The sequence below is a fragment of the Pogonomyrmex barbatus genome, unplaced genomic scaffold, assembly GCF_055798465.1.
Source record: "Pogonomyrmex barbatus isolate J1 unplaced genomic scaffold, ASM5579846v1 scaffold7, whole genome shotgun sequence".
In the NCBI taxonomy this organism is placed as follows: Eukaryota; Metazoa; Arthropoda; class Insecta; order Hymenoptera; family Formicidae; genus Pogonomyrmex; species Pogonomyrmex barbatus.
This window is the reverse complement of record NW_028297171.1, coordinates 3,724,047-3,845,942: the sequence shown is the minus strand read 5'-3', so window position 1 is coordinate 3,845,942 and position 121,896 is coordinate 3,724,047. Positions and strand designations below refer to the sequence as shown.

The 121,896-nt window shown below is 34.9% G+C and overlaps 11 protein-coding genes and 1 long non-coding RNA gene across 13 annotated transcripts; 2 read left to right on the top strand and 10 right to left on the bottom strand.

Moving 5' to 3' along the window:
• Positions 1–13,718: 13,718 nt before the first annotated feature.
• Positions 13,719–21,629, bottom strand: LOC105428038 (uncharacterized). Its single transcript, XM_011640090.2, has 6 exons — positions 21,531–21,629; positions 21,015–21,207; positions 18,634–18,661; positions 14,527–14,665; positions 14,009–14,207; positions 13,719–13,737 (listed from the first exon to the last, which is right to left on the bottom strand). The coding sequence occupies exons 1-6, from the start codon at positions 21,589–21,591 to the stop codon at positions 13,734–13,736; spliced, it is 624 nt and encodes a 207-aa protein (XP_011638392.2). The 5' UTR covers positions 21,592–21,629; the 3' UTR covers positions 13,719–13,733.
• LOC105428039 (defensin-like) lies at positions 18,830–19,926 on the bottom strand. The gene is made up of 3 exons (XM_089083276.1): positions 19,806–19,926; positions 19,283–19,475; positions 18,830–19,016 (listed from the first exon to the last, which is right to left on the bottom strand). The coding sequence occupies exons 1-3, from the start codon at positions 19,864–19,866 to the stop codon at positions 19,013–19,015; spliced, it is 258 nt and encodes an 85-aa protein (XP_088939402.1). The 5' UTR covers positions 19,867–19,926; the 3' UTR covers positions 18,830–19,012.
• An 8,169-nt stretch (positions 21,630–29,798) lies between the features above and the next one.
• LOC105428042 (defensin-like) lies at positions 29,799–30,955 on the bottom strand. The gene is made up of 3 exons (XM_089083372.1): positions 30,800–30,955; positions 30,261–30,453; positions 29,799–29,979 (listed from the first exon to the last, which is right to left on the bottom strand). The coding sequence occupies exons 1-3, from the start codon at positions 30,858–30,860 to the stop codon at positions 29,976–29,978; spliced, it is 258 nt and encodes an 85-aa protein (XP_088939498.1). The 5' UTR covers positions 30,861–30,955; the 3' UTR covers positions 29,799–29,975.
• Positions 30,956–33,114: 2,159 nt separating this feature from the next.
• Positions 33,115–35,571, bottom strand: LOC148934928 (uncharacterized). The gene is made up of 3 exons (XM_089083300.1): positions 35,219–35,571; positions 34,781–35,071; positions 33,115–33,872 (listed from the first exon to the last, which is right to left on the bottom strand). Exons 1-3 carry the CDS (start codon positions 35,536–35,538, stop codon positions 33,710–33,712), a joined length of 774 nt encoding a protein of 257 aa, XP_088939426.1. The 5' UTR covers positions 35,539–35,571; the 3' UTR covers positions 33,115–33,709.
• A 1,763-nt stretch (positions 35,572–37,334) lies between these two features.
• LOC148934927 (uncharacterized) lies at positions 37,335–40,960 on the bottom strand. The gene is made up of 6 exons (XM_089083260.1): positions 39,866–40,960; positions 39,304–39,462; positions 38,660–38,915; positions 38,343–38,411; positions 38,167–38,256; positions 37,335–38,073 (listed from the first exon to the last, which is right to left on the bottom strand). Exons 1-6 carry the CDS (start codon positions 40,069–40,071, stop codon positions 37,975–37,977), a joined length of 879 nt encoding a protein of 292 aa, XP_088939386.1. The 5' UTR covers positions 40,072–40,960; the 3' UTR covers positions 37,335–37,974.
• Positions 40,961–41,657: 697 nt separating this feature from the next.
• LOC148934926 (uncharacterized) lies at positions 41,658–43,263 on the bottom strand. The gene is made up of 4 exons (XM_089083298.1): positions 43,121–43,263; positions 42,442–42,697; positions 42,106–42,174; positions 41,658–42,003 (listed from the first exon to the last, which is right to left on the bottom strand). Exons 1-4 carry the CDS (start codon positions 43,261–43,263, stop codon positions 41,902–41,904), a joined length of 570 nt encoding a protein of 189 aa, XP_088939424.1. The 3' UTR covers positions 41,658–41,901.
• Positions 42,553–51,236, bottom strand: LOC105428053 (putative gustatory receptor 28b). Of its 2 annotated transcripts, XM_089083423.1 has the most exons (8): positions 49,249–51,236; positions 48,655–48,926; positions 48,076–48,237; positions 47,624–47,876; positions 47,499–47,567; positions 47,202–47,291; positions 46,834–46,896; positions 42,553–43,279 (listed from the first exon to the last, which is right to left on the bottom strand). In XM_089083423.1, exons 1-7 carry the CDS (start codon positions 49,528–49,530, stop codon positions 46,840–46,842), a joined length of 1,185 nt encoding a protein of 394 aa, XP_088939549.1. In that variant the 5' UTR covers positions 49,531–51,236; the 3' UTR covers positions 42,553–43,279; positions 46,834–46,839. The 2 variants fall into 2 exon arrangements, with proteins under 2 accessions (XP_088939549.1, XP_088939548.1); XM_089083422.1 differs by lacking the exon at positions 42,553–43,279 and having other exon boundaries at positions 45,203–46,896.
• Positions 51,237–51,311: 75 nt separating this feature from the next.
• Positions 51,312–56,021, top strand: AIF (Apoptosis inducing factor). Its single transcript, XM_011640099.3, has 12 exons — positions 51,312–51,785; positions 52,335–52,636; positions 52,843–52,900; positions 52,981–53,141; positions 53,209–53,339; positions 53,440–53,615; positions 53,810–54,001; positions 54,073–54,263; positions 54,360–54,612; positions 54,681–54,835; positions 54,916–55,149; positions 55,249–56,021. Exons 1-12 carry the CDS (start codon positions 51,701–51,703, stop codon positions 55,318–55,320), a joined length of 2,010 nt encoding a protein of 669 aa, XP_011638401.2. The 5' UTR covers positions 51,312–51,700; the 3' UTR covers positions 55,321–56,021.
• LOC105428045 (protein broad-minded) lies at positions 55,193–60,423 on the bottom strand. The gene is made up of 8 exons (XM_011640098.3): positions 58,713–60,423; positions 58,298–58,635; positions 58,017–58,213; positions 57,530–57,952; positions 57,133–57,452; positions 56,351–56,528; positions 56,037–56,252; positions 55,193–55,959 (listed from the first exon to the last, which is right to left on the bottom strand). The coding sequence occupies exons 1-8, from the start codon at positions 60,380–60,382 to the stop codon at positions 55,840–55,842; spliced, it is 3,462 nt and encodes a 1,153-aa protein (XP_011638400.2). The 5' UTR covers positions 60,383–60,423; the 3' UTR covers positions 55,193–55,839.
• Positions 60,424–60,569: 146 nt separating this feature from the next.
• On the bottom strand, positions 60,570–63,935 carry LOC105428044 (TBC domain-containing protein kinase-like protein). Its single transcript, XM_011640096.2, has 12 exons — positions 63,731–63,935; positions 63,410–63,659; positions 63,101–63,329; positions 62,740–63,014; positions 62,501–62,647; positions 62,147–62,429; positions 61,906–62,083; positions 61,636–61,842; positions 61,304–61,563; positions 61,119–61,246; positions 60,870–61,032; positions 60,570–60,800 (listed from the first exon to the last, which is right to left on the bottom strand). The coding sequence occupies exons 1-12, from the start codon at positions 63,933–63,935 to the stop codon at positions 60,693–60,695; spliced, it is 2,433 nt and encodes an 810-aa protein (XP_011638398.2). The 3' UTR covers positions 60,570–60,692.
• Positions 63,936–64,002: 67 nt separating this feature from the next.
• Zir (dedicator of cytokinesis) lies at positions 64,003–73,652 on the top strand. The gene is made up of 21 exons (XM_089083421.1): positions 64,003–64,143; positions 64,336–64,571; positions 64,979–65,153; positions 65,235–65,413; positions 65,503–65,648; positions 65,710–65,909; positions 65,968–66,159; positions 66,229–66,453; positions 66,528–66,802; positions 66,883–67,198; positions 67,273–67,578; positions 67,661–67,866; positions 67,945–69,708; positions 69,784–69,911; positions 70,001–70,263; positions 70,348–70,607; positions 70,709–71,143; positions 71,232–71,584; positions 71,667–71,869; positions 71,952–72,271; positions 72,350–73,652. Exons 3-21 carry the CDS (start codon positions 65,013–65,015, stop codon positions 72,423–72,425), a joined length of 5,988 nt encoding a protein of 1,995 aa, XP_088939547.1. The 5' UTR covers positions 64,003–64,143; positions 64,336–64,571; positions 64,979–65,012; the 3' UTR covers positions 72,426–73,652.
• On the bottom strand, positions 73,478–78,366 carry LOC148934925 (uncharacterized). Its single transcript, XR_016140956.1, has 2 exons — positions 76,262–78,366; positions 73,478–74,923 (listed from the first exon to the last, which is right to left on the bottom strand). It is a non-coding gene; the product is annotated as an uncharacterized LOC148934925 (long non-coding RNA).
• Between the last annotated feature and the right edge of the window lie 43,530 nt (positions 78,367–121,896).

Sequence of the window (121,896 nt, the reverse complement as noted above, 5' to 3'; positions counted from 1 at the left end):
GAAATAATACGCAAATAGAATTTCATTACTTAACATTTATTAATATTAAATATGAATAATTATGAATCATTTTCAAAATAATAATTTATATTTGTAACGAGAAAATTATTTTAAAAATGATACCTATTCAAAATTTGTCCGAAAAGAACGGAGACAGTTCTGGTACGGGCGATTTTAAATCATAACATAAATTCTCGGAAACTATTATTATTTAAGTATTATAAATTTTTACGCAAGAAATAATATATAAGTTGTATGAATGAAAAGTTGAGACGTGTAATATGGCACACTCGGAAAACTCATTGAATTCAAGCGAGCAAAAAGCGCGCCTTCAGTATTCAGATCTCGTTTATGCCCGGCTCACAATAACTATATTCGCAACGTTGCAATGCGAAGAACGCAGAGAGCGGCCGAAGAATCTTCTTTCATGCGGTAAGGTGCCACCGTTATTATTACACGACGGCAGATCCGCCGAGACGTCTCATGAGAATAAATTATTCGCCGGCGATAAATAACTGTCTGTGTGCGCCGAGGAACGTGTATAAATGATGCGGTGTCTTCAGTAACGGCGCTATGTACAAGAAGCGTCATTTTTACTGTTTTTTCATTACCTCATTTTTGCGAGGGTAAACCCGTGCTTGCGCGACGCGACTATATGGGAATTAATGACATACGAGTCGCATTTCGAAGTACCTCTAAAGAGGCACTTTACGCTAATGTTCCATACTGTAAACATCTTACTCAACGCGGCGCTTTGCGCGCATTTTCCACATTGCGAAAGTAAGCCCGGAGGCGTATTTTCATCGGGAGGGGAAGACATATGAACAATATAATCGTCTGTATAGCGATTATATAGATGCAGAGATAATTGCGGCGAGGATCTCAGATTGATTTCTCCCAATAAATAAGAGATTATAGGCGAACCTCGAGAATTAAATCGAGGCGATTTCTCGCTTCGTGAGAGTGGACACACACGCACAAGAGAGAGACACTCTGTAGCGATCTCTCCGCATCACGGGGCATCGAGGGGCTCGAGAGAGGTACTTTGTGGACATTTTCCGCGGCTGTGTGCGGCTGAGTCACGGAATCACAGAATCGGCGAGCGCGCATGCACGCGTGTCGGAGCTTTCGATCGTGCAGAATCCGGCGTGTTACGTTACGGCGAGCGTCCGCAAACTCGTCACGCTCAATTTACGATATCGATCGATCGGACAACCAACCGAGCGAGCGAGCGAGCAAGCGAGCGAGCGAGCGAGCGACCAGACGCGTCGTAAAGCGGAGGAGGCGATATTCGGGAACGCGGCGAGATATTGCGAGCGCTACGGATCGGACGGAATGCACGTTTGTGCTCGCGTTTACGACGCCGATCCCGACTTCGAGATCCCGTTTAGACTTTGACTCGACAACTTGGCTGTCGCTCCGTGCGACGCGCACCGTCGTGAAATCGGGAATTCCAGCGCTGTGGAATCTGCTCTTCCGCTTCGGCAAGTTCGCCGAAATCCGCGGTTGCTCGCCCGACATAAATTTCTTCGTCTCGAAACGCTCGATCCGACGTTCTCTGACCGCGGACAAAAATTAGATTAGTATTTGAAAAACTCGAGATATTTGATGAAACATAGAAGAAGAATATTTAATTCTATTGAATTTACGTTAAATAAACACATAAATTGTAAACGCCGTTCTTTTTCTCTGTGTGGAATTGCGCTAGATTTATCGTAGTAGTTACGTCATCGAAATTTTCAGCGTTAAAAGATTTATATGCGATACGCTGTGCTTTCAAGTCACTGAAACGATTTGTCAGATTTTTGTGTGTTTCCGGTGAAAACCAAAATTAATAAAAATAAATGGATCCGCGGGATCTCTACGGGATATTTTCCTTCTGTAAACGCCTTTTTTCGCATTACGGAAGCTTTTTAATTTAATGTCAATGACGTCATAGATTTAACTTTTGTCCGGGTGAAATCGACTAACGAAAAATAGGCGGGATACTTTGCAAGGTAAGCCGGAAGCGCGGGACATTGTGATTTACGCGGCGAAACGCGGGTTACAGATCGGATTTGCTTTTTCCCGCGGCTCTCTCGGATTTGAGTATCGCAGCTCGACGCGGTTGTTACCCTTTGCAAAAAGCATCCCCCCGTCCGTCGATTCAGGAATTTCAATGTAGAATCCGATCTTCCGCCCCAATAAGCGCCGCGGAATGAGATAACTCGATCCGCGGAATATCACGGAAAATTCTCTCTCTTCCCCTCTTTCTCTTCCTCGAAGAACATGACGAGCGAGTTGCATTTTTTTCTATCGATGTGCCGGCCGCGCGCATAAAGTGGATTGGAAAAATGACGAATTTAATCGGGACTGTCGCGCGAGGGCATGATGCGGAATGGTTTTCTTCGAAATTCCGATTTTTTTTTCCTTCTTTTCTCACAAATAGGGAGATTTTGTATGACCTCGGTTATTTATTCTCATTCGACACATCTGAAGAAAGAGCATGACGAACTTTGCAAGTCATGTATTTTCAGAATATCATTTCATATCAAAAGTTTCGAGATTATATTTTTCCCATTCGTTTCTTTTCGAATATTAAGGAAAAATATTATTTCATGAAAATGTTAGTTTTTAGCATGCTATCTCATTTTCCGGATATCGAAATCATGATTATACATAATAAGCGCTTTCAATCTGATTTTCAGTTAATTTTAAGTGAACCGGCACAAATCTTCCTAATTTGCGATTTCCTGATTACATCAAGAATATTAAAATTAGAATCTTGAGAATTAAATCTACATTTTTTTTTTTTGGTTGGAGTCTCGTTTCAAAGGGCAGTTATCTCCGTTTTTATCGAAGGATCTGTAGCTAACAGCAAGTGCTTCGCTTGTAATGCAAAGCAAACCGAGAAAGAAACGTACAGTTTGCAACACACAAAAGAGTGGTATTATTAACACCCTTTTGTAAGAACACGTGTGTTCCGCACCGTAACACGCGAATGCAACCCTCCCAAGAATTACGAAGCGCGTTTCCGTTTCTCCACGGTTGTTTCATTCTGCGATCTTTATTCCGCTTTCTTCATGCATCTTTCCATCCTCCCTCATTTCGCCGGCGTTCGCACGATCGCAGAGAGGGCGCAACCCTTGTTAACACAAAGAAACGCGTTCCTCCCCCGTATCCTTAATGGGAACTGACTCAAAGGAGGTAGTGGAAGGCAACGGAAACTTTTATTTCTCCTTTATGTGTGCCCTCCATCAAGTTGGAAAAAGAAAAAAGAAGAGATAGCTGGTAATAAGTAAGTATACATGTTTTGTCCAACTTTTTCACGATTGAGGGTTATCCGGGAAATATAAGGACGATTTATACTTCGCTAATGACAGCAAAAGTATAGAGTTACTTGTGCATTTCAGGAATTTCGTATTTGCACCAATTTCTTCAATAATAATTATATTTTATGTCAATAATTGGTATAATGTAACAATAATATTAGAATTCTGTAGATTTTGTAGAAGCCATTATCTTCCTTTCATACCGAGCAAAATGTTTTCCCATCTCGACGTAGTAGTTCCGTAACAGCAATCTCAGGCAAATCTCCTGGTAATTATATTTCCAATCTAGAAGTGCCTTACTTGTACCTCTTGAAAACCGCACTCTTATCGGCGCCTGTAAGGCAAACAAAGAGAGGCGCGAGGAGAAAGCGAGCCTGTCGCGACTATCCCTCCGGCGCTACATTCGCGCCGATATATTCGTTGTTACGCATTTATCAGCGTAAATCTCACCGCGCCGTTCCGTATTTACAGGCGTCATAACGGCAGTCGGCGATACGAGGAGGCAACTAATTATAATCCGAAAAGTTACACGAGTACGTGCACGGCTTTTCGAACGGCGCTCGACGGCCGCTTGACGAGAACTTTTCCACTCGACTCTCGCCGCCCCGCGCTTTCCCGGCCCACCCGCTCAATTTTCCCGGGGCATAATTAGAGCTCGGAACGCCGCCGCGCCGCCACCGCCACCGCCGCTCTGGGACACTCTTTATACGGGTGATATCGACGTGGCCGATATGGTTCTCTCTCTCTCTCTCTCTCTCTCTCTCTCTCTCTCTCTCTCTCTCTCTCTCTCTCCTCTCTCTCTTTTTTCTCAAAGTTGGTTTCTCGACCGAATAAAAGAACTTATCGGGAAGTTTCAAATCGATACGATGCAATGATTAAAAGGGAAATTCCACGGAAAGCGAGGTCGCGCAAGACGTTCACCAGGCTCGGAGATCGCGGTCCGGAAAAGGTGCCTCGCTTTCGGCGATAATTAAGCTCCCGCGGCGATTGGTAATAGTAACAGCGATCGTGCCACCGCGGCGATCATCGCCGCCGGCCGATAATTGTTTCTACGAAAGATCTCGAAGAAACTACCGCGCGTTTTACGGCCGCGATAGGGAGAGTCGACGATTGCTCGAGATTGCCACGGTAATAACGGAATAATGACGTTTGAAAAATTTCTGTTCGAGATTGGCCGCTCGATTCTAGATTGCCCTGCAATTTGTACCGTGTGTATATTTCAATGATATCGTAGTAGCTAAATGAGTATGGCTGATTTAAATTTTAATTTGTCGAAATATTAGGAAATGTATTAATTTTTCTCGTGATTTTTAAATTTACGACACGATACGATAAGAGATGAATGAACGAAAATAATACGGCGGGAATAAAAATTATATATTATGAGATAATCAAATATGCGAATCTCTCAAGATTTCTCAGGATTATCTTTTTATTTTTTCATCTTTCTTAATTTTTAAGAAAGAGAGAGAGAGAGAGAGAGGAAGAGCAAGGGATTGCACTTAAATACATCGCGCGTATCCATATTCGTCTCGCGTTATGTTTGGCGCGTTGTAAATAATCGATAGCGCGGGGAAGCAATTAATTATCGTCTCTTCATGATGATGGTGTATTTCCCGGAGGTGCGGCCGATCAGTTGGAACAACCGACTGATATTATTTGCGAAACTCCCGCTCGTACCGTCTATCACGGGAGATATTCGTGTATATTCGCGCCCCGTGCCAGCGCAACTCGCGCGGTTTTAATCGCGGCCGAAGTTACATATCCGTTTCGAGCTACGCGATCCGGAGAGTTCGTGGGCGAACTTCGAAATTCGCGAAAATTGGATCCGCTTGGCGCTCACGTTCGCCGAGTCGCGACGATTCCTCGTCACGCCAGTTCGATTTTGGATTGAGGCAGAGACACTCGAGGCAAAGTCTGGCAAACCGTAATTTGCAGCGAACCCGCGCCATTTCAAGCCGAGCAAACTCGGTATAAATAAAACTATTTCGTGGGATTGCAGAAGTTAAATATGTGGCACATGTAATAACCGAATGTTTGCATAATGGCAAAGTGAGTCGATAAATTGAAGGCTCGCGAATCGAAAATATCGGGAAATTCCTCGTGGAAAATTGCATTTATTTTGTGTATTTTGAAAATGCTTTTATATTCATTTTCACTTATGCGCGCGTTTCACATGGGGGAAAAATTTCACAAATAGATAATTGAGAGGTAGAATTTCGCTCCACCATTATCCGGACTTGGCTGTTTCGTCCAACTTCGTCCATGGAATCCAAATCCATTCGTAAAATCCTGCACGCAAACCGAGGCATGGTTTTGTTCGACTGTTGTGGTTCTCGGATGCTCGGAGCTAGTAGCATCGAATTCTTTTCAACCCTCGGTGAGCGTGTTGGGAAAAAAGTGGAAAGCGATGGCAGGGGGCGTAGGTAGCAGGCAAGCGCGAGCGCGCGGTAAGAGCGGAAGAGGCACAGGGTGCAGAGTCTCGTCGTTCTCATCGTCATCGTCGTCGTCGGTGGCGAACGATGGCGAACGGGGAAGGTTGCCGGGCGAACCGGTCGCAGGGGGTGGAAAGGGGATGAAAAGTTCGAAATAAAACGATAACGAGCACACCGCACGCGGCGGCGAGCTTGCCGACAGAAGCCGTCTGCTTATTACGTCACGCTGAACGTAGTTACTAATTAGTTACATTCAAAGCGCCGCGCGAGCAAGGACGACTGCTGAGAGGGTTGGGGGAGGAACGGCTTACTACCGGGTGAATTTGTTTTCTCGTCGTGGAAGGAGAGAGAAGGAGGGAAACATGACGGAAGGGAGAACGAGAAAGATGTTTTATACACAGGAGCGAGGAAGATAAATGCGACGAGAGAGACACGATGAGGAAAAAGGGGATGGTGGAAAGAACGCTGGAAAAAGAGAGGCGGTTGGCGCGGCCGGGGTTTGCGTGGAGGCGGGGGTGGTGGAGGCCGGAGCAAACGAGCCGTTCTTCACCCCCGTAGGTAGGTGGGTAGTTGAACGCGGTCTCCCGCGTCTCCTCTCTGTCTCTCGTACTTCCGGTTTCCATCGCCCCCTTTTTCTTCCTCCTGCACTATTCTCTCTTCCTTTCGCCTTCCTTCTCTTCCTTTCGCGTTCTCGGCTTTTCTCTCGCATCTATTCTCTTTATTCCTTCTCTCTCGCTTCTGTCCTGTCCCGCGCTCTACTCTCGCAACCCTTTTATTTCGCGATCTCGTTTCCGCGGCGAGGTTCCTTTTTTTTTCCCCCTTCCGACCTATATGTTCGGTCCCCTCCCCTTCGCCAACCTCGCCCCTGTTTTGCCCTTTACGCGCGCGCTTTTCCGGCTTCTCCTGCGCTACGTTCTAACCGCCTGCGTATCCACTGCGAAATCGATCGACCGAAACGTATTCCGGAGTGGCCGGAACGAACGAGAAGGCAACAGAAGGGAATGGGGTGGCATATGAGATCCGAGCGATTTAAAGGAATGCTGCAAGAAAGGGATGCAACCCGTTGCATAGCGACCTCGTTAAGCTCGTCAGTTTTTTTTCTGGCTTTCCCTTCCGGCACCATGTTGTTGTTCTTGTTTGTCCGATGCATCCCCGAACAAATCCGAAAGCAGGATCTTTTAACACAAACATTATTGTGATTATCGGCGTTTTATTTAACTGGCTTTTACTTGCCCTCACCGTGCTCGATTCGACGTATCTAATTTCATTTGTCTTTTCTACTCCTGAGAATTTGTTTTGTAGAAAGTTTTATTTTTATCGTACAAAAAATTCCTTTTTTTGTTTTATGGAATGTTTCCTATAACACGATAAAATTAATATTTTTCTTTTGTTCGATTTATACGCATCTCGTGCTCATACTTACCTGTCTCGATCGCTAAATATATATACATTTCATTATTATAGATATTACATATCTAAATATCTTCTCTTCTTTCGGAACATCCATTTATTAATACGCCCATTTATTAATACGTGTAATTATTAATGTATCTGTATATCAAAGGGGATTATTTCAGGGTACAATAAAAAATTACCCATCTGTTTAACTCGGCTTTTCGGAGTGTGAAGGGGCTTCGGGCTGGCGCATATGGGCCGCGGCTGCATCGACGGTGTTATTAATGACAACGGCGATATCGGGGGTCTCATTAAGAGTCCAGGAGCGTTCTCGTGGAAATGGCCGGTTTAGAAGTAAAGGCGAGTACACGATGCCGTTGGTTCGGGACGCCCGTATTAACGCCGAGGAAATCGGATTATGTCGTGACCTACAGCACCGCCTGTCTACTAACTTCTACATTAGCCTCCCTTCGAGCAAATTGCATTTATCCTACAGCGTGAGGGAGACGCGCGACGATCGGGTCCTCTCCGGTCCTCTCCTTTTCTCTCTCTCTTTCTTTCGTATACGCGGTACCGAGAGTATCCTTACGGTAGTAAATTGCTAATTCGCGAGTTGCGCAAACAATACCGGAACGAAAACCCACCGTCCTTTTTTGTTGCCGATAATAATTATTCCGTGAGCGCATTTAAAGTCCTCGTCGTTTTGCGAAACGTCCGCTCTTTCGAGCACTCGTTTACTCATTCATGTTTCCTCGATCGGCATTTATAGTTTACTTATAAATATGGCGTGAAGCCGGGCGCGCTCGCGCGCGTTTTCATCGCGGAAATATCGCCGATGCAAATTCCCTAAGTATCGGTAATACCGGCGAGATAGAAAGCCCGGAGAATGCATCCGAGAAAGAGGATTGCGTGTCTTCTGAAGTTAACGACGACGTCGCTCTGCCGCTTGGTGCTGTTCTCGTCCTTACGGAGATCGATAATTTCAATAAGGAAAAAAGAGTCGCCGCGTGATTGAGAAGCAAGCTAAATAAAAGTCAGACGAAGAGACGGAAGTAAGTGGCTTCGCGAGCACTTTACGGACTACCTTCTGCTCATTATTTCAGATGAGAGCTGCACTTTAGAGACGACAGATCAATGCCATGTGTACTTCAACAATTTCCTCTAAGGATAAATGTGCGAAATATATATAAATAATATAAATAAATGTCGATGTCGATCTCTACACGTTCTAAAGCAAAATGAAAAAAAAAAGGATGGGAAGCTTGCTTATTAAATAAATAATAAGATAAATCTTGAATGTAAAATCGCGCTCGAAGGTATCGCCGTCGTAATCGAAAATATCGCAGTGACAATTGGATGGTCGAATAGAAAGTAAGGGATATTGAAGGTTGCGGTTAATGATGAAGAGTCAGACCCCCCTTTCGTCTGTATAGGTTTCGTTCTGGCAGCAGCCGCGAACCCTTTCGCAATGGTATCGCCACGTGGTATTCGCAAAGTGACAGGTGCAATCGTCATTTACTACGACGTTCAAGGCTCTCGATCGGACTACGGATATTACGCACTGGCGAGCGAGTATGAATCGAAGGATCGGCTTTCGAAATCGATTCCATTACATCGTCCGAAGGACGCGCAACGAAAATGGCATGATCCTTTCGAAATGAATCTCACGCGCAGATGAGATAATCGCCAGTGCCGTTACGCGCTCCTCGCTCTCGCGCATCCATAATAATATCTAATTTATAAACATTGCTGCAAGCTGTAATCATGGAAATTTATGGTTAATTAAGGTTACATCTTATTAATGCGCAAAACATTTTTCGTTTTTTTTTTTATTTTTTTTTTTTTATTTTTCTATTTTGTCGCGCATTTCATAACCGGATGCGTTCGCGATATTTATTGCATCTGTCCGCACGAGGTCGCGCTTACCATGTACATTTTGTTTATCAGATCGGTGCACGCAAAGATGGGAAAACAACGGTTAATATTAATTTCCGTTGTACTCTCAGTTAAGTGGTCAAACGATTAGAGCCATGCATGTTGATCCTTAACGCGATAAATTTCCGGAAAACGAACAATTTAATTTGTTTATTTAATTGAAACGTTTTATGGGATTTGTTTTATATCAGTACACGCGCGACAGAATTTGATGCTATGCAAGTCGCATTCCCGAATTTGGATGTCACGCGCTTATTTTTCAAAATAAAAATTTAGAACGCAAATTAAAGTCAATCATTTATTAAATTTCTCGATATTTTAAATTTTAATATTGATTAATGATTTTATTATTGATTAAAATTAAATATATATGTATGAGATATATCTTATTTTTTGTTGAAAAATGATATTGCGATAGATATAGATAAATTAAACGATTAAAATTATAATTATATATCGTTGATTGAGGGAGAGACAATTTGATATCTTTATTCACTATTTTTTTCACTTTATAACTTTTGCGCGATCGATGCGTGCCGAATGTTGTTTTAAATACAAATAACGCTATTGCGAATATTGCATTTGTTCATAAAATACAGCAGATAATAATAGATATGTAATCCGGAATGAATGCACTTTCAATATTGCTGGAAATTCTGTAGGTTATATTTTTTTTTTTTTTAGATATTATATGATATACTGTCAAATCCTTTCCCAATTACAACAATATTGATATTTATTCAAGAATGTAATTATACAAAATTTAATTTAAAATTGAAAAGCTGTAAGCCGTCATATTTTATTGCAATTTGTAAAATTTCGTAATAAAATATTTAAAGATTGAAATATATACATCTATCCTTTAAAGAGATATGATATTTTATATATATATATGACGGACTAGATGTAAAATTTACATTGACAAGATATTACTACAATTGCGTACAGTGGTATTTCTTGAATAAGTAGCGAATGGCGGACGCTCGTATACGGGAAATCATTTTCAACAAGTGGGCAACAGGGTTGTTCGTCAGAAATGAGAAGGGAGAAAGACGTGAAGAGGAGAATATAAATGATGAGTCCGATTTTTAATGAAAGCCGCGCCACGAGGGGAGAGTGCGTACGCGGCGTAGCCGCGTTTGTTCCTAGAGAACCCTTCAGACCGCTGGATCATCCAGTTACGCCCCAGGGAACGAGGGAGAAAAATCCTAATAATCGCTGGTCGAAAAATATCACCGACGAACCCCCTCGACCGTTTAATTGCGCGCCGAAGTACGAAACATATTGGTTTCCCGGTCGCATTTTCTCACTTTTCTTTCCACCAACTGACCGTTCTCTTCTACTTTCTGGACTTTCCCTTTATGGCAATTTCCGTCAAGATTTATAGTATAACAAAAGTATAAAGCTGTGATTTATCTGACCTAAAAGAAAAAAGAATGATGATTTCATTAATACAAAAACAATATATTAGTAATTAATAATTATATATAAATCGATCTAATATATACAGCATTGGCATATATTTAAAATTTGCTGCTTGCTATATAATTGAATTAATTACTTATATTATACAATATAAGTAATTAATTCAAAATATTTGAAACTATGCGAGAATAATGAATAATTTCAGCATGGACAATCAATTGTTCTTCTTTCGTTTAATTTATTTATTGTTTATCCTTTTTCTTTTCACTTAACTCTTCTTTTCCTATGTATTTGCAAATTTCGTTGTTACAATATTCGTCATCTTTTTCTCATTCATGGGAATTGAAAATTGTGGCGATTTTTGAAATGACGTCCATAATTATTTTTTTTTCCTAATATATTAGAATAATATTCAGTTACTTAAATAATTATTATTATCTACAAATACAAATTAGTAATTATAAACAATTGTGCATACAAATACTGTAAGCCATAAACATTTATAAAAAATTTATTATTAATTACAGAAATTAAAAATTATGTATAAATAATTTAATTAGAAATTATTTTTTTAAAGAAGTCGTGTGTGTGTGTGTGTGTGTGTGTGTGTGTGTGTGTGTGTGTGTGTGTGTAGAATTTTTTTGAAATCTGGCACAAAATAAAAATATTCCGTATATATACATATACACGGAATATTCTTATTTTATGCTAAATATAATTTAATTAAAAATTTAATTAAAATATATACACATAAATTTTCCTATTTAAATAAATAAATGTGTACATCTTGTCATAAATTAATAATTTTTTTTTTTAATAAGCATAACATTGGCATGATATTGGACAATACAGATATCTTGTGATGAAACAATTTTATATGTATTTCTCATATTTAATTGTTATGTGTTTATTACAGATAAATTTTTATACTTATTGAAGACTATACAATTGTTTTTACATTAACTAAGAAGTTATTTATAAAAAGAAGACATAATAAAGATTTATTAATTTTATACAACTATTAATTAATTCTTTATTGCTATGTAGAAGTTTGTTTTTTTATTTGTAATCATTTACATATTACAGATTGCATGAAAATGTTCATTATTCGCAAACGGTGCGTGACACAGTAACAACGTGCATCGAATAATTCAGCGTTAAAATCAAATATTTGTCACGAAAATTTCATGCTCGGCATCCGATCATCAGAAGTTGCTGCTTCGACGTGCTATTTGCGGTACACCTGTTATCTCTTTTTGCAATATTTGCGACATTGTCGTGTTTACTACAATATCGCATTACCGGATTAAACATTAAGATTAAATATTTTCATATAGCACATTTGAGAACACCTGTGCAAATTAATATGCTTTTTATTGAGGAAACTGCGCACTGAATTCATATTATATGCAATACTTATGAGACTATTGGAGAGTCGTATCTGTAATCAAACTAATGTCTAATTAATGGAGCCAGAACAATTTTCCGCATGCTAAGATTTTTAACATTTTAGAATATTTTGCATTGAATAGTTTTTTGCATTGTGAAATTGGCGAAACCAGCATATCATTTTAACGTTATAATAAAACAATTGAAATGAAAAACAAAATTATGAACACACACACACACACACACACACACACACACACACACACACACACACACACACACACACGCACATATTTTTAATTAATATAATACTAGAGATTGATTTTATGTAATTGTGTAAAAAATGCATGTTTTTTTTTTTAATTAATTTTATCGAGAAATTTTAATTACAGGGAAGGACGTAACTATTATTTCTGATACACTCAGTATTCCTATGCATTGCAATGATGGTCTTTTAATCAATTTTTGCAATAATTCCTAGCTGCAGCAGACTTTGTTGCTTGATAACTTTGTCATTTAAATATCTGTAAATTTTCTAGCTTCTTTCTATAATTTGTTAATATGTCTGTAAAATAGAATTGTTTAATCCAAAATAGAATTGTTTTCTTAATATTAGGCTTAGTATTATTCATTATATTATATTATTTTAATATATAGTTATATAGTATAGTAGTATAGTTATATAGTTTCGAGAATATAAATACGAATATACTCAACTATTAATTCTTAATGGTAATAGAAAAATTATGCAAACAATGCAGGAATTACACACGATTGATGTAATCTGTTATTAATACACTGACACTGAGAACGATAAAGATAGATAAGTATTTATTACAAAGATTATATTGTTGTATGAAGGTAGAAATTGATTCTCAATCTTTTGTGCTGCGAGAAAAGTTTATCAATAACGTGCATCGTAATTTGTAGTTTATATAGCTGTTGTTCGCATGCAAATTTTGAATACGTAAATGCCATCAGCTATAAATCGCGTTGCGTGCAGATGAAGAAAATATTTATGTGATCTATTAAACAAATACAAGCCGATATGCATCAAGTTGCAGTGGTACCATAGCGGATAAATAAATTTTCATATTGTCGAAGAACAAGACATATTAGTTTTTGAATAGCAATTGATCGCATCGCGTCGCATGCACACTTATATATTTATATATATATATATATATATATATATATATATATATATATATATATAAATGAATAGAATGTGAATAGATAAGAGAATAGATAGAGAATGTGAATAGATAAGAGAATGGATATATATATATATATATATTCATTCTCTTATCTATTTTGAATCTGGTTTATACAATTATGTTAATCCTTTTTGCATCGTGTATCGTTTACTTTCGATTTAACCGCTTAATAGATCTTGGTAGATTAACTCGCTTTGACTATTGCACGATCGTCGATGCTCATAATTAGTATTACATCAATCTCTTGAAATCGATTACAACGCATTTACTACTACATTAAAGATTAGGCAACCGTTTCGTCGCATCGCACAATTAAGATCAAAAACGTTTTGCAATAAAATTCTATTTTTTTAAGTATTAAATAATAAGAAATAAAATAACAGTATATATTTCTAAAGGATTGTACAGGATAATAAAATATGGATATTTTATGTTAATTTTATTCTAATTGAGAAAATATTTATTACAAATAATTTTGCACTACATGTATTTTTTGTAAGGTTGAAAATGGATGAACCATACGTGATACGTGGCGATCAAAATTCCAATTCAATCTCGTCTCAAGAGAATTGGTATGTTAAATGTATGTCAAAATCAAAATAAACCAAAATTAATCCAATTATTCTTTAACTAAAAATAATAAAAGAAAATTTTATTATTGAATAACTTAATATTAATTATATTAATGAATTAATATAAGTTTCCTTATTAAACTGTCATTATATCTCCGATACTATACATTCTTAATATCATATAATGCAACAAGGATTTAATATAAGTAGTAATGATAATTAAGAATCAGATAATTAAAAATCATTCTTTACACACATGAATGATAACCACTTTGTTTTCGAAATAATTGAAATATCAAAAGATTATAATTATTCAAATTGCGGCTTACTTGCGGCAGGAACAAATACCCTTGCTGGTGCAACTTCCTCCTTTGTATCCTTTAAAGAGGCAATGGGCAGCACAAGCGCTGTGACCAATTCCAAGACCAGAGAGAAGGTCACAAGTGACCCTACGTTCGCGATGGTGTTGTCCGACAGGTGCCAAATTCAAGAATCTGTTCTCATTTGTCAGCTGAGATTTTGATTCATCTTGATTTGATATACGCAATAGAGAAATGTTATTATTCCAAAATAAAATTATTTAAAAATATATAATTTTTTTTATAAAATCACTACTTACAAAAAGTATTGGAAGACTTAATCGATATTCAATATATGTAGATATATTTAAATATTCTTAGAAATTATTTTGGACGTTCACGAACTTTGTCCAATTTATAAATTTACCATTATCTTTTCTATTAACCATTATGTCGTTGTTTAAAATAAGACATAAATTTACATTTTTCTTCCGTTCACGAATTTATATTCTTATATCTATTCAGTTTTACATTTTTCTTTTTCATACCTTCAATTGGAAGTGCGATTGCAACCGCAGCTAGCACCAAGAGAGCGAATACGTAGATCTTCATTTTGAGGAAAAATGAGGAATGTTTGACTTTGAGAATTTTGTAAAGTACTCGTTTAATTTCATCGTTCTTTATATACTATATATAAGTTAAATGATTATAAATTGTGTGATAGTGGGAAGACGTTGATAAGTACAGTTTCATTTGATTGAACATCTCTGTTAAATCTTGTTGTGCTTTGGCCTTGAATTGTTAAATATGTAATTGGAATAACCTTGCGTAATCACTCCAATTATATTTAACTTGTTATATTTATTCAATATAATGAGCAAGTGTAATGCAATGAATGCTCAAAGATAAGAAAAAATAAATATTTTTATACTTTCTCTTGAAATTATTATAACTGAAAATATCAAAGTACAGAATAAATATAATAGATTAAATATAATTGGGATGATTACGCAAGTTCATTCCAATTATATTTAACAATTCAAAGCCAAAGCATGACAAAATTAGTAAGAAGAAATAAAGTAGAGTCTATTTGCAACAAAATATTTAGCATATTGTAACTATTTTAAAAAATAAAATTAATTTTCTTAAAGATTAACTTTTATTTTTGATTATACTACTTTCATACTATTACTAGTCAATTTTTTCAGTCACGCATTGTTACTTCAAATCATAATTTACGAAATCAAAACACAAACGCTGCATTCTAAAGTTTATCTCTAGCCATCTATCGATATTTAAAAGGAAAACAAAATTACGAAACACTAATAATATCTTGTGCTATTGTACAAGAATGTATATTTCACAATTCATGCACAAGAATGTATACCTCACTTTGCAAATTAATTTTAAAGTTGTATATGTCAGAACATCAATAAGAGCTTGAAAATTTTGTAGATTGATTGATATTATTTTTTCTGCATATGAAAGCTGAGCATAATTTTTTGAACAATTTAAAAATTATTTAATTTTTAAATTTATATTGATTCATATAGAGAGGAAAAAACGCTTATTATAACACTGAGTATATTATATTTAGAATATTTATATTTCGTTTTAAAATTATTATGTAATGTACATATACACATAATTATTTTTATATTTTATGTATATATAAATATTATATATATTTATATATATAATATTACGTAAATTGTATATATAAATTATTCAATATCTATAATAATGCAAAATTTTCCTACTGATATTTTTGTTTTTTTGCAGTTGATTTCAGGAAACATTTAATCAATTGATACAATCAATTGATAAGAAAAATTTTTGTTATTAATTAGAAAAAAACTTTATTTAAAATAATTTCTTTCATGAAAATATTAAAAATCGTATTTTGTTTATATTTTGATTTCTTTATTCCAAATTATTTATTTCATATTTCAATTAATATAAATTTAAGAATTTTTTCATTTGTTGATAATATGTATTATTATTATTATTATCATATAATTAATTAGCCCTAAATTATAAGAAATTAGTACTGTATACGCCATCTGTAGTATGCGCATAACTACTTTTCATCTCATATGATAAGTTATTAAATGATATTATGATCGATAACAAAGCATTTTGCAAAGAATTATAAAAAAATATAGTTTTATTATTATTATTAATGTACATATATTTATTTTAAGCAAATATACATTTATTAGATTTTTCTTTTTTATAGAGGAGAAAAATCTTTGAAAGACTTTCTGGGGAATTAATCTTCAAAGTAATGTGGAATTTGATGCACATCGCGGAAGATACTATATGCATCACTTAATATCCACTAAAAATGTACTTTGACGTCATTTTCAGCTGTTGGTAAGGAATTCCAGAATTGTCAGTAATTATATATGATTTTAATCCTATATAAGATTAGTTTTTAATCATGGAAAACTTTTGTTGGGGTACTTTTATTGACTTTTTGATAGAAAAACTATCCCAGATAACACGCAAGTCTAAAACACACCTTAAAGACATCTTTTTCAAGACATCTTTAGAACTTTAAAAAGATATCTTTCAAATATTTGTCAGACTTTTTAAGAAAACATTTAAAAATTGTCTCTTATAAGATAAGTTTTTAAAACAGTTATTTATATTATTGATTATTACAACATTTATCTAAAAACGACAATATATTTATCGATTGAAATACACGACTTCCATCTCGAACATAATCAATAATAATATTGCATATTGTTGGTATGCAATATTTGTAATAGATAAATCACATGTATATCTACATAGATTGTTCGTCAACAGGAAAAAAATTTAAAGAGTACTTCTAAATGATGAAATAAAATCGAAATTAAAAGTAACAGCCATTAAGGCTATATAATTATTCATTTTTTATAATTATAAAAGTTCAAATATATTTACGTAAAAAGTGCTTTAAAAAATACAGGAAAATTTAAATATACTTTATACTTAAAAAACGAAGTCTTAATTGCAGTTTTATTTCTAATTTTTATTTTACTTTATAATTTAGAATTATTTTTTAAAATTTCTCCCATCCATTGCTGAACGTTCTGTGTGTGTGTGTGTGTGTGTGTGTGTGTGTGTGTGTGTGTGTGTGTGTGTGTGTGTATTTATTATTATTTATAACAATCTGTATATACGTATATATATATATATATATATATATATATATATATATATATATATATGTATATGTATATACATATGTATATACATTTCTAATGATATCCTCAAATACATCTTATATCTTACAAAAAGACGATTACATAATGACATAATCAAAATATATTACCTTCTAATGTTTAAAATTTAACATCTTAGTCATGTTTTTTACTATTTGAGATTCCAATATTTTGTATTACTATAGTACTACAACGATACAATAAAGACGAAGTTGTCCGGAAACGCATTTGTAAAGAAGAAAAAAAGCATAAGGCAGAAGCTGAAGATACTTGATACATCGATATATTTATGATTTTAATATTCACAAAACTTTCCTAACAACAAAGCTGCTCTTTGTTATAACAAATATAATATTAGATATAATATTAATATTAAATTATAATAGAAATCAGTTTTGTCATTAGAAAAGTATTAAAATCATTGAAAAATCGATTAAATATCTCCAGTTTCTACCGTATTCTTTCCCTTTCCGACATGTTTCTAGGCAATTTTGCCTTAATATTAAGGCGAACTCATATATTTAAAATTGACCTAAAAAAATATGTCTTATAAAACGTTTCAAAGATCATTCGGATAGTTCCCAAAAGCATTTAAATAATTTTAAAATGTCTTAATGTTTTCTACGATCGTCTCTTAATTTTTTACTTATAGATGGTTCTGAAATGTATAAAAATATTATATGTTTATCATTAGGCATTAAATTTTGAAGAAATAATAACGCTGTACAATATTTTATATTATATTTTCGCATTTTAATATATGGTTATATACTTTTGAGAAATTCAATTATACTTAATTATTAATTCTTAATGTCAATGAGAAAGTTGAGTGCAAACAATGCAATTATTACACAACTATATATAAAATGTAATTTGTAACTGTGTGATATAAGTTTTATTATTTTATTATTAATATTTAACATTGAAAGCAATACGTGTTTGTTATAAAGATAAATGTTTGTTTATAAAGATTATGATTGGTAGAAATTGGTTCTTAATCTCTCATGCTACAAGAAAAATTTATAAACAATATGTATTGTAGTTTATAGTTTATATCAGATATTATTCGCACGCAAATTTTGAATACGTAACTGCCGTCAGCTACAAATTGTGTTGCGTGCAGATGAAGAAAATATTTATGCGATCTATTAAAACAAATACAAACCGATATACATCAAGCGTTGTAGCGACGCCATAGCGAATAGTGGACAAAAATAAATTCTTATATTGTCGAAGAACAAAACATACCAGTTTTCAAATAACTATTGATCGCGTCGCATGCACTCTTACATATATCCATGTTATTGGCTGAATTATTTAAAGCTGATGTACAATAATTATGTTAATCTTTCTTACATTATTTGTTTTTGATTTAACCGCATGATAGATTTTGGATTAACCCGCTTTGATCGTCATGCGATCGTCAATAATTAGTATTACATTAATCTCTTGAAATTGATTGAAGCGACTACAACATATTTATTATTATATTAGACATAAGTAATTATTTCGCCGTATCATACAATCAAAATCAAAGATGTTTCGTACAATTTAATTCCATTTTTTAAGTATTAAATATGAAATTAAACAGTACGTTTTGCTGCAGGATTCCGAAGGATAATAAAATATAAATATATTGCGTTAATCTTATTTTAATTGGAAAAATATTTATTACAAATAATTTTACAATACATATATTTTATGTAACGTTAAAATTCCAAAATGGATAAGTTAGATGTGATACATGTCGATTAAAATTCCAATTTAATTTCTTCTCAGGAAAATTATTATGTTATTAGAATCAGGATTGACCAATCCTCTACCTAAAAATAATAAAAAAGAATTTTATTATTTAATAAAAGAATAACTTAATATTGATCATATCGATTAATTATATTATTTCTCATTAAACTGTTATTAAATCTACGATAGCAGCACGTTCTTAATTAATATCATACAATATAGGATTTAATATGGTTTAGTAACAGTAATTTAAAGATCATTTTTTTTACACACATGAATTATAACTACTTTGTTTATGAAATAATAGGAATATGATAAGAAAATAATTATTTAAATCACGACTTACTTATTGGTGCAAACGCAAACTCTGTTGCTATTGCAGTATCCTCTTTTGTATTTCTTAGCATTGCAATGAGCATTGCAAGCGGTACGGGCACCCCATGGAAGTCTACAAGTGGCTCTACGTTCGCGATGATGTTGTTCGACAGGTTCCAAATTCAAGAATTCGTTCTCATTTGCCATCTGGGATTCCGATTCATCTTTATTTGACATACGTAATAGAAAAATGTTTACTCCAAAATAAAATTAATTAAAAACATTATTTTTTCTTATGGTATTAAAATTATTACTGACAAAAAGTATTGAAAGAATTAATATATATCGGTATGTAGTATATGCAAATATATTTAAATGTTTTAAAAGGTATTTTTGACATCCACGGACTTTGTTTCAATTTATATTAGCATCGCCTTTTCTATTGTTATTAAGTGTTGTCATTATGGTCGTTATTGAAAATGAGACATAAATTTATATTCTTCTATTTGCAAAATTATTCTTATATCTATTCGATTGTAGATTGTCTTTCATACCTTCAATGGGAAGTGCGATGGCAATTGCAACCAAAAACAAGAGAGCGAATGCAATCTTCATTTTGAGAATTTTTGCTGAGTGTAGATCTTGTGTAAGAATATTTATTTAATTTCGTTCTTTATATATCATTTTGAATAAATAAAAATTGCACAATACGTGACGAGTGGGGAGATGCTGATAACTGGGGCGATTTTCGTTTGATTAAATATCTTGTTAAATTCATTTCAATATTTAACGAGATAAGAAAAAATACATATTTATATATTTGTTTTTAAAATTGTCTTATTAATACCTTTAAAATTTTCAAGTGTAGGAATTATATTTGCATAATCATTTTAATCGTGTTTAATAATTTAGTAACAAATTAATTTTCATATTGTTGAAGAATAAAACACACGAGTTTTTGAATAGCAACTGATCGCATTGTATGCAAACTTAATAATATATATCTATATTCTCTTATCTATTTTGAATCTGGTTTATGCAATAATTATGTTAATTCTTTTTGCATCGTGTATCGTTTACTTTCGATTTAATCGCTTGATAGATCTTGATAGATTAACTTGCTTTGACCATCATGTGATCGTCAATGCTCATTAGTATTACAGTCTGTTGAAATTGATTATCGCACAACGTATTTATTGTTTCATCAGAGATTAGAAAATTATCTCATTGCGTCGTGCAATCAAGATCAAAGAACGTTTTGTTTGTAATATGATTCCATTTTTTAAAGTATTAAATAAGAAATTAAATAGCACGTACTGAAGGATTGTGAGAGATAAAATATAGATATATTGCGTTAATCTTATTTTATTCAGAAAAATATTTATTACAAGTAATTTTGCAATACATACATTTTATATAACGTTAAAATTTTTAAATGGATAAGTCAGACATGACACATGTCGATTAAAATTGCAATCTAATCTCTTCTTAGGAAAATTACGTTGTTATCAGAATCAAAAATCAATCAGGAATCATTAATCAATCTTCTACCTAAAAATGAAAAAACGACTTTTATTATTGAATAAAAAAAATAACTTAATATTAATCATATCGATTAATCATACATTTCTACATTAAGCTGTTATTAAATTTACGATAGCAGCAAGTTTTTAATTAATATCATATAATGTAGGATTAATTATGATCACTTTGTGAAATAATAGGAATATAATAAGAAAATAATTGTTTAAATCACGACTTACTTATTGGTGCAAACGCAAATTTTCTTGTTATTGCAGTATCCTCTTTTGTATTTTTTAGCTTGGCAATGAGCATTGCAAGCGGTACGAGCACCAATAGGAAGATTACAAGTGGCTCTACGTTCGCGATGATGTTGTTCGACAGGTTCTAAATTCAAGAATTCGTTCTCATTTGCCAGCTGGGATTCCGATTCATCTTCATTTGACATACGCAAGATAGAGAAACGTTATTATTATTCAAAAATAAAATTATTTAAAAACGTTATTTTTTTCTTATGATATTAAAATCATTACTGACAAAGGGTATTGAAAGAATTAATATCGATATGTAGTATATGCAGATATATTTAAGTTCTTAGAAGCTATTTTCGGCATTCATGAACTTTGTTCAATTTATAAATTTAGCATTGACTTTTCTACTAAATGTTATCGTTATTGAAAATAAAACATGATATTTATATTCTTCTATTCGCAAAGTTATATTCTTATATCTATTCGATTATAGATTGTCTTCCATACCTTCAATGGGAAGTGCGATGGCAACCGCAACCAGAAATAAGAGAGCAAATACAATCTTCATTTTAAGAAATACTGAGTATTCGATGGATCTCGTATCATTAGAATATTCATTTAATTTTGTCGTTCTTTATATACTATCTCGAATGATTATAAATTGCACAATACGTGACGAGTGGGAAAATACTGATAACTACGGCGATTTTCGTTTGATTGAATTTGTAGATCTTCAATATTCAGAGAGATAAGAAAAAATACATATTTATATTATATTACGTTATATTTATATTTATATTATATATTTGTTTTTGAAATTGTCTCATTAGAACTTTTAAAATTCTCAAGTATAGAGGTTATACTTGCGTAATCATTTTAATCGTGTTTAATACTTTACTAACAAATGAATTTTCACATTGTTGAAGAACAAAATACACGAGTTTTTAAATAGCAATTGATCGCATTGCATGCAAATGTATCCATCTTTTCTTATCTATTTTGAATCTGGTTTATGCAATAATTATGTTGTCCTTTTTGCATCATGTATCTGTTTTCGTGTATTTATTTTTAATTTAATGTAATAGATCTTTAATGTAATAGATGGATTAACTTGTTTTGACCATTATGCGATCGTCAATGCTCATAGCTCAATTGTATTACATTAATCTGTTGAAATTGATCGGATAACGTATTTACTACTTTATCAGAGATTAGAAAATCATCTCATCGCATCGCATATATACACACACATACACACACACACACACACACACACACACACACACACACACACACACACACACACACACACACACACACACACACACACACACACACACACACACACATATATATGTATACACTTAACATTATTTTTATATTTTATATATATATATAAATTATTCAATATCTACAGTAACATAAAATATTCCTATTTGGTATTTTTTTTTGTAGGTGATTTTTGCAGGAAATATTTATAATCAAAAATTTTTATTATTTAGGAAAAATGTTAATTACAAATAGGTTTTTTTCATAAAAGTGTTAAAAGTCATATTGTTATCTTTTTTATACTTTGATTTCTTTATCAAAGTTTATTTATTTCAAAATTAACGAGATAAAAAACTAACATGAGCCAGTCCAGAATATAAGCACGGATAATATTTTATAAACTGTGTATATGTAATAAGTATTTTATAAATAAAATATATATGTATAAGAACAAAAACAAGCACATATATTTCGACTTTAAATGTGGTCATTTTCAGTATTAGACTATTTCAGTATTAGACTAATAGAAATAAAAATTATAAAACGTAAAATTATATATCACAAAAGTAGAAGAAGTATGTAAAATGTGGACGGATAAACATACAATCCAGTTGCTCTACAAGTAAAGTAAAAGAAGGAATTCTGTTGTAAAAAATATTGTAATGGTAAAGTTAAGAAAGGAAATTATACTTGACAGTCATCATAAAACAGAATTATGTATATGTGTGAATTATGTATATGTGTGGTTACGACATGTTATCATGAAATAAGTGTATGAATAAAACAAAGTTTTGTTTGAAAAGATCCCACTAAATAGTTAAGTTGATGCTCGCTCTCTTTTTTCAAGATGTAAGAAGGATGATTATATCGATCCAATTTATAAAAACTTATTGAGTGATAGAATATCAAGAAGAAGAATGTCAAGAGTTTATAGTTTGCTAAAGATCCACAAATCGAATAATCCTATTAGAATTATTATTGCACCTATTAACAATCCTTTATATTCTTTAGTTTTGTTTTTACATAACATTTTGCTTAAATAATTGCTAAAATTTTTTAGTCATATTGATGGTTTCCATTTTGTGAGTTGAAAAACTCAATTTTTGTAGTCGGAATCAAATTCTCTTCTGAATGCGGTTTCATTTTTTACCAACATTCCAACAAACTTGGTTGGTACAAAGTGTTATCAAGAGATGGAATTTAATTTCTTATCGTACGACCATTTTCCTTAATAAATTCATGATAGCTATTTATCTATCAACTCCACTTTTTCTGGTTTTTATGACAAGTATATAACAAATCTTTGACACATCTGGATACATATGGATGGATGACACATATGGATTTCCGTTTTCGCTCATTGCTAATCATGTTATATAAAATTTAGAGGAAATTGCAATAGAACGTTTTATCGTTTTAGTCTTTTTCTTTTACTACTGAAATGTGAACGATATAATTTTTGGAGCGTCATCGAGCATACTAAATATTATATTACAAACTTTTGATTCGTTACATGAACGTTTATAATTTATGATGGAAATAAAGATTGATCGATTTAGTTTTCTTGAACATAGTTGAGAATAATTGAAAATCATTTTCGATTGCTTTCATAATCTATATTTTCTGGAAGATATCTCAATTATAATTCTCACTATTTATTTGATCAAAGGAGATATTTGTTATATGATCTGGATAGAATAACTTTTTTTTACATCCTCAATTTTACGCTAAGAATTTTCAAAATTCTATTACCATTTTATTAAATAATAGCTATCCATTGGATTTAATTACATCTACTAATTTAATTACATTTACTTTTTGCGATAGATTGAAATACCTCTTTTGTAAAATGAATAATCCATTTATGGATGATATTAATGATCTAGTATGAAATATAATTTTTATTTTACAGTTTCTTACGTGAAAAATATTTCCAAGAAATTCTGATTGATTGCTGAAAAGAATAACTTAAAAATTGCTTATTCGCTAATTTTTTAAGAAGTTACAATACGAGGAAAGATAAATTAGACTGTCTTTCTCACTGCTACATTGTTTATAACATCAGTTGCAGTGATTATAATACTGCATATATAGAACAAATTAAAAAAAAGCTAGAAATTAGATTTTATGAACATTTAATAGATATAAATAAAAAGAGCGGTTTTCTGTATGTTTTTCTCATGCACCATCTCGAAAATTATTCTTTTAATTGGGATGATGTTAGGATTTTAGATAGTGAATCTTGTGTTACTAAGAGATTGATATAAATAAAAGAAAGAAAGAAAGAAAAAAAAGAAATATTTTTTTAATTTATCCTAATTGAAATATGAAATAAATAAAAATTAATACAGATAAAGCTTACTAAAATGACAAATCAAAATTAATGAAATAAATAACTAATATGCGCCAGGCCAGAATATAACTGCCAATAATATATATTTTATAATATCAATATATATCATATATATCAAAATAAAAAACAAACGCATATGTAAAAATAGTACACATTAAAGAAAAATGATCTGGTTTAAATAAATAAAATGATACGGAGCTTCTTTTTTCAAATGCGTATCTTCTGATTCTTAGCGCTTTCTTTTTTTTCTAATTTTTGGCTTCCTGTATATTTATATATTTTATATATTTTATATTCCACTTATCTATTCCTCTTCTCCTTTCCTCCTTTTTTAGAATTACTTCTCTCGTCCGGATTGTTCCGAATCTTTCTGCTTTGTTTTATTCATACATTTACTTCAGACGTGATAACATATCATAATCATTTTTACACAAATACTTAGTTTCATTTTACGCTGATTATCAAGTATGAGTAGTGTGTTTTTTTTAACTTTGTCAGTATAATACTTTTAATTTTTTAGGACAGAATTCTTTCTTTTTGTAGACAAGTGGACATGTATGCTTGCCCATCTATTTTTCATACTTTTTCTACATGCCTTTCGAATATTTCTTAACATTGCAGTTTTATAAAAATGACATTCCTTTAAATAATTTTGTGACAATAAGCTTAACTTTTATATTATGACTTAACTTATGATTTTTACGATATTTATAATTTTTATTTTTATTCTACTCTCTATTTTAGTCTGAAGACCACATTTAATGTCGAAATGTATGCCTTTGTTTTTATACATACTTATATATTAAACTTATATATTAATATTTGTTTATAAAATACGTATTATTGGTGCTTATATTCTAGCTTATGTTAATCTTTTGTCTTGTTAATTTTGATTTTTTTTATTGAGCTTTTATTTACATTAATTTTTATTCATTTCATATTTTAATCAATATAATTTAAAAAATATTCCAGAGAACATAATAAAGTTTTAAAGACGTCTAAAAGATGTATTCAAATATAAGACATCTTATTAAACTATAAAAAGATATCTTTAAGACATCTTATGATCTGATTTACGATGTCTTTAGGGCGTCTTATAGACATCTTATCTTTCAATAAATGAATGATCTTTTAAACATCTTCTAGATGTCTTATTTGGAATCTTTTGGCATTCTATAATGAAAAATAAAAATTAATTATACGGGAAAGCATTGACAAAAGGAAGAATACAGAAACAGAATTTGGAATTACCTAATAAATCAATATCATTGATATAATACATGTAATACATTATATAATATTGATAACGATTTATCTGTTACCATCATTTTGTCGTCAGAAAAGCTCTATAGATATTAAGTCATCGATATATCGATTTATCACGTAATTCCAGTTTCTGGAATATTACAACTCTTGTATTCTTCCTCTCAATATGTTTCCGAATAGCTTCTTAATTGCTTGTAACATTATAATAATACCAAATATTGGAATATTAAATCAACCAATATTTTTATACGTTACATTATATCGAAATGGGTCATGTTATTTAATTATTTCAGTCAATGAATGTGCTTGTCGATAAATGTACAGATAATGTAAATAACTATACAAGCTTGAAAAAATTTTATCTAAAAGTCAACATTTTAGACGTCTTTAAGTAAAAGATGTCTTTCAATGCAATATTAAAAAGGACTTTTGAACATCTTTTGCTGAAATCTTAAAGATGTCTCTTTTAAAACATTTTTACGATGTTTTTTTAAACATCATGTTGTTTGGGATATTTCTTTTATTTCTCGAAAATATGTATTATTGTATAACTAATCTACGCTAATTTAAGAAAATAGTATAGCATACGCTATCCGCAATGCGCATAATTTTTCATTTTGAAAAATTATTAAATGATGTTATATGATTGTTGATGACAAAGCGTAATAAGACATTTTACTAAACTATTAGAAAGATGTCTTTATAAACGTCTTTAAGGCATTTTATATGAGTCGATCTATAATGTCTTTGAAGCATTTTATTTTTTGATGAATAACATTTTTTAGACATCTTCTAGATATTTTATTTGGATTATTTTAGACATTTTATAGTATAATAAAAATTAATTATACGAAAACGCATTATCAAGAAAAAGAATATGACGCAGAAGTTGGAATTATTTAAATAAATCGATACATATACACACACACACACACACACACACACACACACACACACACACACACACACACACATATTTATAAATTGATATAATACTTATATACTTTGATGACAATCTATCTGTTACAATCAGAGATTATTATAGATCGTCAGAAAATTTTTATAGATATCAAATTATTATCTATTAAATAATTATTATCGATATATTATTGATATGCCGATTTACCAGATAGCTCTTTGTATTCTCTCTCTTGTCAATGCGTTTTCAGAGCTTTATCTTAATTGCGTTATCGTAATAATACAAAATATTAGAATGCCAGATTAACTGTTAATATTTTTATAAGTTATGTTATATCGAGATTAGTCATATGTTATATATTTTAATCAATAAATATATATTATTGCTTCTCGAGAAATATTATAATCAATAATGTGAATAGTGATACAAATATTAAAATCTTATAAAAGACCATTTACATCTTTTCATAAAGTCTTTAAGACAAATTTAGAATGTTTTAAACAAAGTTTTTAGGATGTCTTTTAGTACAGTTTTAAAAATGTTTTTTGAATGTCTTAGTAAAGTAGACGTCTCTTTTTAATAAATGTGAACAAATTTTCACATTTTGTTTTATATATACATTTTGTATTACATTAGATATTTAAGCCTAATTCTAAAAATTTAATTATCCACCCATCTATTGCTTCTTTATGTAATCTAATTTGGCGACACTAATTTTGAAAATATAAGCTGCAAAATTTTTATATAAAGCAAATATTAATACGACTTGGTAACTTATAACACTATATTAAAGTAGCAAAAAAAGGGTGAAGTTAAAGAAATTTTTCTCATTCTTTGTTCGTTTTTGACGAATTCCATAGACACACATTAATGCAAAAACGCAATTGCAGAAAAGGATTTCCAAATTTATAAATATATCACATAAAAGAAGTATGATATGAAAAAGATTATACTCTATCGATAATACAGACGAGTACAGCATCTCCTTAAGAGGTGCTGCACTTTTGTCGACTATACATATATTTTGTATTTTTTTATTTTTTTGCTCCCCTTAATTTGAATAAAAAATTCTTTTCCAGCATGAGAGAAAATATTAAAATAAATGTGGATAGCTATAAAACAATATGAAACAATAAAAAAACTTATATTACAGTTTCCTGTTATTACCTAAGCCACTTATTCACTTGACATAAGTAATACCAATTGTAATACCAAGTGTGTATTCAAGAAACTATTCACCCACATTTATTCAATATATAAGAATATTTTAAGACCTCCTAAATCATAATTTGGAAGCATATAGGAGAAATGAACAGAGAAGTACTATCTGAATGCTGATATACATTTATGCGAAGTTTAGGAGATTAAGTTCATATGTGTGCAGAAATATATGTATAAGTATATGTATGTATACATAATCTATGTATCTATGTATATTTCAATGTTGCATATGTGTGAACGTTCTCGTCAGAGTTTGCTCGTCAGTTTAATCCTCTTAAAATCAAATATTTGTCAAGAAAATTTCATGTTTGTTTGGTTATCATCAGAAATTGCTCTTTTGACGTAATATTTCGAGACATCTATTACCTCTTTTTATTGCAATATTTACCAATATTAACACCTTTATTATGAATACTGTATTACTCATTAAACTTAAATAATATTAAATAATGTTTTTGTATAGCACAAAAACACTTGTGCAAATTGATATGCTATTCATTATAACTATACGCTAACTAAATTCATATTATATTCAATATCTATGAGATTATTGGAAATGTATCTATAATCAAACTAATGTCTATTATCGAAACTACAGAATAATTTTCCATACAAAAAACTTTTAATTTTATAGAATAATATTTAGTTTGTTATTGAAATTCGCGAAATAGCATATTATCTTAACATTATAATAAAATAATTGAAAAGAAAGGAAATAGAATTATGAATACATAATTATTCAATTATGTATTCATAATTCTATTTCCTTTCTTTTCAATTATTTTATTATAATGTTATTATGTAATTATTTTATTATAATTATTCAATTATATATTCATAATTCTATTTCCTTTCTTTTCAATTATTTTATTATAATGTTAAGATAACATGCTAGTTTCGCGAATGAAATTAATATATATTAATATATATTATAAATATATATAATAAATATTTATAATATATATTAATATATAATTAATATATATTATTTCAAATATATAATTTAATAACGTTGATAGGAAAGTTGTGTGCAAATAGTGCAATAATTACACACAATTGATAATTTTTATGATTTTATTGTTAATATTTGATACTGAAAATGATAAAAGCAGATAAGTATTCAAAGATATTGTTTTATAATAGAAATTGATTCTCGAGTTCTCATGCTACAAAAAAAGTTCATTAGTAATATGCATCGCAGTTGGTACAGTTTATATCAGCTATACTTTGCGTGCAAATTTTGAATACGTAAATGCCGTCAGCTATAAATCGCGTGCAGAGAAGAAAATATTTATGCGATCTATTAAAACAAACACACACCGATATGCATCAAGCATTGCAGATTATATTGCCGAAGAACAAAACATATCAGTTTCGAATAGCAATTCATCGCGTCGCATGCACACTTATATATATCCATGTTATCGGTTGTCTGAAGCTAGTTTATGCAATAATTAATTTTTCTGGCATCATATATCATTTGCTTTTGATATGACCGCGTGACAGATTTTGATGGATTAACTCGCTTTGATCGTCATGCGATCGTCAATTCTCATAATTACTATTACATCAATTTCTTGAAATCGATTAGTGTACGCATTTACTACTACATCAGACATTAAGCAATTATTTCGTCGCATCAAAGACGTTTGGTTTGCAATATAATTCCACTTTTTTAAGTATTAAATAAGAAATTAAACCGCACATATTATCAAAGAATTGTAAAGGATAATAAAATGTAGATATATTGCGTTAATCTTATTTTAATTGGAAAAAAAATTTATAAATAATTTTACAATATATTTATTTAACGTTAAAATTCCAGAATGGATATAGGTCATATGTGATACATTTCGATTAAATTTTAATCTAATCTCTTCCCAGGAAAATTATTATGTTATCAGGATTAGGATTGACCAATCCTCTACCTAAAAATAATAAAAAAGAATTTTATTATTGAATAAAAAAATAACTTACTATTAATCATATCGATTAATTATATTATTTCTCAAACTGTTATTAAATTTACACTAGCACTATATTCTTAAATAATATTATTAAATAATATTATTATATTAGTGTAGGATTTATATGGTCTAGTAACGATAATTTGAAGATCATTTTTTTACACACAAAGTGCATTATAATCACTTTGTTTGTGAAATAATAGGAATATAATAAGAAAATAATTATTCAAATCGCGACTTACTTATTGGTGCAAACGCAAATTTTCCTTTTATTGCAGTATCCTCTCTTGTATTTTTTAAATCTGCAATGAGTATTGCAAGCGGTACGAGCACCAATAGGAAGATTACAAGTGGCTCTACGTTCGCGATGATGTTGTTCGACAGGTTCCAAATTCAAGAATTCGTTCTCATTTGCCAGCTGGGATTCCGATTCATCTTTATTTGACATACGTAATAGAAAAATGTTATTATCACTTCAAAATAAAATTAGTTAAAAACATTATTTTTTCTTATGGTATTAAAATTATTACTGACAAAAAGTATTGAAAGAATTAATATATATCAGTATGTAGTATATGCAAATATATTTAAATATTTTAGAAGTTATTTTTGACATCCACGGACTTTGTTTCAATTTATATTAGCATCGCCTTTTCTACTAAGTGTTGTCGTTATTGTCGTTATTGAAAATGAGACATAAATTTATATTCTTCTATTTGCAAAATTATATTCTTATAAGTAATAAAGTTATATCTATTCGATTGTAGATTGTCTTTCATACCTTCAATGGGAAGTGCGATGGCAACTGCAACCAAAAACAAGAGAGCGAATACAATCTTCATTTTGAGAAATGTTGAGTGTTCGATGGATCTTGTATCATTAGAATATTCCTTTAATACCACTCTTTATATACCAACTCGAATGATGATAAATTGCGCAATACGTGACGAGTGGGGAAATAGTGATAAATATAATGATTTTTGTTTCATTGAAACTTGTTAGTTCTTCAATTATTCAGAGAGATAAGAAAAAATACATATTTATATGTTTATTTTTAAAATTATCTCATTAGAACCTTTATAATACTCAAGTTTAGAGATTATATTTGCGTAATCATTTTAATTATATTTAATAATTTAAAGCCATGCTCAAAATACAAGAAACTAAACTAAAAAAAATAGAGTAGATTTGCGACAATATTTAGCAAATCTATCAAATCTATTTTAGTTAATAAAATTAATTTTCTTAAAAATTAATTTTTTATTTTTGATCACTTCTTTTATTTTTTTAGTTTTGATCTGCTTTTCCAGCTGTATGTTGATACTTAAAAAAGTACTAGTAAAATCATGAAGCCAAAATGCATTCGTACAACGCTGTACTTGATTATAAGTTTTGTTTTGTAATTATCCATCGATACTAAAAAGAAAAACAAAATCAAAACAAAAGAAATCAAAACAAAAAAGGAAAAGGAAAATAAAAACAAATTCACATGCAAGTATAACATATCTTATTTCACTGGCAAATTCTTAAAGTTATGTCAAAATATATGTCAAAATTTTGTAGATTGATTAATTATTTTTATCTGGATCTAAAAATAGAGCATGATTCTTTAAACGGTTTAAAAATTATTCAATTTTTATATTTGTTGGTTCTTATAGAGAGAAAAGTGTCTATTACATCATTGAATATACTATATTTAGGATATTTATATTTTGTTTTAAAATTACTACTTTTCTAAACTTAAATTTCCTATAACAAGTAATGAAACAAATTAAATTTTCAATATATTGATCTTTTGTATTAGAAAGTCACTATCAGAAAGAACAGAAAGGAAAAAAAAGTTAGTTAATTAAAAAGTTATGAATGTTAAGAAAATTTTTATTTAAAATCTATTATATATATTTGTGCATGTGTTCAATCAATGAATTATTTGCGATAATGAAATATACTACATGATTTTTTAATATAAAACATATTATAAAAATATAAAGATATTAACTTTATTAATTCAATATTAATTTAAATATAAATATTAATATTACTAACATATGTACAATTATTATTATTATTAACAATATAAATTTTTTAAATTAATTATTTATATTATTTTTACTAAGTAATAATAGATATTATAGATATTAATATAGATATTAAACAGTAAATTTGAAAGATATGCGAAAAATTTGTACATTTTTGTATATTTTTGTATATTTTTTCAATTGTTATATTGTTATATTATATCTTATAGAAATAAATATTTTAGGTATGAGAGAAACTTCCATTTGTATCATAAATAGAACAATGGTGAAGATCCACGTAAAGAACTGAGCGAAAATATTAAACAAAAGAAACATTATTTCAAGTTTTGCATCCTAACAAACTAGTTTTTACATAAAAATATGAATATTATTATAGACTAACCTTATGAATAAAATCATAGCCAAAATAAAACAAGCCCAATCCGGTAAATTTTAACGGTTGTAATGATGCTTGCAAAACGAAGTAACAAATCTGCATTATATGATAACGCAATTATAATTTAAATACATTTAAATAAACATTATTTGATATCAAATTAATTATATAAGTTATATAGAAAAGATTTCTCTCACCTCTTCGTATATCTCGGTAAAACAAATAAGATTTGTCAATTTATAAATAACAATCTTAGTATTTTGTGCCTAAAATAATTTAGAAATATTTATATTGTTTTTTAAAATAAAGTTTTTTATTATTTTTAACGACATTAATATTTTAATAAAGTTGGATAAAAACTTTTCCAAACTTTTCGATTTATAAGTGAAAAAGATTGCTTTTGCAGTATTAATATTTCTTTTAAAATAATTATATATATTATTATATATATATTATATATATATTATATATAATATATATATATATATAATAATATATATATATATATATTTATTATATATTATATTGTATATATTAATATATCTTTTAGAAAAAATATATAAATATATAATATAAGTTGAAAATTATATAATTTTCATGCTTATGAAAAAATATTTTTTTAATTTATCAAAAATTCTTACCTTAGTATTAATGCTTTCACAGGTATGATTTACTAATATTAGTCTCATTACAAGTACAATAGACCACATGCTGCACGAGAGTAATAAATATAGTAATATACTATTATACGTTGTAAAGTAGATTGTTGCATAATATAAAAAATTACACATCTCTACTAAGATGATGAAATAGGACATCATTTGTAGAGTCATTTGAATTTCGGATAGGTTATATATAATACGAGTTATTCGGCAAAGTTCTGAATGAAGATGCCTAGATTTATATAAATAAACTAATATATGTTTTTAAGAAAAATATATTCGTTATATATTCTTTATAAAAAAGTCATATGCATGCAATTATGTTTTAAACGCATTTAGCTAGAGCTAAACTTACATCAAAAGATTTATTATGTTGTCAAATAGCAGAAAATATATGTTTATTTCTATGCATTATATTAAATAGAAAATTTTTAAATTTACTTTGCTATTGATAAACTAATATAAAATTAATGATAATGAATAGTAAAACGTTCTAATTATAATAAGTAAAATATGATAAGTATATTAAATAAAATTTATGAACGTGGCAAAATTATTTTTTGTAAATTATTTTCCGCAATTTGTTTATGTCATATATATCAACATAAATCAATTTACATTAAGGTCCACAATGCATGCTTGCTATTCTCAATGCTTCGAACATAATAATTGGTAACAACAAAAGATTTCTTCCATTTGCACTTTATTCTATAGTCTTCTATTTTCAATAGTTGTTCAATATAATCGTTCATTTTATCCATTCTAGTACCAATATGCCTGTAATTTAAAAAGATATTTAGAGAAATATTTAGAGAATGGTATTAAAGTTTTTTACATATAGTAGAACAACAATATAAATAATTTATTTAATTATTTTTTTCTGTTATTGAGAATTATCCAATTTTATAGATTATAAAAAACTTCTCAGTTTATACATATATATTTGGTTGAATAATAAGGAATTAATACGTAATATCAGATAAATTTTGTCTATATGGGACATAAAAAACAACAATATACAACAATACTAATATAAAATAAATAAATTTATATTTTATTATACATTTATTACACACTCAAACAAAAAAGTCGTACCAGTAATTAGAAATTTAGAACACACAAATAGCGCCTCAACTATATATAATAAAGTTGTAATAACAACAATTAACAAGTTATATGAATCAAGAAAAAGTAATAATAATTCATTTGTAATAAATGGATAAACTAATATATTGTATCGTTGTTATCAATATGTATTTTTTAAACTTATCTTTCTAGGATATTATGGCATTATGCTTACTTCACAAAAATATTTGTTTAAAAAATGGAAAATGTAATTATATATTATAATTATATATTATAATTGGTTTATATGAAATTTATATAATTATGTAATTATAGTTGAATCACTATTTCACAATGTATTAATAATTCATATTTCATATCTATTGATATTGTGACTATATTTTTATTCTATTCAATATTATTTTCCTATTTATTACTTTCAAAAACTAGTTATAGGTGCTTAAATTTCATAATTGTCATAAATATAGTTGCTAGAAATATTTTATCTTCTCTCAATGCATGCATATTAAATATGAAAAATTAGAATCTATCAAATTAAATTTTCTAAACTTTAATAATGTCCATTATAAAATAATCGCAGAAAAATAAAATTTGCAAACCTTAAAAGAAGTATGAACTTTATATCCATAAGGGTATTAATATGTATAGTATAATTTATTACAAAAGGAATAAGTATCCCTTTTATATTGTTATATATTCTTACACAGAGCATAGAGTCAAGAATGGACGATATGCATATTATAAAAATTAATATGATCATGGCCCATTTTGTTAAATTTTGTAATATATTAAATTCTTTGGGCATTCCAAGTTTTTCCAATGTATCGTCCACAAGTTCGAGCTTTCTTATACATGCTACGAATTTCTGAAGATAACAACAAAGGAATATAAAAAAATATAATAATGTTTTTTAAATAAATATATGTACAAAATATATATATATATATACAATAGTTAATTTAATTATTTCTAAATATATGATAATGATGAAGATAATTAGTTTAAATTAGCATTGTGCATTACTTGCTGCATTTCACGCCATTAAAGCGATAATAGACTGTTGTATGAAAAGAAATTGTACCTTACGCTTGCGAATGATGATAATTATGTGTATTATTGTCACAAGCAAATTTATTGTTAATATAAAGAAAGTTAGAAAACTATTAAATAATCTTTTCGGAGGAAATTGGATCATTGTATAGTAAAATACACAGGTATAAACACTCCAGACTATTAACATATAGAAGATACTTAAGCCAAATCTCGGACGGTTTCCTGGATATTTAAGAATACCACAACCGACAATAAAAGCAGTTAATGCTACGGGTTTTATAGCTTTTCCTGCAGAATCAACCATGACGAAAACTCTCTCAACTCTATGTATTCAGTATTAGAGCTGTTCAGTTTAAGAACTAGTTTTATACAATGATATGTTCATTATGACAATGAAAAAACTCTTGATTATATCGCTACATTAACGTCATTAGATCAACAAGCATTATCGTAATTGAAACAATCAATTTTTTTATATAAAATATTTCTCATTGTAGAATTTTATTTCGCTATAAATTGACATTTTATATCTGTTGAATTTTATTAGGCGAATTATGATTTATTAAAAAGTAATGGAATAATATATATGTAAATAATTAGTATTATTTTTTTTATAAAGATACATAATGGCAATGTATGTATTGCTTATTATCTTCGAGGATAATAATAGCACACGATGACTTGTAGTTTTTAATTTTCAAATGAAATTGTTATAATTCTGTTATTATAAATAGTTATAATTAGTTATAATTTTGCATTAAGATTTTTATTAAAATATACTGTATAATATACAAAAATTGAGCAGTTGCGACATATTTTTAGCCAATATGAACTGATTTGTGGATTTTTATGTCTCTATAATCAACAATATTTATTGACACAATCAATTATTCTTGATTTAATTTTTCTTGATTTATATTATATGATAAACTAATTAGAATATAATTTACAAATATTAAAATTTTATTTAATATAAATCATAGATAATATAAATGAATATTCATATTATAGTTTAAGTATATATAATTTAGAAAATTATATATACTTAAATATACTTAAATGTAAAAAATATTAATTGTTCCTCTTAATTTTAATATAATTATTGAAATTGCAAATTTTATGAATTAATATGTTTTCATAGAATTTTAATTATAATATAATATTTAAAAGTATGAATATTAAATAATGAATATCGTAGGAAAATAATGTGTAGAAATAAATGCATTGCAATGTTCAAAACATGCATATATTTATTATTCTGTTCTATTTAAGTGATACATGATACAATGATACATTAATTCTAATTTGAAAATTAGTCCCGTAGGAACAGACGATAATTTATGATAGTAATAGCTGTGAGAATTCAAATGAAAAATTGAAAGAAATATCAATTAGAAATATTAGTCCGAGATGCTGATTAATTTATAAGCTGCTTGATATATAACTCATAATCACTTTTTTAGTGATTAGTTAAAATTTAGTAAAATTATGAAAGATATAAAAGATAAACCTTACGAATAAAGTTATAAAATTAACCAAAATAAAAGAGACTTATTATTAAATTTCATCAGCTGAAGTGATATTTGTCAAACAAACAGGCTAGTGCCGGATAAGAGTAGTAAGGAAGAGGCGGCGAAGGGGACGGTCTACCACAGGTGCTGTCTTAGCAGGAACATCAATTAGGCAGTACTTTCAGTACAGTACTTTCTCATTACAAGTAGAAATTTGGGACCAAAGATTTGTTTGTAACGGGAGAGAAAACGTCATAAATTATCTCGGCCGCTCGGGCGAAGGACAACAAAGAAGAACAATTAAAGTCGGTCATAAAGCTTTATCAATCTTTTTTCTTTTTACTATAGCAGAGATAAGTTTCTGTTTATCGTAATAATTCCCGTAACGTGGGAAATTCTGCGTGTAATAGGAAAGTACTGTATGTCTCAGAGCTCGAACATTATATAATCTACAAGATTCAACGTTTTTTACCTTTAATGCTACCACCCTTTTATTCGTAAAATAAAAAGATTATTTTTCTCTCCTACTATGAAAGCTAGCAAGATTAAAATTTATATTTTGTCGTTTGTAAAAGCTTTATATATTTAGTTTGTTTAAGCAATCTTTTTTTTTTTACTATAAAAAATATAATATAAAACGAATAAGTTTCTGCTTATCGCGGGAATTCCCGTGACGCGGGAAATTTTGTTGCGCGTAACGAGAAAGTACTGTATGTCTCAGAACTCAAGCATTATACGACGTTTCTTTCATCTAATAGCAGGAATTGCTTCTTATCGCGGTTTCTGCTTATCGCGGTAATTCCCGTAACGCGGGAAAATCTGTTGCATGTAACGGGAAGTATTGTATGTCTCAGAGCTCGAACGTTATATAAGCTACAAGATTCGGCATTTCTTTCATCTAATGCTGCTATAATGTTCGGCGTAGAATAAAAAGATTGTTTTTCTCTCCTAATATGAAAGCTCGCAAGATTTACAAAAATTTACATTTCGTCAATTTACATTTGTTAAAACTTTATATATTTAGCTTATTTAAACAATTTTAGTTTATATTTATAAGAATTTAGCTTAAAAATTTAACGTTTGTACACTTATTTATAATGAAAATTTTTTAAATTGATATTTAAATTAATAATTATTTATACTATTTGTATTTTCATTAAATAATAGTATGGATATCAAACAGTAAATTTAAAAGATATACAAAAAATTTATACATATTTTTTCAATTGTTACATTGTTATGTTATATCTGATAAAAATTATTTTAGGTATGAGAAAAATTTCCATTTGTATCATAAATAGAGCAATGGTGAAGATCCACATAAAGAACTGAAAATATTAAACAAAAGGAACATTATTTGAAGTTTTGCATCTTAACAAATTAGTTTTTACATAAAGATATGAATAATATTAAAGACTAACCTTGTGAATAAAATCATAGCCAAAATAAAACAAACCCAATCCGCTGAATTTTAACGGTTGTAATGATACTTGCAAAACAAAGTAGCAAATCTGTATTATGTGATAACGCAATTATAATTTAAATATATTTAAATAAAGATTGTTTATAAGATGAATATAGAAAAGGTTTATCTCACCTCTTCGTTTATTTCGATAAAACAAGTAATATTCGTTAATTTAAGAATAATATCCTTAGTATTCTGTGCCTGAAATCATATAGAAATATCTATATTGTTTGATTTTTATAATAATTTTATTATTTTCAACAGAGGCATTGATATTTTTTTTTATAAAAGTAGAATTTCCAAACTTTTAGTTTTATAAATGATTGTTTTTGTATTAATATACTTTTGAGATAATCATTATTTCACACATTTATATATATTTTTTTTAAATTAAGAATCATTTTTTGCTAATAAAAGAAATATTTCTTCAATTTATCAAAAGTTCTTACCTTAGCACTAATGCTTTCGCAGGTATGATTTACAAATATTAATCTCATTACAAATACTATAAACCATGTACTGTCCGAGAGTAATATGTTTATTAATATATTATGATAAGATGTTGTAAAGTGAATTATTACACAATATAAAAAATTACATATCCCTATTAAGATGACAAAATAGGACATCATTTGTAGAGTCATTTGAATTTCGGAAAGGTTATTTACATTGCGAGCTATTCGACAAATTTCTGAATGAAGATGCCTAGATTTATATAAATAAAACTAATATATGTTTTAAGAAAAATATATTTGTTAAATATTCTTTATAAAAAAATCATATGCATGCAGTTATATATTAGCTAATGTTAAACTTACATCAAAAGATTTATTATATTATCAAACAGCAGAAAATATGTTTATTATCATGCATTATATCAAGTAAAAAACTTCCAAACTTTACGTTTGATAGATAAACCGATCTAAAATTGATAATAATGAATACTAAAACCAATCATAATAAATAAAATGTGATAAGTATAATAAGTAAGATTTATGATCGTGGCAAAATTATATTTTATTTTAAACAAAATTATTTTAAATTATTTTCCGCTATTTGTCTGTATCACATGTATCAACATATATCAATTTACATTAAGGTCCACAATACATGCTTGCTATTTTTAGTGCTTCGAACATAATAGTTGGTAACAACAGAAGATTTCTTCCATTTGCACTTTATTCCATAGTCCTCTGTTTTCGATAGTTGTTCAATATAATCATTTATTTTATCTATTCTGGTACCAATGTGTCTGTAATTTCAAAAAATATTTAGAGAAAATGATAGTAAAATTTTTTACGCATAGAGCAACAATATAATTAATGTATTTAATTATTTAATCTGTTGCTAAAGAATTTTATAATTTTATAGATTACATAAATATATTAAAACTTCTTACTCTGCATATATATATATATATATATATATATTTGCTTAAATAATAAAAAATTAGTGTGTATAGCAAAATGAATTTTATATTTATGTGGACTGTAACATTAGTATAAATTAATCAAATTTATTGTTTACTTTTATTACTACATACATATTAATGAAAATGTACATATTTTAGAAAGTTAGAATCTATCAAATTAAATTTTTCAAATTTTTCAGTAATACTATTATGAAATGATTGCGAAAACATGAAATTTACAAACCTTAAAAGAAGCATGAACATTATATCCAAGAGAGTATTAATATGTACACAATAAGTCGTAACAAAAGGAATAATTATCGCTTTTATGTTGTTAAACACTTTTACACAAATTATAGAATCAAAAATGGACAACATGCATATTATAAAAATTAATATGATCATGGCCCATTTTGTTAAATTTTGTAATGTATAATATTCTCTGGACATTCCAAGTTCTTCCAATGTATCATCCACTAAATCGAGCTTTCTTATACATTCACGGAATTTCTAAAGGAAGTAGCAAAAATAATACAGAAAAATATAATAATAAAGTTAATAATAAATAAAAAATGTTCTTAGGTAAATATATAGAAAACATAATACTTAATTCACATTAATATCACATAATCACACTTCTAAATAAATAATAATGATGAAGTTAATTAGTTTAAATTAGCATTGTACATTATTTGTTGCGTTTCACGTCATTAAAACGACAATAGATGTAAATTCCTGTTGTAGGAAAGGAATTATACCTTATGTTTGCGGATGATGATAATTATGGATATCATTGTTACAAACATATTTATTGTTATCATAAAGATAGGGAGAAGAGTATTGTATAAATTTTTTGGAGGAAATTGGATTATTGTATAGTAAAATACGCAGGCATAGACACTCCACACAATTAACATATAGAATATACTTAAGCGAACTCTTGGCTGATTTAGTGGATATCTAAGAATACCGCAACCGAATATAAAAGCAGCTAAAGAAATCGGTTTTAAAACTTCTTCTATAGTATCAACCATGATTGAAACTCTCTCAGTTCTATGTACTGACTATTAGACTTGCTCAATTTAAAAATTTGTTTTATACCAATTATATATATATGTTCATTACGATAATGAAAAAACTCTTGATATAATCATTTTTTCATTGTGATAATAAATGTGTCATTAATCGCCGCATTACCCCACAGCCGCCGTCATTAGATAAACAAGCATTATCATAATTGAAACAATCGATTTTTTTATATAAAACATTTATTTTCTCATTTAGAATTTCATTTTGTTATAAATTGACATTTCAAATCTGTTGGATTTTATTAGGCGAATTATAGTTTATTAAAAAATAATAGAATAATATATATGTGGAATAATATATATATATATATATATATATATTATAGAAATCTCTATCTTTTAGATTTCTAAATTTTTTACTTTAGATATTATGTATTGCTTATTAATCATCTCATTTTAAATATATGCACACTGAAAATTGCAATAATATATTTTTATTAAAGTGAAAGCTAATATGAAAAATTATTTATGCTACTGCTTAACAATATAAAAAATTTAAATAAAAAACTTAGATTTTATGTATATTACACAGTACACTAATCAAATTTTCTACATGAAATAACAAAACGAACTAAATTTTCAATGAAATGCTCTTTAAATTAAAAAGTCACAAGAGAGAAAAAGAAAAGATTAGTCAATTAAAATATTATGTTAAGAAAATTTTTATTTAAAATAAATTACACACACACACACACACACGCGCGCGCGCGCGCGCGCGCGCATATATATATACACATTTGTGTGTACACAAATGAATTAATGGAACATATTGGATGAATTTGATATAAAACACATTGACATTATTAATTTTATTAATTCAATATTAATATAAACATAAATATTAATATTAGTACTAATGTATGCGTAATTATTTACAATATAAATTTTTTAAATTGATTACATTATTTATATTAGTTTTTACTAAATACAAACAGTACGAATATTAAATAGTAAATTTGAAAGATAATGTAAAGAATTTATATATATATTTTTGAATTGTTATATCTGGTTGTTATGTTATATTTGTTAAAAATAAGTATTTTAGGTATAAAAGAAACTTCCATTTGTATCATAAATAGAACAATGGTGAAGATCCACATAAAGAACTAAGTAAAAGTATTAAACAAAATGAATATTATTTTAAGTTTTGCAACTTAATAAACTAAGTTTTTATATAAAGATATGAAGAATATTAAAGACTAACCTTACGAATAAAATCATAGCCAAAATAAAACAAGCCCAATCCAGTGAATTTTAACGGGTGTAATGATGCTTGCAAAACGAAGTAACAAATCTGCATTATATGATAACGCAATTATAATTTAAATATCTATAATTATAATTTGAATAAAGATTGTTTATAAGATGATAGTTATATAGAAAAGGTTTATCTCACCTCTTCGTGTATTTCGGTAAAACAAGTAAGATTTGTCAATTTATGAATAATATCTTTAGTATTTTGTGCCTGAAATAATATAGGAATATTTATATTATTAATTATTATATTTTACTTTTAATAATTTTATCATCTTCAACAACGACATTAATATTTTTTTTATAAAGATGGAATTTCCAAATTTTTAGTTTTATAATAAAAGAATAATATTTTTTGTATTAATGTCTCTTTTGAGATAATCATTATATTACATATATATATATATTCTCTAGAAAAGCTGAGAATTTTTTTTTGCTTATAAAAGAAACATTTCTTCAATTTATCAAAAATTCTTACCTTAGCACTAATGTTTTCGCAGATATAATTTATGAATATTAATCTCATTACAAATATTATAAACCACGTACTGCTCGTGAGTAATAAGTTTATTAATATATTATGATACGATGTTGTAAAGGAGATTATTATATAATATAGAAAATTACACATTCCTATTAATACGATGAAATAGGATATCATTTGTAGAGTCATTTGAATTTCGGAGAGATTATTTACATTGCGAGCTATTCGACAAAGTTCTGAATGAAGATGCCTAGATTTATATAAATAAACTAAGATATATTAATATTTTTAAGAAAAAAATATTCTTATTGATTTGTTATGTATATTCTTTCTAAAAAACGTATGCATACAGTTATGTTTTAAACGCATTAGCATGACGAGCAAAATTTATTTTATTTTAAAAGATTTATTATGTTATTCAACAGCAGAAATAATATTTATTATCATACATTATATCAAGTAGAAAATTTCCAAATTTATTTTACGTTTGATAGATAAACCAAATTAATAATAAATACTAAAATTAATAATGAATACTAAAACGTTTTAATTATAACAAGAATTTAAAACATGATAAGTATAATAAGTAAAATATAGTCGTGACAAAATTATTTTTTATAAATTATTTTCCACAATTTATCGATATTATATGTATCAACATATATCAATTTACATTAAGGTCCACAATACATGCTTGCGACTCTCAATGTTCCGAACATAATAGCTAGCAACGACGAAAGATTTTTTCCACTTGCACTTTATTCTATAGTCTTTTGTTTCCGATAGTTGTTTAATGTAATCGTTTATTTTATCCATTCTGGTACCAATGTGCCTGTAAAATTTGAAGAAATTATTTAGAGAAAACGGTATCAACGTTTTTTTTTACGCATATAACGATAGAATAACGATTATAAATTAAATAATTTATTTTTTTCTGTTGCTAAAAGTTTACAATTTTATAGATTACAAAAGTGTACTAAAACTTTTCAATTTGCACATACATATTTGATTAAATAAAAAATTATTGCGTATTGACAAATAAATTTTGCTTATGTGAAGCAAAGCATTAATGTAAAATAATCAAATTCATTCCGTATTATATATTTTGTTATTACATACATGTTATTTTGAAAAGTTGATCTATCAAATTAAATTTTCCATATTTTAATAATGCTTATTATAAAATTATTGCAAAAAGCTAAAGTTTGCAAACCTTAAAAGAATCATAAACATTATATCCATGAGAGTATTAATATATACACAATAACTTAAAACAAAAGGAATAAATATCCCTTTTATATTATTATACATTTTTACTGAGAGCATGGAATCAAAAATGGATGATATGCATATTAAAAAAGTTAATATGATCATGGCCTTTTTTGATTTATATCGTAATATATAATATTCTTTGGGTATTCCAAGTTCTTCCAATGTATCATCCACAAGATCAAATTTTCTTACTAATTCTGCGAATTTCTAAAGATAACAAAGGAATATAAAAAAATATAATAATTTCTTAGATAAATATATACAATATTTAATCACATTTTTAAATAAATAATAATAATGAAGATAGTTAGTTTAAATTGGTATTGTGTATTATTTGCTGAGTTTTGACATGAAAACTGTTAGATGAAAAGAAATTATACCTTATGTTTGCAAATAGTAATAATTATGGATATTATTGTCACAAACAAATTTACTGTTACTATAAAAATAGTTAGAAGATTATCGAATAATCTTTTCAACGAAAATTGGATCGTTATATAATAAAATACACAGGCATAAATAGTCCACACAATAAATAAATAGAGGATATTTAAGCGAATTCTCGGCTGGTTTAATGGTGATCTAAGAATACTGCCACCGAAAATAAAAGTAGCTAAAGTAATGGGTTTTAAAGCTTCCTCTATGGTATCAACCATGTTCAAAGCTCTCTCAATCCTATGTACTGACTGTTAGAGTTGTTCAGTTTAAAAGTTTGTACGCATGATATGCTTATTATGACATTGAAAGAAAACTCTTGATTATATCGTTGCATTAACATGATTAGATCAACAAACATTATCATAATTGAGACAATCGATTTTCATATAAAATACTTATGTCATACTTGTTTTAGAATTTCATTTTATTATAAACTGATATTTCATGTTTATTGGATTTTATTAGACAATTTATAAATAAATATTAAATATTATTAAAAAATAATGGAATAATATAAATGTAGGTGAATAGATTAATACTATTTTCTCTATAAACTATTCTATATACAATAATGTAAGTAATATGTATCGCTTGTCATCTTCGATATATACCAATGATATACAATAACTTGGACTTCATGTTCATAATTTTTAAGTGAAGTTAATTTTGTATTAAAATTTTTATTAAAATATATTGCATAACATACAAAAATTGAGCAGCAGCGACATATTTTTAGCCAATACGGAATTAATTTTTATTTATTAATTAAATTTTCATGTTTATGTAATTATTAATATGTTAATTAATTAACACAACAAATTTATCTCGATTTTATATACTAGATAAGAGCAATTATATAAGAGCAATTAATTAAAACATAATTTTCCTATATTAGAATTTTATTATCATATGAATCACATGAATATATATCATATGAATATAAAGCATAGAAAATGTAAATTATTTTAATTTAATTATATTTTATTTATTTATATTATATTTTATTTAATTATATTTTATTTTAATTATATTATATTTTAATTATACAATATACTTAAATATAAAAAATATTAACCGTTTCTCCTAATTTTAATATAATTATTTAAATTGTAAATTAATTGTAAATTTTATTTACAATGCAAATTCTCTCTCTCTCTCTCTCTCTCTCTCTCTCTCCCCCTTTCTCATTTTCAATCATTGATAAACTAATAACTTGTAAAAATCTGCGAATGAGCGCGCGAAATGAAAAAGTAATCTACTTGTCCGCATTCACAATTATTAAAAATGTGATAAGATGTGAATGTTTGAAAGTATGCACTGAAAGTATGCACAGGCATGGTCCATCATTTGTTGTTTTCACACTTCCAAACACTTCGTAATGTATAAGTATAAAGAGATTATATAAATAAATTTATCATTTTACACTAATTAATATAACCATCATTTCATAAATTAATATCTCATAACTATTACGTAAAATATACTATTAGGTAAAAGATTTTTCTATGTAGGAGAGATGTGTTACTAATTTTGGATTTCCTGTATACAGGGTTGTTCGGTAATAATCTCTCGTGAGCAAGTAAAATGTCGTATTGAATAGAAAAGCCTTATACTATTTTACGATTTTCGCGATAATTAAAGAATTATTAATTTATACATATCCGCGAATAAGCAACTTATCGTACAAAAGGACAGTCCAAATCATTATGCACGATTATTAGGAGGCAATATATTGGAGGTGTATTATAAACAAATATTCTGTTAATTTGTAAATCACATTCAACATCTTGCTATACACTTAACGATTGCATTGCAAACGTTGCTGGGCTGTTTCTTCGCTGGACGCGAATGCTCACTCATTCATAAATCTGTACAAATTAATAACTCTAATTATTGCGAAATTCGCAAAATAATAAAGAATTTTTCAATTTAGCACAATACGCTTTACCTACCTACGAGAAATGATATGGTTATTATCGGACACTCTGTATACGACGATATAATATTATAATATAATTAATGCTTGGATATGTATATTAATACGCTAAAAACATTTAATCTGTAAACGCAAATCAATTGTTAATAAAGTTTTGATTATGCGCATAAAATATTTTATCTATTTGTTATTTGTTTTTATTATGTTCTACATATTATCACATAATATGTTATATTAATTTAAAGAAATATGAATTATATGTATACTTATACACACATATACAAAAAAGGAAATTCATTTACTTCATTGTATCTTCTGGTTTAAAACAAAAGTATAGGCTTTAAAACAGAAGTATTGCTGGCGCCTTATCTTTCATATATTTAATTATTCACACATTTCAATGTAATTTTTATAAATAAATTAAAATTAAATTAAATTAAATTAAATATGCGTATACATTTATAACATTATAATTTGTATTTGTATCTTCTACTGTAATTAATTAATTATCAGAAAAATCGAGCGACATAAATAAAATTTTTAACAAATGCAATGTGTATTCGACTAATTTGTGAACGAGAAACGAAACATAATAAATTTCTAAAATTTTATATTATTTAATTAATTGTACACTGATTTTAAATTATTACAATTATAAGATAGAATAATTTTGATCAAGTTATATATTAAACTCAACAAGAAACTTATTGTTTCTTTAAGAGCTATTATTAAATACTTACAAATTATTAAACTGGTTTCATTTGCATCAAAATAATTACGAATGTTACCACGGTCATGCAAAACTGAAATAAAATATATTCATATATTCATAATTTCTTCACACAATAAAAATTTTATTAGATAAAAATTTTATTATTGCATACCCATACTAGTACTATGAATGTTCAAAAAACATCCAATAGGTATTCGAACATTTGTAGACCTCTGAAATGTTTTTTGAACATTTGTGGGTATACAAACAAAGTTATTATATAATAAAATTTTTAAAAGATAAATATTAGTAACAATTTTAATAACCAACTTTTAAAGCACATGTATAAAATGTAACATAAAAAATGAAATAATAAAAAAGATAAATGCATTGAACCTTCCGAAAAAATGAATTGCCAAAATAGAATAGACCCATTCCAGTAAATTTTAATTGATGATACATTAATTGCAAAGAAAACTGACAAATCTGTAAATAAATTATATATTATTTCTAATTTATACCTGAAAATTTAAATTATTATATATTAAATTACACACACACACACACACACACACACACACACACACACACACACACACACACACATTATTTAGGTTATTTAAATTAGATATCATTAGATTTAACTTTTGCTTCATTTATTCTTAATGATAATTATCTATTATTTATTCTTACTTCTTTCCAAATATCTGCATATCGAAGAGTACTTGTAAATCGATGAATTATTCTGTCAATTTTATTAGCCTAAAATGTAAAATTGATTATTATAGATTATATGTTCATAAATAATGTAATTTTACCTTTAAAGAAACACTTTCACATATGTAATTTATAACATATAGCCTCAATAGAAATGAAAAAACCCACAAACTCATATTAAACCATTGATACATTGAATATATATCACTTCTATGTTCTTTTATTATCATTTGGCATATATGATAACATAATGATGTTAAATATAAAAGATAGGACGCCATTTCGAAAGTCAGTTGTGGTCCATATATAACATTCAATTCACGGGAAAGACGACATAGTTCTAAATGTAGATGCCTGTCAAAATATATATTCTAATATGTAAAACAAGGAAATTTTATGATAATTTATATAAACATAAGAATTTAAATAATTTATTATTTTCATTATTTTTTGGAATAAAATTTTTTCTCATTTAATTATTAAGTTAGCATTAGATTATATATATGTATAATATCATGTTGATGATCTATTAAATATCTGCATATCGATTTACATTAAGATCCATAATATTTGTTTATAATTCTTATTAGTACACAAAGTGTTTCGATGAAAAATAACAATAGATTTCTTCCATGTGTATTTTAACCCAGTCTCTTCTTTTACTAATAAATATTGCATAAGCTCGTTCACTCTATCAAATCTGGTACCAACACACCTATTTTTAAACAAGATCAAAAATTCTATATTATATATATAGTAGAAATGTCCAAAATCACTTTGTACGTAGAATATATCTATGGAATATATCCATGTTTCTACTGTATGACTATATGGCAGAGAATCTAATTCTTATATTTAATCAGTGATTTTTTAAGAATATATAATTTAATTTATTAATGATTTTAAAAAATTATATTAAGAATTACAGGATTATATTTCAAATTAAACAAATACACTTTTTAAAACTTTTTGTTTTAAAATTACTAATATTTGCCATTTTAATAATGATTATATTTGATTAAGTTGAGAAAAAATTACAAAAAATATATTCTATTTTTATAGATAATGAAATATAAATGTATAAATCAGAATTTATAAATTTATTATACATAAATATTGCTGTTATACAAACCATAAGAAAAAGATAAATAACAAATCCATAAACATATTTATATGAATGGAATAATTCATTATATGAGATATATATACACGCCAAAAAACATTTTTTACAGTTTTTTGCCACCATATATACGATTCCAAAAAATTCATAGTAAGACTGAGCATGATCCATCCTATTATTATTTTTATCGACCATGTATACATTTTTTTATATTTTTTTGGAGCGCCCAGTTTTTCTAAAGTATTATCTACAATTGCAAATCTTCTTAAGCACATTTGAAATTTCTGAAACAATATTAAGTGACAATTTAAATTTAGAAAATAATTATCATTTAAGATAATTGTATTCTTATAATATAAAATTTCGCTAATTATACACTTCTAAATTTAAAATATTGTTTTAACTGTAAATAATCTTTTTTTATTTAAAATTGTCAATTGATTGAATATTGAAAATTGATGTAAAATGCTATAATTATTTTAAATTTATGATTTGATTATAATAAATAAATAAATAAATACATATATATACAATTTTATAATATATATTTTATATTATATAAAAATATAATATAGCTTACGCATAAGGCATAAAAACCAATTCTACCTTTTGATGATAGCGATTCATTATTACAGAAATGATCATAGTAGATAGATTAATCCCCAAAGTGATCATAATAATTATTGACCGAAATAATATTTTGATTGTAAAAAGAGATACTAGAGAGTAGAACGAATAGGCATAAAGAAACCAGATTATTAAAGGATATAGAATACTTATGTTAACAATCCATCGAATCCTTGGCTGATTTTTGGGATAAAAAGCTAAACCGGTAATGAGACACACAAGAAAAAAAGGATTACACGCTTGTTGAACAGTAGTCACCATGATTATCACTGTTGGAAATTTATACGAAGTATCAATTTAAATTCATTTATTGCGCATATTGCGATTGCGTTTTAACGATAACGCATCTTCAAACAGATCCTTGACGCAATCACAATATATTTATTCTTTTTAGCACTTACGTATATTAAAATGATCGATCGTGAAAAGTGAAAAAGATAATTCACTATTGAATTTTGTATAATATCAGTAATTCCAATGCAGAGTTGGATGAGTTAATATAATTTTTAACGAAGTTAAGTTAACAACAGTTAAATTAATGACTTATAATATTAATTTAATTATATTAAAAGTTACATGAACAAAAAACTAGTTGCACCAAGATTAAATTAATTTAAAAGTTAATTTTAAGAAGCATTATTTATTATTTAAATTAGAATGTCGCAATTTTGTAAAATTAAAATATTCTAAATAATAAAACAGTTATTGTACAATATGGATTATCAAACAAATTTAATATTTTATTTATAAATTAAATTTATATGAAAGAAAATAAGAAAAATATATTATTTTTTTTATGTAGAAATGCGTTTTTGTTTTTCAATTTTTTCCTTAATATAAATTTTTAATGTAGAAAAAAGTTAATAAATTAAATTTATATGTTTTAAAACTGAATAATTGAAGTTATAAATTACCTAAGTTAAATATTAATATTAAATATTATTTAATTAATTTATTTAATATTAATTTTTTAGCTAGTTCTTAATATTATTTATAATATTAATATTATTCTATGTAATGATATTTTTAATTTGTTTCATATGTATTTGTACGTGTATGTATATATAAATTATTCAATATCTATAATAATGCAAAATTCCTATAAATATTCATTTTTTGCAGTTGATTTCAGAAAATGCGTACAATTAAAAATTTTTGTCATCGATTAGAAAGAATGTCAATAAGTAGTTTTTTTTCTGGAAATGTTAAAAAATACATTAATTTGTTTATACTTTGATTTCTTTGTTATCCAAATTTATTCATTTCTTATAATATAAACTATAATATAATATAAATTTAAAAAATATCTTTTCCTTTTTCGATAACATGTGTTATTATTATAATTAATCAATTCTAAATTATAAGAAAATAATGTAGCATACGCCATCTGTAGTATGCGCATAACTGCTTTTTATCTCATATGATAAGTCATTAAATGATAGCATTATCGAAAACGTTATGTGAAAAATTATAAAAAAGAATATTAGAAGCTGTTTCCATAGATGGAACTTTTATTTCAAAGATATCGCGTAACATAATATTTCTTTGTCTCATTTTGCATTATTCTAATTTTGCAATTATTAACGTAAATAACGTGAATAATTAGAACGTAAATTTCACACATATTAGAGAAAATTCTTAAGAATAAATCATATTATCTTTTCAAATTTTATTTCAATTGCAAATTGTCGTTTTTATTCATTTAAAAATTTCCAAGTTTCGTTTAATTTCACATGAAGCTGCGTACGATCCCGTCTGAAATTAGCACTGGATTACGCACTTCCCATTTTCGTAAAGATTCGGGATTTACAATTTACTATTTATCAAGTTTGGGATATTATAAAAAAAATGCAAATTTATCATCAGAATTTAACTATTATAAACTATTATTTACTATTCACATATAATTCGCCGGCGGAGCCGTCATTTTCTGTACTTCGACAAAGTCAAAAGGCGCGAACCGCGCACACTCTGGCGCCAGCTTGAAGTTAGCCACACTTGACAAGTCTGATTCCAATCTGTTAAATCGTTCGTCCGACCGATATCTTGCGTACACGATCATTACACGCGCGTGCACGTGTACATATTGTACACGTGCACAGAGGTACGCATCACGGTGAAGTAACGGACTCAAAATTCACGTGTCTTTCGCGTCCACCGGCTTTGCTGCTGTCGCGGAGAGTCCATTCATTGCGACACGACGCGACGACGTGACTCGGGACAGGAGGAGATAGTCCAGGTCTTAATGGCGCGTCGCGCGACAAGCATCCTTCCGGCGAGCGTCCTTCCGGTTCAGTGTAAAAACAACGGCGACGACGAGGGCGGCAGCAGGAGCCAGCGGCCGATCGCTGCGCACGGCAGCAGCTGAAGGAGAGAACACGCGAGCGCCCACCATATTGCGTAAGGAAGGCGGACGACCGGCCCGGCGAAGATGTTCGCCTGCGGTAGAATCATTGGCCGATTTCCCGCCACGCTCACACACGCGAATCGCCTCTACCGACCTGTAAAATACGTGGGTGCGTATCGGCTGTCTGTTGACAGAAGAATTCCTCTCTCCTTCCTACCCTTCCGTCCCGAGTCGTGTCCTGATACATCTTGGCATTGGCTTGAAAGAACAATCTCGTTTTCCGCTTATTTTGCAATTTCCACAACGAGAGAACGGTTACATTTGTCTCTTTTTCTCCCTTAATGATTCATTTACGAGTTAGTTGCGTAAGTTTGCGAGCAATTGTACAGTTGAGTCTACGGAACTATGTTTACAATCTTCCATGCGGCATGCCGCTCTGAAGTAGGCGGCGAGTGACATAACCTAGAAACACGCGTACCTTTTTAGCATTTATAAATGCATTAATAATTTGCATAAGTTAGAGAAGCTTTAGATCTGTCCGGAAAATTTCGAAAAATGTTTTCAGAAACCTCTATACATATATTTTTATGTTTTATGGATTTTTTAAAGTAATAATTGACAATATTTTGTGTTACAGTTTACTGCATTATATTGAAATGTATTTTTTATTAATAAATTGATATTCCTTTTATTAATTGATTACTAAAAATATTTGCAGGAATTGTAAATATTAGTAACTTACGACACAATAGTGATGCAAGCAATGAGAAGTCTCATAAGTCAGCAGGCATCACTATTAAGCCAGAGGAATGTGTGCCTAAATCTAGATCTTTCAAGTCACAAAAGACAGTTCCTGCTTGTGAAACAGAAGCATCTTGTCCAGCAGCACAAATCTGCAAGCCAAATAACGAGCAGAAGCAATCAAATGAGAAAGGCTCAGATCATGGTAAAAATGGAAAATATCAATCCCGCTATTGGTATTTACTTGCTGCTTTGATTGTGACAGGAGTTACATACAAGGTAATATATCGTGAAAAAATTTATACTCGATTAATATCCATTTCTATATAGATTAACTTTAGTCTCGTAGTTTAACTTCATGTTTATTATTTTTTTTTTTTTAATTTTAAGAATAAGAAAAAGATAAAGAATAAATTAAACTATGATTAAAATTAATAAACATTAGTAGAAATGGACATATTTAGTTTTTTAAAAATGTATTTTAGGTATCTTCATCATTTTTGAAAGATGACAAAACAGATCAACAGAGAGGTAGAAGTAAACGTAAGTTAAATAAAAAATTATTTTAATATATAATAGAGATATTGAAAAAAATAACTTATTTATTTTATACATACTTTTAGAGAAGAAAGAAGAGAGAGGGCATAGGAGGTTCAAAGACACAGTAAAAATTCCAGCAGAATCTAGATTAATACCTCAAGAAGTACCTTATCTATTGATAGGTGGAGGTACAGCTGCATTTTCAGCATTTAGGTCAATTAAATCTAGAGATCCCAAAGCTAAGGTAAGATATACATCACAGGTAAATTTCCTTTTCTTTTCCATTTGTTATTTAAATAATTTTCTTCCAGGTTTTAGTTATAACACAAGAAATAGATTTTCCATATATGAGACCGCCATTATCCAAAGAACTTTGGTATAATGCAGATAGAGATACAACTGCACAATTACGTTTTAATCAATGGAATGGAACTCAGAGGAGGTAAATTTTGCGTTTAAATGTACAATTTTAATAATGTCGTTAATTAATTAAAGATAATGGTTATCTTTTTCACACAAAATGTTCATATTTTTTCTTGTAGTATATTTTACGAGCCACAAGAATTCTATTCAAATGTTAGTAATCTTACGGAATCTGATAAAGGTGGAGTTGCTGTAGCTATGGGCTGGAAAGTAACAAAAATCGATGTTATAAATAAAACTGTGATTCTCGAAGATGGTCATGAAATAAAATACAACAAATGTCTTATTGCAACTGGTAAGTTTTATTCAAAGTTTTTTCAAAACTTTTAATTGAATTTTTTGTATATATTTTATTATATATATTAATTTATATTATATATATTATATATATTATATATATAATTGTCATATATATAATAAATATTATATATATTTATATTATATATATTAATTTTTATATTATATTTTTATATTATATTATATTTGTAGGTGCCTCACCTAAAAATCTGCCAATATTCGAATCCGCTGAGAATGAAGTAAAAGATAAAATAACAACGTTTAGAACGAAGGATGATTTTCTCGACTTAGAAGAAAGTGTTTCCAATCCTAAATGCAAAAATATTGTAGTCATTGGCGGTGGATTTCTCGGCTCGGAACTTGCCTGCGCACTTGCCAGAAGTTGTAAGTTTTTTATTTATTAATATATTTGAGAGAATATTTTATTTTAATAATAAAATATATATTTATTATAGATAAATCGAAGAATGTTTTCCAAATTTATAAAGAAAAATTTATAATGGCACAAGTATTACCAGAATATTTGAGTGAATGGACCACGAAAAAAGTTGAAGCAGAAGGTGTTCATACTATATCTAACACAGAAGTTGAAAATTATAAGTATGAAAATGATCGATTGTCTCTCGTCCTCACTGGTGATCAAACTGTATGTTAATATATTCGAAAACTTATGTATTTTTACTTTAATTATGTGTATTGAAATTTTCTATTTTTTTTTTATTTTTTTATTTTTTTTTATAAGATCGATGCTGACCAAGTGATAGTAGCAATAGGTGTTGAACCAAATACAGATTTGGCAGTAACTTCCCATTTAGAGACAGAGCCTAAAATAGGAGGATTCCTTGTTAATGCTGAATTAGAAGCGAGAAGCAATGTTTGGGTTGCTGGTGATGCTGCATGTTTTTACGATGTCAAGCTTGGTAGGAGAAGAATTGAACATCATGATCACGCGGTTACTTCCGGAAGATTAGCCGGGGAAAATATGACTGGCGCTGGTAAATCAGAAAATTTATAAATATCGCAGTTTGCGTGGACGAGAGTACAATTGTAAATTTCTTTATAGGTAAACCTTATCTGCATCAATCAATGTTTTGGTCAGACTTGGGACTTGATGTAGGATATGAAGCGATAGGTATTGTAGACTCATCTTTGCCAACAGTTGGAGTTTTTGCAAATCCGACGGAAGCAAATGTGGTACCGATTAATAATCCTAATGATGTAAGAACAAATCTTATAGAAAAATGTAATATATTTAATTGCGAACTATTTCTCTTAGAATTTTTCTGTTTTTTCTTTAGGAACAAAAAACAAATTCTGAAAAATCGCAATCGAACGAAAAATCAGAGTCACAAATCATAAAAAATGTTAACATAGAAGAAGAAAAGAAAAAAGTATCTGAAAATAATGCTAAATTAGAGCAACCTACGAAACATGAAGATTTTGGAAAGGGCGTTGTTTTCTATTTACGAGATGATGTTGTTGTAGGAATAGTATTGTGGAATATATTTAATCGAATGTCGATTGCCAGACGGGTAAATTTATCGTCATTAATTTATTTCTATATGTATATCCATGTTATGTAATTTATTTCAAATATTCTTTATTCATGATCAACATTATATAATTTTTAGGTCCTTGCTGAAGATAGGAAGTATGACGATTTAAATGAAGTAGCGAAACTATTTACAATTCATGAAGATTAATTATTTGATTAACAAATAAGAGAGAGTGAATGACAATATTAAAAGATTATTATATCGTACATGTAAAGAGATGTTTGACTTCTATTTGAGATATGGAAATCCTGCAAGCAAGAACTCGCATATCATTGAATTACGCAGGTATGCGAATTATATGAATATCAGTCGATATTATATATACGTGGAAATTTCTAAATATAACCTGTATACAACATATGCTCTCATATATGTGCAAAGTGTACATACGTTTATTACAGCTAATGCTAATTGAAAGCACCTATATAGAAAATTAAAAAATAATAGGGAAACTTTTAATTATAATACAATAATGAATTGTTATTCATTGTATACATACATCGCTTTTTACTGATGTATAGTTATCTTGAAATAAGGAATCTTGTATAAGGTATTTTCTTTTACATGGATGCAATTTGTTTTTAACATATATATCTAATGATCTTTTCGATATTTATATCTTTTCTTATTTTTTTAAGTTACTGAAATAGTAAGATGTTTATGCATTTATATTTCGTCTTCTGAATTTAAATTTTTAGTCATTGCCGGTAAAACCCGATTTCTATATCGTTGACCTAAATTATCCATGTACGTAATGTAACTATGACAGCGATACTTGTCCAATATCTGTATAAAAATGCACTTGGTAAATTATTTAATGATATTAAATGTAAATAACTTTACTTATATATTTATGTGCATACCATGTTTTCTGGCCACATTTTTTTATTTATTAAATCTTGTAGCAACTCTTCTTGGCAAAATTGTAGAAGTGATACGGAATAATACACCATGTAGTCGAACGGATATAAAATGCAAATTGCAAAAAAATGAATAATTTCACTCCACGGTAGAATTCCCCAGAAGCATTGTGATAGCATTCTATTGAATATCATCCACCAATCGATACCGCAAACGTCCTTCTCATACAAAAAAATGTTATATAAATGTTATATATATATTTAGAATGTTACACATATATTTTTAAATGATTATTTAAATGCTAAAAATCAATTACTTTTAATCCAAATTTGATGTTTGGAAGCTCGATATTAACCATAGTTTCTAAAACTTGCATAAAAGTAAACTGTGAACTAGTGCCTTCGTTGTTTTTTTCATCAATAACTTTACCCAATTTTGGCCAAAGAAGTAATGTTGATGGAAATTGAATTAATTGCATAATAAAAGTCTTGCATCTGTAATAGATTTTTGGTAATTATCATGTTATCTAATAATTGGTCTATGATGAAAAGAAAATATTGAGACGGGTTAATGATGACAAAAGAAACATTGACCCGGTGAAAACTAAGTTTTCAATCTGAGACCTGCCAATGATGATATTTGATTAGCTTGAGTTAATCCCTCGATAGTCATTTAAAATACTTGTTTAATTGATTTTATTTCCGTGAAGTGATTTTGATTAAATAAGAAATCTACCACTATGTGTGACCATACCGGAAAAAGGCTATCGAAGGATTAATTCGCGGTCAGCTGAGGCTTAAATTTATTTTTGTGTTTTCAATCTGAGACCTGCCAATGATGATATTTGATTAGTTTGAGTTAATCCCTCGATAGTCATTTAAAATACTTGTTTAATTGATTTTATTTCCGTGAAGCGATTTTGATTAAACAAGAAACCTGCCATTACGTGTGCCCATACCGGTAAAAGACTATCGAAGGATTAATTCGCGGTAAGCTGAAGCTTAAATTTATTTTTATGTTAATGATTCACTATCTCTAATAGTACATATATTATTACTATTATTATTAATAATATAATTAATATATCAAGTTACATACTTGTTTAGATTTCCATCACAGATAATGAACACTGTTGCTAAAAACCAATCAAAACCTTCGAATCTATTCGGTTTATTATATTGTATAAATATATAAGCAGAATGAATGAATTGCTTCAAATTCTTTTGGTTATCCTCATTGTTCTTCAAGATCTTTCGTTGTTCTGCGTAATTCAAAGCAATGTTAATTGCATGTTTATCTTCCGGGAGCCAATAGTCCGTGTCATATATTATATTTTCCTTCCATTCAAATTGTTCCACCCATTCTGCAGTTGGAATGGCCTTGTGCATTTGATTCAATAGATTCGTCATCATCGAATTCTAAGGTAAAAATTATTCTGTTATTTATTGATTAGTTATGAAATAGCGTGATGAACTTATTATTTTTATGAAATCACCTTGAGTGGACATCGCGAGGCTTTATAAGCCTCCCTAACTTGCGACACCCAACTAATATCTAGCAATCCAGGCCTTTCCTCCTGTAACATATCATTCAACTCTGAATCACATTCGACTTCTGGCAAGTCCATCATATCTTCATATACCCTGGGAGGTGGAAATTCCGAAAAAAATTCATATTCCTCAAATGGCATTGTATGTTGCTTTCTTTTATGTGTCATGTAATATGATTTTAATAAAATATTAAGTCGTAAGAAACTAGATTCATCAATTATGTATTCCTTTATCAGCTCTGGCTTGTCACTACTATCATCATTATTATCGTTGTCCTCTGTCTTTTCATAATAAGTTTCTTCATCAGTTTCATCCTTACGAACCTCAATCATAATTGTGCTATCCTTTTGAATGTTTAATAACGCTTGCTAAAAATTGTATTTATTAATTATGATAGAATTCTTAACTTTTCCACTAAAATAAAATATATACCTGGAAGTTCAACGAATTTAACAGATAAGCACAAACATCTAAATTCCAAATTACTGTATTTAACGACAAAAGAGCTAAATAATGGTAAGTTGAATCCTCGTTTATTGCAGCCTGCAATAGTTCAGACAAATTCAAGGGATAATCCTTTTCCTCGTTATTATCTGATTCGTTGTCATTTATCATGAACGCGGCGAAACCTGTTAATAAGTATACATGCTCGATCGATTAATCATAAATTTAGAATGAGTATAATGTAAGATGTAGTTGCTCAAGTTCTTTACAATTGAAATTTAGCGAAAATAATGTAAGTATGTGTAGAAATTCGTCAATATTTTCTTTGTCCCAAGGATCGTGAAAGAATTTGGGATCTTCTACATTTGTGCAAATTTGTGACAGCAAAGTCGAAAGAACATGGGGTGCGAGATCTGCAAGCACGTCGTAGCCTATGTCGAAGTAACCGGCTGATGAAATGAAGCTAACTATGTCGGTAAAACTCCATATTACTCTTAAAGGAGCGATCGAGCCACGAATCAGTTCCTCGAAAACTAATTTTTCGTTGACGAGCGCTTGCAAGCCAAGCGGTATCGTTACCATTTTTAATAAAACCTTCTTGACAGCACTGTAATAGAATTTTGAAAATTATATATTGCGATCTTAGATTTGTAAAAATGAAATCTGATTTTCTTGTCTAATTACCTATCGAGTTGCTGAATTTTATTCTCATTTTCGACGCCGCACTTGTTCAGCTTTTTATAAAAATTAGCTACGGCTGGATAAAACTGCGTCTCGATCTGTTCCTGCGCAGCCTCATAAACATCATAAATGTCAAATAGTTTTTCTACTAATTTAAACGAACTCAGAATACATTTTGTATCCATTATAGAGAATGGCTGTTTTAATAAATTCGATGCATATTGCACTACGATCGCAACTGGACATTTTGATGATGCATTTTCGGAATTTCTTGAATGTTCTTTACAATTTGTAATTAAAAACTCTGGACCATCCGCCGTATTCACCATATGAGAAATAATATTTAATGTATGTGGCCATATTTTTATATTGTTTTCAGGAATAGATGTTAGACGGCATAACGCAGCGTGATAAAATTCAATATTATATAATACATCTGATATATTCAGCACATTTTGAAGAGCAGCACAGGAAGTATTATATATCCCACTTGGTGCTTCCACAGCTAATTTATTCAAAGAATTTAACAATTCCATCAGGAAATCAGCTGTGTCAAATGGGATTGTCAACAAGCTCTCCGTGAGCAATTTTCTGCTTACCTCATAGCTACAAAGTTGCGAGACAAAGACCAAACAATGTAAATAAGTTACGGTTTCTATTGTATTGCCGGGAATGCATAGCTCATTGTTTTCATCCATAATGGAAACAGACAAGGAATAGGATATTTCTTTCAAACCGCTCTTAATACATTCAACAGCATTCTGCAGGAATGTTGGAGACTTTCCTAGGACAGTTACAAAAATCCTTCTGGTAGAAAGACTATGAAGCCACCTTTTACTCCATTTGGCCTGTGGCTCTAATACCGAGATAATGTTCAACATGTTTAAAGTTTTAGATTGCAACGTATTGCCGAAACTATGTGTACTAAGAAATACTATAAATTGTTCAATGATTTCTTCTATAGTTTTGTCGCTGTGCCTAGTGTTCTTCAACATTTCCTCCTGATAACGGATTATCAGATACATTATACAAAATAATTTTTCATGTAGGAAGAATTTGAAATTAATTCCAGAAATCAAAGTGGGCAGGGTCTCGCGTAATTTCTGTGAATGATACTGTGCGTTGAACGCACTCAATAGATTGCCATAAGTTTCGTGCAGTTGTGAACAATTCAGCAACTTTGCATGTACCTGCATGCTAGCCTCAAATATGGCTCTGTTATCATCCGTGAGACCATCCAGCAACGTCTTTTGAAAAACATCCCACTGAGAACTGCTATTTATGTTGGACAATTCGATCTTTAATAAAATTTCATAGCCGGCCAATCTTACGTGGACCGGCTTATCGCGACTGATCTTGTCGATAATACAATCATATTTCTCTCCGTTTCCTTGAGGAGAGGTCCAATCGTCCGCTGTAATATCACTGGCGAAGGAAAGTGACGATTGCGATTGTGATGCTGCTGATGAAGGTTTTACTACTACATATTGCTCAGCGATTACCTTCTTCATAGAATTCAGCAAAACGTTCATATCCTTTGAATGCGTGAGCATATACGCGATCTCATTAGGTTCTTGTTCCTTGTCTATAGCACTTTGTATAGTTTTCCCGAATTCCTTTTTCAAGCATTTTCTTAGCCATTTGTGAAGATCTGGCGGAATACCTTTGTCCATTATTTCTAAATCTAAATTAATATTATGTAAAACTGAGCAAGTATAACGAAACACGTGCTAAGTGTCCATAGTTTTGACATTTGTTGTCATAGCAACCGGAGACATATTCTAGCATGAAAACGTATATTATGGAATGCTCTATAAATATGCTCTATAAATATGCTCTATAAATAATCAAGCCATGTAATACAATGAAATCTTTTATAACAAAATTATACAAGATCATTATACAAGTTTTACAGATCGTAATATCAGTTGTACTGTACCGATAAACGAATCTGAGTATATAAAGTAATTTAATTATATGTAATTAGCGTGCAGGTACTATGATGTTCGGAGATTTGGATCGTAATGCATTAATGCCGCCTTGCAGACAACAGACTCCTACGACACCGCATTTTACCAGAAAATCTGCAAACTGTTAGAAAATTATATTAGAGCAAATTTTTTTCATAATTAATTTTTATATCATACTATATCTACTTACCAATGCATTATTTTGATCGTGCGGTCCAATAATCACAACGACGCTGTTTTTATTATCTATTAATGGTTTCGCGTGTGGCCCGAGTGTGTCGATGTGAGTTTGAGACAATTGTACACTTGTGAATGGAATGTTGATACTGCCAGGTATAGCACCTCTTTCGAACCTATTAAAAATATATATTTATTTATGAAATAAATCAACAGAATTGTTTTTTTTTTATTATAATTTGAATTAATCACGAATACCTACTGTATGTTACTACGTACGTCAACCACTATGATTTTGCTCGACGAATTATTATAAAGATTTAAAAAATCATCTACACTTATCCTTGGCATCTTTTCGGTTCCCTCTTCTGGTTCGATCCAGTTTGCATCCTACAAAGCAAAATCTTACAATATGCCAGTAATTACATACATCAATTGATATCGCACCTTCGCTGCATTATATTGGTATTTTCTGTATGTAATACTAGCAGGTGTGTTTTGATACATTGTCATGGAATCTTTAACGCATAATTCTATATCAATCTCAGGCAGATCAGAGAACAGAAGAATGCATTCATTGAAACCTGACGTTAACAGGGAATCTCGTAGCTGCTTCAGTATTGCTAACCCGACCAAGAGAGGAAACGACGAGTCTCCCAGCAATAGTTTATCCCATAGATGCAATATCTTATGTAGCGGAAATACATCTAAAATATTAACAATTTTTTATGTATTAACGATTAATAATACAGCATATCAAAGATATCCCGATAACTTACGCGAAAACATTGTTAGGAACCATGGTATGGCAAAGAGTTCCGGTACAAAGTTTATGGATTTTAAATGATTCGCCAATTGAGGATCATGAAACGCAATAATTTGAGAAAACTTGCCCAGATATTCCTGTATCACCGCCGAGTTATCTTTTAAAAAGAATTTGTGGAGATATTTCGGTATGAAGGTCGACAGACATGCGAATGCTCGAGCTGAAATCAATGCGCGATAAATTATGGAATATTTTAAAAAATGTGCGTGTCAGATGATTGTACCTTCGTTGTTAAAATTTAAATAAAGAAACGGTGCCGTCAGCGAATCGAGCCCTTGCCAATAAACATAATGTGGATTATTCCTGACCCATGCTTTTAACAATCTTTGCAATCGTTCATGTCCAGCACCAGACGACAGCAACTCACTATATTGATGGCATCTCGGTATATCCACCTCTATCTGACAAATTATTAGAGAAATACATTTATATGTCGAGCACAATCATTCGTATAATAATTATACCTGACGATCAGTATGAGTAGGCGTTTCCTTATCAATCATGTCATAACGTTTTTGTATATCGCCAGTGATACCGAGCAAAGCCGCCCATACAGCACCTCTGACCGGAGGCGGTATATCCTTGTGCGCCTCCTCAATAATTGCCTCCTGAGTTAGCGGATATACCTGCAAAAGTCTATCGAACAGAACAAGCCTATAAAATTGATACTCTGTATCACGTTCCCTTATGATTAATGGCAATTGAGATGCGGCATTCGTCAGATCTTCGTGTGCTTGAACCCGCATTCTGTAAGGTAAATGCTTTTAACAATTTCGTAATACCAAAGTGCAGAATGAGATAGAAATGAATGAACTGACTGATTTGTTAACCAAGGATAGTTTGCTATATATGGGATGTGAGCTAAACGTTGGCGAAGAGTTTCCATAGGAACTTTTACGACCCTTACATCAAGTAGACTAGCGGTATCCCTCTGGCCAAACATTTGACCCAATAGTATAACTAAGCTGAAGCAAAAAATTTCAAATATTCAATATAATCTCTTTTGAAATGATCTATTCATAATTGTTATACATGTATAAATATATTTGAAAGTTACTTTGGAATAGATAAGATGGGTGGTCTTGATCTAATGAGACTCTGTTTCTTTAGCTCCACAGTAATATCACCACCGGCTAATTGCCATAAATAATATAATTCATCCATTTTTCTAACAATAACATTTTTATAGAGATTTTCTTCCTTCTCCTGCGCATTTCTCATTAAATACTCTGCAAATATCGGCAATTCCAGCAATTCTTCTGGAGTCTTACGCTTGGTAGGATGAATTTGTAGACATGAATCTACGAATTCTTTTAGCATTCTTGGTAACTCCTACATGATACAAAGATGTGATATAATGTAAACAGATAAAAAATGTAAATATTAATACAGATAATACATGATTGATAAAGTCATACTTCATAAATATGAAAACAATTGTTTTCCCTGGCAAGACGTTCGAATATGCTGGTATCACACAATATTAAGCTCAGAACTTTCCTCAAACATTGAGATAATTTTACACCAGGCCAGATGGGCTGTCCTAATAATTGTTCCGCTATGATCATTCCCAGAGACCAGGAATCTATTTTGACACCACTCGGACTAGGATTCAAAAATACCTCTGGTGCTGTATATTTCGGAGAACTGAAAAGATATTTTCTTGGAATTTTATGTCAAATAAATCCATTAATAACTACATTGTTAAAAAGAATACTTAAACACACCCGATTGGGAAAGAGACATTCTTTCCTCCATCCGTCATATAATATAATCCATAATTATATAATTGAACGTCGCCGTTCTTCTTGATTAGTATATTATCTGGACTCAAGTGTCTGTGTACCAGATCCAATTCATTCATATGCCGCAGTGCCAAGAGACATTGAAAGGATATCTTGATGATTTCTTCAGTATTCAGATCATGCTTGGTACTCAATGGATCACCACTGTATTCCATAACGACCACTATCCTCTCTGCAAATGCACATAAAATAATTATACTATAGAGAGAAAGAGGCAACCTTGTATTCGCTTTGTAGACTTACCATGCTTGCTTCTAATTATGTCGAGATAGGGAGAAAGATGAGGATGATAAATGGTCTTCAAAAACTGCGCCTTTCCGTAGATAGTTATAGAATTCGGCGTGAGTGGCAGACCATTACTGCCACATACCTCCACCGGGTGGCTTTGCGCGAAGAAAGTCATGCCTCCCAGGCATCGTTCTTCGTTCTCCAAGAGCGCAGGACACATCGCGTTCGTATACGTGGGATTCCATAAAGTCTCTCTCCGATCATACGAGCTGATCGCACCACTTTGACTCGGATTTCCTGCCACTCATCATTATCGTCGTTCTCCGCATTTCTTACATACTCGGAGATCCGCCTACCTTGCACATCGTTTACAGTTGTCATTCAACAAAACATATGCACCCAGAAGCAAAATAAGCTCCTTTTTCAAGGTAGACAGATGAACGCGCCATCTGTTTTTTTAATACAACACATTTTTTACAATACACTCTGATACAATTAATATTTATTATATACAATACAAATAATAATTATATTATTTATATTTCGATAATACAATAATTATATTCAATAAATATATATCGTACCGCAGCATGATAAGAACAAAGAGTTATGAATTCTAGCATGATGATACAATGAATGAGAAATGTATCGTATGATGGTAAGAATCAATTTCTAAGGAGCGACCGAATAAATAGACGAAATAATTATCTGAAGAACCTGGCACAGTGCAAGCGAGAAGCGTCAGTCAAGGATTTACGTCAAACACGTCAAGGTTTAGGGGAAGTGTCAGAACGAATATTGGATTCTTTTCCTGCCGATCGCTCTCAATCGTCTCATTTATGAATTCGGATTGAAAGTAATTATTTTATATAATAAATACATACATACTCTCGTTGCGATATTTTGTAACTCATATACACTTTTCTAGGCACGGTCGTAGTTTCTGTTCCATTTCCAAACGACTCTCACAACTTATGAATATTAATCGTTATTTTCCACTTTTACCATTATTTCAATTTTTAAATCTGTTATATATCTTAAACACGCAATTATTGATATGAGTAAAATGATTAATTGACAAGTTTTGTTGATACATGCAAAAATAATGTAAGTTTAAATACTGTGCATGTAGCTTTCTTGCGAAGAACAATAAATTTATACAGTAAGGAGCAAATAAATGTGTGATACAATAATTTAAAAACCAGAGTTATCTGCTAGAGTTTTGCCAATAGATTAATACTTATCTATATTTTTTTCTTGCAGAATTTTGTCAGATTATTTTGCTGGGACATTTATAATGTCTTCGGTCCAGCGTGCATTTGCTCACAAATTAAGCAAACAGCATGCTGCCGATGTGAGGCGGCAAATTGCTACTTCTACGTCCTATTCTCGTGATTTATCAAAGAGTGGTAGCAGTGTGTCAGGATTTTCCTCCACAGTATGTAATTTCCTTTGGAAAATTGAAATTTAAAAATATCATAGTTGACTAGAGTAAATTAATGTTTACATTCTTATGTAGATGTCCTTATGTGAAGTATTAGAACCACTTGATTATGAAGAATTCTTAGGACAACATCAGACAGTATTGGATCGTGATCCTTTAAAACCAATACTAGATTTTCCACCAGGGGATGTCGAATTGAGAGTCGTAAAGAGAAAGATTCGAACAGAAGAGCCAGTAGTACCACATGAATCAATGTATGAAAAATCACTAAATCATTATTGATTATAATATAATCATTTCTTTTTGACACTTATAATCTATGTTTTAATTATTTGATTTTCAGAGATACCGTATCACCTTATGTAAAAAGATGTATCGAAAGTTTTACTTCAGACTGGATCATAATACATCGTAAATATAAAGGAAGAATCTCACCTATCGCCAGGGATAGATTACTCCAGGATACACCTAGACAAGATTTCGAGGTAGGTGATAAAATTAATTTGTTTGTGATAAACAGAAATGAAAGCAATTTTTCTTAATTAGGTAGATCAAGAAGATGCAAACGGTTGTGTATCACCGAATGAGGAGGATGATTTGTCCAACTCTGGAGATACACCGAGAGGATCTTGGGCAAGTTTGGACTTGCGACATTCGCAACATGATCCTCTTCTGCCGAGTTTATTAGATCGCGTCTGTCTTGAAACGATTGATCAGATGAATGAACAGAAAAGATTGGAAGATCGACAGGTATAGAATTGTAAGCTAGTAAATTTATAAGTATTTTGATTAAATATTTATTTCTCAGGAAGCTTTATTTCCACTTTACGCTCCCCCAACTTCTCCTGATGATGAATGGCAAGAAATCAGTGTGGCTCTGGAACCTACGGAGCCTTTTGCTCATAAAATTCTTGTGAAATGTCTGCAATTAAAATTAGAACTAGAAGTGGAGCCGATATTTGCGAGTCTTGCATTATATGACGCCAAAGAAAAGAAAAAAGTATATCTTTTTTTATAATCAAAATTATATCTTTGAGAATATATATTAATTACAAATTGTTATTATCAGGTGTCGGAAAATTTCTACGTAGATATGAATTCAGAAGGATTGAAAAGAATGCTTGGAGGACACATTGCTTATAGCGATGCAAGTACTTTGGCTAGAAGCTGCGTTCTGAGTATCAGCAAACCTAGTCCCGATTTGTTTCTTGTCGTGCGGTTAGAGAAAGTGTTGCAAGGTGATATTTCAGAATGTGCTGAACCATATTTACGTGAAGATAAAAATAAAGATAAGGTAATAAAATAGCAGGAAATATAGATATATATTTAAAATGACAATTTCTTATATTATTTTATATATTTCCATAGGTCAGAGCTGCTGCCGCTGCTGCCTGTGAACGCTTGGGTCGTTATAGAATGCCTCTCGCGTGGACTGCAATTCATTTGTCTGGTGTAATTGGAGGCGGCGGTGACACAGATAGTACTGGCAGTGCTGGATCTTTAGACAGAAAGTCAGGCGGTCTAGAACAATGGCGAAAGAAAGTGGAACCGCCAACGCGACGAGGTTCGCTAGAAAGACGGAGTTCGGACAAAAGACGTAGTTGGTCCCCCGACGATTTTGCCAATTGTCTCGATAGCTTTAGGTTTATATTCTGCTGCATATTCTTACTTCCTGCAATTTAATAAATAAAATTGATTTTAATATGTTGATATTCTCTTGCAGACCCATTACTTTAACAGTTTCGAGCTTCTTTAAGCAAGAAAGCGAACGACTCCGTGATGAAGATCTCTATAAGCTTCTGGTCGAACTACGAAGACCTGGTTCTAACTTGAAACGATTAAAATGTTTACCAGGAATATTGAAACTGGATCTTAGTCCCAGGCCCGAAGAGCTGCCGAGATGTCTCGATCCTGATCTTAGAAGATTAGTACCATATCCGGATGAAAAGAGTCGACCCGTTAAGGAAATACTCGAATTTCCAAGTGAAGTTGTTTCACCAGATTTAACATATCGTAATCTTCTTTATCTCTATCCTAAGGTGCATACTAAATAAAATTATATGATCAATTATTTCCTTAATTGTGCGATATTAAAATTATTTTTTATTCGTAGGAAGCAAACTTCAGTTCCAGAACTGGTTCAGCCCGCAATATCGCTGTAAGAATTCAACTTATGGGAGGTGAACAAGAAGCTGACGCTCTCACAGCTATCTTTGGCAGATCATCGTGCCCCGAAATGACACATGAATATTTTACTTCCGTGTCATATCACAATAAGAATCCAAATTTCTATGATGAAATCAAGATGAGACTCCCTGCGGATTTAAGTGCTAAACATCATTTATTGTTCACCTTTTATCATATTAGTTGTCAGAAAAAAGCGGAACAACCAAATGTTGAAACAGCTGTTGCTTATACAGTAAGTTTTAATCAGTAATTAATAAAACTTGTGATATTAGCAATTTGATTAATGTGCTGAATATATAAAATTTTATTTACAGTGGCTACCGCTTTTAAGAGATGGTCATCTTCAATCAGGTGAATTTAGTTTGCCTGCTATGTTGGATCCACCACCTGCAAATTATTCTTACATTGCGCCCGATGTTCTCTTGCCAGGTACTCGATGGGTAGATGCTCATCGAGGTGTTTTTACTGTCATATTGGAGCCCGTTTCAAGTGTTCATCCACAAGACAAATATATCGACAGGTAATATATTATTTTTTTCTAGTGTAAAACAAATAAGAAAAGTATTTGATAATCTTTTATGTAATTTTCGCATTATAGATTTCTATCGTTATGTGGCTTTTTGGAAACTGGTCAAGTTCCGCCTCGTATCGGTGAAGCTGGCATGGAATCAGAATTGAAATCAGCCCTCCTCGAATTAGCACGTGCCTCGCATTCCGCCTTAGTGCGATCGCTTCCCCAATTGCTCGATCAATTATTGTGTCTTCTAGTGCGACCGCCAACATTACCATCTCAATCGTTGAACGTCGCCGCCACTATTTTCGAGGCAATAGGACTACTCGTACGAAATATTACTAATTTACCAGATGGTCAATTAGATGCGCACGGAAGACACGCGCTTTTGGCTACCTACATCGCGTATCAATGCTCTTTGCCGAGTATGACTCACAGCGGGGGCGTCGCGCGAGCTCAAAGCAATCCTGATCTACCTTTAGAAGATTTAGAGATGGAAATACACTCACGAGGATTGGATAGAACCGCATCTATGCGGCAGGAATCTCCCTCGATCAACAGTCATCCTACCAGAAGACTTTTACACGAAGAACTCGCTTTGCACTGGGTCGTATCTACTGGTCAAGCACGGGAATTGGCAATAACTCATTCCTGGTTCTTTTTGGAGTTGATAATGCGCTCGATGGTCGTTACTCTATCTGAAATGGGATCCTTGGAGGCACCGCGAAAGTTGAGATTTTCGCCGCAATTCTGTGACGATGTCGCAACACTCACCGCTGCGTTAACATCCGAGGTGATATCACGCTGCAGCAAAGAAATTCGCGTAGCATCCAACTTGATATCGAGCCTTGGAAACTTTCTGTCTGATCTATTGTCCGTGATGGATAGAGGATTCGTATTGTCGCTCGTTCGCGCTGCCTGCTGCTCACTGTCGGACGCGTCGATGCATATTCCTGACTCGGCGGCGTTATTTGCCCTAAAACTCGATCTTGTAAGAACTGTGTGTTCACACGAGCATTACGTAGCATTAAATCTTCCGTTTGGCACTGGCTATACCTCGGGATCTGCCCCGGCATCACCAAGTCCATCGACTGGCAGCTCAGGAAGTCTGATATCCACTCTTGTGCCCGGAGATAGAACCCGGTTTTCGGAGCTCAGTCAAGAATTCAGGCAGCAACATTTCCTGGTTGGTATTGTGCTATCTGATTTAGCGAACACCTTGGAGATACCGAATCCGATGTTACAAAATAAAGCTATCGGGACTGTTCGACATCTTATGAGTTGCCACGATGCTGATACTCGGTATACCGATCCTGCGGCAAAAGCTAGAGTCGCTGCATTATACCTACCATTGCTTAGTATTTTGATGGATGCCTTACCTCAGCTTTATCACTGGGATTCCAAAGATAAAAGTGTTTATCCTGATGAATCCGGGTCGATCACGCAATCAGTAGCATTGGCTATTGCCGGGGGAGCATCGGCAGATACTGCAGGTAATCAATGCCGCGTATCCTTGAGCTCCGAAGCTACTCGACATCTGTTAATGTGTGCCTTATGGGTGCTCAAGGGTTTGGAGCGAACCGCTCTAGCGCAGTGGTGCTCCGAGCTTAGTGCAAGACGCATTTTGAGCTTATTACAAGTATTGAATATCGCTACTGCGGCTTTCGAGTACAAAGGCAAGAAAGCATTGAAAAGATTGCCGCCTCAAGCCACAGTTACCAGCGATATCAGATCGCGACTGGAAGATGTGATTCTCGGTCAAGGAAGTGCCAGGAGTGAGATGATGTTGCGGCGAAAAGAGAGAGTGACTGGTGATAAATTGAGATGGCGCAAAGATCAAATGCCTTACAGGTAAAATATTATATTATTTTAATTATAATTAAAGTTATAATTATTTAATGTGTTGAAATGTGTTGAATCTTCAAGATCTTGCGAGCAACCGGAAGGAAGAGCTGTGGAACAAGATGCTCATATAGAAGGAGCCTTAGCGGCAGAGGCTTCTCTTGTCGTTTTAGATACCTTAGAGTCCGTAGTTCAAGCTGACGGCGGTGGAGGCATTTATTATTTTTTTATTCTACATTTAAATATGATAATTTAGATAATATACACGATAATAGATAATTACTTATCTGAAATTGTTTAGGTGCGGTTGTTGGCGCCGTATTGAAAGTGTTACTAAGAGCATTGGCCAGAAATCAAAGTACATCGGTACTTCAGCACATGTTCAATACACAGCGGGCACTAGTTTTCAAGTATCATAGTGCATTGTTTGATGAAGAAAGCGAGCGTTGTGGGGATTTATGTTTGACATTATTGACTCGATGCAGTTCACCTTTAAGCGCTATTAGAAGTCATGCAGCTGCTAGTCTGTATTTGCTAATGCGACAGAACTTCGAAATTGGAAATGTAAGTTTAAAATCTCATGATGTTAATAATATCCAAGCGCCAATTTTAATTCTTACAGAAAGTAAGAATTTTAATTCTTTACAGAATTTTGCACGCGTCAAAATGCAAGTCACAACGTCCTTATCTGCTCTTGTTGGGAGAGGAAGAGCTCCTAGTGAGGGAGCATTACGTAGAGCCTTGAAAACAGTGCTGGTATATGCTGAGAGAGACACAGAGCTCGCAGATACGAGTTTTCCCGAACAAGTGAAGGATTTATTATTCAATCTTCATATGATTCTTTCTGATACTGTTAAGATGAAGGAATTCCAAGAAGATCCTGAAATGCTTTTGGATCTAATGTATAGGTAAGGTTTGAATCTTAATAAATAACAATAATAATTTGACTTGTATTTTAAAATATTATAAGTTAAGAGATGTATTTTGTGAATCTCTAACTTTTGTTTAGAATCGCCAAGGGCTACCAAGGATCACCCGATCTTCGTCTCACTTGGCTCGCAAACATGGCACAGCAGCACATGGAAAGAAAAAATCATACAGAAGCAGCAATGTGTTTGGTACATAGCGCCGCTCTAGTAGCAGAATATCTTCATCTATTAGAACCCGGCGGTGGAGGTCGGCCTGTAGGAGCCGTCGCTTTGAATGCCGTGACACCAAATGCTTTGGAAGAAAGTGCTGTCGGCGATGATGTATTGGCAAGAAGAGAAGAAGGACTTTGCTTAGGTCCTGATTTTTCAGAAAGCGGATTGGCGGGTTTATTAGAGCATGCGGCTAGTTCTTTTCACGCAGCTGGAATGTATGAAGCTATTCCTGACGTCTATAGAGTGTTACTGCCTATAGCAGAAGCTGCACATGATTATAAGAAATTAGCTAACATTCACGGGTAAGATTTAAATTATTTTGTGTAAAAATATATCTTCTTATTTAAAATTTATTACATTAATATAAAATCTTTTTTGAAATGTTTTTAGTAAACTTCATGAGGCATATACGCGTGTAGAACAGTTGGCGGGTAAACGCGTCTTCGGAACATACTTCAGAGTTGGTTTCTACGGCGCCAGATTTGGTGATCTTGCCGGCGAAGAATTCGTTTACAAAGAACCGACTTTGACAAAACTCCCAGAAATATTTTCGAGACTCGAGAACTTTTATGCCGAGAGATTCGGCGCAGATAATATAGTTATAATAAAGGATTCGAATCCTGTAGATCCTAGCAAGCTGGAACCGGACAAGGCCTATGTGCAGATCACTTATGTCGAACCGTATTTTGAAGCGCACGAACTTAGACACAGACCCACAGTTTTCCATCGGAATTTTAATATAAGTAGGTATTAATTGATAAAATATTACATTTTATTGTCACGTAATTTTTTAATTACTCTTTTGATGACGACTTCTACTTTTAGAACGATTTGTTTATGCGACACCTTTCACTCCTGGTGGTAAGGCTCATGGTGAACTGCGCGAACAGTGCAAACGAAAGACGATATTGACGGTGGCGACGCATTTCCCATATTTAAAAACTAGAATTCGAGTTGTAGCTCGAAAACAGATTGTTTTGAGCCCCATCGAAGTGGCAATCGAAGACATACAGAAGAAGACTGCCGAGGTATTAATCGACATCTTACACTTTTCTTTTCTAACTTTATAATATATATATGTAATATAATATATTTTCATCTGTACTTTAGGTTGCCGCTGCAACCGCTCAGGAACCACCGGACGCTAAGATGTTACAGATGGTCCTTCAAGGTTGCATCGGCACAACTGTTAATCAAGGACCCGCTGAAGTAGCAGTCGTGTTCCTTTCCGGCTTACGTGAACAAAATGCACAACCCACCAGATTGCAACATAAACTTCGTTTATGTTTCAAAGATTTTCAGAAAAAGTGTCTCGATGCTTTGCGGCGTAATAAGAATCTCATTGGTCCTGATCAGCGAGATTATCAACGGGAACTGGAGAGAAATTATCAAAGATTGACCGAGAGATTGGCACCTCTCATTGCTTGGAGGTAAGAAGTTTTGATTAGAGATATGTATTTTTTTTTAAGTTTTCTATATTAAAAAAGTTTTGTTACGCTGCCATGTAGCGGACCGTCCTTAATTAATCAGCAAGCTGTACCAACAACTCCTCCGCGTTGGAGGGGAAATGAAACACTGCCATAGAAGCTTACCAAAGATTACTGTATTCAATTATTAAACATATAATTTATCATTTAGCAAATTTCACTTACAATTATTATATTGCGGAAAACATTCATGTGTAGAATCCTTGCTTTATAACAGAATGGAAAAATTATTTAAAATGATTTAAAATAAATACAAACTTAATGTAATAAATACAAAATTATATAAGTTATATTATGAATTTTACATTATATAATGAATTATTAAACAATTTAGTATTTTTTCTTGTAAGAAAGGAATAAGGATGGTGTTAAAATGGTCAAATTTTTAAATTTATTAATATTAAAAATATTTATAATATCAAATATTTATAAACAAGGATTCGGCTTCATATTTATATCATTTTTATATTTATGAATACTTAAATTACATTGCGACCAAATGCGCATTCAATGAATTTAAATATAGTTCGACTATGTTTAAATTTGTATCCTTTATAGCTGAAATGTATTTGTATATATCAATCAGTATATCTTGTCCTAAGTAATCTCCAAATTTTTCATGGTTTATGTATTTATTTAAATGCATGTTAAATGCATCAAAACACAATGCGATTTTAACTTTACAGTATTAAGTACATCTACAAGTCTAAGATCTTTAATAATTAATGTTAATTAATATTGTTATATTTTTAATGTTTCTATGCTATTAATTAATTAAGAGATCAATTTGCCGCTTTATATCTTAAACGATATAATTTTATTCTTTTTTGTTATCAATGTAATACATTTGTCCAATTTACAATTAGTAGTATATCTATTCATAAATATAAATCTTGACATTATGTGATTATTTTTATATTTTATGAGCCGAGTTATTGATACTTCTATGAAAATGAAAATAGCTTCCTAAAAGATTAGATTAAAATTATCTTGACTAGAAACATTTCTTTAGAATCTCCTAAAAAAGTGTCTGTTTAAATCGAAAAATGCCATGTAGAAATAGCGTGTAAAGCACTCGGTTCGTAAAATGTATATTTATAAGAAATAACTCGTATATTTTATATTTATATATATATATATATATATATATATATATATATATATATATATGTATACATTAACATAAGGCAAATGACATTTTTTTCTACGATTTAAATTTGTACGATAAAAATCATTATACATTTACAGCACTCTAAGCCTTGAGTAAAATGCACTTTTGTATTTCTTGAAAAATATTAGAAATATAGGCGAATTTTGTACACGATCAGTTTGTGTTTCAAAGTGGATGAGGAAAGGAGGAAGCAGGCGAATATCTGTCTTCATTCAATCAATGAACCCTTGAACAATTCGTTTACGATCTGACCTATCTCCCTCCGCCTATTCACACATGATCTCTTTACTATTTTTTCTCGTTTCCGAATAAGAACTCGTTTTATTGCCACCTGCTACCATGATTCGATTTTTCCGATTATCGGGAATTGCTCTTGCTTCTAGTTCGACTTCTCCATTCTATCAAAAAGAAAAGAGAAAGATTTATATAAACTGAAAATGTATACTTTTTTGTTTTCTTTTTCAAGATAACCATTTGAAATTAATTCTATTGTTGTGAATACGTATAAAAATTGGTTTACGTTTATCTTTCTGACATTGGAATTCAGAAAACATTTTTTTTTATTTTTCGGTCTTCGAAATTCAATGTAATACTCAAGAACTGATATTACTAGCCTCGAAAAAACGGTGTCGTTTAGCACATTCAGATTCGCGCAAATGCGTTGAACGGAAACAATAACGACACAGAGACATAAATGTGGACACGCGAATACCCCGACTCGACCAGAGAAGAAAAGAGAAAAGGAGACCGAATAAAACATCTTAAAATGTCGTAACGGAGGCGAGAGAGGCTTCCATATTGGAGGTCTCAGATAAAAGGTTTACCTTTGAACTCGGGATGAGACTTCTCGAAGGATTTTCTCGAGGAAAACTTTGATCGCGTTAAGAGATTTCCTTCGGGGTACCAGCGAGACCGCGTCGCGGAAAATTCCTCGGAAGTATTCTCTCGCGATGCGGAGTCGGCCGAAGGAGAGGAGGAGAGAGAGAGAGAGAGAGAGAGAGAGAGAGAGAGAGAGAGAGAGAAAACGGAGGATAGGACGGCGGGCGCGGGAGGGTGGATCGGTGGTGTGAGGCACGTGGGATAAAAAGTATCGCTCGAAATTCTCCTCTTGCTCCTCTTGCATTTCTCTACCGCGATCGCGGTGGCGGCCCCTGTTTATATTGTCCATGGTCCATTTAACTCTCAAATGCGCCGACGATTCTCCCCTACCTATTCCCGCCCCATTTCGCGCTCGCACTCCTGTTGCGTGTCTTCTCCTCTTGCTCGCATATTTGGTAATCTGTTTTTCCCCCTTCGATCGTGAGGAGCTGCTTTTGCTTTTCGTCGCTTTTTGTCGCCGTTAATCATCGTTATCCTCCCCATCGACTCCTTTCCTCGCCACACGCGACAGGATTCCGATCCGCTCGCGCGATTAGATTATTATTCTACAAAAAGAATATTTATTTAACGTAGAAGAGAGATAAAGGATTTCTTTTCGTAATTTTATATTTTGTTCAACTTTGGAGGAATTTTCTGTAAAAAATAGATAGATGATTCTTCATCCGGAAATTATATATTATATCTATATAAATATTAAAATTACGTGATATGTAGGCTATCTTATTTTGACCAGTCCAATAAAATATCTAAAATATCTAAACTGAAATTGATAGATAAAAGTATTTTAGCTTTCGAGGTAATTGATTGAACTGTTTAATACAATATATTAATAAAAATATTTATTAATTGTATAATAGAGAAATTTCTCTTGAAATTTCTCTTTCGATTGTTATCTACTCTACTATCTAAAAACATAAACTATTTGTCAAACATAATGATAACGGATCAATGCTTCATATTTTATGTCACATTCATAAATTAAAAATTGAAAGGAATTTATGAATAGGACATAAAATACACAAAGCGTTAATCTCTCATATAAAATATTTCATATTTATGAATTTAAACATTTTTTTTTTATATTTTTGCAACTGCAAAGTTAGTTCCGCGTCGAGTTTCGCGGAGGAGATGAAGGGAAGATTGAATTAGTTCGAAATATTCAAATCAGCCAATAACGTGGGCGACCGCGTCGCGCCATATTAGTTTTGTGCCGATCGCGTCGGGTGGAAGTCGGGACGAGGCCCGCTCCGCGTTTTTCGCATTTTTCACCGGGCGAAAATGCGTCGTGTGTACCAAAAAAAAAAGGAAAAAATGCCGCGAAAGCCGGCAGGACGATCGTTGTAACGGATTAATCGTCGCGCGCGCGTTTCGGGGCTCGCCGCATTTTTTTCCGGCGTTCGATGTCCAGGAGTGGATCACCGCGAAGTTGAAAAACGGTACAATCCCGGCGGAAAACCACACGGCGCGGCGCCAAAGGACCGGCGTGGCGGCGGAACGACACCTGCGGTACCGTCCAGTAAGCGAATCCATCATCACCGGTCGCATAATTAATTGCTTATTTATTCGCGATTATCCTCCGGTTTATTATTCTTGCGCGGCATAATGATCACGCTTGCCTTTAGACGCTTTCGGAGCAATAATTATAATGAGTCCAGAATTAATGGGTAAAAGGGGGGGCGGAATCCTTTGTGACTTAATTTACAGCGAAATGCGAGCTATTTGGGATTATTAAGAGACCCGCGCCTCTTCTCCCCTCTCTTCTCTCCATTCCCCTTCTCTCTTCCGTAGAAGTCGGTAGATATGTCTCGAAAATCATCTTCGAAAATTTCATCGCGCGTTTACGAAACTGCTACGAATTAATTGGAAACTTATGCGAGCCTTACCTGCCGAGGTGCAAGTTTGAATTTTACAAAAATTCTACGATTCGACTACTGTCTTCTTCCTCTTTCCTTCCTCTTCCTTCGTCCATCCCGCTCCGGCATTTATTCGGATTTACTTGTGTTAAACTTAAGAAAGTCGGTTCTGCGCTGCTCGAAAATAACGGCCCGCGCGGCATTGCAAATTCAGCGTTATATATAATATCGTCTCCCTTGAGAGAGAAAGAGAGAGAGAGAGAGAGAGAGAGAGAGAGATTTCATTCGCGCATGATATCCTTCGTATTATACTACAATTAATAGCGTAAAGAACTCGATTAGAACGACGTCGTAATTAACTCAACTATTTCACTTAGCCGCTCGCATTGAAATCCCAGCTGTAATACCTGTAGGTTTCCTGTGCCTTCCTCTCTTCCTCATCCCTCTCGGTATATCCCCCGCGCTCAGCCTCCGGCACCAGATTCTTGTTTCGGCTTGTTCGCGCGGAACGTTTTACCCCCTGTCCTTCCCCCTCCCCCCACTCGATGAGGAGGCATCATCGATTATGTTACGGAATTATCGGTGAGGAGACAGAGAGTAAAGCTCGGACCATCCCTCCTAACCACTGTAGAATAGGAACGCTGGGGATTCCGCTGTCTCGCTGTCGAAAATGACGATCGCGATGAATTATTTAGCGTTTTGAGCTCGTAGGGAGTTGCGCCGCGATCGATACCGGTTTCGTTTGATTACGCACTGTCGAGTGCGCGAAATTAGCAAACTTCCCGGGCACGATACCCGGCACACTCGGCTTTCTCGATCCCTGCCCCCCTCCCCCCTTTCCGCTTCCCCCATTGTCCTTCTCTCTCTCTCTCTCTGTCTCTCTTTCTCTCTCGCGCGCGCGCGCGGCGAATGCATTAATTACTTTTCCCACAACAAGACCGGCGGAGTAATTTTCTCCTTGTTGTCTTCCGTGCGACGATGAAGAGAAAGAGAGAGGAGAGTTTCTCAGACAGCGTCTGTTCGTTTCTGCTCCTGCAGGTGCCTTTTTCTCTTCTTTGTGTACACGCTGCTATTGCCGCTGCTCGCTGTTGGCTCGTAAATCGCGCGAGGAGAGTCGCGCGACGAACTTTTTTTGCGGAAACTTCGGCAGATTTCACCTCTCCCGCCCTCTCCTCTTCCTCCTCTTCTCACGCCGTAAACGCGAGCTACGCGTGCGCGACGCGTCCGTCGACAAAGTTTCGCCAAACGTAATCCAAGCTTATAATATTAAATCTGAAACAGGGAAACTGCAGTTCCGCGTTGACATTACGAATTCGCAAAAGTTGTGATGATATTTCGCAATCTTGACACCTCAAGGATGATTTCATTACAGAATGCATTAGAATTTTTGAAGAACTCTACAGGGTGACGTAGAAAAGACATAGGTTTTATCACGATTTTGAAAAAAGATTTTCTACAGACGAAGATAATTCTCAGTGGAATATTACTTTTGAATACTCATGAAAATATTATTTTTTATTAGAATATTATATCATCCGGGATTATCATTTTTCATAACGCAATATTATTTCGTATAAAATATCAGAAATTTTCATATCTGGAATTTGCAATATTCCTTTATACGGAGTGAGCAATTAAATTGGCTATGCCATGATAAAACAATTTGTTACAAACACAGGACACACAAAGGATGAATAATAACAGGATAATAAAGGATTCACGCATCTGCGACTATTTCTCGCATCGAGTTACAGCATTTTAAAGAAATTTTGCGGTACATTTCATTAAGAAAACTTATAAAGATAGGTTAGGATAGGGGAAGCGCGCATAGTAAGGACAGGTCAGGATTCTTGGGTGGCACGTGACCGCAATCAGCTGATGGTCCGCCACACCGCGATTCAATACGATTGCCGATATCTCCGCTCGGGAATGTCGAAGCAGTTTGAAACAAAGCATTTTGGAAAACTGAAACTTTTCCGTATTTCGTAAGATTGGAATCGTTTCTTCGTAGAGGATTTGCGAAAACGATAAAATTGTGACCTGTTCATCATATTGGCAAATATCTTACAGAATAATTATAATACAGGATGTTCCAAAACTGATGATAAATATTTTAATGATTAATTCTTTATAACGTTTTGAAACTAAAGATAAAAAAAGTATTTAAAGGGAAGATTTAAAGATTACAAGGCTGGAATTCCAAGAGTTCAGGAATGGCAAAATGGTTAAAGGATAAACGCCTTTAAAAACCGAGTGTCTTTGATAATAAAAGAACTTTTGTCATTTGGCCATTTCTAAGCGCACAAAATTTCAGTTTCGTCATTCGTAAAAGAACCACTAAATTCTTCTCATTTAAAAATTATTATAGCCTCGCTATCATTGTATTAAAACTTTCGTCGTAAAATGTTACAAAAAATTTGTCATTAAAATATATCTATAACGTCAGTTTTGAGATATATTGATATCCCACGTTTCTTTTTTTTTAATTTAACTAGAAAATATTGATTGATATATGTATGATGGATCTCGAGTGCGCTAATATTATCTGCGATTTCAGGACGATTTAAAATACTTTTATCATCTCCTTTCGACATAAACATATGTACACGTGCCACTGGAAAATTCCCGAGACGTGACGAGTGTTTCCCGTAACAGCAACATAAGCGGAAGATAGCCTCGTAAGGATCACGTGGAACACTTAAACCGCATGTAAACCCATATCCCAAAGTCAGGAGGTCTCCTCTTTACTGACATTTCGTTTACGTGTGTGAAGGGGAAAAGCGACAGGGGGAGAAAAGGGAAGTCACGAAAGGATATGCGCGCGCGAAAGCAGTCACGATTGTAAAGCTTGCTCGTCGTGCAGAAACGCGACAGGAGGAACGGTAATAAATAGTTCTCTCAGTGTGGCTTGTATATGCGGAATACATCCGTATGCGGACAATGACTTTATACGCAGATTCCCGCAACTAACGACGTCAGTTTTACGAAGCTGTCGGGTGTGCGTAAAAAGGAATGCGCAAACGATCCGTTTAACGTTTTATGTTATTGCAACTTTTCTATTCAATCGACGACGATCATGACATGATTATCCTCTTATTTATATTTATGAGATCTTAAATCAATGGAGGGGAATTTATTTGCGGGCGACGCAAATTGTAGTTTTCAGATGGTGTCGGTAGAATTTGAATGATCATCTGGGAAATTTCGTCGCGCGATCCTCGCTAAGAATAATGAATGCGATTCTTTAAACGGCGTAAAAGAGAATGCTAGGGCCGGTAATTGATTTTCGATGGACTATTATTCTTGGTATTTCAGAGGAGTGCGGTCGTTCGAGCGATACTTAAATGGTTTCCGATGGAGCGTTTGTTACTTCATTTGCAACGCATGAATACCACCCACAATTTTTACGATTGTGAAACGGTGAATAAAGAGCGTAGCGTGAGAAATAGGAGCGATTATTACGTGCTCATCTAACGAATTAAAAAATGCAAAAAATTCGTATGCAAAACACACACACACACACATATATATATATATATATATATATATATGTTGCATACGAACTATTTGCCTGACTTATAATTCATAAAGAAATATTTTCGCTATGCGAATATTTTCATGCTGCAAACATAATAGATAAGAGAGAGCGAGCAAGTAAGAGAGAGAGAGAGAGAGAGAGAGAGAGAGAGAGAGAGAGAGAGAATGAATAATGAACAATAAGAATTTTATATATTCCTTCATCCCCAAATATCCATTTTCGAGCAATTTTAACATATTCTTTAAAAATATCATTGTACATTGCGTAGATGTTGACTTTGGACTATTGCAATCACTCGTCAAGACTACACTCCCTTGTTTATCGTGTAATCGTTGCCACTGCATGCGTTTAAATATTTGTTGTCGAGCGTTTCTCTCCTATGCTTTACACGTATTCGCGGCTACGTGTAAGGAGTACATGCATCCTAACGGTACACATTGCGGTTAGCGCTGGCTCTACATTTCCAATCGTCTATTTAGTTTGCAGGAGTCTGTTTCAATTATACGTTTCGAGGAAATTTTCCAATTTTCTTCAACTAAATTTCCTCTTACCAATTCCTACCGGTAACCAACGGGAGAGGGAGTGAAAAATCGACACATATCACGTTTTATTAAATCGGATTATTCTGTTAGTTTGTACAGTTAATGACGAAGTTGGGGCTCTCATATCGATCGCAATTATTTCGTCCGATGATTCGGCAGGTCGGAAACTAGCCTGATGAGACAACGAAGTGGCGCGCCGCGATTTTGTCCTAATGACGAAATTGAGAAATTATATGGGAACGGCAGCTAATTCGATTTAGGGCATCCGTTGTATGGGGTGCTTCGTTAACTCCGACGACGCATCGACTTCTCGGGGATTAGGGTAGTTACATTCAGAGTATCTTCGAGGCTGCTTTTACACCTATACGAGCAGCCACCCGTCCCCAACCCCGAGGTCCTCCTCCGTGTCGTATACTATGTCTGCATCTCTGAGAAGAGACGTCGAATCGTCGCACCGGAGGCACCCCCGCCACTTGTGGGAATTTAATCATACAGTTCGAGTAACGCGCGCCACCCCGAGTAACGTCTCGAAAGCCTCAATTCGCGTTCGGGAAATTGCAGACGAGACAGAATACCAGATTTAACTCTTTTAGGACAGGTTCGCGCGGATTGAGAGAAAAATCTGATGTCGCCAATATGTTTAAATACCGATTCACTATAAAGATATTTGTTTACTTATTAGTATTCATGAATCATCTCTCGCTCGACGTCTACATTTTCCCGCAGCCTTGGGGTAAGTTTCCTGATAATTTTCGTAAATATATTCGAACCGCATCTCATGATGGCTAATATTTATCAGCGGATTCCCTTTTCGCGTGAGAGAGCAGGAATGAAATTCTCTTTTCCGCGGTGCGGCGTGGCGGGGCTGGAAGCTCAGCTGTGAATAAATGAAGGTGACCTTAAAGGTCGCACCTCCGCGTGATGTTTGCACGTCCTTTTTTCTTTTGCGAGCAAGAGGAGACGCGCTTAGCTTCGTTTTCCTCGTTAATTCTTGTGCGAAAGTCCACGGCGGGGAAACGAGCCTTCCTTCCTTTGCGTGTTTGTCCGTTCTTATTAATTTACAAAGGCGTCGGCAGCTGCAATAGAGGCGAAGACGCCGGCAAAAGCAACCGGGTCGAGGGATGCTAAATAAATATCCACAGAGACGAAGACGAAATTCGGGATACCTAGGCACCAGCCATTGCTAGCCGAGCATAGCAGAACCGAGCGGTGTAAGACCGTGTTTAATTTATTTCGACTGCCAAGCACCCGGGCATTAAACTTCCACCATTCTCTCCTTCCGCCTATCTTATTTGCCTTACATTCGTCACCAACAGGAGTACGTTTCAAGGAAGGCACGTGAAGCCGTGCCATCCACTACCGCGCTCGGCTTTCTCCCGACGCGAACAAGACGCTAAATGTCATAATTAATCTGATCCCATTAGAATTCAGCGGCCGGCGATTAGTTCTGGGACACCGTGATTTGTCATCCCCGTCAAAACGAGCTCCGCGCGGGAAGTATTTTCGTGGATTAACAGGGTCGCTTAATGCCAATTTGCGGAAATTACACAAAGGATCATTCATAACGTCGTCGGGTCGAGAATCGATCGGTTAAACAGAAATCGCTAATGCGAACGGGGACGATACGAATCTCGCAATTTCTCAATCGCTAAGTAGTAGTCTCACAGATTCCCTCCGTTTCACTCATCTCACTTTCCTCCACGATGGAGTATTTGCATTCTATTGATTGCTTCAATATTCAGGAAATCAGTAGTCTGAACGATAGTTTAGACTGGTTGTTTCATTTGAAATTAGTATTCCGTTCGCACACTGCACGAGTCAGTCTGCCACGGACGACGTTTGATTTCTTTCGAAAAATTCACACGGCTGCAGATTGACGACTGCAATTTTTCAATGCTCGGCTAGGAGGATATATGTTCTATCGCACGTACAAACAGGATCGGATTAAGGTACGAGCCAGTCGAAAAATCGCCAAGGGGATCAATCGGGGAATACCAAAACAGAGAGATAAAAATTGCGCTAGACAATCGAATCACTTTGCACATCTAATTTTCAAGATCTCTTTTGCGATATTAAAATATACTTGTATTTTTCAAGGATCCTAAGTCAGAAATTTCATAAAATATATTGTGTATTCAAAAAAACGGCAATCTAAATTTTGTAATTTTCGCATTTTTTAATAATGAAATTGTAATTTTTGGAACTCAATCTAAAAGTGTGAGCATCCTGCGTCCCTGTAACATTAGACGACTGTAGGATTAATCATGAAATAGCCATGAAGGAATAGTGATGTGAAACACAAGCCGAAAAGTTCCTTCCCTGTCAGACTAAAACGCGTACGTGACGAGACTGAGACTTATTGACACTACGAAAAGGCAAATTCGTTTTCCGTCTACTCAATTTTTTTATCGATGTCACCAAATTAAAATTTAAGGCATTAAAATTTCCTCCTCCCGGTTGCCAACACCTTAAGTAGGGAATACGCGCCTTGAGCACGATCTATGCGCGCGAACACTCACGAAAACTTCGTAATTAACTTTATTCTTAATAAGATTTTACTTTTTTTTTTTCCTATCGCGCCCGGCCACAAAACGCGAGACATTTTACGATAAAAATTTTCTCTATGGGGTGGTTAAAAACGACGGCTATCGCAAACCCCGTCCCATTTTTCACGGAGCTGCGTATATAGATATAGAATGTAGGGATTTCTTGTCCCCTCCTTGATCCCTCCGTCGCTGTCGATCCTTCTTGCCCTCTTTCATTTTTTGCTCCGTCGCATCGCGCTCGCACTTCGAATTCATCGTTCTTCGCCGTTTCTCTATCACTTCTGCTGTTTCCACGTATCTCTTATCGTCGCTAGTGTCGCTTCCTGCACGTAACATACCTGTGTGTCCTGCGATGCTGCTTCTATCGCATTACGCTATGCCCTTCCGCGCTCTTTGTCCGCTTATGCAGCCTGCTCTGATTCGCACAGCTAACCGGATTCGCATACGTCTGAATTTATCTCCTTTGGCAGATGTCTCTCTGCTCCTGTATATATGTGCACTAGACATCGTAAATGCTTTCCCTGCGCCAAATGCACTTTTCGAAGGAACATATCATATCGTGTTTCAGTGAGGCGTTCTTTGTAGCTGTTAGATGTCGCAAAAAAAAAAAAAAATCTGCTATGAAATGTGAAAATTTGACAGTTAAAAATTACAACTAATTCAAGTTATCCCGTTAAAGATGATGGTACTGGTGGTACTTTTTTTGTGACAAATTTATGTTCCGCTAGACGGACAAAAATTTAAATTCATAAAAAAGTAATGTGCTAATTTCGTATCTTGTTACGATTCATTCTTTTCACGATCATGAGATTATATTTGCGACAAATATTTGCAAGGTGATGTGTTGCGTTGCCCGCTTGTGTACGTAATGGACAACAGAAAATCCCCGTGAAGAGCCCGACAAGCCAACGGGTATTCGCGCCGGGTTTACGAGCCGTTTTATTGCGACAGTTTGCACGGACGCGGGAAAAAAAGTGATGAGCAGGCAGAGGTCACCGCTTTAGCGCGATAAATTGGCAGGTGATAACACGGACACATCGCTGATGCCCACGGGAAAAAAACTTTCTTCTCTACAACTTTAGAGACGTCTCGACACGTCGCGGAGATATCAAGCAGCTCCTGCTTACAAACGTCACACTCGTGAGATTTTTTTTATTTTACCGTGGCATCGATGACATAAACGTCATCCAGCTACTGTTCATATAAAATCCTCCAATTCCGCAACGGTTACCTCTACTAGACATATATAATCTTGGTTCTTACGAGAGTCTCTACGAGCGATGTTTCGTTTCTGTAGCGCAAATGTTTTAGATGGGCGGCGTATCCAAGAGTTTGGGAGAATTTCAAATCCTTTCTGAAATTAAAAAAAAAAAAAACAAACAAATTAAAATTAAAATTTTGATTCACAAAACCTAATATTTTTCTCATTCAAAGTCAGGAACGAGGAGATATTCTAAGCTTTAAAAATATCCAAAAAAGCAATTCATTAAGATACAAAAATTGCTATTTATACGTTAACAGAATTGATAAAATTTCCCTCCCCAGGAAAACAATTTCAGAAAAAAATCTTGGATACATTCATTGCTTTGGATAGTTAGTCTTAAACTGTCGATTTGCGAAGGAAGGGAGAAACGCAATAGAAATGTGTAAATTCAATTTTGTCGCCAGTGGTATCAGCTCGTCCCGTGACAATTCGCGATGCGTAACGTCGCAAATTCCCGATATAACGTCGCGGCAACGTGCTTGTGACCTTTTTTTTTTCCACGGCAAACGTGCGATACGATGGCCGTCCATTGTTTCACGACGACACGGAAAAAAAAAAATTGCTCAGCGGGCAGAACGGCTCTTCCGTATAATTACGCGCACACACGTAATTCACCGGGGCTTTGTGTGTGCCGGCTTTGTTTAGTTATTCGCCAAGTTCTCGCGAATTATAAGCGTGCGCATTTTCGCCATTTACTGACGGACCGCTCGGAAGTGGCGGTAAAGAATGGACCTTGTTACGTCTCGTTAAGTTTCCCGGAAGTTTTGGCTCGCCGCAGACGCCGATCGCCCCTTAATAACCGCGAGATGAGTTTACGGTGTGTAGAAGCCGGATGGGAAGCAAGAAGCAACAGCATCAGCCGGCGGATTACGCTATCGGGGCTAATTTATAATAAATGTTAACCTGCTCGAGCTCGCTCATCTTTCATCGCGGAGATGTTCATCGTTCTCACGGGATAGCCGAAATCGTAATCGATCATACACGATACCATTACGCATTCGTATCTTATAACGGGGCACGCTGTTAAATGCCTGATATACGAGAATGTTAACAATCGTGAGTATATATGTTGTAATTTGTTCGCAGGAAAAAAATCTCGCGAAGCTCGTAATTGTACGTTTGAAATAACCGTGAGTAAATACAGGTTGAAACGGCCGGCCGGGCGGGGAGTGAAATTTTAATAATGTTGGCCGTTATTGTCAATGCAGGAAAACTTTTATCAGGCTTAAAAATACGGTCCGCCGATATTTCCATACAAGCGCGAGTTTATATAGTCGATGCATGTTTTTTTTACGCAACGAACATCTCGCGGGAATACGCGCGCTGTTGAAATCAATTGGAGCGATTCGCATTCCGACTTGCAAAATTTCAACGGGGACGTATCGACGCCGAGGGACGATGAAGCGGCGAAGGTTGTTGCTCCATCGCAATTACCATTTATATTTCCCGTTATGCGTGGCTAATGGTCCAGAATGCGAAATAATGCGCGGGGCGCTTGCAGCGGGAGAACGCGCGGGTCCTCTTAACGCGCGCGCACCGCTTTGTGTTGACGTGTATCTTCTGAATGAATCGAAACCAGCGAGCTGCGTGCGTCGAGCACCGATCGGTCAAACCGGTCGGGGTCGGTGTTCTCTGCGAACATCGCGCGGAAATCGACCGCGCATTTCACGGTTTTGCACGCGCCGCATTTCACGTTTCTCCGCGTGTCCCGTGCGCCGCGTTTGTGCACACACACGCGCCGCATTTCGCGATGACGGAAAATGATGGGCGCGTTTCGCATGGGCGCGCTCGCGCATCCACGACGATATATCCGCGTATTTATGCGTATTTATCCTTAGAAGAGGCTCTCAAAGAAAGAGAGAGAGAAAGAAAGAGAGAGAGAGGAGCAAATATTTAATCCGAAGAACAAACGCCTCGCTGAAATTTCAACGCCGTCATTATTTATATGTTGTCATAGATTTATATACGATTTCGTTTGTGTGTGTGTGTGTGTGTGTGTGTGTGTGTGTGTGTGTGTGTGTGTGTGTGTACACAGGGTGTTTCAAAAATGGAAATCAATTACTCGGGAGGTGATTGGAGATCTCAAAACAAATTGGTACAAATATAAATCTGAAAATGCATTGTTTTCGAATTATCGCCATTTTTATGTTGAAATTTCAATTTGCTTTGCTTTCAATTTTTTTTTATCAAAATGAAAAGAAGAGACAGTCTTTAGTCTCTAGAGGCGGTCTGAGTTTTATAATTAAAGTTAAATAAAAGTTGCGGGCTACTTTAGCGCTACATAGGATGCACCATGTGGAGATACAATTCGCTTAGCATTTTTTCAGCAGAGATCAGGACAATTATTTATTCTGAATAGTGCTAAAACAGCCTTTAACTTTTATTTGATTTTAATTATGTTATAAAACTCATAAAGATTACCTCTTTTTTCAATTTTGACAAAAAAACTTGAAAGCAAAGCAATTTGAAATTTCAATATAAAAATGACGATAACTCGAAAACAATGCATTTCCGAACCTATGTTCATATCAATTTTTTTCTTGTTTTTGGATTCCCAATCATCTCCCTAGCGATTCACCTCCACTTTTGAAACATCATATGTATATATATATGTATATATATTCGTTTCGTTCGGTACGCGTTCAAATGGGCAAATACGAAATAATAGCATCGAATTAATGTCACGTTAGGGAATAATACTGCGGCGTTACAGATGAGGTGAATTTGACGAACTACGGGCAACTACAAATGTTGCCACATTAATAATATATACGATTAATATATTATTGTCGTGTAACATATTATGGTCGTAATGCATTACCATTACCGTGCGGGCATTACCATTTATTATTTACCTGTTACATTTTATTCGGTGTCACGTGCAGACCGCTCGATGTTAAATTTTATCACATGCATATTATATGAGGGATTGGGTTTAGGTCCTATTATATTTTCCAATATCGTGTACTATACGTCGCTTAATTGAACGCGCGCACCCGCTTTGCACGGGGATCCCGAAAGCGTCACTATGCATTAAATTCCATTGGCCGGACGGGTCGTTCGGTATTTGACGATTAACTTTGGTGATACAGAGGATGCAATTACTCATTACCTAATTTACGACGGACGTAATCTCGTCCGCGATTAACGATTCCCCGATCATCGGAAATGATGGAGAATTTATGGATCCGCTTCATTCGGGAAATAACTGCCAGGATTTGTAATCGCGCATATCGACCATTGTCGTCGTTTTTTTTTTTTTTTTTTTTTTTAATTTCCTAATCTCCTCTCTGTATCTCTCTTTTTCTATCTGTCTTTTCCATCTATACGCCATCAACCGCTCGTTTTCCCCGCGTTTCTCTTTCTTCGCCCTTGTTTATTCGCGCTTTTCCCGTCCGACAGGCCTCACTCCGTTTCCCATCAAGATACACTTTCGACGAAGTTACCGCCGTCCATTACCCAGGACGATCCTTTATGGCGGTTATTTACGATTATTATTATTGCACGGTGATGGCTACCGCTGTTGCATGGCGGCAACACATAGAGAAACTATTCTTATAGCAAAGAAAGCGGGTGGAACATTACGTTATATGAAAGCTGCAACCTCTTGAGCGTCTTTCCTTCAAGTAATTTATAATTCGTTCGAATTGCCCCCGTATACAGATATAGCTTCGCTTTAATTATTTCTAACGATTTTTGCATGTTTACCTATTGTTAGTGTTAATAACTTGCCAAAAAATCACGGGGCACACATACCTGTGTATTTTATCAAATACGCAAATACTTGTCCAATCTCTCATGTCAACGAATTAAATAGCCGTTGTCAAGCAAGTTAACACCTCGGGCCGTGCGCATATTGACAAAACACGGTGTTACGAGGCGCGTGGAAAATTAACAGACCTTCTATGTGGCATTTATCGCCTGGTAAAATTGGCTTTTTGTTTGCGCAATACGGCTACGCTTTACCTCGTGACACTATCGCGGCTGGTTAAAGCTGACAACACACATCAAACCAGTCATCGACATGCCTGGATTTCACATGAAAACAGTTGTTACATTTTACACACGTCTTTATACACGTCCATATTTTATATTATTTATTTTTATATTTTCATTTTTCATGGGACACATGTAGATTACTATCGGTTTTTTTTTCTCCGTAGGCAACCTCGGCATATTTTTCTGTTTCGACCTGTAGTAGACGGTTCTCTTTTTTTTTTTTTTTTTTTTGGCCATTTTATATACTGGAACTGAACATCCCTCGCGTTTCTGGAAAATTACACGGCGGCCTCGTTATAAGTCACACGATCGCTATCGCCGAATATGCGTGCGTGCATCCCCCTCGTAATCCACTTAATAGCGACGGGGGCCTATCAGCAAATCATTATTTTAGGCAGCTAGATATCACGCGCGACTCAGGTAGCAAGGCATGATCCCACGTGAATTCGATGCACCTCGCGTGCGTTATAAATAAGACAATGAGCACTCGGGACGATTAACTGGGGGCGGGGGGGAGGGGGAGAGATGGCGTGAAAGAGGAGAGACTAGAGTGTATTCAGAAGGACGGAAAGAGAGGCTGTGTGTAGAGCATGAATAATAAATATTGTAAATGGAAATGTGAGTGTGCTGCGCGCGCGCGCGCGCGCGCGCGTGTGTGTGTGTCTATGTGTAATTGTGTGTGCATTTACCTTTTTCTGACCGCCGGCTCACACGCACGCGTGCATACGCCCGCGCACGCATATACGGCCGCGATCACGCGATATTTCTCGCACCATTGTTGGCATCGTGCTATTGTTCCGTCGTTACTGTCCCTGTCCTGTGCTGTTACGTTACCTCGCGATCGGGAGTCAAACGCGTTCTCCATCGCGTCCCGATTGTTTTTTCCTCCTGCACATGTGCGCGCATCGTCTGCCAATCGGTGTCGAGATCGTTGTTCCGTTCGCGACTGTAAACGTCGGTCGCGGGAACTCATACGCGCACTCACGCGACCGGCGAAATTTCACGCGATATCCCCATTTTTTTTCATCCGTCCGAACGGCCGCGATTTCGTCGGGCCACCGCATATTCTCGATTCAGCAGTTTTGATAAGTGAGTTATGAACGCGCCGCGGCAATTCTCACTCGAAAAATGGCTTCTTCCGGCCATCCGGCACGGTAATGGAAAGTTAACCGTGCCGGGATAGCGATAGGAAGGATCATAATAGCGATAACAGTTACGTGACGCTCGGGAGATGAGCGATGTGAGCATTTGCATGGTAAACGCAGCCGAAAATCAACGATTAATTTCTCGCCGGAGAAATATTAATATATTTGACGGACGTAGTACGTAGTTCATTTAACTTTTTATTCGCATAGAAGCGCTCGTTTTACTTTCGCTTACAGAGAAAAAACTTCGATATTTTCATTTATTCTCAATCGCTTCCTCTCGCAAATATATGAATATAAATATATGATATATGAATATAAATATATCTTTAATTTCTCGAAAATTTATATCAGAGTATTTCAGAGTATGCGTATACGAAAAACGCAAATAGTGAACTTTCTGAACGGTTGGAAATGTTACGTGTATTGTTATAAAAATATATTTCTTTGACCCTTTGTTTTACATATTCCCGTACCTATCGCGACACGAGGCTTCAGGGAATCTCGCTGATGCACCCCACAGAGTTGTTTTCCTTCTTGAAAAAGGCGGGAGAGAACAGCGAGGTGATCTCTAGAACAGCGTAAAGGCGGCGTAAAAACGTGATGCGCTCGTATGTAAATAGCAACGTCGGGGATGACGACGAGGATGACGATGATGACGAAGACTTCTACGAGGGTAGCTAGAATGGAAAAGGGACAGGGGATGCGGTGAGATCGGTAGTAGGTAAGGGGAGTTAGCTGGCGAATGCTGGGGATGGTTCACCACGAGGGACGACGATGGCAAGTCCTGGAGAATAACGCCCCGGGGAATCGTTTTCTAGGGAAAGCTTCGAGAGCTTACCGAAGCTCTCTACGTCCCCGGATTTTAAACGCGATGGTGCGATCGTGATTTTTTTTTCTCTCGATTGAACATACTCGAAACGCACGTGCGACTTTGATTCGATCAACATGTTTGAACTCATGTAAGAAAATGAGGATTTCAAGAGAAAATATCATTTTTCCAGGATCAAATTGAAATTGGGATTTATAATCGTCGCTTTATAATTGCTTTCGTATAATTTTTTACTTTATCGGTTAATAATAAGAGAGAAAAGGAATGGAGACCATTATATATATATTTAAATTTAATATTGAAATTATTATACTTCAATTTTAGTATATTATGTGTTCCTCTCTTCAATATTATATTAATATTCATTATAAAATTTTATCATTTTTTTCCTTCCTTTTAAAATGAAAAAATGAAAAACATCTATTTTATGAGAGAAATAAAAAAAAATCATATAAAAATGGTTTTATAAAGGATCAACGTTTTTTTTTAAGGTTAACATTGTTTCCTGCTATATTCAGCGTAAACGCCGTAAAAGTCTGTGCGTACGGAAATTTGATAAAATATTTTTTCGTCGTTACGCGTATTCCGTCGCTTTAGTCGAAGTGCTTAAAACGGAGAGCACAAATGGGCCAAGCGATGGATCGGTGTTTCTTTGAGAGAAAACCGCGAACGAAACAGCCAATTTGTTGCGAGGCAAAACGCCTTCCATCTATCTGTCCACACAGAGGAGGCGAAAGTCTACCTATGATAACTGCTCCATGGCACATAATTAACATTTTAACAAACTCGGAGCGCTCGGAGTGCTTGTACCACGAATATACTACTCCTCGTTGTTTCTCGAGATGTCCTCGGGTCATTGTGATTCCGTTAGCTGCAGCTCAAACAGCTTAACCGAGGATACATTTCGTATGCAAATGGGAAATGTGTTCCAGAATAAGCTTACGTCTCTGTAGCTGTTACGGATCAGCACTTACTGCATAAATCGTTTTCCAGGCAGGTACGTGCACCGCTCGCGTCTGCCTCAATCTCGATCGACTATTCAACCTCCGATTCAGAAGTTCGTTGTCGAAATCGACAACTACAGGTTTGCTCTTCAGCAAAATATATGATTCAATAAGAGCGTCCTGATAATTGAGCGTTGCGCTTCAATTCACGCGTGTATTCGAATTATGAAGTATCTCGACGGCATAGGATTTTCTGTGTCCTTTGTTTTTCCGATTCGGAATAAATAGAATATTTGAAATATATTCTCTCAACTTTTTAAATATTATTATATCTTTATTACGTATCTCTCAAGTTTTTCGCAGTCTCGAATTCTCTGATTTTTCGTATTCTGGAAATCGCTCGATTGACAAATTTTTCGGCAGGATTTTGAGGCAGGGATTTCTTCGGATCTTGGAATATTTAGCTCGTAGCGTCTTCTCAAATTCTCAAATTGTCGGCAACCCCGAGACTTTCGAGCAAGAGGCAGCTTCTTCGTATTTCTCGAATGTCCCAGTTGTGCACGGCTCCTTGAATCTCCGAATCGACGCTTTTCCGGCATTTGCTGTTCTCGGTTTCCGCCATTTCCGGAATCACTACTGAAATACACACAATTTCGAGACGAAAGCCCCTTTCAACCCTTCCCATTTTACAGTGGAATCAGCCTGGAAACGCGGCTGAGCTCGGCCCGGGGATGGTCCGATGATCCGCCGGCCGACTCCCGGTGGCGTGTGTTTTCACGCTTTTCTCACCGCGGATTCGTCGTCGCGAATTCCCAGAGCGCATTTCGGCTGGATCAGAATAAGGAAACTCGAGGCCACCGCTAGACGCCGCCGGGGGTCCCTCGTGTGCAAGAAGGAACTAAGTTCTAATCGAATCAACAACCCTCTCGCTTCGATCTACCGTGTGCGGAGCCGACGACGTGGGGGTGGGACACACCGCCGGGACGCGCAAGGACGAACTCGTCGAACTGTCTTCGAAGGACGACGAGGCGGCAGCTGTTTCTCCATGTTATCCTTTTGCCCATGCATCCCCCGTGCGCGGAAAATATTATTTGCTTTCTTGCTGGGAAGTTTATACCGTCGCCGGAAGTTTAACCGCGCGCGTGCACTCTTTTCTCCGAACGCGCCTGCAAATTTCGTTTTCCCTCCGCTCTCAGGATGCGAAACATCGGGCAACGTGTGTCCAGCGATTAGATCAGAAAATATTTTATCGACGTCTTTACTCGTTTAGATATCCACCTCGGAGGAAAGAGAGATCCGAAAATTTTCAGACACGATCCTCTCCGCGATGTGAGAATTCGAATGTCCTGTAATCCAAATACTCGAGGATTCAAGACTTAAAGAGTAGGAGCTTTCCCGTGTTCGTCAAATGTGATAATCTACTCTTATGTCGAATGAAATACTCGCAGAGTAGTAAAAGGCTTAACGGGGCTCGTGCCCTTTCGTATTGTCGATGCAACTAGGACTGCATCGTAATATTGCCTTTTGACGGCGTCTTTTCCACGAGCGTGTTATTGTTTTCCGAAGCTCTTATTTTTTTATTTCCCTTTCCCGTAACAACGGCGGCTGTTCAATAACTCGATATTGGTGCTTCAGAAATTTATCGCTGCCGTGGAGATCCCTTCGTTATTTCGGTTTGATAGACTCCGGAAAGGCACGTTTTTTTTTTTTTCACCTCTGGTTTTTGACTTACGCCACGAAGTCGATTGGGTCGACTTGAGCAAATGCCGGTACGAAATGTCACCGAATTATAAACCGCAATTTTTTTACTCCTTTAATCAAGAGTTTTTCGACCGTTCGGTCGTTTGATAAGCGAGATTAAAATAGATATCAATATCGATGGTGGTGCGTGACCCACCCGTTCTCGTAAAATGTCTTTCTTCCTCGCCATTCTTTTTCTTTTTCTTTTCATTTCTCTCTCTCTCTCTCTCTCTCTCTCTCTCTCTCTCTCTCTCTCCACTTTTACCCTCTAAAACCTTCCTCTTCCTTTCTTCTCGGCGTAATCCGACATGAAAAATTGCGTTTCTCCGGCACGCCGTACGCGATTCTTCGCTTTAAAGAGCGAAAATCTCGGTGACTGATATTTCATTCCCCCCTTTTTTCGAGAGGTCAAAAGCACCGGTGGCGGGTTGACGTACGTAAGATAAATACACGTACGTCCTAATTGCGCCTGGTACGATAAAGCGCGACGCGTGGTGAAGTTAAAAATTTCCTCGGCAAGTGGGATATTTTTGCCGAGCCGTTGCGCCACCGCGTTGGAAATTCTATCATTTTTTCATGCTCGCTCTTTACTTGTTTACTTTGTCTCGGCGGCGCGCACGTAATAAAAATTAAGAGACCGCGAAGCGCCTCGCTAGAAAATTCGTTTTATTCGATTACTCGTAATCGATCATTTATCTATTTTTACCAATGTTCCCAATTGTTCCAATAATCGCCAATAATTGCCAAAGACACATCTCGAGGGAACCGGGAACATTTTATTCATCCGGCGAGAACTCATAGCCTTATTTGACGGGGCGGCCCGTCAATCCGTGGATATTCGTAAAGACGAGACTCGCTTTGTTCGTCCAACTGCAGTTTCTATTTCCACCCGTGTCCCGTCCCAGAATCTATATACACCCTGCCGAATCTATCGATATCGATAGCTATCGGGCACTCTGCAAAGGGGCTACATAATCTGACGTGAAATATTGCGCGAACGGGTTATAGCCTTATTGTGCGCGTATGTGTACTCTGTATATATATGTGTGTGTGTGTGTGTGTGTGTGTGTGTGTGTGTGTGTGTGTGTGTGTGTGTGTGTGTGTGTGTGTGTGTGTGTGTGTGTGTGTGTGTATGCGCGCACACGCTATGCTAATACGGGAGTACACGGGCTGCCATACTCGTACATAAACTCGCGTACATAGCCGGAGAGTATGCGTACATACGTGGCTACAGGTTATCTCAAAGCTGGCCTAGAGCTATCGCGTAGGATTATTGCACGCGGGAAATCAAACGAGACCTTTCTCTTCTCGAGAGAGGGAGAGCCCCGTGGAACAATAATATTTTTGCGAAAGAGAGTGATAAAAGAGGACCGCTCGCGACGCACGCGATTTATGCGTATTATATTTATTCATACGCGACGATGTTTGTCATCCCCCTCCTCCTCCTTCTCCTCCTCCTCCTTCAGAAGGGTTGGCTGCGAAGTAACATTTTACAGCCTCTGCGTGTAAGGTAAACTGTACATCACAGAGGCGCGCAACTCAAACATTGCGGAGAGTGAAACATTTGGTTTAAATTAAAATTAACCGGGCCGCAATATCGACTTTGTTACTACATAATAGTAATAGCGTCAGTCAAGGGATTTATTGCAGAATACATTGTAGTAAGCAGGATTACTGAAATTTACTGGATTAAATACTCACTAATTTTATATAACAAATATTCCATGTAAATACTGGATAAAACGTATGCATATTGTATTATACTTATTAATGTGAAAATGGATGAATATATTGTAGAGCACAGTTTATACACGAAAAGTTTCCCGTGAATTAAAGGACGAATGGGCGTACGTATATGAGCACAAGAGTGAAGTATTTTTATTCATTACAGAAATGGCATAAGTCGAGTAAATTTTGCCCCCTTTTTTTTTCTACATTCAAACATCCCGAAAGGGACTATTTTGCGGCGCTCGTATCTCGCGCATCTCCGCGTTGCGCGTAAACGTGAAATATCGTTTTCGTGTTTACATTAGCCAACGCGAAATAAAGATCTATATAGATCATCCCAGCGGATTCCTTTTGTGTCCGCGGACCTCTTTGCTCGCGTTCTGCTTACAGCCCTCTTGTCCTCAGATCCAAGAGCCGTCGGGATGTTTGCTTTCTCTCAATTTTTCATAACGCTGACTCGTACGTACGTATGTATTACATCTCTCCCGGCGTGCCGCGCGCGTATCCCTTTTTTCCTCTCCGCTCCCTTTCCCAAACTATCATCTGGCGTTCTCGCGGAGAAACGCGATTACGTCGCGTCGCGCGCGGCTCGAGACTCGAGTTTCCAATTCAGCGGGGCTGCTCCATTATTAACCCTTAACCATCGCATTTTTTTACGCCGCCGCTGCGCGAAACTAGGTCGAAGAGGATTCGGCTCTGGTGAATTTTCCCCTTCGGCGCCCGGTGGAAAAGAATTTCAATAGTCGATATATCGCCAATTAAATAACGTATCCGCCCAATCATTCTCACTACGTGAGATTGTCGCTCTGCACTTTCGATTTTTTCCGTCCGCGACGAATGCGTATTTCGACGTCGTATGCAATTTTAAACGCCTTCACCTCGCCGCTATGCTCGACATATGATTTCCATTCCGTCATGCCAACGTATGGAAGTGTGTCGCGATATCTTTTCGTCACTGTACGTCGCGTGCCTTATAATTAATCCCTTTTGACGTTCCTTTTTTAAAATGAATATTATTATTATCGATTGAGCGAAATGGTAATTTTTATGCGGACGAATAAATCAGAGATCCGGCATATTAAAGTGAAATATACGTTACGATTTAACGCGTATTAAATCAACGCGATTTATTTATTTCTCATGCATTTTTTATGAACTTCAGCTTCGGTTTGACGTATTTAGGATTACTGGAAAATTTAATGAGCTATCTGACAGTGTAATTTTCTGCATAGATAGATGATTCGCGAAATTAATATCGCATTATATCAACGTTGACCACGATATAGCGCCGCTAATGTCACCGCGTCTAGACACCGACACGAAGATGAATTTCGATAAAAAGAAGGCGTTCTCAAACGGGCGCTTTTACAGGCGCAGTTAGCGCGCATGATAAATTGGGCAGATACGTTATTTAATTGGCGCCCGCGGTCAGTCAGTCCTTGATTATTATTGATGGCTCGACGGCGGCGGTGCTAATAGCATGATGTGTCATAAATTTCACGTTACGTCGATCGAAACGCGAATAAGTGCATCTAAGAAATATCCAGGCCATTATTATCGATCAAGCCCGACTGAATTTATCGATCGTCCGATAATCACCGAATGTAAGGTGTATACACCCCCTCTGTACGTTATTTTCCTTTCATTCTTCGTAGTGCGATGGCGACTTGCTCGCCTTCCGGAGGAGGATTTCCCCGTATTACGAGGTGGATACGGTCGGGGTAGCCTCCCCATGTACGTGTCCGCAGGGAATAAATTTTCGGAAGACTGAAAATGGACGTCTGTATTTACCCTCGAAACGCTCGAAGCCCGATCACGATCGTATTATTGTGTTATCGTTTTCTTACACGAAATACAAATAGAAATACAAATTTTTCAACTGATTATTGTTAACATTGTAGGGAGTGTCTAAATGGTATTTCGCTCTTCTCTTTTCATCCTTTTCTGTCACGGAAAATAATAACTTCAGGCGCAAGTAGCCTTCAGGAGTATAATTTAAAATAACTTTTTTTGCTTCGTCATAATCGCGACTCTTGGAAAAATCCTGGCAAACCTTTTATCGTTGAGAAGTTGCGTTATTAAATATAACGTAAATGAGTTCCTTACTTTTATATTACAACTTTGAGTTGAACGCCTGAATGTCTACTTGTCGTTCTCACAAATAGGGATTTGATTGACTTCAGGCTTAAGGAGGAGGGCGCGAGATCTGGTCCATTTACTTTTAGGACAACCAGCTGCGCGCGTGAGATTTGTGTTTTTGCCGCGGGCTCTTTTCCGCTTTTCTTCGCCGACTAACCCCCAGGTCGAACGTGCATAAGACGTCATTCCACGTCTTCCAGGGAGGTCTATCGTCCCGCGCGCATTAGGGCGGCCGAAATTTGTCGAGAACGATCGGGAGGTGGGCCGAAAGAAATGGCATGAAGAAGTAGGAACGACAAGTTCCTTCAGCGTTGGGGCGGCAAAAGAGGGTGAGTCCTTCGGTCAGTGACAGATGGTGGTTTTATGCTACAGAGGGGTGAGCAACACCACTCGACGACAAGACCACCATCCCCGATTGGCAACGCAACCATGAACAAGGATGTGAAAATATTATTCTAGCGGATGGCGCTACACACGCGAGCTTCTATTATCGTTAGAATATTCGATTTCGTCTACACCAAGTTGATTATTTTCAACCAGTTTACACTCGTGGACGCGAGTAAAAATATTTTCACCGAGCGGAAACGTTGCCTCGCGTGTTTTGCTTTCGATTTCTTTGACATATAATCCATGCGCGCTGACTTTTAATTGCCGCAGCGTTTATTAAAGGATTTCACAGTCTAACTGTTATTAACTTTCACCACGACTATTTTACTTTGTCTCCTTTTAAGGCCGGAATTAAACCGAGATGAGAGAGCGGTTTTTATGCATGCATTTTGTGCTTTACGTCTTTCTTCGCTGAAACATCGTAAAAAGTAAGCGCGCTTCGCAGATTAAACTGTGGTTAAAGTCGACCGTCAAAGTCGGCGGAAACAGCGCGCTCATAGATTTTCAGCATATTAAAAAATAAACTTGCGGGATAAACATAAAATAAACTTGCAACGGCGAGCGATGCGGGACGCGGCGTGTCTTTCCCGGATCATGCTCTGGGCATTACGGGCAAACCATTTGACGACCATCCACGGCCGCGCACTTTGTATTCGCGTGTCCGGCAAACTTAGGAACTGCTGCCGCGCGTTGCAAGCACCTCGCGAACGGAATAGTTCGTCCTGACCGCGCACGTAACGTATGCACACACTCCGCTTAGAGAGCCAATTAAGCCGCAAGTTCTGAAGGATCGTGCGATCGTATTCGCTTGAAGCTGTTGGCTCGTTGCTGTAGCCATTTGAGACTTGATATCGCAAATGTGAAATTGTATAAATTTCTCCCTCGCATTACACTGAGATAAATGGATCTTCTTCTTGTATGCCGTTACTCGCATCCGGATGAAGGTGAAACAATGAAGAAACGATTAGGGGAATTAAAAAGGCGAAAACACAAAAAAAAAAAGAAGAAAAGTTTATGTTGACGAATTAAACGAGAATTTCTGAACTTTAGTCGAATCTTCTAATTTTATATTATATTAACATTGCGCGTGTTCATCTTCAACGACGACGTGCGAATGCACCTTCCTTATGCAACGTGCATTTCTAGTGAACTCTCCCTGCTTGGTATCTTTATTGTCCACTGAAATGTTATATCGCGAATTGCAGGCAGGAGACAATTTGTCCCTCCTGCATTTCGTAAACTTGTTCCCCCGCGGTGCAATAGCGCCTCTCCCGCTATTCAAACCTCTCGATTTTGCTTCTCTCTTTTGTTCTCTCTCTTTCTCTCTTTTTCTCTCACCCTTCCTCTCTCTCTCTCTCTCTCTCTCTCTCGTTCTTTCTCTCACTATTTCTCTCCCCATCGTGCCGATCTCTCTCTTTCTCTCCCTTCCTCTTTCTATCTGGTTATCCTGTGGAGCGTGCACGATATCCATTTCGTGCGGATATCCCGTGGCGGATTCCAGGCACGAAAGCCGCCACCATCCCGCGGGAGTACGTCGGGGAAACGCGAAACGTCAAACGGGTTCGCTCTCTCCCTATGCCCCTTCTTCCGCATCTGCCTATCCGACCTCTCTCTCTCTCTCTCTCTCTCTCCCTTTCGCTGTCCCTTTTCCTCCATGTCTATTTGTATCTCGTTCTCTCTTATCGCCTATCTCCCTCCCCCCCTCTCTCCTCCTCCCTCTGTCACTCTCCGTCCCCTCCTCCTCTTGCCTTTCTCACTGCCTGCCTATCCACCGAAAGGTGGTGGTCCCGGGGATGAGACTGATCCCACGAGAATATCAGGAGCCATCGAAGCGAACCGAGGTCGGATGAGCAATGCCGCTCTCTCGACGCCGTTGGTGCGGGTGCTGCTGCTGGTGGAATCGATTTTTTTTTCCAGCGCTGCCTAGGGACCCTAAAGCACGAACGCGCCGATCTGCGATCGGGGACGAAATAAATGCGACAACTCACGAAACTCTGCGTCCGTATACCGCGTCGGCAAATATCCCGTTTCCTCCCTCCTCCTCCTCCTCCTCTCCCCGATTCAATGGATCCTCGTGCTTTCTGTGCGCTAATTTACGCATACCGAACCGCCTGACAAACACAACAAGAGGCATACAAAATTAAATGCGCATGATTAAATTCCCAATGTAATCATTCACCGTGTTATTCGGGGCAGTTCTATTAAACGCTTTGTAAAAGTGTTTAACCGCGACTATATGAAATTGCTCTTTCATTATGTGCTTGTTCAATTTGGGAATCTATTAATTAGCCGTTTAAATAACATCAAGGATTCACGAGCTACGCTTGAGAAGGTCCCATTGCCGGCGGTTTTGTCGAAGCAAGGGAGCAAAATGACCCCGGTAGGTAGGTAGGTGTATAGTGGAACGGCGAAATTAATTAAGCGGTCGAAATGTTATCGGTTATAATTGGGCGATACAATTCGGAGCTTTGTGGATTGACGATAAGGCACTTCTGGTTTATATGCACGATTTTTGGCGGTATTGCGAGTGGGATTGGTGCATTTGCGTCGAACAGTGGTAATTTCGAGAAAATAGCCGTTCGGGGATGCTCGCCCGATATTGAGATTAATGATTAATGGAGTGGCGTTTGGGGTTCTAGTGTCGTTTAATCGCAGACAATTCCCACCGGCGGCTGCGGCGCATTTGCAAAAGCGCGTAGTTCGTCAGACGCGAACTTGATTTTGCAGCCGACGCCCTACAGATACGTTTAACGAGATATCATCGGCTGTAACATTAACAGGATGAATATTCTAGCGGCGCGATGATATCATCCAATGCTTAATCTCATATCCGACTAGGGCGATTGAGCATACCGGTCCGCTTAAAATCCAGTACGTTATGTTGATGCGAGGGACTAATTATACGCGTCGTATAAACTTCAAATCATCCGCGAAATTCATTCGACATTGAGATCTACTCACTCTAAAACGCTTTGTCAAAGTGCGCTCACAATTAAAAGGCAATATCGTTCGGGCCTGTGTATATATCATATCGACGTGTATATGTATATATATATATATATATATATATATATATATATATTTCGCTAAATTTGTCAATGGCAAATCGGGAGAAGAACTTCTATATGATATATATATATATATATATATATATATATATATATATATATATATCATATAGAACACTTCTATATCATATAGAATACTTCTATATGATATATATATATATATATATATATATATATATATATATCATATAGAAGTTCTTCTCCCGATTTGCCATTGACAAATTTAGCGAAACGAGGTCCGCTTTAATTCTCAGATTACCCGCGCCTCATTGATTGAAAGAGAGTGCGGTCACGTGCGGCCAGAAATTACGAGCCCTATATTCGACGTAATGAAGTTATAGAGTCACGTGTTGTTAGGGGACGAGATCCGTTCCGGATTCGGAGATGCGCGTCGGACTGGTAGTTCGGCTGGTTTTGTTCTCAGGAATGATCAGCAGCCGATTTTTCGATCCCTACGCTGCCAGACAGCAAAATAAATTAACTAGCCGAATTACGAATTGTCATCCCCCTTCCCGCGTGTCGAGTCACTTCCGGCTTAATTGCAGCCACCGCCCCCTAAATTCCGCGCGATCCGTCATCACGATTTACCCTTCGGCTGGAATGGTTTAATGGCTGCGCTGAATTTCTATTAGTATCTCTTAATTATATTTTACTGTCAGAAAGCTTACGCTGAAATGCTTTTTAAACTGTAAACAAATGTTATAAGTAAAAAAAATAACAAAAAAAGTTTTTATAAGGAATTAAAAAATGGTTTATAAAATATAATATCAAAATAAATATTAAATATACTCTTGTTTAACTCTACTGGAATAGTTTTCTAAATATTCGCATTCGAGTTTTTATTTTTTGGATAAACATTGATTTACTATTTACACGAAAAAAATAGTATGGATTGGAAAAACGCATGGGAAACAAAAATGAAAATAAATACAGTGTGATTGTAAATATACTCTACTATGTATCAATTTAGTTGACGTTTGATAAACGTAAATAATATTTGACCGTAAGTAGATACCTTTTATTGTGGTACGAGACGAGATCTTTGTGAATTGTGAACGATTGTAATAATGGAAGTAAGCGGAGAAGGTCCTATTTATCGCAGCTTCCGTTAAACTGAAACAACGTGAAAAGAGCATCGACAAGTCAATGTCGGTCCATTCGCTCGATAACAAACAGCGGCAGATAAATATTGATTTATTGCAAAAGAACGTTACGCGCATACGGAATGTTACACGAGATGCCGGATATTGCCATTTGCCATGACAATTATTACAGCAGCTATCAAGCATTTGTAGAGAGATGTTTATAAGCTTTCCGCATTTATGCTTTCCTTTTTAGTATGCCATTATCTTTTTTTTAACTCCTTCTATTTACTAAGCGCATCTCGTGCACCATTTTTATGATAAAATACTTATTTGCCCGTTATCTTTTATCTCACCGCAATAATTTCATTATTTCTTTAAAACGATTTTTTTTTTTTGACGGAACGAGCAGTCTCTTTTTCTTGAAGATCCAATAAATGCCCGTTTTTCATTTAACGGTGAAAAATATTTTCAACTGTATCCGACATGAAGAAGCAATAGTGAATTTTTCAAGTATCTTGAGATTTTGAATGCGGTATAATTTGGAGATATTAATATTTACACGGAAAATATGTGATGTGATGATACATAATTACTTTACAAAATAAATAAATATAGATGAGAGTTTTGAAACAGAAAATAATTTATATATGTAATAATAATAATAATAATAATATAATATAATAATATTATATAATAATATAATAATATAATAATATATATGTAATAATTGTTATGTATGTAAAGATGATTTTAAATAATTTATAATTTATACTAAACTTCAAAATTCTATTTAAAATGTTTAAATATATACTGTGTATTTTAACATACTTTCTATTTTAATTTCTATTTTAATGCATATTTTATATTTACGTACACTCTTTAAATATTACACACATAATATTACATACATAAAATTACAAATAATTTTTAAATCTGATCTATCAATCATAAATTATATAAAATTAAACATTTTAAACATTTTATTGTAAGTAAATATAAAGGTAATGTAAAATTGAACATTTAAAAATATTCTATTCTACTAATTTATTACGCGTTATTTAAATGTAGCTCACGGTACAGCCTCAGAGAATGACGCATAGTGATACAGATTTTGCTCGCTACAATTTCATTTGCTTATATTCATTATAATTATTAATTTAATGAATATGTAATTTCTCTCGCGACTCACCTTTGTGTCGGGTCAGTCGGATAAATCCACATCCGCTGCAAAATGTAGTCTGATAAAATCGTGGAGAAATGATTGCCGTCACGTACTTGACTCGAACGGCGAGTATCGCCGCGCGATTCGTGATTTCGGTCGACGCCGGTTATTGACAATTAACGGCTCGCGCGCGATAAATAAATACGAGAAACCGCCGTGCACTTTGGCCAGATTTAATTACAAAAATTCACTCGATGAATTCTGCGCGCACACGTGTGTGTGTGTGTGTGTGTGTGTGTGTGTGTGTGTGTGTGTGTGTGTGTGTGTGTGGTGTGTGTGTGTGTGTGTGTGTGGTGTGTGGTGTGTGTGTGTGTGTGTGGTGTGTGGTGTGTGTGTGTGTGTGGAGGGGGGTGGTGTGTATACGCGCCGTATAACGTCATTGCCGTGGGTAAATGTCGCGCGCGTCGTGCCGGGAATATTACGGCTATATCATCCGAGCGAGCCTTGCTACTACGGTTATTGCCGGTGCAGGACTAGCAATAACTTACTGCGCCTCGATGTAGCGCAATAATTTATCGCTAATATTTTCCGTCGTGGACCACCATCCCTATTCTCCAACCACCCCCGCCGTCCTCGTTGTCCTCCCCCCCTCCCCGCGTCCGCTTTCTTCGCTGCTTCTCCGCTTCGTCGGGATCGTCCCTTTTCCTTGGGGACATGATTCACGATTCCGGCGATTCACCGCCAACCGTTTTATGGAACCACCTATGGAAGATCCGCGGGGATCGTGGAAGGGTGCGCTCGCAAAAGGTACGGAGGGACGTTTTATGGGCGACTGATGGGCACACGCGCGGCAGTACAGGGGGGAGGAAAACGAAGAACGTCTTCGCGTGGAATTTGACGGCCGGCAAGTTATGGCGACGAAAAGGAGAAGCGGCGTCGATGACGAAGAACGGGAACGTGCTTTCATCGGATTTGATGACTGTACGGTACCTCGCGGAATCGATGAACGAGAGCGGGGAAGAAGGATAAGGGAGGGGGGGGGGATGGAACCGAGGGACGCCCCGTGGAATTTGACGAATGGCAAGATGAGACTGATATGAGAGAAATATGGCGAGGACGAGGAACAGGAGAATGTTTATGGTCGCATCTATATAAGAATTGAAGAAGTTTAAGCGCATTCGATGATCCAAAAGAGCTAATTTATTTTCGATTGTTCATAAATATTTACGAACGTTTTGAAGTTTGAATTTAGAATTTAGAGCATAATGGAAAACTCCGTATGTGTTTATATCCTCCGCCACATATTCATATCTACGTCTCTTCCATACGTTATGTAAGGTAAGAGATGATACGTACTGCCTTCTTGTTTATGCTCCTGTTGGGGCCGCTAAAAATTATTATCTTTAGTGCCAAAAGTGCCATCATGCGTCTTCGGGGGACGTTGTATGGAATTTGATGGGAGCGAGACGCGGGAAGGTGATTCGTTGGGACGAATTGTTTTCGATGTAAGGAGATGGAAGGAGTGCGAAGTGAAAAAAGAGTGAAGAGTGAAAACCCGAGGGGAGATGTTCCGCGGAATTATATCCGCTTCGAGAGAGGTGGTGTTGTAGAATGGAGGAAGCAGAGAAGAAGCTTTTTTTTTTGCAGGATTCAAGAGAGTCGCGGAATCGACTGCAATGCTCAGAAAAAGTCAACGCGAGGAGACTAAGTTCCGCTGAATAGCGCAGGTTACACCGACAATATGGATGAAGAGGAATCTGGAGGAAGAAAGAGTCGGCGACGAAGAGGGAAAGGAGGACGAGGAGAAAGGGGATGAGGGAAGAGAGAAAGAGAGAGAAAGAGAGGCGCGCGCGGAATGACGGGGAAAGTTTCATCGAACTCGAAGGCCGTGGAGAGTCGTAAGAACAGAAGGAACGAAGACATACGATGACAAGAAAAAAAGCATGCGGCGAGCAGGCAAGGAAGTTTTATGGAATCCTTAGAATCCTGGAGACAAGTTGTAGGAGGAGATGACTACAAGAGAGATATAGGGAAAGAGGTAGAAACAGAGAGAAAGAGAAATGAAGGGGTAAAGGGAGGATGAAACGAATCCCGATGAAACCGCGCCGTAACTTGTCCAGTATATTATAAGGTAACTTATGAGCGAACCGAAACGCGCCGAACAGACGAAGTTTTATAAACTCAAAGCCCGGAAGGCAGATTGGAAAAAAGTGTCAAAGTGCTAGGTATAGGAAGAGATAGTTCTTGTTTGAAAATTAGGACTAAAGTTAGGGATATACTATTATCACTATTATTATTTAAGTGCGTTACTTTTAAGCAAAACTTATTGCTTACGGAAATTACGATTTTATATTTATTGAATCTGTACAATTTTTTTTTTTGTCAGTAATTTATTTCTCAATGTTAGGTATCGATGCAGGAAAATGGAAAGCGCTATTAAACGCTTGTCGATGCCCGTGAATTAAGTTGCATTTATGCGTTACTGCTGAGCTATTGTTGCTACTGATTCGATCGAGGTTCACGTCAATATCTCTCAAAAATGACATCAGACCGGCGTATATTCAGCTGACGCCGTACATTTGACGGTGTACGACGCGTGTACCTTGCAGCGAGAAATGAAAGGAAGCAAAAAGGAGGAAAAAAAGGGGAAAAAACTCCGGAAAAGCGAGAAGGGCGGCCGACGATGCGGAAGGGAAGGACGGAAAACGTGTCGCCTGGAGATGAGGAGAGGACGATAGATCGTCCGATCGTCGTCGTGCGTTCGATCCGCAACGGCAAAATTTCATAATCTCCGACACGCGCGTGTCATCTCTGTCGAGCATACGATGAAAAGCGAGACGATCGATGCCGGATCCTGTACGTGTTCAGGGTAGATCGATGTCGTGCATCTCGCGCGGAGAAACCCTTCCTTTTCTACCGTCGTCCCGTCGCGGAATCTATCATCCTCATTTTCGGTGCGGTCGAACTTCCGCATTTTAAAGTCGAACGAACGAAGTTTCACTAGCAATGTCATTTTCTCTCTCTCTCTCTCTCTCTCTCTCTCTCTCTCTCTTCTTTTTTTTTGCTGAGTTTAATCGAGTTTGAAGCTCACGTGCCGCTGTGTCTTGTTAAAGAGCGCCTAAATATAAGAAGTTTCTCGAGGCGAACGTCGACAAGAAAAAGTGCTCATCCACGCGGAGGAAAGATCGTAATCTTTCCACTCATGTTAGAAGACTCGTCTCCGTCGTCGTCAGCTCCTTTCCGAATTGCCCTCGAGTAACACTTGATACCCGATCTTATCCCCCCAGTTCTTCTTGATTTTCATCTGCTTGAACGCATCGAGCGACGTGTTTCTTTCATTTTATTGGAATATCACTATTTTACGCAATTTTTTTAATTTGATAATGATAATCGATTATTGTTTAACACTCTTAAACAATAATTTCCGATTAAAAATATTATTTAATGAAATAACGTTATGAGAAAAATTAATGAATGACGATTTATTTTATGTGATCATCAATTAGCGAAATGTTTTGAAATGTTAACGCATTTTGAAGCGATTGGTTGAGTAAATTATGAAGAACATTTTTTTTCTCTTTTAAAGGAAACTGGATACAGATTTCAGAACTTAAATTTTTCTTTCTTCAAAGAGTTTCGATTACACTGACTGATCAGTGATGTGTAATGAGGAAACGGATCTTTATTTTTGCCATTTGATAATCGGCCGAAATATTCTTTGTGCGCTGCCGCCTTTGCTACGGTTTCTCTTTGCGCGCATTCTTCTAGAAAGTCTACGGGGTGTCTCGGGATGCTTTGAGAAAAAGAGAAGTTACGGGAAAAGGGTAAAAGCGCGCGGCAGGAAGGATATGGTGGGGAGGAGCTGAGGATATTACGTATCCGCTCGTATCTTTCAGCTCGATTTCTTCCGATATTCCTCTGTCTCGTGGAAGCCGTCCGGCCTTTGAATGGGTATGAAAATTATTACACCCGCAGGGCAGGTGCATTCTCCGTCGCCGATTATTTATCGACACCCGTTAGATAAAGTACTGGTTCTTCGGAGTTCAATGGAAATCCGAATTATTTTGCTGGAAACGTGGCTGACGTAACAACGTATGCATATTAGAAGCCCATGTTTCAGAATCAACGTCGTTGCGTTTGAAAAAACGGTTATTATTTATTCCACTTAGGAAACTATAAATCTAATTTTATTTGAGAAATTTTAATTTTATAACAATCCCCTTCTTAATATAAAATATAACTGAATATACAAGTTATGAAGTTTAATATTAATAATATTAATAATAAATTGTTTAATAAAATATGACATTATAATATAATGTTTCCATTATATATTTTTTTGATTTTAATAAATTATATATTAAGAATTAATATATAATTAAGGATTAATAAGCATGTTGATTATGACATTTTTACAATTATAAAAAAAATTAATGATTTAATAATTTTATCTGTAAAATATTTTATTTATTTTCTTGAGAATATTTACGATAATGGATATTCTATTTAATAATAATCTTCTACAGCTGTTTTAACTGGTTTAATTATAAAATAAAACTCGTCTTTGCATATACATACATATATGGCATAAAATATAAATTGTTACTATATGAAATGTACTATGCAAGCCGTCAGTTGCTATCGTTGGTTGAGTAAATCTCTCGTGACAGGATTTACACTTTAAAGTTTAAAGCTAAACTCGAAGTTGAATTTAGTACCGAAACGCGAATGCCTATCTATCAAATTAAAATTTAACTCTCTTTCCAATCGGAAATATCAAGCGATATAGCGGAATTGTCGTAGTCCGGATTAATTTCGAATATCCAGTACTCTCAGTCAATACGTGAAAGTAATAATGATTTTTTGCCATATGTTAGAAATAGATACGAAAATTAGATAACGAAAATCAGATACGAAAATTAAATAGAATTTTAGAATATAAAAATAAGAGATGAGAATCTCCTACATATATTTAAAATAATAATAAATATTTTTATTTACAATATTTATTTAAAACGTTAATAAAAATTTTTACAATATTTTTAATATTATTGTTGATGAATATTGTCTAAAAGGATTAGACAGGAAATAGTTGCTTTTATTGCTAATTATTAATTTAGATTAATCGTATATTATATCTATATTATGTCGCAGAAATTTATAGACTTAGTGAACAATAGTTCGAGCAATAAATAAGTCATATGTACTATACTGATATGCAGAGGCTTTTGACTTTGGTATAAGTTCTTTATTACCTAACCGGATGTTTGCTCAAGTCGGAAGCGATACTATCCAACGTCGAAGCAGAACAAAGTATAAGAGCGAAGCATAAAATTGAGTTAAGTTAGTGTGTAAGTTATGAATATTGGCAAGATCCGTAGAATATATATACCGTTCCCATTTTTAAATCTTCTTACATTGATGCGCACTTAAAAAGTGGCTTATATTTACGAGGTTAATATCGTTACTGGCATTTATAAAGCTCTATTATTGTACCTATTACAAATTTATTGTAATCTTCAGAACTCTCGATTGATACGAAAAATTCAAGTATTATGTAAAAGAGAAAACAATTATTTACAACAAATTACGATTCCTTTTTGCTAATGGAGAGAATTTAGCTGGTATGGCGCGTGAATAAAAATCCGATAGTATGTAGGAGCTGACGCGTTTCTTGATTACCAGAATGGAAATGGAAATCTGGATTTCCTCGGAATGCCGGTAAAATTAGTAACGATCGTGTCGGCGATAATGTCACCGCGATGAAGAGGAATTTTAATATTGCGACTGTCAAACGCCCGCGAGAATGCATGCTTAATCTATCTTGGCACGCTGAGAACACGGCGATTATTTCAATTTATTCCCGAAAGAATTCGGAGACACCCGTATTACAACTGTGACCGGAATTTGTTCGATTGTCGTAATTTTGTCCGCGAAGTATTATTAATAACAGCGTCAGATGCAAATATACGAGGAGATCTTACTCATCGTTTAAATTCGAACTTCCGTTCCATAAATTTTAATCTGATGTTAAATATTAAAAAAAAATGGCGAGATTGCATTCTTTCAAATTTTTATTAGGGAGAGAGTCGTTTTACAAAAATAAAGTATCCATTATTGAAATTTGAAACAGCAGTAATTGAAACATTTTATATAATGTAACGGACGAACTTCCCCTGAAGTGTTTTTTATCAGAGGGTTCTTCATGGAGGACCCTGTGAAAAGTTTCCGATCAAGCAAACCGGACGTCGCGCCGAACTTCTAGTTCAACGTAATTATTTACTACAGCACATACTCGATATAAATAAATTAGGAGGATCGTTTTTGGACGGGCCGTTAAGACGGTAGTAGCAGCTGAGGCTCTCGCAGTTGCTCGTCGTTGGGGGGAGGACTTTATGACTTTAAGGACGAGACAACAGAGCGCGCGTGCTAATGTTCCGAGTGCAGTTATCTGAGAGTGACTTTTAGAACCAGAGTCCCAAAACTATTTCACGAACATCCGTTAGGCGAAGGGATGCTTGAGCTAGAGATGGAGGCGATGCGAAGGCGATATCGATGTAAATGCGCGCGCGCGCGCGCGCGGAAAAGGCGTGAACGAGATTTTCTACGAGATTAAATGGAAGGGGAATCACCTGCAAAATATGCATCGGAAAATGCCGGGGCTTGGTATATGGAGGAAAAAAAAAAAAGATCGTTCAGGATTGGTCGTTCCATTTATTCGACAATAATATCCCCTCATCTTGTCATTACGCAAACGTCATCGTGATGCTGTTAAAAAAAGAGAGAACGTTATATCAAATTTATACGATTATGTTTTTAGTACTGATAGTTTTAGTACTGATTTCCGAATAGATACATGCAAACTTCGATACAAACGACGAGAGATATTTTCGTTATATATTCAGCGTTAAATATTACAAGAAGTCGATTCCGACGGTTTGACAGCCGATATGTATTATGCAATGCGTGATAAAAAATTGGATGAATAGGTACAACTTGATGTCTAACTGACTGATTGAAAATGAAGTGAACTCGCTAACATAAATCTTTCTAATATTTCATGCACACGAGTGCGACGATAAATACTTCGTCCTCGCGAGAATCGAAGTATCGCGTAAAGCAGCAATGCGAAAGTATTCTTCGAGAGTCGCCGCATCTTTATTTCCGATCGGCAGACGAAAGGATTATCTGGAAATTGATGGATCACCCGTTAGCGGGTGCATCCGCCGGCTGCAAATAGTCGCTTGTGGTCGCCGGGGGGGTAGGTCGGGGATTGGAGGGTTGGTAACGCGGACGGGACGGAGTATAAGGTGGTGCCTTCAGCCACGCAGAAGCGCAGTGAAGCGAACACGTGATAAGGGCCACCCCCGACGCGCTGCAGCTCTACCGTTGCTGTGGAGTAGTGGTATGGCCCTGGGGTGGCCGCAGGATCGTCGGGGATGGGACCTCGGATGCGAAATCGAAGGGGCCAGCCTCAATTTATTCCAATATTTAGAGCGAGAATCGAAAGAATTAGCCCTCCCCCGGCCTTTTTCAGTAGTCGCACTTTTCACCCTAACCGTTCTCTCTTTCTCCTTCTCGCCACTTTCGTTCCTTCTTGTCGGTCCATCGGACTTTCAATGAGTCGTTTATACCACTGCTTTACCCCTTTCGGGTCGCCGTTTCATTGTGAAGTCGTTTGGGGTGAGAGCTACGGGAGGACATCGGACTTCCAACCTTTACTACCGCGGTTGGATGTTTTCAAAGTCGCCGAGGGAATTCTGTGAGTCAAATTGTGGAAAGGAGAGTGAAGATGGGCCGGGGAGGGGCGGGGAAAGGAAGCAGATACCTCGTAGATATTTCAGGGGGAAATGTTTCTGATGCTATTTGCCGAAGGATCAGTTCACTCGCGCGTAAGTAGCAATTCTCGAGCTTACGCAAACGTCTGACAGTCGTCCGTGCATCGATCTTCGATAAAGAGAGATCTTTTTTACAGTCGGATCCGTGTATCGCAAAACAAACGTTTACGTAATGGGATTCTTTCATTTTGCTATTCCTATTTCTTTGATATCTCAGCCAATTCCTAGAATAGAGATATAAAAAAAATAAAAAATAAATGTTTTTCAAATATAATGGAGAAGCTAAATTGTCTAAAAATAACTCTTAAACGTTTACTCTTATCAACTTTATTTATAGGTCTCGGATATTTATTTGCGTTATTCGCAATGCGTGAGCAGACAAACTTATCGTATATTCTTCTTGATCGAATTCTATTAATTCGGCGTAATTCGGCGTTGGGAATTTGAGCGTGAAATAGTATTCGCAGAAGTTATCATCCGTGGAAGAGAGTAATGCGCCAGCTCCTCGGCTGATTTATCCCGAGGAACGACCTTTCGAGGCTGGACCTTGAGATATTCCGCCGCAAAACTTTGCGCGTCCGCGAAATTATTACACCCTGCCGTGAGAAGAACGAAGAAACTTACGGGAGAAATTCTCCCATCGTGCAAACTCTACAGAAGCAGCTATCAAGATGACACATCGGTAATCATCGAGCGATTACTTAGGTACCGTCAAGGAAAAAAATGTATTTTTTTGTCGCACAGAAATAATAGAATTAAATGCCTGATAGTAAAATATGTACAATAATATTTATAATTATTACGTAATTAGATATTATAATGTATATACATATGATAAAATATGTATAAAATATAATATACAGATTTTTTTTTATCTTTTTTGCAACGTATTTTTTACAATTATACCGAGTATACTCCTCAGATGTTAAATTTTCTTTTAATTAAAGATAGAAGGTTATATAGAAATGAATCTCGTTATTAATACTTGAATATAATTAAGGAGATTGAGAATCAAATAAAGATATTATCACTTTCTAAACTTCGTCACAGAGGAGATGTTGCACTGCATTCTGACTCAGCATTCAAGCGATGTTATAACCCGGAGGTTCAAATTTATCGTCCGCCTCGAAGGAATTTTCTCTGAGCTTATTTTGACAAGCTTCCGCCGAGGTTAATTCCATTCGCGTACCTCTCCCGGCGTACCGCTTCGCCGATTTCACGGAGCTTTTTTGAAAATTGCCTCGATTTTACGCGAGCTCCTGATTGCGTCATCCGTCGTGAAATCCTTTTATGCTCCTCAAATCTTCGCCGGGGGCTTTCGTAAGGAAGCTCGCTGAAATTTCTTTTCATGGTCACCGTTTCGCGCAGAACTGCCTCGGACCGCTTCGAGGTTTTCCCACGCTATCGTTTAATTCTCTCGGTTCGCCTTTTTTCCGCCTAATAAACGCCGTCAGCTTCTTGACAGATCCCCGCAGCCGGCGACTGCACAGCTCGACTTCTTCATCTCCATTTTGCTTTTTAAACTTTCGCAGTTACTTCCTCTGCATCCTTCGCGTTCAACATTTCCCGTTCGCGACGAACGCTTTCCATTTCAAGATTGATTATACTTTCAGGGGAGCGTTAGAGAGAGACGAAGATTCTTCAAATATACATAGGAGTGCTGGTTCTGTACTATTTCTTCATTCACGCAAATCCGTTTCCGAACTAGGACGGAGGTCCACATTGTAGATTGCAATTGAGGCTTGCGGTGGGAATATATCTTGTATCAAGTTTGCCAAGTTAGCGTAAGAAGATAACATCCCACGATAACATTCAAGTGTATAAATTCCAGCGTGTGAGCAGACAAACTTATTGCAGCGAAAGAACTCGACTGTTAATTGCATAGCAAAATAATTTCAATCTGCTACTCGTATATATATATATATATATATATATATATATATATATATATATATATGCATCACTTTCATTTCATTAGGATATTAGATATTCAACTATAAAATTCTTAACTAGGAAAAGCTTAAATTATTTATTACTTGATAAGGATTTGGAAAGAATATTAAAAAATGCCTGGATCTCTTTTATTTTATTTGTTGTCCCTCTGATGACAAACCAAACGGTGGTAAATATTCATTTCTCTAATTATTTGACGAGGTGTCTCGAGGTGTTTCGCCGGTCGTGTTGCGGCCGTGTAATTTTCAACGGAATGCCATATAACGTGGTATCGTTCAGAAAGTTCACGGTTGAAAGCGAGAGAACGATCCCGCGTTCTAGACGTCGCACTTGTCGCCGACCACTTGGTAACGTTACCTGCGGTTCCCTAGGCAACGCAAATTATAAGTTCTGCCATTGAGGCAGGCGAACGACTCAATTTGCTTGTTCGACATCACGCTTGAATCTAATTGGTTTCGCTCATATGTGACCGCGTTCTCGCGTTCTCCCCGTCACCCCGCGTGCGTTAATAATTCACGGATTTAAATGTCGCCATCCGGCGAGAAATCGGTGCGGCGTAAAAGAGCGCGGAAAGCCCCCCCGATATCCGGTAAATTACATGGATAAGTTTGTTAGAAAAGCTTAAGCTCACGCAAAAAGCCGTCGAGGAAATGAATCCTAAACTCGCTCGAAAAAGGCTTACGTTAAAAGCATAGTTGGCCGAGTATGATCCACTTCGCGCGACGTGAAAATTTAATATAATTTGAAACTATTTAATTGATTCCCGACGATGGAATTTAAAAAAATAGAATTAAAGCGCACGTCAAATAAATAATCCTTTTGCTACAGCTCGACGAGCCAGTATAATCACTTTGTTGTAATTGCTTCTCATTCGTTCGCTTCAAAGCCTATTTTAATACAATTCACGCACTATCGTCAAATTGAATTGCAGTTACAAACGTTTGACGCGTTTGATTCGTTCCGATATTTCTGCGTACCTCGGGTTTAATTGTCCCATGGAATTTAATTAGCATCTCACTGTCGTATCGTCAATCAGTTAATTTGCGATTAAGCCTCGATGTTCTTGGGCGCCATGAGCGCGCGAATTAAACGAGAGTTTCGCTTGTAATATCATTTCTACGAGAAGATTGTAGGAAGCTGGATTCAGCAATTGCACTTCCATATGGTAATATTTGCACTCGGATTAGGAGAAAGCGCCGTTCGCATTAGGTTAATTGCTACTCCACGTCGCAAATAATTACGCTACTATCAAAGTGTTAAATGACCAGCAGCATACGCAATATTTCCATACGCGAGAAACCCGAGTTAATATTCTCTTTATCATCTTCACGCTCCGCTTATAAATTTCTAAGCTCGTCGAAAATCTTCAATAAAGAGAAATGACGGTCGACGAAAATAATTTTACCGAAAAGACCCGAGGCCAATGAATTTAATTCGAACATCTGAAAACATTGCAGATATTCTTGAGAGAACAAAATTAATTAGTGCGAAATTACAGTTAATTAATAATTACTTGTACGACCGTATATGTATTTTCCGAGCAGCGGTCCTTCGGGAAACAGCGTCAGCGGCCGATTTTCCGGCCGCGACGTTTTGATTTACGCGAGTTTGGATTTATTTCCGCAAATCGGCAGGCAATGCGACGATTTGCTTCCGCCCGCGGAATACCGGCGTGTCAAATCCGCAAATAATAGATCCGGTATGTCAGCTCGTCGGTCCGTAAGCCGCGACAAGGCCGGTTCGCGCTTTCGGGAGACTTTTCTCGCCGCCGTGGCTTTCCCCAATCGCGTGTCCGCGCGATCGATCCTTAATCCCCGTCACGCCGCGGACACAGGCGTTCGCAGCAGCTCCGCTGCCTGTCGTCTGCCTGCTCTGAAATTGGTGGGCGTAACGGCCAGTTTCCGCGGCACGAAATCTCGCGTTACGTTTATATGTGGGCGAGAGGAGGGAAGGGGAGAGTGGGGGCGGAGGAAGGGAGGGGACGCGCAGGGCGCGCGCCCGCTCTCGCGTAATTCGTAACGTGAGCCTCGCGAGACGATGCATATTGCGCGAATTGTCGTCCCGTGTAGCCAACATGGAGAATTGTCCACAGACAATGTAATTCCATCCCAGGCCGGGAAAGTGGAGAAGGAATAGAAAGAGAGGAGGGAGAGGAGGGCGCGGAGGAAGAGGAGGCAGAGGAGAGCCGGAGGAGGTGGTGCGCCGCTCGAGAGTACGGTTAAGTATATTACAGAAATTGCCGCGGGTGACTGGGCCATTTGTAAATGAGATTGAGTCACCGGTTACGGTGGTCCCTCGTCGTCGTCGGAATATGTACTCGCTAACGGAGAGAGAGAGAGAGAAAGAGAGAGAGAGAGAGAGAGAGAGCCCACGGCTTACGTGGAACCTGAGGAGAGAGTAAATGCTGTATGTAACCGCCGCTACGAATGAGTCCGTCGTGTAATGAGTAAAAATTAGATTTACATTTAAGACGCTGCGCAGGAGCGGGAGGGAGGAAAGGAGGAGATGGGGAGATGGAGAATGGAATGCACCGAGAATGGGATTTGCCCGCCAGCTCGCCCACTGGGAATATCGCCCTTGCGCGAGTAAACGTGTTTCGTCGGGGATGATTATTAAACTTTCCATTATCACGGTTTATTAGAGCTCTCTCTCTCTCTCTCTCTCTCTCTCTCTCTCTCTCTCTCTCTCTCGTAAAACGGGGATAAATACAAAATATATTTTAAACGTGAACTTCATCCTTGCACGAGTCAGCTTCTTGTACTCAAGGAATTTCTCGAAAGCTCTTTTTATCGAGTATCAAAGAGACAGGTCGGAATCGGACGGAATCGTTACATTTAGCATTAAATTTGCGCTACGAGTGGAATATACATCTTAGGATTTTTAACTTCTATAACAGATTTCCCTGAACGCGGGCTTTTCCCACTAAAGTTAATAAATCCAAATGAATAGGAATCCCCGCGCACACGGACATTCGTATTGTGCGATTTCTGTTGTGTGTGAGAAACGCAGTATCTTTCGGATCATACTGATGGATGGAGTGCAATCTTCTCGGCCAGTGTTCTCACAGAAATAAGACCACTTTCGTTATCGTGCGAGTCACACGACGTTGTTTTTATTTTTTTTTTCCTCTCCTTTACTTTTTTATAAACATCCATTTCTCTGCATGGTCAACGGGCAGCTTGAAGCCAACATTTTCCATACCTTCAGCATCAAGCCACGAGTTAATTAGCACTCCACTTGTTTTTCGCTCACCCTCCTCGCGTGCATTTTTATGAACCGGGTCTGTTTATATGAGTAGTCGTTAACCAGCTCGTAAAGCCACCCTGAGACGTACGAGATTTTCGCGAAGATGAAAACAGATGTTACTTCATTATATCATTTATTATATTCATCATATCTTGCTATCGAAAAAATTCTTTTAAATTAATTACGAAATGTTGATATGTACATAAATAAAAATATGTATTATTTTAAAAGTTATATGAATCTGAAAGATCCTGTATAGAGTTTTAATTCTGTGTGCAGAAGTATGTTTCCATCGTCTCAAATTGTAGTGATGCTGCACGCGTCGAGATCGTCGAGATAATGGGAAATACAAAAAAAAAAGGAAAAGGAGAAACAAGGCTCGCGCCCGGAAAAGGAAGCGATTCTCGCGGAATAATATTTCTTAGGAGTGAGAAGTGTTGCAAGGGTGATACCTTGATCTGAACGTAACTATACCCCTAGGGAAGCGAGAAATGAAATTCCTAGCTATCTCGGTACGTGGTCAAAAATAAAGTGAGACTCTTTACCCGGTCGGCCATGTGTAATGGGGTGGAAGAGGCGAAGAACTTTCATGGAATACCGAGCAGAAAGCGGGGAGGATTCCAATCTTATCGCGCACCTCTACGTATAGGCTGATTCACGAATGTATTTTTGTTAGGAATGTTTTTTATTTTTAGATATAGATTAGATAGGAATAAAAATATATCCAAGCAATATATAACGCATTGAAATTATTTTAAAAAAAGAAAATGTTATTATTAATATATTAATTTTGTTATTAATATTTTAATGAATATTTTTAAGAAAAATTAATATCAGGTGAAGTGGATTAAAATATTAAAGGCTTTTGCTAATGATATTTAAATTATTAGAGAGTATTTGACTTTTAGAACACGGTATTATCTTATTGTCATTTATATCACTCGAGACAAATTGCGAAGTAATATTTAGCGCGTGTATAATTTACGACGGTAACTTATAATTTAATGATTTATGATGGTAACTCGTGCAAACTCCGGTTGATCGCGAAAATCGAGGGAAGCAGGGGGGGGGAGGGGAAGGGTGCACTATCGACCTTGCAAGGAGTCCGACGACCTCCCTGCGCGCTCATTTAAGGATGGATGAAGTCTCATCGTTGCCGGAGAGCGGGCGAATTTTTCCGACGTTAAGCACACTCGCAGATATAGCGGAGTGGTCTCGAGGGCTCGAAATGAAAAAAGTTCGCGGCACGTGCTTTCTACGCGCGAGAAAGGAAGCGCGAATAATCCACACGGGCGATTTGCTAAATCGGATCTCTTCTGCGCGGTCGCTCGCTCGCGCGGTGAGATCAATCTTGTTCGCTCGCTCCCGATCTCGAGCGAGTGTCTCGCAGTCTTGTCCTCGAGGACCTGTACCTGAGACGTGATCGAAAATATAATAGGGTAGTTATATGCAAGGATACGGAGAATACGGAGAATATATTCCGTCTCGCAGCGATAAAAAGGGAAAGAAGAAAAGAGGAGCCGTTACAAGCGAAACGATCGTTTCGCTCGATCGGGCCTAACTCTCTTGGCCCTCTCTGTTTTCCTCCTCTTCCCTTCCTTGTTCACGCCGAAGAGCTGAAACGCCTAGCGAGGATTGGAGTGGTTTGTAGGTGCAAAACGGGTAACGGTTGCCTGCCGTGGCATTAATGTCGGGATTAGATCGAGGCCGTTAGTCCGCGCCAATGCCGACGAATGCGATGCGAAACTCCACCCTGAATCGGCAGCCTGCATTCCAGGATCGAACACCCTGGAACCGGAGGCGCAGGCGGGAGAGAGGAGTAGCACGAACCGTCAGTCTCCTCTCTTTCCTTCCCTTCCTCGTTCTCTCAACGCGCAATCCTTGCGGGCGTTCATCCGAGCGCCAGCACTGGCTTCCAGCCACTCTTTAAACAGTCTAGTGGCAAGCAGAGATGGGTGACGAGGTGAGAGAGGGTGCAAGAGGGGCAGAAGAAGCGACGAGGGAGAGGGAAGGTGTACGGAGAAGAGGGAACCCTCTAATGGGATATCGATATATTCATGGAGGCTCATCTCCAGCAGTCTCCTTTTCCCATCTCGAGAGAGCAGCGGATACTCTCACCCTCCGATGCATGCCGGGGTGAGATAGGGTGCCAGGCTAATTGTTTTCGTCCCCTCTCGCCGCCCTCGTCTTCGACGCTTTTCTACTCTCTCTCAAAGATTGTAGACCTTCTTTCCTCGCCATCGCCTCGCCTCGCTCCGTTCCTTTTCGACTTTCTGCTTATTCTTGCTCTTTACCTACGCTTTCTTGTTCTCCTTGTCTTCTTCTTCTTCCATGTCTTCTTTTTGTTCTTGTTGCAAAAAGGAAGAACTAACGTCGGTTGGGAGGATCATCAAAGTTTCGCAGATCGCTCAATGCGCCTGTTTCTTCCTCTCTCTCAGTTTGCAATGCAATAAGCAAACTGCTTCGACGACGCTTTGACTCTTCTCGAGTAGAGTAATTAAAATTAATATTCGGGGATACAGAAGCTGCGATTGTTCGTAAGATGATGTTACAGCACCGACTTTTTTATCATTATCATCGATTACGTTTGTTGTCATGTTTCGCAAAACTGTACTTAGCGTAGCAAGTATACATTCATAAATAACAAAGTGAAATAAGAAATACTCAAATGAGATTATTCTTTTTAGCATTAAACTTGAGAGTGATTCTGCATTAATAATGAAAATATAATTATATAATAGCGAAAAACTTTATTGTATTTATTATGCTTATTATATGATAATTAAAAGTATTTATATAATTATTATAAGAGAAATGATAAAAATATTAAAATTTTAAGAGTAAGATTAAATCAATTACATAACTAATATATAATTAATATATAGTTAATTATAATTTTGTAATCAATTTAATTTCAGTCTTAAAAAATTTAGTATTTTTATAATACTTTTACGCAACTTTATTAATATCATACATGTACGAGTATTCGTTGGTGGGTATTCGACAGTTTTATGCTTTCCTACGATCTCGAACGGAAAAATGTAGAAAATGACAGGAAGCGTGTAACACAATGCGACAAACACATCGAACTGAGACTAAGAGGGGTATCAAGGGATTAAAAAGGAAAATCACGGGCGCCAGCCGAAAGCGGGCAGGTTCGTTGCGCTGCGATCCAATTCCCGTCCGACTCGCGGGCATCGGAGGTATTCTACCAAGTTGATTGAATCATCCGGTTCACGATTCCTTCCGACATTCTGCTCGGATTGTCGGTAAAGCACTCTTACCGCCCGCGCAATCTCGACGGATTCCTAGGCTCGATCAACACTCCGGGGAAAGCTCCGCCGAGCGCTTCAAGTTTACACGTGCCCTACTATACACACGGTGTACGAAACAAATCATCGAAGTCTTGCTGCTCATTAGCATAATAATGATTAATAAAATACAAGTTCCTGTCGACAAAAAAGTAACAGGGCAGCAATATTCTCTATCCATGAGACGAAATTATTCGAAAAAGCATCGGAAAATCTTTATTAATCAAATTTCGAACTAGTATAATCTATATTACTGATTACTAATTACTATATTAGTGTAATTAGTAATTGATGTAGTTGAATATAAAATTTTGTCATTTAACAAAAAGTAATTGTGACTTATTATTTTCGAGATTAAACGACAGTCTTTTTAAGATTGAGCGTTTTGAGCTTTTAGTACCAGAATTTGCACTTAGTACCAGACGGTTTCCAACCTAATTAGCATAATTTAGAAAAGCAATTTTCTTCTTTGAAACTCATTCATTTTCTAACATTGACTTTTCTCACGTCAGACACTCTGTTGACACAAGTGTTCGGCGACAAATAGCTACTCTCGCCTTAATTGCGAATAATCTGTTGTAGTCAACGATTCACGGTCCTAAATGCGGCCGATTGTCTCAAAGGAGACGGGAGGTGCATTGGTCCGCCGGTTAGTCAACACATACACACACACACACGAAGTTGCCGTAAATCAAAGTGCGCGCGGACCGGAAATGTCAGCCGCGCGGAATGGAGGCCGCGGGCGTAATCCGCGCGGTCGCTAAATGCGAATAATCTTAATCCCGTTGCACAAAACGTGACTGAAACGGCACGTCGATTTGTCTCGCCCGCATTATCAATCGATGCCTAGGCGTCGACGACGCGTCGCTAATTAGCGAAATACATGCGCGAAATTATATCGCCGCGCCCTTAAATGTCGCTGGAAAGAGCCCCGACGTTCGGCTGGCACGTCGCTCTAGCGTAGTTAGCGGCCGGGGAATTGGTAGCCTCCGGCTGTTTAACTCGCCTGTTCATTCTCGCTATAGAATATCGTATCCAGCACACCGTGTTTGCCCTGCCTTTCTCCCTGTCTCTCTCTCTCTCTCTCTCTCTCTCTCTCTCTCTCTCTCTCTCCCTCTCCCTCTCTCTATTTTGTTAGCATAACGCCACACCGATATATATTCAGGAACGCTACGCGCGGTGCGGTGCGCGCTCGGCGTCTCTGCGAGAAACCACAGCAGGTAGCACGTTTCGGAGAATTTATGGGACTTTTGAACGGGTCCACTCCATTATTCGTCCCGAGAATTATTTCCCGAGACACGACGAATACGCGGTGGAACGAGCACGGGCCACTTCCGGTCGTTCCTTTGCGCTCCTTTTCGCCGCCCCTTCCTAACCCTCTCTGTCCCGGCACTCTCTCCCCGTTCCGCTTTACTAGAAGCGCGGCCGCCGGCACTCCAGGAAAGTATCGCGCTTTCCGAGCTTTCCGGTGACTAATTAGAATAAAGTCGGGCGCGAGCTCGCTGCCCCCGAGGGCGGAATAAGGCGTCTAATCCACCGCAATTTCCCGCGGCGGCGATTCCGGATGATTACGCGGAATCGCGCGTGCGCGCCGGCGATTTTCAGGAATTGCTCTCGCCGGAAATTGGACGTTTCTTCTCTTTTCCGCGCGACAGCGCGACCGCCGTATTGCCGTGTATATTCGCGATAGGGTGCCTTTATTTAACGTTTAGTGTGGCGCGCGCGCGCAATGAAGCAAGCAAGCTTGCAATCTTCTCCCGCTAGAAATATTTCAGCGCGTTCTCCGTTTTCGGTGAGGGAAGCCGACGGAAAGAAAAGCTATTATCTTTCTCGCCGCGTGATACTTTATTTCGTCTCGCAAAGTGTTTTCTTGGCAAATAAAGCCGCGCTTCCCATTGCCTTCGACGCGTCGAACGCTTTTAGAGGAGCGAAAACATAGCCTTGGCCTCATGAACCGAGAAATCGTGGCTCACGGCCATACGGGACGAGACACTTTTCGCGGAGGGTCTTCCTCTGATCTGTCCCGTGCAATCTTCTACCGGTATGTGTTGCGCGAAAGAGGAGGTAAAGTAAGGAAAATCGCCGTGGACATCCGGGAGGGATTGCGGATCGGAAGGTCGTCCCGCAGAACTCGTCGAGTCCAATAAGCTTCAGTTCCACCCTTCCTCCGTAAAGCGAAACTTTATAGTTATTTCATCACTCTCCACGCGCTCTCTCTTTTGCCTCCCCGTGAGATTTCACGAGTTCGTCTTTATACGCGGAATCCCTCTGTAATCTTTTTGTTTCACGTGGAATCACGTGAAATTTGAAAAGATCCAAGCCGGCCAAGATCCTGATTCTTGAGAGTCGGTCCTGAAAGCCTTGGGGCGCGAATAAACATCAAAACGGTGAGATTGTAAGCGGGGCGAGGAGAAAATGTTCTTTTAGATTTACGGCGACATCTCACGCATCTTGATAAATGTATATTATGAAAGATAAATGTACATTAAGAAAGAATAGGAAATATTTGGCAGTATACGTCGCAGTCGAAATTATCTTAATTAAATTATTTTAATTAAAAATTCGACATACCATTGGGCCGGTTGTACATATATTTTTTCTAAAAACAATTTTAAAATTAAATATCAAGGAAAGATTCTCGATATGATAATAATAACTACAATAAAGTTATTGTATGCTTAGTTATTGTACAATATTGTATGTTTAGTTAGTTCAATATTGTACAATAACTAAAAGTGTCAATTGACAAAATGGTACTTTGTATAAATAAACAAAGATAAAATTAAATATATAATTGTGCACCGTTTACAGTGCTGATTCTCGATAATTTTAAAATTTGTGCTCGATTTCTTCTATCTCCATAACGACAGACGAAAATAAATATGTTATGGAAGGGGGATGGATAAAGTATACCGAGTTAGTCAACTCTATAAGAGTTATCGATTCGATCAACGCGTCAGTTGACAGAATCATCTTGCGGCGTATCTTCCGACCTGGAACCCTACGGGTATTGTTCACGTTGGCAGAGATTGTCCGTCGAGTTCATTTTCGGAAAATAACTTTTTACGAGCGATCTGATAAGTTTTCTTACTCTCTGGATAGCGGCAGGAGAGATTTTGCGGATACGATAAGTTCTTACTGCCGAGGCAACTCCCCGTTGGCGGGGGGGTACCAAAGAACGAGGGGTCATTCTTTATC

Coding starts and splice junctions, on each gene's coding strand:
- LOC105428039 (XM_089083276.1), bottom strand. CDS start 19,866: ATGAAGATTGCATTCGCTCTCTTGTTTTTGGTTGCAATTGCCATCGCA. Junction 19,476..19,805: donor CATCGCACTTCCCATTGAAG/GTATGAAAGACA, acceptor TGTCAAATAAAG/ATGAATCGGAATCCCAGATG.
- LOC105428038 (XM_011640090.2), bottom strand. CDS start 21,591: ATGAAGATTGTATTTGCTCTCTTATTTCTGGTTGCGGTTGCCATCGCA. Junction 21,208..21,530: donor CATCGCACTTCCCATTGAAG/GTATGGAAGACA, acceptor TGTCAAATGAAG/ATGAATCGGAATCCCAGCTG. Junction 14,208..14,526: donor AATCGCACTTCCAATTGAAG/GTATGAAAAAGA, acceptor TATCAAATCAAG/ATGAATCAAAATCTCAGCTG.
- LOC105428042 (XM_089083372.1), bottom strand. CDS start 30,860: ATGAAGATTGTATTCGCTCTCTTGTTTTTGGTTGCAGTTGCCATCGCA. Junction 30,454..30,799: donor CATCGCACTTCCCATTGAAG/GTATGAAAGACA, acceptor TGTCAAATAAAG/ATGAATCGGAATCCCAGCTG.
- LOC148934928 (XM_089083300.1), bottom strand. CDS start 35,538: ATGGTTGATTCTGCAGGAAAAGCTATAAAACCCGTAGCATTAACTGCT. Junction 35,072..35,218: donor TCTATTATCGCTTTAATGGC/GTGAAATGCAGC, acceptor ATTATATTTTTT/TATATTCCTTTGTTGTTATC. Junction 33,873..34,780: donor AAGTTCATACTTCTTTTAAG/GTTTGCAAATTT, acceptor TTTAAATTACAG/GCATATTGGTACTAGAATGG.
- LOC148934927 (XM_089083260.1), bottom strand. CDS start 40,071: ATGTCCAGAGAATATTATACATTACAAAATTTAACAAAATGGGCCATG. Junction 39,463..39,865: donor ATGTTCATGCTTCTTTTAAG/GTTTGTAAATTT, acceptor TTGAAATTACAG/ACACATTGGTACCAGAATAG. Junction 38,257..38,342: donor TTATCGAAATAAACGAAGAG/GTGAGATAAACC, acceptor CACATAATACAG/ATTTGCTACTTTGTTTTGCA.
- LOC148934926 (XM_089083298.1), bottom strand. CDS start 43,263: ATGGATAAAATAAACGATTACATTAAACAACTATCGGAAACAAAAGAC. Junction 42,698..43,120: donor CATGTATTGTGGACCTTAAT/GTAAATTGATAT, acceptor ATATAAATCTAG/GCATCTTCATTCAGAACTTT. Junction 42,175..42,441: donor GCGAAAACATTAGTGCTAAG/GTAAGAATTTTT, acceptor ATATTATTTCAG/GCACAAAATACTAAAGATAT.
- LOC105428053 (XM_089083423.1), bottom strand. CDS start 49,530: ATGGTGACTACTGTTCAACAAGCGTGTAATCCTTTTTTTCTTGTGTGT. Junction 47,292..47,498: donor ATGCAGATATTTGGAAAGAA/GTAAGAATAAAT, acceptor ATTTATTTACAG/ATTTGTCAGTTTTCTTTGCA. Junction 46,897..47,201: donor GCAATTCATTTTTTCGGAAG/GTTCAATGCATT, acceptor ATTTTATTTCAG/TTTTGCATGACCGTGGTAAC.
- AIF (XM_011640099.3), top strand. CDS start 51,701: ATGTTCGCCTGCGGTAGAATCATTGGCCGATTTCCCGCCACGCTCACA. Junction 52,901..52,980: donor ACAGAGAGGTAGAAGTAAAC/GTAAGTTAAATA, acceptor ACATACTTTTAG/AGAAGAAAGAAGAGAGAGGG. Junction 53,616..53,809: donor CAAATGTCTTATTGCAACTG/GTAAGTTTTATT, acceptor TTATATTTGTAG/GTGCCTCACCTAAAAATCTG.
- LOC105428045 (XM_011640098.3), bottom strand. CDS start 60,382: ATGGACAAAGGTATTCCGCCAGATCTTCACAAATGGCTAAGAAAATGC. Junction 58,214..58,297: donor ATTTTCGCTAAATTTCAATT/GTAAAGAACTTG, acceptor ACTTATTAACAG/GTTTCGCCGCGTTCATGATA. Junction 55,960..56,036: donor AAATGTGGCCAGAAAACATG/GTATGCACATAA, acceptor ATTTTTATACAG/ATATTGGACAAGTATCGCTG.
- LOC105428044 (XM_011640096.2), bottom strand. CDS start 63,935: ATGTGTCCTGCGCTCTTGGAGAACGAAGAACGATGCCTGGGAGGCATG. Junction 63,015..63,100: donor ATTGTTTTCATATTTATGAA/GTATGACTTTAT, acceptor TGTATCATGTAG/GAGTTACCAAGAATGCTAAA. Junction 61,564..61,635: donor GTTCCTAACAATGTTTTCGC/GTAAGTTATCGG, acceptor TTAATATTTTAG/ATGTATTTCCGCTACATAAG.
- Zir (XM_089083421.1), top strand. CDS start 65,013: ATGTCTTCGGTCCAGCGTGCATTTGCTCACAAATTAAGCAAACAGCAT. Junction 65,414..65,502: donor GTAGTACCACATGAATCAAT/GTATGAAAAATC, acceptor TTTGATTTTCAG/AGATACCGTATCACCTTATG. Junction 69,912..70,000: donor TCAAGCTGACGGCGGTGGAG/GCATTTATTATT, acceptor GAAATTGTTTAG/GTGCGGTTGTTGGCGCCGTA.